The sequence below is a fragment of the Acinonyx jubatus genome, chromosome B2 (assembly GCF_027475565.1).
Source record: "Acinonyx jubatus isolate Ajub_Pintada_27869175 chromosome B2, VMU_Ajub_asm_v1.0, whole genome shotgun sequence".
NCBI lineage: Eukaryota > Metazoa > Chordata > Mammalia > Carnivora > Felidae > Acinonyx > Acinonyx jubatus.
The window spans coordinates 115,265,276-115,377,278 of record NC_069385.1 but is presented as its reverse complement, the minus strand read 5'-3'; the positions used below and the strand labels follow the sequence as shown (position 1 = coordinate 115,377,278).

The 112,003-nt window shown below is 48.0% G+C and overlaps 2 protein-coding genes across 7 annotated transcripts; one reads left to right on the top strand and one right to left on the bottom strand.

Annotated features, from left to right (window-relative positions):
* The first annotated feature begins 29,119 nt into the window (after nucleotides 1–29,119).
* PNPLA1 (patatin like phospholipase domain containing 1) lies at nucleotides 29,120–78,353 on the top strand. 6 transcript variants are annotated; one of them, XR_008298636.1, is made up of 10 exons: nucleotides 29,120–29,918; nucleotides 55,224–55,456; nucleotides 56,603–56,668; nucleotides 57,868–58,077; nucleotides 60,167–60,227; nucleotides 68,019–68,576; nucleotides 71,202–71,280; nucleotides 71,829–71,908; nucleotides 72,862–72,984; nucleotides 76,961–78,353. XR_008298636.1 is itself a non-coding variant. In XM_027057884.2 (10 exons), exons 1-10 carry the CDS (start codon nucleotides 29,714–29,716, stop codon nucleotides 77,009–77,011), a joined length of 1,713 nt encoding a protein of 570 aa, XP_026913685.2. In that variant the 5' UTR covers nucleotides 29,124–29,713; the 3' UTR covers nucleotides 77,012–78,353. The 6 variants fall into 6 exon arrangements, 4 of the variants coding, with proteins under 4 accessions (XP_026913686.2, XP_026913685.2, XP_053078865.1 ...); XR_008298635.1 differs by lacking the exon at nucleotides 76,961–78,353 and adding an exon at nucleotides 76,082–76,208; XM_027057884.2 differs by lacking the exon at nucleotides 71,829–71,908 and adding an exon at nucleotides 76,082–76,208 and having other exon boundaries at nucleotides 29,124–29,918.
* Nucleotides 78,354–81,722: 3,369 nt separating this feature from the next.
* On the bottom strand, nucleotides 81,723–101,412 carry BNIP5 (BCL2 interacting protein 5). The gene is made up of 12 exons (XM_053222879.1): nucleotides 101,204–101,412; nucleotides 92,898–93,508; nucleotides 91,816–91,935; nucleotides 90,243–90,307; nucleotides 89,749–89,989; nucleotides 88,604–88,735; nucleotides 87,093–87,151; nucleotides 86,572–86,809; nucleotides 85,321–85,452; nucleotides 84,377–84,441; nucleotides 82,686–82,943; nucleotides 81,723–81,941 (listed from the first exon to the last, which is right to left on the bottom strand). The coding sequence occupies exons 2-12, from the start codon at nucleotides 93,502–93,504 to the stop codon at nucleotides 81,906–81,908; spliced, it is 1,953 nt and encodes a 650-aa protein (XP_053078854.1). The 5' UTR covers nucleotides 93,505–93,508; nucleotides 101,204–101,412; the 3' UTR covers nucleotides 81,723–81,905.
* Nucleotides 101,413–112,003: the final 10,591 nt, after the last annotated feature.

Genomic DNA, 112,003 nt, shown 5'->3' with positions numbered 1-112,003 from the left:
GGGAGGATCAGAATGGGGGTGAAGAGAGCCCATGTGCTGTTAACTGTCCTTCGCGACGTAGAAGCACATTTCAGAGTCATCGAGGGTGAAGGCTCAGAAGACCCTGAAGTGACCTTCAAAGGAATTGCTCAAATCACCGGTGGGGAGAAGGTCTGAGCTAAGACGGCAGGGTCAGGGAAAGAGACCTGAGGACACCTTGTTTGGAGACAAAAGATTGCAGAGCCAGAATTGACTTGGGCAACTGTCAGAAGGTGGCTCTGTCCTTAGGGGCAAGACAGTGATCTGGTTCTAGGCCTGAGCTGTGGGATGAGGACACAGGCCCCCCCTGGCCTGTCCGAGGGGTTTCTGGCTCCACGTGCAACCCTGGGCACACAGGAAGTTTTTGGCACCCAGAGTCTGGCCAGTCTTCCTCCTGCTCCATCCCTCCTCCTTCCCTCACACCCTCCTTTTCCCTCCCACGGGCCCCCACCCCGTTTCTCTGTCTTCAAATTTTTTTTAAAGGTAATCTATTCATTTTGAGAGAGAGAGAATCCCACGTGAGACTCGAACCCATGAACCGTGAGATCACGACCTGAGCCAAAACCAGGAGCCAGATGCTCAACCAACTGAGCCCCCAAATTTTATTACTTTTAATTTAAGTTGGTTTATGTGATTCAAAGTTAAAAAAAAAAAAAAATTTAATTCTTTTTCTATTTTTGAGAGGCAGAGAGAGACAGAGGGCAAGTGGGGGAGGGTCAGAGAGAGAGGGAGACACAGAATCCGAAGCAGGCTCCAGGCTCTGAGCTGTCAGCACAGAGCCCAACGTGGGGCCCGAACTCATGAACCGTGAGATCATGACCTGAGCAGAAGCTGGACGCTCAACCGACTGAGCCACCTAGGCGCCCCGTTTATGTGATTCAAAATTTTAAAAATTCAAGGAAGTTTGTTATTCCTTGTCCCCAGTCTCCCAGTTCCCCTGCCAGAGGCAACCAGTTTTGCCAGTTGCATGTGGAACTTTCCAGACAAACATTAATACCCTTGTACGTGCACGTGCTGGTGTGGGTCCCTTTGTTATACAAACGGGAGCAAACTGTTCACACTGGCCTAGGCCTTGTTTTAAAAATTTTTTTGTTTTTATTAAATATTGAGCAGATACAAAAATAGCAGTTATACAATAATATATAAATTAAAAAATCCACCGCACGATAAGCCACCTGGTAACTGCCACCTGTCCTAGACAAAGAAGCAGAACTTCTAACATCTCTGTGGCCATTCCCACCCTGCCTTCTCTTTCCCCAAATACTACTCTGCATGTTATACTTGTCATGCCCTTTTTTTTCCTTTATAATCCTGCCATATGTTTAAATCAGCACACTGTTTATTTGTTTGTTTATGTGTTCATTCATTTAATTTTTTTTTTCTTGAGAGAGAGAGAGAGAGTGAGCAGGGGAGAAGAGAGAGAGGGAGAGAATCTTAAGCTGAGCATGGAGCCCAACTTGGGGTGTGATCCCACAACCCATGACCCAAGCTGAAATCAAGGGTCGGATGCTCAACTGACTGAGCCACCCAGGCACCCCAGCACACGATAAATATTGTGTAGTGACTCACCTTTTTGATTTTGAAGAGAAGGAAGTATATTGCATGCAGCCTTACACAACTTGCTTTTGATACCATCCATGACTATGATCCTGAGACTCAGTTATGCTGATATGCATGGCTGTTGGTTCATTTTCTTCATTTCTAAAAATTTTTGGGGGGGCGCCTGGGTGGCTCAGTCGGTTAAGCGTCCGACTTCAGCTCAGGTCACGATCTCGCGCTCTGTGAGTTCGAGCCCCCCATCGGGCTCTGTGCTGACGGCTCAGAGCCTGGAGCCTGCTTCAGATTCTGTGTCTCCCTCTCTCTCTGCCCCTCCCCCGTTCATGCTCTGTCTCTCTCTGTCTCAAAAATAAATAAATGTTTAAAAAAAAAAATCTTAAAAATTTTTTTAATGTTTATTCATTTTTTTTTGAGAGAGAGAGAGAGAGAGATAGCGTGAGTAGGGGAGGGGCAGAGAGAGAAGGAGACGCAGAATCCAAAGCTGGCTCCAGACTCTGACCTGTCAGCACAGAGCCTGACACGGGGCTCGAACCCACGAACCGTGAGATTGTCACCCGAGCTGAAGTTGGACGCTTAACCGACTGAGCCAACCCAGGTGCCCCTGCAAGCTGGTTCATTTTCACTCTGTATGAATTCCATTGTGTTCAGATAACGGCATTAAGTTTTCATTGTACTATTTAAGACATTTGGGTTGCTTCCAATTTTTTGCTTCTAGGAACAGTACTGGTGTGAATGTTGTTTATTGTTTCTTTTTTGGTGTGTATGTTTGGGGACCTTGCTGGGGACTTGGGTACAGATCTTCCTTGGGCAATTTGCAGGATCCTAGGGAATGCACTTTGTCAACTTCAGTAGATAATGCCAACCTGTCTTCCAGAGTGGTTGTATCAATTCACACACTTGCCAACATGCTTAAGAATTCCCTTTGCCCCACTTCCCCGCCAACACTTGGAATTAACAGTTTTGAAAAATGTCCAGACTGATAACGTGTAAAATTATCACTCAGCATGCTTTAAAATTTTATTTCCCTGGGGCACCTGGGTGGCTCAGTCGGTTAAGCACCCAACTCTTGATTTTGGCTCAGGTCGTGATCTTCCGGTTGGTGAGATCGAGGCCCATGTAGGGTTCTGCACTGACAGCAACAGAGCTTGCTTGGGATTCTCTTTCCTTCTCTCTCTGCCCCCCTCCTCCTCTTTCTCTCTCTCTCTCTCAAGATAAATAAACTTAAAAAAGATTTCTTTTCCTGATTATGCACATCGCATTTTTTATTTAAAATATATTTTGGTGATTGTTCCATATCAGAGCAATGAGAACTTCTTCCTCCTTTCTTGGGCTGGAGAGTGGCCTATCAGATGAAAATCTGACTGATTTGACCAATTCCTTATTGAGACACACGGAGTTGGCCCCAGTGTTTCCCAGACAATTCCGCAATGAATAGGTGTATGTTGGTGGTAAAGTGTTATCTGTTCGTGGAGGAGTCTGTGTATTTTTCTTACACAGGAACGTCCTGAAATGTTTAGATGAAAATGGAAGACCGTTTTTGCTCACCTCTGGCACTGTGCCTATTTCCAGACAATTCCCTTCATTCCCTGAGTTCCCCAAGGTGGGAGCCGTATATGCCCTGCCTTGTTTCATTGCACTGTCTTTTTCCTCAGATGATGATGTTCATCTTCCCCCACCCCACCCCCCACACCCCGTCCTTCCCTCTGCACCAACCCAGAACCATCTTGTTGGCGTCTACACTGCCACCCCCACCACCAGAGAGATTACTCAGGGACAGTCCCTGCCCCAGCATCTCCTTCTTATGACCATCCCTGTCTCAGAATTAGTATTCCTTGACGGGCTGGACTTTGCTCGGCCCTGATGGAGAAGAATAGAAACTAAGAGAGTAGATAGTCTCAAAGGGGTCGGGGCAGCACATACACAGAAACAACCAGAGGGGCTAGGATGGATTCCAATCCAACACCCATCAGCTATGATACCCTGAACAAACCCCCATGTCCCTGAAGCTCACTTCTTTATAGAACGGGGACAGTAACATGTCTCTGGGGCTCAGGGCACCGTGGGGCTGATGTTTACAAAGCACCCCACGGTCAGGCCCTTGTGAGTCATAGCTCTCTTTGTTACCGAGGATACTTCTAATTCAAGGAAGCCATGGTGGTGCTATTCTAGATGCAGATTCTGAGTCTGAAAGTACCTGGAGGAAGGGGGAAATCAGAGGGCCTTCCTGGAGGAGGAGATATTTGTGCTGGATCCATCAAGACAGGCATCATTTAGACAAGTGGGGAAACCTCCCTTGAGGACGAGATCCTTGAAATCCGAAGCGTGGAGAGTGAAGGTGGAAAATGCTTGAGGAGGGGTGAGTGATCTGGAGAGAGACATGGAGTGTAAAAGGTGTGGGACCGAGTGCTGGAGATGTGGCTGGATCTCCATCTTGGAGGCCTCAGTGGGCAAGCGAGGTCCTAGGGAGGACTCAGGAATCTGAGGTGTACCTACTATTCAGATGCACGCTGTCATGTTTGAGAATTGCTGTTTTCAACAGAGTAAGGGGCTGCAGAGCAGCGTGAAGGGGTGTGGGGCTCAGTAGAGCTGATCCCTGTTACCAGAGAGCCCAGCAGCCTATCTGCAGGGTTTTTCTCTGGGAGGAAGAATTGTATTGCATTTGACTCAGGACACTCTCCTCGCCTCCCAGCCCCACACACCCTCTGCTTGGACCTGGTAGCCCGGAGGCACAGGGACTCCCTGGGACTGGGTGCCTGGGGCATTGCATGTACCCTCCAGGAAGTCTGGAAGCTGATCTGGAGAGTGGGAAGCCCTGGCTGGTGAACCGGCTACAGCAACCATTTTCCGTCTGAGTGCTTTAAACTCAGCCTCAGTCTCCCGAGTCCAGGTGGGTTCACCAGGAGGTGTTACCACATTATTATGCCCCTTTCATGCAGGAACGGAGCCTCAAAGAGGTTGAGCGGCTCATGCAAGCTCCCACAACTGGGAAGCGGTGAAGGTAGGATTCATGCCCGGCTCCCTGATTCCACAGCCCACACAGTGTTCCTCGCCCCACCCCCTCCCCTGTACATACTGCATTTACAGGGCCTCCAAAATCAAAAAGTGCAGACGGATATACAGTGATACTCCTCTTCCTACCCTTCCTAGAGACAACTAACGGGACCATGGGACTCATTTCTTATAACTAGTTTTAGCATCTTCTGTGCCTATATAAATAAAAATATTCCATAGATACTCTCCCCTGCTTCTTTGAACAAAAAATGGTAGCATCCTACATACTGCTTTGCACCTAGTTTTTTTTTTTCCTTACTTAGTATTCTCAGCAGTCTTTCTACGTCAGTTCACGAAGAACTTTTCTTTTCTTTTCTTTTTTTCCCCTTCCTTTCCTTTCCTTTCCATAGGCTCCATGCCCAACATGGGGCTTGAACTCACGTCCCTGAGATCAAGAGTCACATGCTCCACCGACTGAGCCAGCCAGGCACCCCTCCTGCTTTATAACCCATATATACAACCCCTGCTCATTTTGGTGGGTATTCAGGGGGCTTCTGAACTCATGCTGCTCTAAATCATTCTGCAGTGAACAGCCTTGAGCTCAGGTCATTTTCCATGAGCAGGAATATCTTTTGGGAGGAGCTCTTGGAGGAGAATTACTGACCACACTCAGCACCACCATTGTATTCTCCCCAATTCTGCTCATAGGCTTAACAATAAAAACACTTCCTCCTGTAACCTGACCCCTCTAGCATTTTCTCCCATAGACTCTGGCTATCTTTTGGGTGCTTCTTGGCAGGGGAAATTCCACGGGCCAAATTCTGAATCTCCGTGCTCAGCGCGCAGGAGGCAGGCACTCAACACAGTGAGCCGCATACACCCCTCCAGAGAGTCACCACTTACCTTCGTGGAACCTTTCCTCAAAGGGGGATGATCGCTCCCCTTTGCAGGTGGGCAAGCTGAGGCTCAGAGACACCAGGCGTGCCCTTGGGTGCACTCAGCTGGGGCCTCGGAGGCTGAGGAGGAACTAAAACCCAGGGCTCCTCACGCCCATCGGACTCCCTGACCTTGGCCCACACTGCCTCCCAGCGGCTCTCAATGAGTGGAGGAAGGACCCATGTCTCAGCTCTGATCTCTGGCTGGTTTTCCATGCAGAGAAATAGGAAGGATGTGGGGCGTTCCAGGCCTGCTTTTATTTGCTTGTTTATTTGCCAACAGAGATGAGAAAGAGCAGAATATCTAGCCAACATTTTTTTTAGTCCTCCCACACTCCAGGCTAATCTCTCTGCATATATCCGCTCATTTACTTCTCAGAGGCGGAAGGGGTAGGTGCTGTTATGACCCCCCCGCTGTCCGATGCGGTGAACTGAGGACGAGTGAGGAGCGGGGCTGGGATTTAACACCGGGCAGAACCCAAATTCTTCACTCCCCTACACCAGGGCCTCTCAGTCAACGGCTTTCCATAGATGACACTCCTAAATTATCATTATAATTGCATTATTGCATTATTGCATCATTGCATTATTGCAAGTTTCTGTTGGAATGGTGGCTGCCTCCTTGGTATTTCAGAAGAAGCAAGAAGACCCCTCACGCCTGAAAAACAAAACACCTTCCCATCAGCTTAGGGCTGCTTTCGATGGCACACGTAGAGCTCCGTCTCTTAGGCTGACAACTTGGATCCTGGGCGAAACAAGACTCTCCCAGGTACTTCCCCACCCTTTAATGCTCAGGCCTGCCTTTTGTGACAGAAACAGCTCTCTCCCTTCCTGTAGGTCTTATAAAAGCAACAGAGGACTTCCCGAAATGTAACATTAAATTGCACTGGTAAATATGTCCTTATAAGCTCCGCCACTCACCGCTGTCAGTTTAATGGATTACCTGAGGGTCTTAGCTCCCCGCTTACTGTCCTCTCTCCACTGGTCCTGCCACTGTGCTCGGTGCTTTCGTCTGTCATCCACTGATGTCCTGGCCTCCCCGTTCCCTGATTTCCTCTCCTGCAGTGGCTCAGCTACTCAGCCCCACGGTCAAGCCCTGGGCCCTCCGAAGATCCCATGTTCAAATTTCTTCCTAGCTCCTTCCTTCAAGCCTTCGGCTCCACGGGCCCCACAGTCACTGACTCACTACCTTTTCACTGTCCCCTTCAAGCCCCGCCTCCCCTCCTTTCCCAGCCTCAACTCCCCAGTTAGTCACTACGGCTTTTTCTTTCTTGCCTACACCTCTCACATCTCAAGCTTGCTAGATCCTAGTCACTCTGCAAAATCCCCACCCAGTTAAATCCAGGTCTCCTGCCCGATGGTCCTGGGTTCTCTGCTACTGCTATGTCACATGCAGTCACTTGCCCAACTGTCCTTACCTCTAAAAGAGGCAGAGAAAATGTTTTGTCTATGCCACACTCAAGGCTCAGATGAAAAATGCTCTCTGTGGGGGTGCCTGGGTGGCTCAGTTGGTTAAGCATCTGACTTCGGCTCAGGTCATGATCTCACGGTCCGTGAGTTCGAGCCCTGCGTCGGGCTCTGTGCTGACAGCTCGGAGCCTGGAGCCTGCTTCAGATTCTGTGTCTCCCTCTCTCTGACCCTCCCCTGTTCATGCTCTGTCTCCCTCTGTCTCAAAAATAAATAAACATTAAAAAAAAAAAAAAGAAAAAGAAAAAAAAGAAAAAGGCTGTCTGTGGAAGAGACTGAAGGGTCCTACGGGCCTCCATCAAATGTGAACACAGTGCTCCCTGTGGGGCAGAATCACGGTCCTTGGCTCTCAGGCCACATTCTCTCATCTCACCCCCACAACAACCCCCTCCCCCCGCCCCCCAGGTAGGCACTATCATAATATACCCCCATTGCATGGAGAGGGAGACCGAGACGCAAGGAGGTTACACAGCAACACACATACTTGGGAAGTGTCAGAGGCTAAATCCAAACCCTTGTGTGATTCAAGAGCCTATGCCCATAACCTTCACTCTCCAGGGTCTTAAATGTCACAGGCAAATGACTTTTCAATTCCAGCAAACTCTTCCCCCAACAGTTGTGAGTCCTGTCGGCAAAAGGAACTTGACCTTCCTGAAACAGGGCGTGGTGCGGGTAACACGGGCATTGCTGGTTAAGTCACCTGCCGGCTGTACTTTCAGCCCTGAGTCAGAAGGGGAAGTAGACCAGGAAAGGGGACCGACACCTACCGCGTGCCATTTTGTGCCAGGGGCTTTCTGTACACGAGCCCCGCTTGGTGGGTTCCCACAGCTAGTCCCTGGTGGAAGGGGGATTTGAATCAGATACATTCTACTCTATCGAGAGGCTTCCCAAGGCTGTGTTATAGACAGGACGTATTTACACACCCCAAGGAGAGCATTTCTGGGCCATGAGCTTGGAGTCTGAAGTGATCTCGGGAAGTCCCAGCTGAAGCTCTGAACTCCTTTCTCTTACGACTTGAGAAACAGAAAACAGTGTGCAGACTGGAGTCTCAGATGGGTCACTGATACCTTTCCACTGAGATGGGTAAAGGAGTTTGGACCAACTCATCACCAGGTTTTGACTCCAAAAAGGAAACAACTTGTTCTGATTTGCCCAACCCTAAGTCCAATAGTTATTTTTTTAACTGAATTGTCAACGGGATCCCAAGTTTGGCAGTTCGTCTTTTTAAAGATCAGTGAATCCATGAGATTTCTAAATAGAGGCAGCACACTGTGGTAGAGGAAACCTGCGAGTCAGGTCAGGATTCCTGGGGCCTGGACCCGGCTCTGCCCTGGGCTTGCTGGGTGACCTTGAGCAGGTTACCTGCCATCTCTGGGCTTTGGCACCATGAAAATAAAGGGCTTAGTTCTAATGAGCTCTCCAGTGCCCTCTAGACCTAAAGCTCTAGGGTGGGAACACGGGCTCTAGACCCAGACACTGGAGTTCAAGCCCCTGTGTTATCACTTATTAGCTGGTAAGTGAACAGGTTGGATGGGTTGTTTAACTACCCTGGGATACAATTGCTTCATATGTAAAACAGATTGATCAGAACTTTGTCATGAGGTTGCAAAGACTGAATTAGAAAATTCACGTAACTCGTTTGGCCTAGGGGCCGGTATGAACAGAAGATGCACTCAGACTGGTTTGGCACAACAACGATGGAGTTTCTCTCCGGGTGGTGAAAAATCAACAAAGAGCCAGATCGTGAAAATCTGAACTTCCACCAATAAACATTTGTTGAGCACAGATTTTGCACTGGTGGCGAACCCTTTCGAGTATCTGCCCGCACCGTTCCCAGCCCCTTCTTTGCCACATCCAACTGCAGAGACTGGAAATGTAGGGACTCTTTATCTCGGCCTTCCTTGAGGCTTGGGGTGGCCATGTGATCCATGGTTTTGCTGTGAGACATCCACTCCTGGGTGGCTTCTGGGAAAGCTTTTGTGCCTTGAGATAAAGGACAGTCACCAGAGGAGAGTCCCCTCCCCCCCCCCCCCACTTCTATGTTTTCTCACCTTAACTGTGAATACATTACGCAGAGCAGTGGCAGCGGTCTTGTGACCCTGAGGCACAGTCACAAGGAGAAAAAGCCAATAAGCCGAGCATGTCCTGGCATAAGGCTGGAAAGAGCTTGGGTGCAGAGAAACCAACCACGGCAGCTGCTGGCTGTTAGACTCGTCACTGTGTGAACGCACGAGCGCTGTTTATTTAAGCTGCTGTCAGCGGGGCTTCCTGTTCCTTATAGCTGAGCCCAACCTATCTCATATATCATTCAGCAAACATTTAGTAAGTTTCGACTAGCTCTAGGCCGCATTCGAGGTATTAGGTTTACAGGGAGGGACAAGACCTCTTTAGGGTTTTACAGCCTATTCGAGCAGACAGCCAAATTTTTTGACTGTTTGTTTTTAATGCAATAAAAATGTACGAGGTGGTACAGTGGGAGTCTTTATATGTTAGCATGATGGCATGGCGGAAGAACTTGCTTCCTTTTCTAGTCTGTAAATGCTTTTGGAACAGATGCAGTACTTTGTGTTTCTTCCCAATGCACCTCCAGCACCTTGCCTAGTATGTAATCAATGCTCAATAAATATTTGCTGAATGTGGTAACTGGTAGTGCTATTTACCCTGCACAGAGGATGATCTCACTTTTATCCCCCTTTGAAGTTAGGTGTGGCTGTACGACCTGCTTTAGCCAATAAAATGTGAACAGAATTGATACATGTTGATTGTAGGCAGAAGCAGGTGAGAGCTGGTATGGATCTCTGTGCTCTATTTGCCCCCAACTGCTGCCCATGGCCATTGAAAATTAACCTGATTCATCAATGGATGAATCATTAACTGAATGAATGAATGAATGAATGAATGAATGAATGATGGCAGTGTTGGAAATGGATTAAAGGGGTGGGAGACCCAGGCAGGGATTTTGAGACAGATACTATTGAGTCCCTGCTCTCATAGAAGCTACCTCTTCAGCCTACTCTCTTCCAAACTCACTGTAGAGTTTGAAAATGCCACATGTGGGGCGCCTGGGTGGCTCAGACGGTTAAGCGTCCAAATTTGGCTCAGGTCATGATGTCGCGGCTTGTGAATTCGAGCCCTGCGTTGGGCTCTGTGCTGACAGCTCAGAGCCTGGAGCCTGCTTCGGATTCTGTCTGTCTGTCTCTGTCTTCCTACTCCCCACCACACCCCGCCCCAGCACTCTGTTTCTCTCTCTCTCTTTCTCTCTCTCACTCTCTCAAAAATAAATAAAGATTAAAAAAAAATTTTTAATGGGGAGCCTAGGTGACTCAGTCTCAACTGAGTGTCCGACTTCAGCTCAGGTCATGATCTCGCAGTTTATGGGTTCGAGCCCTGCGACGAGCTCTGTGCTGACAGCTCGGAGCCTGGAGCCTGCTTTGGATTCTGTGTCTGCCCGCAACCCCCCACCCAACCCCGCCACCCCGCCTCTCTCACTGCCCCTCCCCCGCTCATGGTCTGTCTCTCAAAAATGAATAAACATTAAAAAAAAAAAAAAGATGAAAATGGCACATGATGGCCTTCCCAGACTCCCCGGCAGCTGAGGCATGGACGTGTGACCCAACGCTGGCCAGTGGACCCTGAGGGAGAGTCTTCTGGAGGGCTTTCTGGAAAGGGGTTTTCTCCCAAACAAGAAGAACAGACTTTCCTCATGATTTAAGCCACTCTGCATTGCGTTTTCTGTTACTTGCAGCCAAGAGCAAGCTAAATGATATGGCACTGTTAGCCACAGGACTGAAGGAGTCCGCCTGAGAGATTTAAGGAGGCACAGGGTGCAGGCCTTGGTTGAAGGAATAGAAAGAGAGCTCAGGGAAGCTAGGAGGTAGGATCAATAGGACTCAGTGATTGGGTGCAGGGGTTGGGCTGCAGGCTGTGCGAAATAAAAGGAGTCTGAAAACCCAGTGGCTGATGTCAAGGATCCCAGTGGAGGAGACACGTGCTGTGTGCTGAAGGCGTTGTGAATATACTTTGAATGTAAGCATCATTTAAAATATGGCTACTTGGGGGCGCCTGGGTGGCTCAGTCGGTTAAGCGTCCAACTTCGGCTCAGGTGGTGATCTCACGGTCTGTGAGTTCGAGCCCCGTGTCGGGCCCTGTGCTGACAGCTCAGAGCCTGGAGCCTGTTTCGGATTCTGTGTCTCCCTCTCTCTCTGCCCCTCCCCTGTTCATGCTCTGTCTCTCTCTGTCTCAAAAATAAATAAACGTTAAAAAAAATTAATAAAATAAAATAAAATATGGCTACTTGGGTGGGAGGGAGGGAAAGTGGGTGACGGGCATTGAGCATAAAAAATCAAAATAAATAAATAAATATATAAATAAAATGTGGCTACTTAGCATCATTAGGTGGATACACGGTAGGTCATTTAACTATTGTCTTACTCTCAGTTGTTATGAATTTCCAATGCTTGAATATTCAACATAGCGCTGTGGTGAGGTCTTCCGGCCAGAGTTTTTCCTCTGACTTAAGATTATGAGGATAAGTTTCCAGAGATGGAATAACTCATTCAAAGAAGTGAGCTGGAAGCAGTGGACCTCACCCAAGACACAACTGCTATGATTTTTGGTAAATAGCCAAATTGCTTTCCAAAATGGTGCTATGATTCTGAATAGTCAAATTGCTTTTGCAAATTGGTAGAACCAAAATGCTTCTATGATTGCATGAGAGAATGTGTTTAATGTTAAAGTTGCGAGAATGGATTGCCTGACTCAGGAAGAACTTAGTATGTGTGGTGGCTGTTTTCACCTTGGAAGCTGAGTCCTCGCCACTGCTTTTTTCATCTTAGGATCCATATAGTCAGGGTATGCTGCTCTGATCCTGAGTTCATCTGGTCTGGATACGGGGCTTACATTGTAAATATTGCTAACTGAGCTAGAAGGCAAAATATTTCCTCTAAAAAACAAAACTGCCGGGCGCCTGGGTGGCTCAGTCAGTTAAGCATCTGACTTCAGCTGAGGTCATGATCTCACAGTCCGTGGGTTTGAGCCCCGCGTCGTGCTTTGTGCTGACACCTCAGAGCCTGGAGCCCGCTTCAGATTCTGTGTCTCCCTCTGTCTCTCCCCCTCCTCTGCTCATGCTCTGTCCCTCTCTCTCTCTCAAAAATAAATAAACATTAAAAAATTAAAAAAAAAAACAACAAAATCGCACCCCTTGGTCAAACAGCTAACCAAAGTAACCATTAAATAACCAAGCAAATAATCCAACATCATCAATTGTTAAAACAACAACAACAACAACAACAACAACAAAACCCTCTGAGGTGTAAACAATACTTAAGTTTCATGAGAAATAAATGCTTCTGTTCTTTTCTCACAAATCCCAAATTATTTTCAATCACAGCTTAATAACATCTTGGCCTTGATCCTCTAATTGATTAGAACGGGCCATTCCAACTGGAGTGGAGTTTAAAAGTCCTTGCTAGGCTGGTGTAAGCACCCATCTGGCTTTCTAGACCTGGAATCTGTTACCCTGGCTATTCAGCCTTGGGCTCAAGAACCCCCACGGGAGCTTGAGTCCTCTCTGAAGCCTGGCTAAGCAGACAGGAAAGGCTATGTGAACTGGGTTGTCGTATTTTTCCTCCTAAGGGGCAGGACAGCCCTGGGCATTGAGAGAGGAGTACAATCGTAGCAGAGACTGGAAGGGATGTCCGAAGGGGTGGAAGGGACTGACCACCCAGTCTAGTTGGACATCAAATGTCTGCATTATCAAAAACCATGACAGCATCTGAATAATGAATTGGCCACCTTTACCCCCAGGATAGGACTAGTGAAACTCAATATAATAAATATCACTTTATTACTCTGAGCCTCATTTTCTTTTCTGTAAACAGGGGTTTAAAAAAACCTCCAACTCAGTATTGATATGAAAGCCAAATGAGATGATTATCTGAAGGTCTCTGAAAGCAGATTAAGAAATTAACTAATTACTATGTTTTGTTTTCATTAATGATAACGCAGCTAACATCTATACTGCAACATGTTGTCTGTAGTAGTTCTTCTCAAACTTCGGTGTGTGTATGAATCATCTGGAAGTCTTGTTTAAATGCAGATCTTAGGGGTGCCTGTCTGGCTCAGGCCATCCGACTCTTGATTTCAACTCAGGTCATGATCTCAGGGTTGTGGGATGGAGCCCTGTGTCAGGCTCCACCCTGAGCATGGAGCCTGCTTAGGATTCTCTCACTCTCCCTCTGCTTTTCTCCCCTGCTGTGCTCTCTTTCTAAAAAATAAAAATAATAAAAATAAATGCCGATCTTCGATTCAGTGAGTCTGGGGTATGAGATGCTGCTGCTGCTGGTTCACACACCACATTTTCAGTAACAAGGGTTTGCGGTAATTTGCAAATGTGACATTTTCTAATAGACCATTCCAGACAGGCATGCCTGGGTGGCTCAGTCGGTTAAGCGTCCAACTTCAGCTCAGGTCATGATCTCACGGTTGGTGGATTCGAGCTCCTGTTAGGCTCTGTGCTGACAACTCGGAGCCTGGAGCCTGCTTTGGATTGCATGTCTCCCTCGCCCTCTGCCCCTCCCCCACTTGCACTCTGTCTCTCAGTGCAAGGGAGAGGGGAGAGGGGAGAGGGGAGAGTAAATTAAAAATTTTTTGAGAAAAAGAAGAAGAAGAAGATTCCGGGCAGGCTTCAAAATCCTCATTTTGGACAGTTGTAATGTATTCCCCTTTTTCGTATGATCAAAACAGCCTGCGGCCTCTAACTTCCTACAGGTAATATAATTGAATGGCACAGATTTAGAAAGTAGAAACTAGGGCCGACACAGGACTCACCTAGCTGTGCTTGACATTTCCATAGGTATTAGTTAAAAAAAGATGTGGTCACAGAAATTTGGTCAACCTTGGGTTAACCAAAATTAAGCCAAGTTCTTTACTATAGTGTTACAACTTATAATGCTTTCTTTCTCATCTCAGTAACATAAAACCCAAATAGAAATTGCTTGTATAAGCACTTTTTATTTTTCTCCCAATACAAGAAATCAGGGAAGGTCCTAGGTTGGTTAATCCAGTGGCTGACTGATATCATTAAGGACCCAGGTCCTGTCCATCTTCTTGCTCTGCTTCGTGTGGCGCACGGGCCCCATCCTTGCGCTAGCTATCCTCGCAACTAGAAGATGACAGTGGTAAAAGAATCATCACCTCTTGGTGCAGCCAAAAAATGGGCTGTTTCGGGGCACCTGGGTGGCGCAGTCGGTTAAGCGTCCGACTTCAGCCAGGTCACAATCTCGCGGTCCGTGAGTTCGAGCCCCGCGTCGGGCTCTGGGCTGATGGCTCAGAGCCTGGAGCCTGTTTCCGATTCTGTGTCTCCCTCTCTCTCTGCCCCTTCCCCGTTCATGCTCTGTCTCTCTCTGTCCCAAAAATAAATAAACGTTGAAAAAAAAATAAAAAAAAAAATGGGCTGTTTCTTCTTTCAGTCTTTTTCCTTTGGGGTATTTTTCAGTTCTAGAATTTCCATTATGGTCTTTCTATAGTTTCGGTTTCTCTGCCGAGATGTCTAATTTTTCATTTATTGCCGGTCCTTTCCTTTATTTTCTTTTATGTTCTTGGACGTAGTTATAATCGCTGCTTTACAATGCTCATCTGCTAATTCTAACATCTTGGTCATCTTGAGGTTGGTCTCCATTCATTGAGTTTTCTCTGTCATATGGGCCGCGTTTTCCTGTTTATTCTAACGTCAAGTAACTTTGGATTGTATCCTGAACATTGCAAACGATACGATGTAGACTCCCGATTCCTGTCGTTCTTCTAAAAGGTGTTGCTTTCTGCGTGCGTCTGTTTCGGTAGGCTGTTCGGTAGGCTGTTGGCGTCGCTGAACTCCCACTTTGCAAACACCGTCTCCCCTCTGGTGGATGTGAGTGGATGGACGTCTGTCTCAGTGTAGACCTTTTTAGCCTTAACTGTGCTGCTTGAAGTCTGTCCTGCACAAGTGGGCTTCAGAGAGTTGTGCAGTCTACATACAGAGTTTGGGACTCCCATTTTGTGGCTCCTTCTTTCTAGGATTTCGCTCCTCACTTGCCAGCCATGTGTTCACCAGAACTCTCTCCTCTCGTTTTTCATGCCAGCACAACTGTGGGCTTGTATTCCAGTTTTAACCGCCCCACATGCACCTGATGGGCATTCCCTCATGTAAAAATTTACAAAAAAAAAAAAAAAAAAAGAAAGAAAGAAAAGAAAACAAACCTATCCAGTGCTATCCCCTTCTTGCCAGTGTTGATTCCTCCTCATTACCTGTGTGCTTTGATCACTCTTCAGTGACTTCATAGTTGCTTTTTTATAATTTTGTCCTGTGGATGGTTTGTGGTCCCATAGGAGCTGCTCAGTCATCGGATGCATGACTTTTTTTTTTTTTTTAATTTATGTGTAATTGATATATAACAGTTTCAGGTATACAACATAATTAGGATATTTGTATATATTGTAAAATGAGCACCACAATAAGTCTAGTTATTATCTGTCACCACACGTAGTTACAAACTTTTTTCTTGCGATGAGAACATTCACGATGTATTCTCTTAGCAACTTTCAAATATGCAATACAGTATTAACTATAACCACCATGGTGTATATTACATCCCCAGGACCTATTTATTTTAGAACTGGAAGTTTATGCCTTTGAGTCCCCTCACGCATTTTGTCCACTCCACCCCAGCCCTCCATTGCCTCCGGCAACCAGCAAGTGGTTCTCTGTGTCTATGAGCTTCCTTGGGTTTTTTGTTTTTGTTTGTTCAGATTTCATGTGTGAGATCACATGGTATTGTCTTTCTCAGTCTGGCTTCTTTCATTTAGCACACTGCTCTGAAGGTCCATCCATGTTGCAATGGCAAGATTTCATTCCTTTTGTTCCTAACCTGGTGGCACAGATACCTTTTTGAGTCATTGTTTTAATTTTATTTGAACAAATACCCAGAATTGGAATTGTTGGATTGTATTTTTTGTTTTTATTTTTTTGAGGAATCTTCATACTGTTTTCCATAGTGACTGCACTAATTTACGTTCCAAAATACGGTACATCAGAGTTCCCTTTTTCCCACACTCTGGCCAACATTTGTTGTTTTTTGTCTTTTTGATAATAGCCATTCTAAGAGGTGTGAGATGCTATCTCATTGATGTTTTGATTTGTATTTCCCTGACATCTAGTGATATTGACCGCTTCTTTGGAAAATGTCTATTCAGATCCTCTTCCCATTTTTTAAAAAAATTTTTGGGGCACCTGGGTGGCACAGTCGGTTAAGCGTCCGACTTCAGCCAGGTCACGATCTCGCGGTCTGTGAGTTCGAGCCCCACGTCGGGCTCTGGGCTGATGGCTCAGAGCCTGGAGCCTGTTTCCGATTCTGTGTCTCCCTCTCTCTCTGCCCCTCCCCCGTTCATGCTCTGTCTCTCTCTGTCCCAAAAATAAATAAACGTTGAAAAAAAAATTTAAAAAAAATTTTTTAACGTTTATCTATTATTGAGAGACAGAGAGAGACAGAGCATGAGCAGGGGCGGGCCAGAGAGGGAGAGACACAGCATCCGAAGCAGGCTCCAGGCTCCGAGCTTTCAGCACAGAGCTTGACGTGGGGCTCGAACTCGTGAACTGCAAGATCATGACTTGAGCCGAAGTCGGACGCCCAACCGACTGAACCATCCAGGCGCCCCTCCTCTTCCCAATTTTTAATCAGATTATTTGTTTTGCTATGGAGTTGTGTGAGTTTTTTAAATATACATTTTAGATATTAACCCCTTAGCAGATTTATGATTTGCAAATATTTTTCCCATTCCATAGGTTGTCTTTTCATTTTGTTGATGGTTTCCTTGGCTGTACGGAAGTTTTTTAGTTTGGAGTAGTCCCAATATTTATTTTTTCCTTTTGTTGCATTTGCTTTTGGTGTCAAATCTAAAAACCCATCACCAAGACCAGTGTCAAGGGTTCAAGTCTTATGTTCATGTCTTTAATCCATTTTGAGTTAATTTTGGGGTATAGTGTAAGATAGGGGTCCAGTTTCGTTCTTTTGCATGTGGTTGTCCAGTTTTCCCAGCGCCATCTTGAAGGGACTGTCCTTCCCTCATTGTATGTTCTTGGCTCCTTTGTCATAAATTAACTGTATACATTTATTTCTGGGCTCTCTATTCTATTCCTTTGATCTATGTGTCTGTTTTTATGCAAGTGCCGTACTGTTTTGAATACTATAGCTTTGTAATATAGTTTGAATTGGGAGCATGATGCCTCCCGCTTTGTTCTTCTTTCACAAGATTACTTTGGCTATTTGGCATCTTCTCTGGTTCCATATAAATTTTAGGACTGTTTGTTCCATTTCTATGAAAACTGTATTGGATTTCCTGATGAGGATTGTATTGAATCTGTATATTGCTTTTGAGCCACCTAGGCGCCCCAAGATTTTATTTATTTTTAAGAAAAATTTTTTAGTGTTTTTTTATTTTTTATTTTTGAGAGACAGAGAGAGAGCACAAGCAGAGGAGGGGCAGAGAGAAAGGGAGACATGGAATCCAAAGCAGGCTCTGGGCTCTGAGCTGTCAGCACAGAGCCCAACATGGGGCTCGAACCATGAGATCATGACCTGAGCCAAAGTTGGATGCCTAACCGACTGAACCACCTAGGTGCCCCTAAAGACTTTATTTTTAAGTAATCTCTATACCCAATGTGTGCTCGAACTCACAATACCAAGATCAAGAGTCACATGCTCTACCAACTGAGCTAGCCAGGCGCCCCTTTAGGATTTTCTGTTATAACATCATGTCATCCTGGATGCATAATTTTTATTAGTGTCTCTTTAAAAAACAAAGAGGGCTTTCTTAGAATCCCCCAGCAGATTTCTTCTGTCTCATTGGCCACAATTGCGTTCTCCTGCTCTTTCTTAATCCCCCTTGTTCTGGGACTTAGTTGCCCTGAGGGACATGGTTGCCCTGAAGAGGGTAAACGGATTTAGGGTTTGATTAGCTAGGAATAAGTGAAGAATCTCTATTAAGCAGAAAAGCAAAGGAAATTGCCACCAGGACTTTTCAGAGCCTTTAATATGAAGGTGTGCCCTGTGGATCTCCAAGTTCTTATCCCCAATCTCATCTGCGGTATTTCTTACACTTGTTCATTTGATTAAGAAATCCTTTACCCACAGAGCACATGTCAGAACTGCGTCCTGTAGGGTAGACTCAGCACACTGGGCTCAAGTGGAAGCAACAGGTTTCCTGGGCCACCTTCTGGTTATGACGCTCCGTGTGCTTCACTGCAGTGACAGACTGACCAGCGGGCACTGGGTTTTCTCAGCGTTCTCACCTCAACAAATGTTTGTGAACCGTGGCGATGGTTCGGACCAAAACCTGAGCTCCGAACCGATTGCAGGAATGAACACCCCTGGTGGCAGAGTGAGTGTTTATCAATTTTTGAAGCAAGATTCCTGGAAGGTGGTATCTTGGAAGAAATTCCAGGGAAGTGAGTCTTTCCTTGTAACCACAGCTGAATGGAGGGCCCAGGACTTGGCTCTGATAATTATTTAAACTAAACTAAGCTGAGGAAGGGGTGATTTTCCTGGATTTACCGCTTTGCGGGTTAGCTAACCCCTGCTGCTGGGGAACAGCTCCCTTCAAACCATTGATTGTCCTAAAAAAAAATGGTTTAAAATATGTTTTAAAACACCTCCACAGGGGTGCCTGGGTGGCTCAGTCAGTTAGGTGGCCGACTTCGGCTCAGGTCACGATCTCGCGGTCCGTGAGTTCGAGCCCCGCATCAGGCTCAGAGCCTGGAGCCTGTTTCGGATTCTGTGTCTCCCTCTCTCTCTGACCCTCCCCCGTTCATGCTCTGTCTCTCTCTGTCTCAAAAATAAATAAATATTAAAAAAAAAAAAAACCTCCACAAACTATTGAAAAGATGATACAAAAATACAAGTCAGGACCATTGTAAAGTAGAAAGATCCCCATCACGTCACCACATAACAGTTTTTGTTGTTACAATCCCTTTCCACACGCCACATTTTTATGTACTGTTTTTCCTTGATTCTAAAATACCATCAATGTTAAGACTTAGCATCCGTTTACTAAAAGCATTTTAGGGAAAAAAAGAAACCACTGCAAGAACCTATTAAGGATGTCCATTGATTATGAGATTCATTCTGATATCAGAAACTTTAAAATGTAGGGAGCAAAACCCATACCTTAGAATTGAGGAATATAGTAGGAAAAAATTATGGATCTGTTTTACTTTGCTATGTATCATCAAGTGTTTTATTTTACTTCTCTCTCTCTCTCTCTCTCTCTCTCTCTCTCTCTCTCTTTCTCAGTAATCTCCACACCCAACGTGGGGCTCAAACTCACAACCCTGAGATCAAGAGTCGTCTGCTCTGCTGATGGAGTCAGCCAGGCACCCCCTAAACTTTTCTTTTTTCTCTTTCTTTCTTTCTTTCTTTCTTTCTTTCTTTCCAGCAGGTATTTGAAATTATTTGATTTTTTGAATTGGAAACATTCTCAGATGGCTCAACATTCAGAAGGTACAGAAGAATTGTCAGTGACTTGTCCCCCACTGCTCACCTCTCTGTCCCCTCCCTACAGGCCCTCAGTGTTCTCAGTCTCTTGTGTGTCATTCAGAAGTATTTTATGCTTATAGTTGAGCGTGAAACCTTATATTCTCTGCCCCTTTTCTGACACAAATGGTAGCTTATTATACTCCCTCTTCTGAGCGTTGCCTTTTCAGTTAACGAAATATCACCAAGATGGATCAACATCATGTGCAGCCTATTTTGTTTTCTTTTGTTTTTCTAAGACTACATCATAAGCGTAACTCGATCTTTCTGTATAACTGCAGTAATCGTCCTTTCAACAACTGTGTGGTTTTGTGGGGTGACTGGACCACATTTAATAATAACTCCCTGTTGTCCAACATGTAGATCATTTCTAGTGTCGCTATGACAGGGGACGTGCTATGACCATTTACTCATTCAACAAGTACTTTGTTGACAGCCATGAATTGTGATCCTCCTATGTACCAAAGTGCTTTCCCCTAAGGGGCTGACAGGCAAGCAGGTGGAAACAAATAACAGCACAGAACCGTTTCTACTCCCCAGGGAGCCTCTGAGCACCAGTCTATGTTCCCACATGGGGAGCACAGAGAAGGATGATGGACCCACCCGCTGTGCTGGCCAATGTAAATGGACAAGTTGGCTTACAGTTTACTCATCAGGCTTGTGAACGTGGTTAATGTTCACCCACGACAGACGTGTCTGACAGACATGTGCTGACCCTGTCCCTGCCAGGGCCTCAGCCACGGTGAATTTACAAAGGTGGTAAATAAGGAAAGAAAAACAGAGGTTAACGCTTCATGAGCATTTACTGTATGCCAGGGCAACCCCCTATGGGGGTAAATATAATTATTTTCCCATTTTATAGGTAAGAAAACTAAGGCACAGAGATGTGAAGTAACATGTCAGCGGGCAGTGTTGCAGCTGTGATTCGAACCCACAGAGCCCGGGCCCCTCACCAGCTACACTGCTCTGCCCTGAAAGGAGTAGCTGGGTTTAACCCTGGCAGCACTTTTCGTCTTTGTTCTATGACTGCTGACCTGATTCCTTTTCCTTCTTAAATCTCCAGGGTAGGCTCAAGTGCCTTTAATGCTCGTTTGCAGGCTGAGCATTTTCCTACTTTGAGCATGGCTTTTCTTCCTCTCCAGAGAACTGCCTGCCAGGAGCATTGAGCTGGGGGCTCCCCTCCTCCACTGGGGAAAAGGGTGCCTCTTCTCACCCTGCAGCCAAGCAGCGCAAGGTGGCCCAGACCTCGGGACTCAGACAGCCCAAGACTGCAGGGACCTGGGTGGATCCTCCTGGCTCAGACCTGCCCCGACCTTCCATTGTCTTTCCTGTGTCCCCTCCCCCCACATCTCTCAGCGCCCCATCCCCCTCGTCTCTCAGACAACCCCCCTGTCCCCCAGACAGTGGCGGGTCTGAATCTCATCACCCGGCTTGCTCTCTGCTGGGAGCGCTGCCCTTCCGACCCAGCTCCAGAACACATGTAATGAAACTGTCCTGCGGATGCCCAGTCTCCTGCCCCATTTCTAATAATTCAATTTCATCTCCGCTATTGGAACGAGAGGCCCTCTTCACCTCGGAATATTTCAAATGCCAAAACAAATAGCAACTTACAGCAAATGGGACCATCCACAACGATACTGCTTTGTTTACAGGAATGGAAATAACAGTGAAAACAGCACAAAAGATTGGCAATGAAAAATGGGTTTCCTTGCCGCCCTCAAACCCCGGTCCCCCTCCTCCAAAGTAACCACCCTCAGTTTTATTTCTGAAATGTTACATGCGTGCACAGAGAATCTTTTTTTTTTTCTTTTCAACATAAATGATAGCATACTGTTTGGATCCTTGGTTTTTTATTTTCATTTTCCCTACTTACTAATATATCTTGGAGAACTTTCCATATGAGCACATCCAGAACTCCCTTATTCTTTTCTGTGGCTGCAGAGAATTACATTATATGACTGTGCCATAATTCATTTAGCTAGCTTTCTTTCCACTGATGGATATTTAGTTACTTCTAGATTTTTGCTATTACAAATGTTGCTGTATTTAACAACCCTGTGCATATATTTTTGGGGACTCTTGTGAGTATGTCTGTAGGATAAATTTCTACAAGTATTTATTTTAAAATAGATGGTGCCAAATTGCCCACCAGACTGTAGTTTTTCGACGGAGACTGAACCGATAGCTTAGGCTTGATGGTTAAATCATTTAAAATAACCAAGATTCTATTTTATATGGGAAAGCATTTTTATGACTTCAAGCCACAAAAACGTAAATCATAAAGGAAAAAGAATGATACATTTTAAACTTCTGTATTGTAGAGACAGCATAAAAAAATTAAGGGGTGCCTGGGTGGCTTAGTCGGTTAAGCCTCCGACTCTTGGTTTTGGCTCAGGTCATGATCTCATATTGTCGTGAGTTTGAGCCCCGCATCAGGCTCTGTGCTGACAGTGAGGAACCTGCTTGGGATTCTCTCTCTGTCTCTGTCTCTGTCTCTCTCTCTCTCTGCCCTTCCCCCACTTGCACTGTCTCTGTTTCTCTCAAAATAAATAAACTTAAAAAAAATTTTTTTAAGTTACAAGTCACAAACTGAGAGAGGCTATTTGTGACGCATTTAATATTAGCTAGTATTCGTACCGACATGTATTCCTTACTGACAAAAGACATATACTGCCCCCACCCCCAAAGGAAAAAGGCTAAGAAAAAGCAATTCAAAGAAGAGGAAACTGGATTGACCAAGGGATGGATGAAACGATGCCCAGCCTCACAAAGAACCAGGAGAATGTCAGGTGAACAATGAGATAGCGTTTCACATCACTCAGATTGGCAATTTTTTAAATTCTGGTAATACAAGGGAAGCAAAGCAATTAGATCTCTTATAAACTCTCAGTGGGAACGTAAATTGGCCCAACCATTCTAGAGAGCAATAGTCCGATTGAAGAAGTGCCCTCTGCATTAACTCTATTTTCTTATTTTGTATATTCTTGTTGCTCTGGCCTGTGTGGCCAGACTGAGGAGAGACTGCCCACGCCCCCAAACCCCCAGGGCTAGCCAATTCGAGGAAACACCGCTCCTATGCCAACAAGCAATCGCAAGCCCACACTCCGACCCACCTCCTCCGTGGGCTCCTATACTCCAGGAGGCAATATTCCTCTGCCCTAGTCACCCAGGGCCAGGGACCAGACAGCTAAAGACCACTCCTACGGTCCACAGCCCATGACATTATTCAAACTAGCCAACCCAAGCTTTTCCTCCCACCTGCCTTGTGTTTCTGGCAGAAAACACAGGGAAGGCTCTGGGCCCTGCCTTCCCCTTATCCCTCTGCTTCCTGACCAAACCCGTTGCTTCCTCAGGTGGGCCTGTATGTGCCCTGGTCTCTGGAAATGTAAGTGCAGCATCACCCCCCACCCCTGTCCCCCTGCTACCCCAACCACTGGTTCGCTTTCTGTGGTTTCAGTTACCAGTGGTCGACCACCATCCGGAAGCAGGTGACCGTCCTCCTGACGTATTGCCAGAAAGTCAGTGGTAGCCCGGCGCTGCGTCACAACGCCTGCGTCATTTTCCTCACGGCATCTCCTCATGTAGGCATCTTGTCATCTCACACCAGCCCAGGAAGAAGGGTGAGCACAGCATAGTAAGATATTTTGAGAGAGAGACTGCATTCACAAAACTTTTACTATGGGATTTTGTTATAATTGTTTTATTATTGTTGTTGTTAATCTCTTACTTACTGTGCCTAATTTATAAGTTAAACCTTATCATAGGTACGTACATACAGGGAAAACATAATGCATAGAGGGCTCACTACTATTCAGGATTTGGGGGATCCACTGGGGGGGTCTTGGGGCGCATCGCCACTGTTATGGGGAACCACTGTAATAGAAATCTGCTTTCAATGGCATTGGGCTCTCCCATCATCACTCAGTCCCCTCCATAAATTCAGATACACCCATACCGAGACCCGAAAAATTCCCATACCTTACAGAGGGAGATGTACACAAGGGTGACCACTTCAGCATTGCTGTTATGGTGAAGTGTTGGAAATGACCAGAATGTCCGTCAGTAGGAGAATGATAAATATGTTGTCCCACGGTCCCATAATGGGTTACCCAAAAGCAGCGAAATGCAAAAGACGAGAACCGTGTGTCACAACCCGAATGAAAATGGCAAATCGCAGAATAAATCAATGGGTTTGCTTATGTGAAATTTAGAAACATTTATGAAACAACAGTATACATGGTTATAAATCATATTTGTGTAATAGAACTATAAAAACATGGAAGAGATAGGTTCTGTCCAATGTGGGACCTGGTTTCCCATGGGAAGGAGAGTGGGGTGGGGGGATAAGATTAGGAAAGAGGGGAAGGGTTCAAAAGGAGGTTTCAACTCTATCTGCGATATTTCGTTTCTTGAAAACCAAACAAATATTTGACTGAGATGTGGTGAAATGTTAAGATTGTTCAATATGTCTGGTAGGTCCTTGGATACTTGCTTTTCTATTTTTGGTATTTTATGTTGGAGCTATTTCATAATGGGAAGATATGATTTAGGCTGCATGAATTATCTCAAGGTCATATAAAGGACACCATGACACCATGCCAGCAAGCTCTGTCCCCAACTCCCTTGTGTCACATTTTTCTCCTCTCTCCCTCAGCCTTAATTTTAAAAATTGCTGACTTTTTAGAAAAGGTGTGAACCTTTGCACCACACAGAGAATACACCTATAGTCGATCAAGTATCCAGAAATCATGCCACATGCATCAAAGTGTTAGATGCATGTTTGATGCGTGTTAGAGCCCTGTTTGATTAATTAGCAAGAGCCCCACTTCATTTTCAGGAGGAACACCGGAGAGAAAAATATTCTACTTCTTCTAACAAAAGTCATTGTCGATAAGCAGTTTCTAAAAGGTATTATAAAAATTTCCTGAAAATTTTTAAATTTTTCAGAATTTTCACAAATCGAGATGATTTCATCTATCATAACAAACTACCTTAAAGTATTGCTTCTTGTTTTTACTAAAAATCCATGGCATATTTTATTTGTTCTTTTCAAGATCAAGTTTACATTTTACTGGAAATATTTAATAGCCCTTGCATTAGCCATGAGGTTTTTCACAGCAAGTATCAAATCAACAGTGGCTTAAACATTTGAGATACCCAGTTACCTGGCATAATAGAAAGGGTACAAAATGGTTGGGGGATAGGTACAGTCAGTCAACAATCTTCTCACGGACTCAGGCTTTTTCTTTCTTTCTCTTTTGCTATCCTCAGTGTGGTAGCTGGCCTCCAGACTGGCCCTCAACAGTTCCCACCTTGGTATTCATATCCCTCCTACACTTTACCAGGGTTATCAATGTGGCCAATAGAATATGATAGAAAGGATGGCATCGCTTCTGAGATTAGGTTATAAAAAGACTACAATCCCCAACGTGGGTTCACACTGTTCTCTTTCTTTCTCTCTCTCTCTCTCACTTTCTTGCATCTCTCACTCTGGGGAAAGCAAACTGTCATCTTGTGAGCAGCCCACTGAAGAGATCCATGTGGCAAGGCATCAAAGCTTTCTATCAATAGCCAGCAAAGAACTGATGCCTACCAACAACCATGAGAGTGTGTTTGGAAGTGGATTGTCCCACCCCAATGACCCTTGAAATGACTGCAACCCTGAGAATCAGTTTAACTACAACCTCATGAGAGACCCTGGGCCAGAACCACTCAAATAAGCCATTTCTGGGTTCCTAATCCTCAGAAACTATGTACAATCATAAATGTTACTTTAAGAGATTAAGTTTTGAGGTAATTTGTGACACAGCAATAGATAATGAATAAAATCCATGTGTCCACCATGTTTCGCCTGATGGGCACAAGATGGCTGCCATAGCTCCAAACATCACATTCTCACAGGGCAGCATCTCAGACAGGAACAATGGAGGATGGAGCCAAAGGGGCTTTCTCTCTGTACCTTCTTCCTTCACCAAGGAGGAAAATACTTCCTAGAAGCCACTAGCAGATTTCCCCTTACTTCACATTGACAAGAACTGGATCTCATGATTGTTTCTAGATGCAAGGGTGGGGGAGGGGGGTGGGCAGCGCACCGGGAAATCAAGTATCAGGTCTTCTAGCTGCTTTATAGGGAAGTGGTCAAAGAACAAGTGGCCCGGGAACGACTGTTGTGGAGCAACAACAGTATCTACCAGCCCTGCCCACAGTTGCAATCTGTCTGGTTGTTTTCAGCCGGCACCCTTAGCTTTTTCCTTCACACTCTGCGTTCACTGTAAACTGGAAAGTAAGTCTTAATCAGATTCGGGTTAAACATTATCGGCAAGATTATTCACGGGCGATGCTGTGACCTTCATACTCTCTCGCCTCAAGAAACAACGAAGTTTCTTCACTAAAGAAATATTTTACAACATTTAAGCAGAGGGCGGGGCATCATCAGTGAAAGGCTAACTCAGTCTCCCCGCTGCCTTTCTCCCCGAGAATGTGTGTCCTGGGTGTCTTCACACATTTTCTAGAATGGCAACTGCAGGTTCTTCCATAAATTCATTTGGGGTCATCTTGATGGGATTGTGTGCGGTAAGCAGTCTCCTCTTCCTGCCTGTGATTGCCCCAGGGGCTGATGAGTCACATGGGCCGTGCTAACTTCGTTCAAAACACCTGAGAGGATTATGAGCTGACCTGAAGAATGAGGCGCAGAAATGTTGCAGTGGGATCCTTTCTTGACGTCGTCCACTTGGAGTTCTGGGGGCTTTCAGTATAACATCCGGAACAAGGGGAAACGAGATGAACCTTCCCAGTGGTTTGACTCCGAGGCGCAGGAGAAGATGCGAGAAGCAGTCCGCCGGGGTCAGCACCGGGGGAACACATTAGCAGCGCCCACGGGGCCTCCTCGTGTGCTATCCTGACTTTCTGGGTTGCCCGTTTGCAGAGAGGCTGTGCTGCACCTGCCGGGGCCTCCATCATCCCCGGCAGATAAGTGCCCTCAGCGAAGACGACACCCCGACCCAACAGCCAGGCCGGGGCGGTGGGGGCTCCTGAGGCCACGTCAGGGCAGGGCACCATCCTTGAAAGGATGGCGGGCCCCAGCCTTCCCGAGGCCTCGCAGCCTGTGCAGAGCAAGGTGGTCTTGCTTCCTGCTTCCTTGGGGATGGCAACATGATTCTGGAAGGAGACTACTGGCCCGAGGTTGTCTGTCTTCAACGGAACCCTGTGCCAACCTCCAAATGCTTACCCTTCTCTCCTGCCTCAATGGCAGGGGTCTCTGCCCCCTCTCCGGAGCCTTCCCTCCCCCCTCCCCCCCTCCAGCTCCCTCATCGTCTTGTCCTCTCAGACACGTCTTCAAGTGAACTCAGTTTCCCCTGCCCTGTCCCAGTCTCCTCCAGTTAGGCAAAGGCCGCCCTACCCCCCCCAACCCCCAGGCTGAGAACGAGGCATCAGCAGTGACCCCTCTTCACCCAACCAGTCACCTGGTCTGCAGCGTTGGCTTCATTACCTCGTCTTCCTTCCGTTTCGGCGCTGGCCTGGTTACCAACATCTCTAGAAGGATACAGTGCTGTTCTCCTTCCCCACCCTCCAGTTCTGGTCTCACTGCCCTGTCCGAGCCCGCTGCCAGCTCCCGAAGGTCAAGAGTGGATCATGCCTCCCTCTTCAGAGCCCACGTTTCTATTAGCTTATCTCCCAGGTCCATCTGCTCCAGAAGCCTCCACCCTTACTACCCCTTAATAATAGCAGAGGTACCACGTGCCAGGCATTTTACAGCCGTATCTTTAACCTTTATAGCCACAGCATAGGTATTATTGTCCCTTTCACAGATGAGCAAAACTGAGGCCAGGAGCCTCACACGCAGGTCACGCTCCCTATAAATAGCAGAACTGGGAGGGGGCGCCTGGGTGGCTCAGTCGGCTGAGTGTCCGACTTCGGCTCAGGTCATGATCTTGGGGTTCGTGAGTTCGAGCCCCGCGTCGGGCTCTGTGCTGACAGCTCGGAGCCCGGAGCCCGCTTCGGATTCTGTGTCTCCCTCTCTCTCTGCCCCTCCCTTGCTCGTGCTCTGTCTCTCCCTCTCTCTCAAAAATAAATAACCATAAAAAAAATTAAAAAAAATAAATAGCAGAACTGGGATTCAACTCGTGTCGGTGTGATCCAAAGCCCTGCATCCTGTGTAACTGCCCTCTATCACGCCCATTCCGCCTTCTGCGGGGAGTTTGTACTGTTCCTTGCCATTATACCTTCCCTCTTCCTTCCAGTTTCTTCAAATCCCCCCAACCCAGGGTTCCACCGCATGGCTTCTCTGGTGGGTCCAGCCCACGCTACTCACCCTCAGATCTTAACTTCCCTGGCAGGAATCTCAGCTCTGTGCAGTTTAGTCCTTAATTATACAGACTGCCGTGTGTGCTTCTCTGGCTGTTTCACGTTGGCTTTGCCTTATTCCCAAGAAGCCTGCGAGTGTCTGAGTTCAAGGATGGTGCTTCTACACACTCCCGTCCCCCGGGCCCCCGACACAGAGCTGGGTGCGCAAATACTCAGTGGAGCTGACCTGGTTTCCCAGGAAGGAGGCAGGGTCTCCATGTTCCGAAAGCTGGTTGGACTCCACCTGTCACGTCCCGCCATCCTGCCCACCAGCGGTAAAGCCTCGCGTCCCTCTGTCTGTACTCACAGACGCACACGTTGTCCCTGTTACAACACACAGTTAATCAAAAGGTCCCTTCCCAGGTGGAAGAGACAATTATATATCTGGAACTATCCACCCAAGAGAGAAAACTTCCTCCTAACTGAATCCGGGGTGTTGCCCTCATTGTGGATTCCAGTGTGGATCCGTCGGGCCACGAGTTGGTGGGGGTTCCCTGGGACAGGGGGAAGCACTGACATCGCATCCTAACAGAGTGTGGAGCTGGGCTGAGCGTCGAGTGGGGGACTTGGTGTCTCAATGCTAATTCTGGTCCTACCTGTATGGTCTTGGGTTGGGGGGAGGGGAGAGATGTGATTTTGCCACTTTGCAGCTTTGTGGTATCCTAGGCAGAGAAATTTGTGGGCTGAGGAAGGGCCCTCCTCTCCGGGCCACATTACACAGCTCCAGAAGGGGCATGACCGATGCTCCCTGGAGCCAACCTTGGTCCCCACGCACCACTTCCTTTGCCCTCTGGGCTCCAAACACCTCTCGGCCCTGACCCCAATGCCCCCCTGTCTGGCCTCCCAAGGCTGTTCATTCTCGGGGTTAAATTTTGCCCTCTCCAACTTATCATCAGAAGAGCACACGGTATGAAGCTCCCATCACTTAGAATGTCTAGATTTCAGGTTGACTTTTTTCCTGTACACTTAGGAGACAGCATGGAAGTCTGGCGCTTGGTGAGAGGGTGCTGAGCGTGAGTGGGTCAGTGTAGGGCTGGAGAGGAAAGGTGGGGAGAGATGGTGAGGTGGTGATGGGTGGGGCCCTGAAGCCTGACTTCTCTTCCTTTACAATTTTGCCCGTGGCCAGTCCTAACACGTGAACAAACACACACGGTCTTGCATAAGAGCAAATACAAACAATTGTGTAACACACCTTGCGTGGCCCGTAGAGCCTGGAGAAGGAGCCTGGGGAGGGGCGATGCTGTCGGGGGGCACAGGTGGAGTGAGTGGGTCCCCCTCAAAGACCATAATAGCCAACCTGCCGGCCCTGCCCCTGTCGGGGAGGGGACACCATCCTCTTGGAGGGAAGCCAACACATAATTCCTTTGCTGCCGCAGCGTGTCAGAGACACCCTATGATAACCATCAGTGGAGGTTTTGCAACTCAGTGTGTGAAGCCTCCTGGGCTGAGAGCTGAGCAGTGCCTGCCTCTTTGGGATGGCCCTGGTGGCAGTTGCCGGTCTGCTAGCTGAACGCAGCACGGGACAAGGGCTGAGGAGTCTGTGCCAGAGATGAACCTAGCCACACAATGAAGCCAGAGGCGCGCTCGGAGGTCCAGGACGCCACTCGCACATTCGGGGTGCCTTCTGCGCCTCGGCCTGGGCCTGAGACCTTGTACCAGCCTTTGGGACTGCCTCCCGGAGGAGCCCGACAAGCCCAGGCGGTGGCTGCCTGAGCCGCCCGTGAGTGTCCCGGCCAACCCGGGAGAGACGGCCCACTCTAGGCTCCGGGCCGGCAGGGAAGCTTGGCCCTGAGTTCCAGTAGGACAGCAGCCAGAGGCAAGCACTGAGGGGCCAAGGAGATGGAAGAACAGGTGTTCAAGGGGGACCCAGACACTCCTCATTCCATCTCCTTCTCCGGCAGTGGATTTCTCTCCTTCTACCAGGCCGGGGCCGTGGATGCCCTTCGAGACTTGGCCCCCCGGATGCTGGAAACGACCCATCGCTTTGCCGGGACGTCAGCGGGGGCAGTGATTGCGGCCCTGGTCATCTGCGGGATTGAAATGGGTAAGGCCTTGGTTCTGAGTTCCCTGGGGGAACTTCTGAGCCCTTTCGGAGAAGGCGGCATTCAAACAGGGACCCGAGTGATATGAGAGCACAGGTCGTTTGAAGATGGGGGAAAGAACGTTCCAGGTGGAGGAGCAGCCAGGGGGCCAGGGAGTAGGGGCGAGGAGGAGGGGGTGGGGGTCAAGGCTGGAGAGGCAGGCAGGGGTCAGAAGGTGCACCCATGACGCCACGAACTTGGGGCAAACTACTGAATGCTCTGTGCCTCTGTTTCCGCCTCTGTAAGGTGGAAATCCTGTCTTGTACCGAATTCCCAGTGTCATTAAAGGATTAACTGAGCTAGAGGGACCGGTTTATCACAGAGTCTGGCACATGGGAACTGCTTGCTTGGTAAGCATCAGCGACCGGCTGGGGTTTTTTTAATGTTTTTATTTATTTTTGAAGGAGAGAGAGAGAGAGAGAGAGAGACAGAGCATGAGCGGGGGAGGAGCAGAGAGAGAGGGAGACACAGAATCTGAAACAGGCTCCAGGCTCCGAGCTGGCTCGAACCCACAAACTGCAACATCATGACCTGAGCCGCAGCCAGACGCTCAACAGACTGAGCCACCCAGGCGCCCCTACCCGGCTGGGGTTTTTAAGGAACCTCACTCAGCTGCTGGGCAGAGTGAGTCAGAGGGGGAAGGGCAGCAACAGGGAGACCACCGTTGTGTCTAACGAGGGATGAGCACAGCCGGTGGCTGGGTGATGAGGACAGTATGAAAGGGTTCAGGATACACTTTGAAGGTAGAGCCAGTGAGCCTCATAGAAGGCCCAGCGGCACTGTGTGAGGAAAGCAGGCCGGGCGGGACTGCCTTCCCCTCCTGGGCACCTCTGTGCTTGCTGAGAAGTCTGTCTGTCTTCCTTGTAAAGAATAATAGTAACGCCCATCTACTGAGGGCCTCTTATGGGCAAATCACTTTTTCTTTCTAGTATTTCACAAGGAATTAACTCTCTCACTGCACAAAACTCGAACAGTGCAAAAGTAAATGGAATTTTTTTTTTTAAGCCTCCTTCCTGTAGCCAGTGCTAAGGGCTTTGCTTAGATCCTTCTAGATCTTTTTTTTTTTTTTTCTCATTTAAAAAATTTTACATCCCAGTATAGTTCACATAGAATGTCACATTAGTTTCAGGTGTACAATACAACAATTCAATAATTCTCTACATTACCCAGGGCTCGTCTGGTAAGTGTGCTCTTTAATCCCCCCACCCTCCTCCCCTCTGGTAACCATCAGTTTGTTCTCTATAGTTAAGAGTCTGTGTTTTGGTTTGTCTCTTTTTCTCCTTGTTTGTCTGTTTTGTTTCTTAAAGTCCACATAGAAGTGAAATCATGGTATTTGTCTGTCTCTGACTGATTTCTTTCACTTAACATTATACCCTCAAAGTCCATCCATGTCGTTACAAACGGCAAGATTTCCTTCTTCGTTTTGGCTGAGTAATTATCCATTCATCAATAGATGAACCCTTGGGCTGCTTCCATAATTTGGCTATTGTAAATCACATAAGTATAGGGGCGCACCTATCCTTTCGAATTAGTGTTTCCGTAATCTTTGGGTAAATTCCCAGCCGTGCTATTGCTGGGTCATAGGGTAGTTCTATTTTTAATTATTTGAGGAAGCTCCACACTGTTTTCCAGAGTGGCTGCACCAGTTTGCATTCCCACCAACAGTGCCTGAGGGTTCCTTTTTCTGCACATCCTCACCAGCCCTTGTTGTTTCTTATATTTTTGATTTCAGCCACCCTGACAGGTGGAGGTACTATCTCATTGTGGCTTTGATTTGCATTTCCCTGAGGATGAGTGAAGTTGAGCATCTTTTCAGGTGTCTCTTGGCCCGTCTACATCTTTTTTAATGCAAAGAGACCTCTTTGCATGTCGCAGTTAATGTTTCAGTCACACAATGGACCCTAGAACAAGCCTTCAAAAAGCTGCTGGGTGAGAGCCCCCACTCCCTCGTCTGATAGTCACAGAATTCCTGCCCTTGGAGACATCCTGCCTCTGGGATTCTGTCCCTTTCTGTGTATCTGTGCCACTCACCTGCTCTGTTGCTCCCACCCTCGTCATATCTTTATTGCAACTTCTTAAAATACACCATCTGGGAGAGTAAGTGGTGTTTCCGTCCTCTGGCATTCAAGGACTTGTCAGAACTCATTCATTTCAATCAGGAGAGTAGTTCAAGGAGGAGTGAGGTGCATGTGGGACTTACCCTCGTCATTCAGCAGCATGTTTGTGAGGTTTATTATCTCACGGCATTCCAGTCGTCTTCATTCAAGTTAACTGCCGTGTAATTTACTAGCACTTCCTTTATATCAGGCACCGTTCTAAGTCTTTGGCATATCAACCCACTCAGTCGTCACAACAGCCCTCTGAGGTGAAAACTATTGTTATCTCCATTTACAGAGGAGGAAACCGAGTCACGGGAAGCTTAACTAACTTGCCTAAGGTGATACAAGCAGTAGTTGGTACAGCTGGGATTAGAACCCACTCTGACCCAGCATCTGCACACTCGTCTTTTTTTTTTCCTTTTTTATTTTAATTGAAGTATAGTTAACACACACTGTTACATTGGTTTCAGGTATAAAACAAAGTGATTTGACAAGTAGAAATACTCTATGATCTGGTATTCCACTACTGACTATTTACCAAAAGAAAATGGAAATTTTCTTTTTTTTTTTCAATATATGAAATTTATTGTCAAACTGGTTTCCATACAACATCCAGTGCTCATCCCAAAAGGTGAAGTCCTCAATACCCATCACCCACCCACCCCTCCCTCCCACCCCCCATCAACCCTCAGTTTGTTCTCAGTTTTTAAGAGTCTCTTATGCTTTGGCTCTCTCCCACTCTAACCTCCTTTTTTTTTTTTTTTCTCCCTTCCCCTCCCCCATGGGTTTCTGTTAAGCTTCTCAGGATCCACATAAGAGTGAACACATATGGTATCTGTCTTTCTCTGTATGGCTTATTTCACTTAGCATAACACTCTCCAGTTCCATCCACGTTGCTACAAAGGGCCATATTTCATTCTTGCTCATTGCCACGTAGTACTCCATTGGGTATATATAAACCACAATTTCTTTATCCATTCATCAGTTGATGGACATTTAGGCTCTTTCCATAATTTGGCTATTGTTGAGAGTGCTGCTATAAACATTGGGGTACAAGTGCCCCTATGCATCAGTACTCCTGTATCCCTTGGGTAAATTCCTAGCAGTGCTATTGCTGGGTCATAGGGTAGGTCTATTTTTAATTTTTTGAGGAACCTCCACACTGTTTTCCAGAGTGGCTGCACCAATTTGCATTCCCACCAACAGTGCAAGAGGGTTCCCGTTTCTCCACATCCTCTCCAGCATCTATAGTCTCCTGATTTGTTCATTTTGGCCACTCTGACTGGCGTGAGGTGATATCTGAGTGTGGTTTTGATTTGTATTTCCTGATGACGAGCGACGTTGAGCATCTTTTCATGTGCCTGTTGGCCATCTGGATGTCTTCTTTAGAGAAGTGTCTATTCATGTTTTCTGTCCATTTCTTCACTGGGTTATTTGTTTTTTGGGTGTGGAGTTTGGTGAGCTCTTTATAGGTTTTGGATACTAGCCCTTTGTCCGATATGTCATTTGCAAATATCTTTTCCCATTCCATTGGTTGCCTTTTAGTTTTGTTGGTTGTTTCCTTTGCTGTGCAGAAGCTTTTTATCTTCATGAGGTCCCAATAGTTCATTTTTGCTTTTAATTCCCTTGCCTTTGGGGATGTGTCAAGTAAGAAACTGCTACGGCTGAGGTCAAAGAGGTCTTTTCCTGCTTTCTCCTCTAGGGTTTTGATGGCTTCCTGTCTCACATTCAGGTCCTTTATCCATTTTGAGTTTATTTTTGTGAATGGTGTGAGAAAGTGGTCTAGTTTCAATCTTCTGCATGTTGCTGTCCAGTTCTCCCAGCACCATTTGTTGAAGAGACTGTCTTTTTTCCATTGGATGTTCTTTCCTGCTTTGTCAAAGATTAGTTGGCCATACGTTTGTGGGTCTAGTTCTGGGGTTTCTATTCTATTCCATTGGTCTATGTGTCTGTTCTTGTGCCAATACCATGCTGTCTTGATGATGACAGCTTTGTAGTAGAGGCTAAAGTCTGGGATTGTGATGCCTCCTGCTTTGGTGTTCTTCAAAATTACTTTGGCTATTCGGGGCCTTTTGTGGTTCCATACAAATTTTAGGATTGCTTGTTCTAGTTTCGAGACGAATGCTGGTGCAATTTTGATTGGGATTGCATTGAATGTGTAGATAGCTTTGGGTAGTATTGACATTTTGACAATATTTATTCTTCCAATCCATGAGCACGGAATGTTTTTCCATTTCTTTATATCTTCTTCAATTTCCTTCATAAGCTTTCTATAGTTTTCAGCATACAGAGGTTTTACATCTTTGGTTAGATTTATCCCTAGGTATTTTATGCTTCTTGGTGCAATTGTGAATGGGATCAGTTTCTTTATTTGTCTTTCTGTTGCTTCATTATTATGCACACTCATTTTTTAAACCACTATGCTTCTTTTTGTTGTTGTTGTTGTTTTTAAATGTTTATTTATTTTTGAGAGAGAGAGAGGGAGAAAGAGAGTGAGTGTAGGAGGGGCAGAGAGAGAGGGAGACAGGATCAGAAGAGGGCTCTGCACTGACAGCAGAGAGCCCGACACGGAGTTCAAACTCATTAACCGTGAGATCATGACCTGAGCCAAAGTTGGACACGTAACCGACTGAGCCACACAGGCACCCCAGAAATATGCTTCTTCTTGACAAAGCAACGTCAGGGAGTACAGATGCCAGTTGTGTGGATCCTGGGGTCAGGGAAGTCTGTCTGAGCAGGTTGAATTTGTGCACGGACCTGGAGCTGGTGAGGGAGCCAGCTGTGAGAATATCTGGGGAGAGCATTCAAGAAAGAGAGACAAGGGACTTGTGCAACATCCCATCATCAGTTAGAAGCAGAACAAGAAGGAGGACTCCATTTCCTGAGCATCTTTACCTGAGGACTCCTTTCTTTGAGCATCTTTACCTCTTTCCATATATATTCCATTAAGAGTATATCATGGCTCGCTTAGCCATTCCATTGATGGAACAGTCAAGTTTGTGTTATAAACACGTCAGTGAACACCCTTCTTTGTGTCTCTCATGCCCACATCGAATGTTTCTCTAGGACACGCATTCCCATTAACGTTAACAGACTTGACTAAATCATTCTCCAGCAGCATGTGCGAGTTCTAAGTTTCCCACAATGTCGTTAATTCCTGGTATTGTCAGACCTCAAAGTTTTAAGTCAATCTAATGCATGTGAAAATATATCACATTTTATTTTGCTCATTTGTCATATCCTGATTGGTCGTAATGTTAAGCATCTCTGTGTATTTCCTGCCCACTTGTGTGCCCTCTTCTGTGACTTACCTGCCTGCTTGTGAGGTTTTCCTGTTTTTTTTTTTTTTCCTACCATCATCTTGTTCTCTTTAACTTGCAGTCGATGTTCTCTACACAGTCAGCACACGAATTCATGTGCCAGTTAGACATTACAGCCCTTTTATTCCACTCCGTGGCGTGTCTTTTTATTTTAGGATGTCTTTTGTCGTTCAGAAAATGTCACTTTTAACACAAATGTTTCAAACTTTGCCTCTTATAATTTCTGTTTTAATATCTTTACTTTGTTACAATGGTTTCTTCTACATTTCCTTTCAAAAGTTCTGAAGGTTTTTGCTCTTTCGTTAATCCATTAAAAAAATCCTTAATTCTATTTTGTGGCTGGTTTGAGGGAGTAATCAAAGTTTCTCATTGTTTTTGCCGTGTGAGAAACAATTTCTCCACACCATTTACAGTCAACCCTCTTCACACTGGTTTGAGATGCTGCCTCTGGCTTACTCAAGCTTCGGACTCTCAAGAGTCTGTCCCTGGCGTCTCTCTTCTCTCCCACTGGTGAATTTGTGCATTTCTGCACTACATCTCACTGTTTTCATCACTGTAGCCTTATTATATATGGCAATGCCTCTCCTCCTCTGCTCCTCTTCCAATTTCTTCTTCAAATATTGCCTCTGTTATTCTTGACCCCACTTTTCCCCCTGGGAAAAGCTCTGCTGGGATTTTAACTGAAATTATATCTTCCCATTTGTAAATATAGTCTCTCTCTATGTCTTCTGGCCTTTAATGCCATTCAGTAAGGATTGTGTATGTCTTTATTGAATTTATTAGTTTTTGTTTCTGTGAAATACGGGTTCTTTCTTCCTATGGCATTTTCTAATCTAATTGATTATTGCTGATATAAAGGAAGGTTGACTGTTTGACGTATTGAGCTGGTTTTGAGCGGACGTGCGAACATTCTTAACAGTTCCAAAAGTCTGTTGGTAGATGATTTCATATTTTAGGTGCAAATAATCACTGTATCACCATGTAACCAGAGGTTTGTCTCTCTTTATTTTTATTTTTTTATTTTTGTGAGTTTACTTTTGAGACAGGGAGAGAGAACACGAGCAGAGGAAGGACAGAGAGAGAGGGAGAGAGAGAGAATCCCAAGCTGCCGTTGGGTCCATGCTGCCATTGCCAGGCTCGATGGGGGGCTCAGCAGAGGGCTTGAACCCGCACACCATGAGATCATGACTGGAGCTGAAACCAAGAGTTAGATGCTTTACCAGCAGAGCCACTCAGGTGTCCCTGAGGTTTGTCTCTTTTTTAGAAAATTCTTCAACATGTGGCACGCGGGGCCTCTCTCCTCTGGGTCACATTCCCTCCTCTTGTTGCCAGCCTGTGCTTTCTGCCCCAAGATTGTATGTTTTGTTCCTGGGAGAGCCGAGGCAGCAGGGGGTCCATCTTCTGGAAATGTGTGCCAAGCTCTGTGATAGGACCGATTTGGGGTACGTGAAAATGTTTGTAAAACCACTTAGCACAGTGCCTGGTTTTCATTAGTGATGCAGTAAAGGTCTATGTTCATTCATTCATTCATTCATTCAACAAGTGTTTGCTGAGCCTATGCTAGGCTCTACAGAGGACACAGACATATAACATAAAATGAAACTCTGCCTTCACCCTCAAGGAACTTATTTATAGTCTACTCGGACCTAAGGGCAGCCAGCAGGTAGGTATAACACAGGAGAGTTCCAGCTGAATGTCAGAAATTCAAAGGCATAGGAGTGCAGAGGAAGGGGGCAACGTCTCCAGAGATGCCTCGTGGAAGTGGCATCTGAGGTGGTGTCTGAAAGGTGAGGAGAGAGGCACCTGGGTGACTCAGTCTGTTGAGTGTCCTGCTTCGGCTCAGGTCATGACCTCATGGTTCATGAGTTCAAGCCCCACATCGGGCTCTCTGCTGTCAGCTCAGAACCCTCTTCGGATTCTCTCTCAGCCTCTCCTCCTCTTGTGCTCTCTCAAAAACAAACATTAAAAAAGAAAATGGTGGGGGCGCCTGGGTGGCTCAGTCTGTTAAGCGGCCAACTTCGGCTCAGGTCATGATCTCGCGGTCCATGAGTTCGAGCCCCGCGTCAGGCTCTGTGCTGACAGCTCAGAGCCTGGAGCCTGTTTCAGATTCTGTGTCTCCCTCTCGCTGACCCTCCCCTGTTCATGCTCTGTCTCTCTCTGTCTCAAAAATAAATAAAACGTTAAAAAATTTAAAAAAAGAAAAGAAAAGAAAAGAAAATGGTGAGAAGAAGTTCCATAGGTAGGGGATAGGTTGGGCAGGAGCCAGGGCTTCCTGTGAGGACCTCAAATTGCATCACAACAGTAACACAGCAGGGCGGGGGGAAGGGGATACCTCCAGGGAGTGGTGAATGGTGCAGGTTGACTGAGGTCAGGGGCCACGTGCAAGTGTCAGAGAAGCGGCTTTGGGCTCAGCAAGAGTTGTCCAAGATGGGAAAGGGCCGCTCCGGAAGAAGGGAGCACCAGCCCTCTGAGAGACCCACCTGCCTGCCCGATTGCTGCTCCCGTGGGTCCCCTTTGTTTGGTGCAGTCACAGAGATGACCTGTAGACCCAAGGTCTCCAGATTCCCAGACTGAAATGCACAGGGAGAAATACTGTTTATGTTATAATCTCATGTACACGTTATTCTAAAAAAAAAAAAAAAATGATAGAATGCCATACTCTAATGTCATAATTTCAATATTCTCTTCTAGTCATTAAAACAGTCTTCCCCTCAACTGCACATTCAGATCACCCGGGGAGCTTTTAAAATGCCCGCTGCCCATGGGGCGCCTGGGGTGGCTCAGTCGGTTAAGCGTGCAACTTCGGCTCAGGTCCTGATCTCTCGGTTTGAGTTTGAGCCCCGTGTGGGGTTCTGTGCTGACAGCTCAGTGCCTGGAGCCTGCTTCGGATTCTGTGTCTCCCTCTCTCTCCCCCTCTCCGGTTTGTGCTCTGTCTCTTTTTCTCAAAAATAAAAACAAACGTTAACAAAATTTTTTTTAATGCTCACTGCCTAAAGCAAATTAAATCACCATCCTCCTGGGGCAGGGACGGAACCCAGGCACCAGTGTCTATCCAGCCCCCAGGGGATTCCAGTGTGCAGCCAGGGTTGAGACCCAGTGAACTTTGGAAAACTACCTCCCTAAGACTCTGTGAATGTCTGACCAGGAGGCAGTGGAAATGGCTGGAGCATTTCGTATGGAAACCTGTAAAATGCCCATCACAGTACTGGCCTAATGAAAATTCTCTGTCCGATTAATAATGGGAAATGGCTTTTTCCATTCAATTTCCATCCATTCTAGAACATTTTAGTTATCTCCAAAGGAAACCCAATATCCCTTAGTTGTCACCTCTGAATTCCTACACCAGCACCACCCCGCGCCCCCCTCCAAGTGCCTGGCAACCGCTAATCTACTTTCTGTCTCTGCAGATTTGTCTATTCTGGACATTTCCTATCAATGGACTCACACAATGCGTGGTCTTTTGTATTCGGCTTCTTTCATTTAGCAGAATGTTTTCAAATGCGTCCATATTGTCGCATGTGTGGTTGTTTCATTCTTTCTCTTATCTGATATTCCATTGTGTGGATATAACACGTTTTATTTATTTATGTATTCACCAGGTAATATACATTTGGGTGTTTTTACTTTGGGCTATTATGAATAATGCTGCTATAAAAATACATGTACATTAAAAAAAACTTATTAATAACTTTTTTAACAAAAAGTATTTCAAACATGTTGAAGAAAGGGCAATATCATGGACACTTACCACCCCCCCACCCCCCCCCACCCCCCCCCCACCCCCGCCCAGCCAAGAACCCATCCTGTAACTTCAATAGTTATCAGCATTTACAACCTGGGTTTCATCCAGAGCCTCCCCACCCAGCTTTGTTTTGTTTTGTAAGTTGCATGTAGCCTCACCAGGCTTTGTTTTTTACATGAACGTCTCAGACCATGTATCTCTGTGCAGAGAAAGACTGTGAGTCTGAGGAAGCCCAGGGGCACGGAGGCGGGTCGATCTGCTCACACAGCACAGACTGTGGGGGCAGGCACCTGCTTCAGTGGCTGTTACGCAGCATCTCCTAGTGGGTGAGAGGAGGGACCATGAGCTCATCAGGTGACTTTGTTTTGTCCTCTAAAAGTAATTATCTTCCTGGGGCACCTGGGTGGCTCTGTTGGCTAAGCATCTGATTCTTGGTTTCGGCTCGGGTCATGATCTCAGTTTGTGAGTTTGAGCCCCACGTTGGGCTCTGCTCTGGCAGCATGTAGAGCCTGCTTGGGATTCTCTCTCCCTCTCCCTCTCCCTGCCCCCCCCCCCCCCCCCCCCCGCTCAGAGTCTCTCTCTCTCTCTTTCTCTCTCCCTCTCAAAACAAATAAACAAACTTAAAAAAATTTTTTTAAGTAATTATTTTCCAAGCACTGTCATGCTGCCTTCTCAACCCCCAACCTCTGCCCCAGCCCCCACCGCTCCAAACCCCCAAACCACTAAATAAAATATTAAAAGGGTGGGACTCTGGACCAGGGCTAGGATTGGGAGCTTTTCTTTTCAGTCCCACGGTATGGAGTCTCAGGATGAGTCATATCCCTGTGCCTTTGCTCCAGCTGTTCCCTCTCTGAGGAATGCCGTCCCTTCTTCTCTCCCCACATAACATCTCCCCATCCTCCAAGGCCTACCTCAGACATCACTTCCCCTGAGAGTGAATCCTGATTTCCTTCTTGTTCCCACAGCCAGAGAATAGCCCTTACCTCAGACGCCAGAATCCTCATGGGAAAGAGCACCTGATTAGGCATCAGGCCCTCTGGATTCTGAGAACCAGAATGTCCTAGAGGCAGATCATCAGCCTAGCTTGCCACACACATTGTTTTCACCTGGTCTTTCACGGTAGGGTTCAGTAAGGAGGGAGGTGGGGTTCAAACCAAAGCTGGTGTGATCCCAAGGTCTAAACTCTCTCCTTTCCCAAAGTCTAAACCCTTCCTTTCCCCCTGGGCCCAGGAATCCATTCAGCAGTGAGTGACCTTGGACCAGCCATCTTGAGCTTAGCTCAGTGGCTGTACAATGGGAGAGAATCAGGCCTGCCTTCCCCTCTCCACGGCCTGGCTCTGGGAATCACAGTGGTTCCTATGAATGAGGTTTGCCAACTAAGGGGTTGATACTATAGTTGCTTTGGTTGGGATAGCAGAGGCTTCAGCAAGACAGAAGAGCATTGCTCACTTATATGACCTTTTGCACTCCAGCCTCCCAAAGCTAGTGTGGTGGCTCCACAGAGTTAGGACCAAGCTTCCTTCCATTGTGCTGCCTACAGTCCAGTAGGGCTCCCCATGATGTCTTTATTCCAGCTAGGTGGGGAAGGAAAAGCAGAGGGCACACCTCCTCTCTTTAAGGGCAGGCCTTGGAAGTGACACACATCATGTCACCTTACATCCCATGGAGCTGCACTTAGTCACGTGACCACATCTAACTGCAAAGGAAACTGGGAAATGTAGACTTTATTCTGGGAAGCCACGTGTCTGGCTCAAAACCGTAGGTTCAAGTCCCAAGGAAGAAGCGGAGAATGGATGGTGGGGACAATTAGCAGTCTCTGCCACAACGACCATAACTGGAGACATGGCAATGATGGAAAACTCAGTCTCAGCCTGGGACCAAGACCCTGACTCCATAACCACCGGGCCAAGTCCATTTCTGTTGGCTGGGAGGGCCTCAGCTCCGAACCATCAGTAGGCTGCCCTCCGGGCAGCTGAGGGTTGAGAACCTCAGTCCTGCTACAGGGCCCGGATGGTGCAACACAGCAGCCATTACACCCTCTACCTAAAATGGCCTTCTGGCTTTCTCTGGAGAGATGTCACCTTCTTCCAAGATACCTTCCCATTTTACCCCACTGGATCTCTTTCCATGATCTCTCATTTGCCCATAGAACCTGTCTACCTGTTCTAGCACTTGATGGTAGACGGTCTTAATGATTTCGTTTCGAGGGCTGTGTCTTGTTTCATCAACTAGCTGGTTGAGCAATCTGAGATTTTATGAGTCCCGTGGCTCCACAAACTGCTTGTCAAACAAGAAATGCTTGATAAACTCCCGATGATTGCTGGCTGTTGGCAGGCATGACGTTGAACGTGTTTTTGCAATTTCTATCTTGGAGTCTACCTGACTCTTAGATAAGTTTCTGCATTTATGGAGCTGATTAGACTTATAATACTAGAATTTCATAGAAGGAAGGTCAGTGAGTCCAACTTTTTCATTTTACAGATGATTGTATTTAGATTTTGGGAGAGGAAGTAACTGGTTGGAGGTGGACCTTGCTTTGGCCAATGTTTTCCAAACTGTGTTCCAAAGAACCCCATCGATCTATGAGAATAGGGGAGGTTGAGGGGAGAGAGGAGCCAGGGAACAGGGAGAGGACACACACAGAAGCCCTGGGACCTCCCCCCAGCTTCAAGAAGTATAGTCCCGGGGGCGCCTGGCTGGCTTAGTCGGTTGAGTGTCCGACTTCAGCTCAGGTCATGATCTCACAGTTTGTGGGTTCAAGCCCACATCAGGCTCTGCGCTGACAGCTCAGAGCCTGGATCCTGCTTCAGATTCTGTGTTTCCCCTCTTTCTCTGCCCCTCCCCCACTGGGCTCTGTCTCTCAAATATAAAGGAACATTTAAAAAACATTTTTTTTTTGAAGTATAGTCCTGCTATTGTCCATTCTTCTTAAAATTTCATTTAGAGGAAGGTTCCAATGATTTATTTATTTATTTATTTATTTATTTATTTATTTTTAAGTTTGAAAGCCACCTTTTGAGTCTAATCCACTTAGTGTGCAGACAAAGAAGTTGAGGACGAGGATCTGGCTGAATTGCAGTGATAAAATAGACCAGTCATTGATTCATTCCAGGTTCCAGCCGTGAACAAAACAGCCATCTGCCCTCGTGAAGCTGACCTCGCCTTGATGGAATAAGCCATGAATAACCAAACACATAGAAAAACATCAGCGTGCATGCTCCAAGGAGAAAATAAAGCAGGAGAAGGGTGTGGCAAACGATTAAAGGGTGGATTAAAGGGTGAGGTTTCAGGTGTGCTGGTCGGGGGAGGCCTCTCTGAGGTGGAAGGAAGGGAGGAGGAGCCACGTGAGCTCAGAGAAAAGAGTGTTCCAGGCTGAGAGCCCTGAGGAGCAAATGTGCTTGATTTTCAGAAAGGAAGGCCCGCTGTCCTGCACAGGAAGTGGGCTTTCAAAGGCCCCTGCAGAGCACATGAGAGCACCAGAGGGACCCTGCCCCATATACATGGCACGGCAGGACCCTTCCACGGAGATGGAGTCCACTACAGGTGTCCTGGTCTCCCTCCCACCTGCCAAGCCAGTGACCAAAGGCCTCCTGGGGCCCTGGAGCCAAGGCTGAAGTTATTGTCATTGGCAGGTGGCCAGGTGTGTTCCAGGCGGTGGGCCCACTGGCCCTCAGGGGCCTGTACTGGGAGGACAAGACCACTTTGTGAGAACCTTGGCCCTGGTGACTCCTTTCTTGGGTCAATTGAGGAACAAGACCCCCAGGGGTGGTGGAGAGTGCGGTTCCCAGGAAGGAGGAGGTTGGGGCTGGCTTTCCGGCTCTGCCACTCATCACTGTGGGTCCTTGGCCGGCCAGTGACCTGCCTCCCCCTTTGGTTTTCCCATCTCTAACTTGGGAGTGCGAGCACATCCTTTAGCCATTACAGTGAGGGAGAAGGAAGTCATGGTGTTCCTGGCACAGTGCCTGGCAAAACAGGTCTTTGATGAAGGCATGTTGAGTGAAGGGGAGAATAAGTACAAAGAAAATTCTCTTGAAATACAAAAGCATAGGTGAAGCAGCATTTTTCACATTTCACCGAAGAATGTCTGAATGAACTTATTAAACTTATTGAAACAAAGATTACTACCTGGGTAGCTTATTTGGTGGAGCATCCAACTGTTGCTTTTGGCTCAGGTCATGATCCCAGGGTCATGGGATCGAGCCCCTTGGGCTCCACGCTGAGCATGGAGACTGCTTGAGAGTCTGTCTGTCTCTCTCTCTCCCTCTCTCTCTCTTTCAAGACAAAACAAAACAAAACAAAACAAAACAAAACCACACACACACAAAGATTACTAGACTCCAACCTTGTCCAATTAATTTTCTTTTGAGAGAGAGAGAGCATGCGTGTAAGCACGAGCAGGGGAAGGGCAGAAGGAGAGAATCTCAAGCAGGCTCGACGCTCAGCACAGCGCCCAACACGGGGCTCGACCCCATAACCCTGGGATCATGACCTGAGCCGAAATCCAGAGTCGGACGCTCAACCGACTGAGCCACCCAGGCACCCTTAATATTTTTAATATTTTAATTGTGAGCTCATCTGTACAACTACTTAGTGGTTTGTTTTTGTTTTTTGTTTTTGTTTTTGTTTTTTTTTGCAAATTCTGTGTGGCCTGGGCAGTGACAGGACCCAACTGAGCTGGTTTGCCAGGCCCTGGCCAGGCATCCCTGGGTTCTCACCCACTCAGGATCAATTTTCATGGTCATTACTCTGGTAGGCTGTGTCAATGCTAACTGTAAACCACATGTAAGGCAGGCTTGGGGGGCTTTGAATTTTTATGAGAGACTATCTTTTCACCCAGAGCCCTGGGCAGAGATAAGCTACTGACACCTTTCACTGGTCCAGCAGTTATCAGAGTGTCCCGACTTTAAGGGGAGGGTCTCAGTGCCCCTCACACAGCCCAGGACTACTGCCTCTGCGCCGCCAGTGTCTGGTCTGATAACTACATTACCAGCTTTCTTCTCATGGCACTGACTTTCAGTTCCTTCCTTTCTTCCCCTTCTTTCTGGTGAGTTCACCTGTGTCTCACAATTTTATTTTACATCCGGCCCTCTGTTGTCATGGTTATTCCTGAAGCTGGAAAGGTTCCTGTACTGCTGCAGTGGAAAGTCTCCCCAAAGTTCTTTAAGACCAGAATGAGAACCTCCATTTTTTTTCTCGTGCGTGCCTGTGTGTGTGTCCCCGCGGGCGTCGCGCTTGCACTCGTGCGTATAATGTGCACGTGTCCCAGATGGAACCGGGAGTTCAATCCCGGCTGCTGGGTGCACTTTTGGAATCAAAATGTCTTCATCAGAAATCATCCCCAGGGTTACTTATCTGCCCAACATGGCAGCACGTCCCGTAAAAAGTACTCTGCCCTGATCCATGTCTTAGTGTCACGCTATTAACAGCTATTTATCAAGCACTTAGAATGTGCTCAACGCCTTGCATGAATTATTTACTCTCATCTTGTCACAACCCCACGAGACAGACACTGTATTTCTACCCATTTTAGAAAGGAGGAAACAGGTATTTGGAGAGATTAGCCAACTTGCCAGGGTTTATACAACAAAACCAAGACTGAGCTCTCTCTTCATTTCTACCTTCTCCGTCCTCGTAAATCATGAGCTTAGGTGTTGCTTTGCAAGCGACTCTACAGCTTTCCTGCCTAACTCTGTGGCTAGGCGATCCTTTGCACATTGGTTAAGAAAATGAGATCAAATGACATGATAAGTGCAAAAAGGACTTTTTATAAAATGCTAGAAATGACATCACTGCATGGTGGTTGTAACTCGCGCTACCGTGTTGAGATCAGGATCTTTTCACTCACTCCAAGTAACGTGTTTGATCAACCGAGTGGATAAAAGTTCTTTTTCCCCCAGTCTTCTGGACTCTTTTTTTTTTTTTTAAACGTTTATTTATTTTTGAGACAGAGAGAGACAGAGCATGAATGGGGGAGGGGCAGAGAGAGAGGGAGACACAGAATCCAAAGCAGGCTCCAGGCTCTGAGCCCAGAGCCTGACGAGGGGCTTGAACTCACGGACCGCGAGATCATGACCTGAGCTGAAGTCGGACGCTTAACCGACTGAGCCACCCAGGCGCCCCTGGACTCTTAAGTTGAAGAGAATTGAATGGCAAATCTGGTAAAACTCTTTGAATATGTTGGTTACACCGTAGAAACATCTAACAATTTGCAAAGCAACTCAAGGGGGTGACAGCCTGCAGTCCGTTCCCCCCAACATCAGCAGGCATTAACTGAGCCCCTGCTGAGTGGCGGGCACTGTGTGCCTAACAGTCGTGGTCATCTGTGTGTGTGTCCCTTTTTTTTTTTTTTTACTTCAATTATAATAAACTTTTTTTTTAATGTTTAAATTGTATTTAAATCCAAGTTAGTTAACATACAGTATAATAATGATTTCAGAGTAGAATTTAGTGATTCATCACTTACATATAAACACCCCGTGTTCGGGGCGCCTGGGTGGCTCAGTCGGTTAAGCGGCCGACTTCCGCTCAGGTCATGATCTCGCGGTCCGTGAGTTTGAGCCCCGCGTCGGGCTCTGTGCTGACAGCTCAGAGCCTGGAGCCTGTTTCAGATTCTGTGTCTCCCTCTCTCTGACCCTCCCCCGTTCATGCTCTGTCTCTCTCTGTCTCAAAAATAAATAAACGTTAAAAAAAATTAAAAAATAAATAAATAAACACCTGTGTTCATCCCAACAAGTGCTGTCCTTAATGCCCATCCCCCATTTAGCCCAGCCCCACCCCCACCTCCAGCAATCCTCAGTTTGTTCTCTATATCTAAGAGTCTCTTATGGTTTGCCTCCTTCTCTGTTTTAATCTTATTTTTCCTTCCCTTCTTCTATGTTCATCTGTTTTGTTTCTTTTTTGTTTTAATGTTTTTTATTCATTTTTGGGAGACAGAGAGAGACAGAGCACTAGCGGGGCGGGGGCGGGGACGGGGGGAGCCGAGAGAGAGGGAGACACAGAATCTGAAGCAGGTTCCAGTGTCTTACTGTCAGCACAGAGCTCAACACAGGGCTCAAACCCACAAACTGTGAGATCATGACCTGAACCGAAGTCAGATGCATAACCAACTGAGCCACTCAGGTGCCCCCTGTTTTGTTTCCTAAATTCCACATAGGAGTGAAATCACATGATATTTGTCTTTCTCTGACTGATTTCCCTTTGTATAATACATTCTAGTTCCATCCATGTTGTTGCAAATGGCAAGATTTCATTCTTTTTGATCATTAAGTAGTATTCTATTGTGTGTGTGTGTGTGTGTGTGTGTGTGTGTGTGTATACCACATCTTTGTCCATTTATCAGTCAATGGACGTTTGGTTTCTTTCCATTTTAATTCTGGAATATTGCTAGATTTACAGAAAAGTTGCTGAGGTTGTACAGATAGTGTGATATGTCCTTCACCCAAGTCCCCCCTAATGTGAGCATCTTCATAACTATGATACGCTTGTCAACACTAAGCCATCAACACTGGTACATTATTATAACTATAGATTTTGCCAGTTTTTTCTAGTAATGTCTTTCTTTCTGCCCCAGGATCTAATCCGGGATCCCTCGTTGCATTTGGTGGATCCATTTCTAAACCAATTCTAAACCAATTCTACAGGGAAAACAGGCAAACAAACAATAAACAAACCTCCAGATCAGTTTGACTCCCATCTGACTCAGGAGTTGACCTGTTGCTCCAGCTCTGCCCTCGTGAAACCACCCTGTAAGGAAGAATCTCCTTCTTGGCCCCAGCTCAGGGCCTTGTGCCCATCGATGTGGGGGCAAGAATTAGGACCAGGCTTGACAGAGAAAATTGCCCTGTGGTTTGCTTTCTCACAGCTGGAAAGATTCCTGTCAGTGCAGTAGAAAAGAGGTTCTTTGATCTCCTTCTTCAGCTCATCATTCATTCATTCACTCATTTATTCATTCATTCATTCATTTTTTAAGTTTATTTATTTTGAAAGAGACAGAGAGAGAGAGAGAGAGAGAGAATGAGAGTGTGGGAAGGGCAGAGGCGGGGGGTGGGCGGCAGGGTAGAGAGAATCCCAAGCAGGCTCCACACTGTCAGCGCAGAGCCTGATGGGGGCTCCAACTCAGGAACCTCGAGATCATGACCTACACCGAAATCAAGTCGGATGCTTAACCAACTGAGCCACCCAGTCACCCGTCATTCATTCATTTTTAAAACATGTTTATTAATGCTTTCAGCAAACATTTATTAAGTTCCTACAGTGTGCCAGGTACTGAATTAAGTGCCAAGGGCATAATGGGGAACAAAACAGAAATAGTCCCTACTTATGGAACATTAAATAATTTATTTATTCATTCTTGAATACGTTGAATACTAAGTGTTCAACACTGTGCTAGGCAGTATGGGGGGAAGGATATTCTTAATACAGGCCTTGTCCTCAAGGGATGCAGCTGGCCAGAGACACAGGACAAGCCACTCAAGACAGCCTGACATAAACGGTGTGGACAGTAAGGAGAGACAGAGAGCTAAGAGCGAGGGTGAGCAGGGAGGGCTTCAGGGAGGGGGCCCAGATCTTAAGCTGGACTTAAGGGTGAGGTCTGTATGGTTAAAAAAAAAAAAAAAAAAAGATGGGGGGGTGGCACCTGGCTGGCTCAGTCCAAGAGCGTGTGGCTCTTGATCTCAGGGTTGTGAGTTTGAGCCCCAGGTTGGGTGTAGAGATTACTTACAAATAAAATATTATATTTTTTAAAAAGTGCGTGTCGAAGGGAAGTAAGCAGGATTGTGCACTTGTGTTTACCCAGAAGAGTTGAGACAGACTGCCCCTGAGGAGGGGCTTTGGGTGTGGGGATAGAAGAACATATATTTGAAGGTGTGGTTTGGGATCTGTTGCTCTAAAGGGAGACTTCCTGTCTCCCGGGGACATCTGAGCCCTTAGGAAGTGTGCCTAAGCTAAGTCCCAGAAAGGCAGATCCCAAGAGCCTTCGTGAGAACCACCCCCTTGCCTCACAGTGGGAAGCAGAGGCTCTGAGAGACAAAGCCGTGGAAAGAACATAGGCTTTGGAGGCCTAGCTCTGCGGCTTTCCAGCTGTGCGCCCTTGAGCAAGTTACTGGTGAGCCTCTGTTTCCTGCGTATAAAGAGATAACCCTAGTACCTACCTCAAAGGAGTTGTGAAGATTAAATGAGACAATGAGGCCTCAGAGCCCGGCTCAGCACCAGAAAGTGCTAAGTGTCAAACGTGGTAAGTGTCATAAACGAGAACACTGTGGTCTCAAGAGAACTTCAAGATTCCCATGACATAGATTAGACATTTAATGAAAATAAAATGTATTTGGAGAGCTTCAAAAAAAAAAAAAAAAGACTCCTATGACATGGATGGAGAGAGCTGACTCTCCAAAGTCTCGGACAGCGGGGGCAGTGAATGTCTCCAGTTGGCAGAAATGAACTTGCGTTACCGTGGTTTGGAGAGAGGGAGACACAGGTGTTCCTGTGCAGTGGCACCCTAATTTGAACATCTCTTGAATGAGGAGATATTCAGGGATGGCCTTTTTTCTGTTTAGCAGAGACTCACTTGGAGGTCTTTTGACCCTGCTCCCCTCCCCACCGCAACACACACAGAAAACAAAACAAAACAAAATACAAAGTAAAACGAAACAAAAACAACTTTTAAGACTAGGGGGTGACAAGTTCACAGCTCTTGCACTACCGTAGGGTCCCCTCAGTAGTGCAAGGAGAGTCTGTAGGGTGGGATAGGCCACAGCCTGGAAAGGGGACAATACTGGTTTCTACCTTGGAGCAAGATCCCAAAGAGACTTGTGGTCCACCACAGAAAACAGTCAGAGAGAAAAGAGCAGAGGCAACGACACTGAGAACATTCTGAGGTTCCAGAGAACTTTCTAGATACATTCCCTCTCTGCCTGTTTTATCTCCAGTCGATCAGTAGATCCTTCAGTGACAAGTCAGGGAGATTGTGCCTGGATTCTGGGAAGAGGCACACAGGGGCAGGGTGAGGCCCCAGTCCTGGAAAGACCCCCATGGGTACCTTGACAGGAACCCAGGTATGAACCGCAGGAAGGCACTGCTGTTTCCATGGCAACCTGATATAAGCTGATATGAACTTTTAAAGCCAATTTAGTAAACTCTTCGGGCTAGAAAAAGGTCTGTGTGAAAGATTGTTATTATCCGTAGAAGAGTATTGGCTTTGAGGTTTTGTTTTTTTAAGTGCTTACTAGGTCAGAGTGGTTTTGCCTTTGGCAAAAGCCTGTAATGCATTCAGAACAGAGTAGAAAAACGTGAATTTTCTCACACATTCTAGTTCCAGTTTCTGTTAACATAGACTGTGGCCTATGGGATAACCATCTTTATTCATCTCTCTGTCCATCCAACCATCCAGCCATCCAGATGAATTTATTGAGTTTCATCTTTATCCTGGGCTCGATTTCTAATTCGTAAAATAAGAGGATTTCTTCTGGTTTCGTATTTTGACCTAGGCTCCTAGAATCTTCGGCTGCTTTCAGCAGCCTCCTTCCTAGGGCGGGATGGGGCGATTGGGCAGGGTCTGAGACCCCACTTGGCTTCAACCTAGAACAGCCCTGTTTCTAGCTGTTGTATATATCGGATTTCCGCTTGAGGTTTCTTTTGAATAAAGGCTCCCCGACTGAAAAATCGCTGCCCCAGAAGGTCTCTCTGGATCTTCCAGTGGCCACGCTGCGGCTTCAAGCCAAATCGTTTTTCAATCAATGCCCCTGCCGTGTGGGGTATGGAAATAAAAAGGTGAATAAAACCAGGGTCACTACCCCTCAGGGGCACGCTGTCACTGTGAAGAAACACTGAGATCGCAAGTGCGAATGGGTAAATGACTGTTGTTAAGATAATAGGAATTTTTTATTATTATAGTGCAGTCGGGCAGTCAGGATACACCCACGGGGATAGGCAGCCTATAATTCAGCCTACAATTAGGGACCAGGTAGGAGCTGCACACTCCTAGGTGCTCCGTGCAGGGACTCCGAGAATTGCAGGGCTTTCCTGGGAACGCAGCTCTGCTCGCCGCCGCCGCCTCCCCTGGGGCTGCTGCGCCGCCCGCTTCCCCCCTGCTTACCGCGCCCGCTGCTGGGAAGCACGGCCGGCGGGGGGTCGGGGGGGGGGAATGGGGGGCGCCTGGCGGTGATTGGCTGAGCCGGAGGTTGTTGCTAGGCTACCAGTCCGCGGGAGACGGGGGGCCCGCTCAGTCCCATCCTCCACCGCAGATCTACCCGGCGCCGCCGCAGACCCCATCCGGGCACCCTGTGAAGGAGATCCCCAGCAGTTTAAGTTGTCGGCCGCCACGTGCCCATCTTTCCAGGATTTTTCACTTAGCAAGAGGCCGTGTGGAGGAGGGGAAGAGAAGCGGGTTTATTCTCGGGGCACCTCGGATAAGCTGCTTCTCTCTCTGGACCTCAGTGCCCTCCTTCGATTCCTGAGGTTCATTCATTTATTCATTATCCATGCATGCAATCATGTTTATTAAGTGCCTACCGTGTTCCGGGCACCATATCAGGCGCTAGGGACGAAAGGATAAGCCAGATTGAGACCATCCTTGGTCTCACAAAGAGATGGGGGGGGGGGGGGAGGGGGGAGAGGCATTAGATTTAAGCAAATACATAAGATAAACATATATCTTATTCCTTCCTCCTCAGTGATACTTCTAAGCCCTGCCCCTTTCCCTACTAAATCTGTAGAGCCCCCCAAGTTGGCAAGAGAGGGAGAGAGTGTGGATAGCAACAGCACCACATTACAGCTGACCTAGCACCTTACTGCACCCTGAAACAGAGGCACACTGTCCCGTCTCCACAGTGTTTTTACTTTGCTCCTTTGCATCCAAAAGTGAGCCTGAGCCCACCTCGATAAAGATGTGGGGGCAGGGATCATTGTGCCCAGTTCAAATGAGAAAGCTGAAAGCCAGAAACATCAAGAAGACTTCTCCGTGGTCACAGGGAGAATTCTTGGCGTAACTGATAGGGAGCAAGTACTATGTGCAGGCACCTAAAAAGCGATCTGCCTCATCACAACCCAGTAAGGTAGTATTATTCCCATTTTATAGATTCTAAAATTGGGACTGCAAGAACTTATTTGACTTGCCAGTGATGGCCCAGATAGTATGTGGCAAAGCTGGGATTTTAACCACATCTCCCGGCTCCAAAGCCTGCGCTCTTTCCAAGAAATGGATCTGGTCCTAAAAAGAGTAAAACGACTCTCTGAGTGGCTAAGACCCGGAGTAGCTTCTAAATGCCCTTCAAAACCTCCCAGTCCCAAGATCTTATGTATTTATTTTTCTATTGAAATTCTTGGCACGACAGATGCATAAAATTTGGTCAATTGGCCACAGTTATCAATACCGTTGACCCTGTTATCTATCCATCTCTCTGGGATGACCTTGCCTTCAGGCTTTTACTAGGGAATTAAGTCAAGTAGCTCTTCCCTGGGAGGAGCATCTCCAATGCTTGCTTTTCCTCCTTGTCAGGTTTTTATGTTTCTTTGTTCACATACTGAATAAATATTGAACGCCCATCAAGTGTCGTGGGCACTTGCTTGGTGGGCAAAGGTGAGTATGGCCCATCCCTTGTCCTTGAGGAGTTTCCAGCTTCTAGCAAAGGTTTCTGAAGGGCCTTCCGCAGGCGGGGTGCAGTGATAGGCCTTAGAGAGGCGAGGACCATAAGGATCTTCCCCCAAAGAATCTTCTTCTTGGCTTGGGAGACAGACTGCACTTAGATAATAAAAGGTGCGAAAGGAGGTGGGAGGAAGCAGAAATGAATGTGGCAAGTGTGGGCTGGGGTGGGAGAGCCAACCTTGAGTTTCCTGTGGTGCTGCTTTTAAATCCCATCTTGCTGTGGTCAGTGTGGGATACTGTGTCTCGGAGCCCAGCAGCCTGCAGCTTGGAAGGAGGCCTTTAAATGGGAGAAGGTGCTGGGAAGTACAGAGATAAAGAAGCAAGCTAAATTTATCCCTCCTCCCAGCATCCAGCAATTGCTATGCTTAACACTTGACTCTCTACCAGCAGAGACTTGTTTAACCAGAAGATTAGTTGCTTCTCTCTCGGCTGGGAAAAGAGGGAGAAAGAAGGGAGAGAGAGACAAAGAGAGACAGAGAAAGGGATGGTCAGAGATGTTGACGACAGGGACACACACAGAGAGCCCTCGAAAAGGAAACAAGGAGAGGCAGAGATAAAGGCATCCTTTGCTATACAGTCCCAATGCGCAGCAAGAAAGAAGGTTAAACTGGGCACCCGAGTGGGAGAAATCAATCTCCTGTCCCCTCCCTCCCTGGCTACATGATTCTGGCTTGAGCACTGCTGATTTCAAGACAGCGCCATTTTCAGATGTCAGTATATTGGAGAGGTCTATACTATTTCTATTATCTCGGTCACTGCTTTGTCCCTGTCACCCATCACCACTCATGAAGAGCTGAGAGTAAGCTGTAAATGGATAATACACAAATGCCATGATTCAAATAAGCATTGCAAGATGAAACATGCACGCCTTTGACCTAGCATTCCCACCTCTAGGAATTTATCCTAAAGAAAATAATTAAGAACAAGACGTAGGCACGCGTGCACACACACACACACACACACACACACACACACAATTAGCATGAGATTCTTCACTGCAGCATTGAAAAGCAAAGAAACATAGAAAAGCATAGAAAAAGCAAAGAAACAAAATAAATAACCGACCCCTACTGGGGACTTCCTCGGTAAATAATGGTACAACCTTACAATAGCTTTCCACGCTGCGTGTAAATTGGGTTATAAACAGGTACTTACTGATGTGGAAAGACATGATTTATTAGGTCAAAAAAACCCAATCAATTACAAAATAATGTATATTGTAGGACTCCATATATGTATTCTTATAAGTAGAATACATGTAATAAAATATATAATCTGGGAAGACATAAACTAGATGTTAATCTCTGGTTGGAGGGATCCCAAAACCCTTCAATTTTTATCTTTTTGCTTCTCTGCATTTTTCAAAATTATTTTTTTCCACGAGGAACATGTGTTTCTTGTGCAATGGGAGCAAATTTTCTTCCAGCAGTCCCAGTGAGCATCTCCTGCCGGGAGTTCAGGTGTGTGGGGGCAAGCTCAGCCAGGGGTTCCTGGCCCACAGGCGTTGTAGGAAAGGCCACCAACCCATGCAAGGCCACTGAAATGAAATGGCATTGAAATGGCATTGAAATGGCATGCCCCCACCCTGGTTTGCCTCCCCATCCTGACTGGTCTTGTGGGCGAGAACTCTGGGACCTAGCCTCTTGGCGTCCAAATACGCAGTCACTTCACAACTACTGGTGAGCTGGCCATCGCCCTCCCTTGAGGGAAAACGCTGTACAAGTTGTTGGCACATGGTAAAGCCAGCCTTACCAAAACTGCAGGGCCTTCCCACCTGTCAGGAGCACCCTCCCCTGTAAGAGGGTGACAGCTACGATGCTCTGTCGCTCAGGTCAGTCCCTACTACACATATGCAGCTGTGACTATGGATGTCGGTGGGGGGAGAAAAGAAGGCTGTCACCATGGCAACCCAGCTGGCTCAGCCTCTGGGATCAGTCCAATGCCCAGGGGAAGAAGGTGGGGTTTAGAGTGGGAGCAAACACTGCCTGGCTCTCCGACCTCAGACAAGGCACTTAGCTTCTCTCTGCCTCAGTTTCTACATCTGTAAAACGATGCTAAATCTCTTTATCCTATCCACCTCCAGGATTAACGGGAAATAATCTGAACTGTAAAACATGAAGGTGTATAGAGTCCCGAGCTTTGGTTTGTCTCTAAATTGCTGTGTGTAACTTTGGGCAAATCACTTAACCTCTCTGTGCCTCAGCCGCTCTATTTGTAAGTAGGAAAATAATATCCACCGCGATAACTCCCCAGATATATTGCCGGGCACCCCCACAAGAATCTAAGAATCTCCACGTTGGAAGGAATCTTAGCACTCACACAGGAATCTCTTCGATAAGTCCTCTGACTGAGGTACTTGCCCCACCTCTGCTTAATTACCTCCAGGGCCAGAGAGCTCCTGACTGCCCAACTTCCCAAATGCTATTTCTGCTTCCGATTTTGCCAGAGGGTTTGCACAGGGTAGACATTAACAGCAACTGGTGAATAACAGGTACAAGCCCGGCTCTAGAAGCTTGTGGCTTAGTGGAGTGGGAGCAGTATGGGTTCTGGGGTCTAGTTTAAAATCCCACTTTGTGCACTCGCCAGGGAGTTGATCTTGGGCCAGTTGACCTTGACCGATCTCTCCGAGCCTGGGTCTCCGGATCAGTAAAATGAGGTTGGAAATACCTACCTCATAGTGTTGCTGTGAGAATTGGCAAGATTGCAGTTTCTTTTTGAGCTGACAAGGCTAACTTCCCCAGGGGAATTCTGGAGACAGGTTACACCTTTCTCTGCAATCCCCTGAACAACACGTCTGCCCTCCAAACCCCATCTCGCATGGGTAGGTCCTTATGCAACCTGTTCCTCCCAGAAGGAGGGAGAAGGTTCCTCTCCCCATCCCAGAGACCTGGCCTTTGTGAAACCACACCTCAGGGCCTTCTCTCTCTCACGCCTGTACCAGGGGCTATAAAGGGAAAATGACGCAATCGTTTCAAGACAAAGTTCGCCTCAAGGCCAGTGCCCCTTCCCTGCTCACAGATTTAGTGGGCACTAAGCAAGTGTCACAAGGTGTCACTTGGTGAAGGCTTTCCACCGTATCAGTGTTTTAAGAGGAATCTCACCCAGGGCAAAAAGCCCCTAAGACCCCAGAAGAATGCAGTCCGGTGGTAGATTTCCAGATGTGGTGACTGGACGCGGGAGAAAATAGTGCGGGGTAGGAAAGCGGTCCCCTGCCCTCGATATGAAAGGAGGCAGGATGCCTGGGTCTAGTTCTGCCATTGACTGGCCGTGGACTCTCTGGAGCCAGTGACTTCATTCTTCGCGCTTTGTTCTCCTCGTGCGCAGAACGACAAGCCGACCCCGGAGACCGGCCCTGCTTCCGAATTCTAGGGTTTCCCATCTGTTGGAGACGGCGTGAGGTGGCATAGACATCAGCGACCCCTCTTGTCCAAGAGCTGCTGACCGCCGGCTCCTCTCTGCTTCCTCCACAGATGAGTACCTCAGGGTCCTCAATGTAGGTGTGGCCGAGGTGAAGAAATCCTTCCTGGGACCCTTGTCCCCATCTTGCAAGATGGTGCAGATGATGAGGCAGTTTCTGTACAAGGTCCTGCCTGAGGACTCCTACAAGGCCGCCACGGGGAAGCTCCACGTGTCCCTCACTCGGTTCACAGATGGAGAGAGTGTCGTGGTTTCAGAGTACACATCCAAGGAAGAGCTCATCGAGGCAAGGGGCGGGGCCCAGGGTGTGGGGGCGGGGCCCAGGGAGTGGGGCCCAGTTTGTGGAGACGGTCCCCCATTCTGTCGCCTGTCTTCCAACGGCCCTTGATAAAAAGGTTGAATTATCACCCAGTGGGGCATCACTTCGGAAAGGGCACTCTGTCCACTATCTGATGCTCATTAATATAAATTTCAGTCATGAATGATTACTATTGGACAGCGCTGTGGGTCTGCCCAATTTTCAGGACAAAAGGGTTAAGGGGCCCCTTCTCCGGGCCCCTCCCTCTGTCCCATATCTCTACCCCCTTCTCCTCTCCTGAATACAAGGCCCTGCCACCCATCCTCACAGCCCCACACTGGCACGGCCATGATCGTGGCCGTGGGGGAATGAATAGGCTGTGGCTGTGGACACCTCCTCCACCTACTTCGTGTCCCCCTGGGTTTATTAGCACTCAGCTCTTCAAGACTTTTCTCTCCAAGCCCTCTTCTATCAGCTCCACTCTTACTCATGCCAACCAGAGCAAACCACAGAAAGCAGGCCTCTGTGCCTTTGCACCTGAGGTGCTCTGCCTGGGATGCCCTTCCCTCCTTCCCAGCTCACTTCACCTGCTTGACAAGACTCTAGCTGCTCTTTCTGGGTATGTTCCATCATCACCAGCCTGCCCCACACTCCCCTGGGTTGGATACTCCTCTTTTGGGGCCACAGTGCCCTGGCTCATCTCCATCGCGGCACCTGTCTCACCATGTACTGTCATTAGTAAATGACATGCTTACTCTCCCTCGTTGGGCATTCGTAAGGGTGGGCGTCTCACTCTCCTTTGATTCCAGAGCCTGGACCTGGCCACACATACATGAATGGTTGTTGGGTTCCACTGGATTCGTGGAGACATGGTGCTAGAAGGGACCCTGGAGGTCACTGAGGCGGCTCCCTCTCTTTAAAGCTGGGATATCGGATCCTGACTACCTAGTAGGGTAACGAGGACCCAGGTAGTTAGGGCCAGGCCAGGAATTGAACTCGAGGCTCTGCTCCCCAGGGCAGTGCGTCTGCCTTGGATTTAAGAAGGGCCAGGATGGTGGTGACCCAGAAGCCTGCTGGTGAGCCCTCCCAGCCCACCCAGCTGCCAGGGTATCTCAGCCCTTTCTCTCCCCACAGGCACTCTACTGCAGCTGCTTTGTCCCCGTGTACTGTGGCCTCATTCCTCCAACTTACCGGGGCGTGGTGAGTGCTTCGGCGTGGGAGGGGGTGAGCCAGGACCCAGGGGTGCCTCGGGTCCCTATGGCCCTCATCTGGGAGGGCCCCTGGGTTGGGGGTGGTCTCAGGATTCAGTGGAAAGACCAAGAGTTGGAAAGATTCTTGTGTTTTTCTACTTAGAATTCCCAGTGTAGACGGATTTTTGAGGCTTTGAGATGAACTTCCCCTCCATATATCGGGCTTCACTCTGGACCCACCAACCCATTATTGAGCCTGGCTAGTCAAAACTCCATCGGCTTGCTGGATTTTCTCATACTTGACAGAGAATGTAGGATACAGACCCTGTGACATTGGTACCTGGAACAATGGGGACCTTTAATGTCATCTAGGCTAGTGCATATGAATCACCCAAGGAGGTCTTGTAAAATAATGCAAAATCTGATCCACTAGACCTGGGGCCAGAGACTCTGCACCTCTAACCGGCTTTGGCTGATGCCAGTGCTGCGGGTCCAGGCCCCACACTCCGAGGAGGAGGGTCTAACTCATGCCCCCTTCTCATTTTATATAGAAAGAAAATAAGACCCAGGATTCAACTAGTAGATGGAGCACATATTACATGTCAGCTGGGTACTTCCCAGGCACCCCAGAGAGTTAGAGCCTCAGGATCCGTGGTCCTGTGTTCATAGTTGAGGAAACAGAAGCCCCAGGAGGGAAGGGAAGTGTGGTGGCTGGTGGCTAGGCCATGATCAGGGGTGCCCTGGAGAGTGCTGAGGATACCTGACCTAAAAGAGGGAGGCAGTGTGGACCCAAGGCAGTCTGGAGAGACCTGCACGGACCCACCTTGTGTTCACCTTCTCAAAAGGCCACGGGAGCAGGCTCCATTCCCAGGGCCCCCTTCAACAGTTGAGTGGTTCAGGTGGGGTAGCCTGGGAGGGGAGGTGTATGGAAAAGCATTTGCTCCTGCTCTATCCAGAGTATGGAAGGCCTTCTCCCCACAGAGGCCTGGGAGCCCCACCTCAGCACCACTGAGATGGCTGTGGGGACACAGTGTAGGGACAGAGCACCGGGCTGGGAGTTTGGGGGCCACCATGGACACACCACGCACCCACCTGGACCTGGGTCTCAAGGTTTGTCCCAAGGGACCCATTTCCTGGGTGTACTCCCTGGGTGGGGAAGAGGACCTCTGACCCCAGATGAGCATTTATCGCTCTTCCTGCCCCCCACAGCGCTACATCGATGGGGGCTTCACAGGCATGCAGCCCTGCTCCTTCTGGACCGACTCTATCACCATCTCTACCTTCAGCGGGCAGCAGGACATCTGCCCCCGGGACTGCCCCGCCATCTTCCACGACTTCCGCATGTTCAACTGCTCCTTCCAGTTCTCCCTGGAGAACATCGCCAGGATGACCCATGCCTTGTTCCCGCCAGACCTGCTGGTGAGAGGACAGACGTGGAAGGGAAGAGGACTGGGAGAGGGGGGCAGGGACTGGTGGTGAGGCCTGGGAGCCAATGGGGCCCACACAGCTCCACCTACGTCTCCTTAAACTTCCTTCTAAACCTGATTCCTGGCCTTGCCACGAACCAGCTATGTGAATGAGACCCCTAAGTGCTCCCAGTCTCAATTTTTTCCCCCCTGTAAAATGAGATATGTCAGAACTGCTGAGAGAAATGTCACCTGAGCATTTCCCCTCTGACATGTAATGTAGGCATCAGCCACGATGGCCCATGGGCCAAATCCAGCCAGTGTCTTGGTTTTTGTTTTTATTTTTAAATTTCCAAAACTGCTCTAAAAAAATAAAGTCTATTTTTTTTTTACTGTTTATTTATTTTTGAGAGAGAGAGAGAGAGAGCATGAGTGGAGTAGGGGTAGAGAGAGAGGGGGACAGAGGATCCAAAGTGGGCTCTATACTGACAGCAGAGAACCTGATACAGGGCTCAAACTCATGAACCGTGAGATCATGACCTGAGCCAAGCTGGATGCTTAACCAACTGAGCCACCAGGTGCCCCCAAAATAAAGTTTGTTTTAAAAAATTGTTTTTTTATCACTTACAGAATACATGTCTTTCTTCAGCACAGAAGTGCGATCCTAGAAGCAGGCATCAAGCTTTACTCATTTCTTTGACTATACTCACCGTGTCTACAAAGGGCATTGCTGATAGAAGGTTCTCAGTAATTGTTGTTTGAATGATAACTCCTCTAAGCCAGTTTTGTGACTTACAGTCTAATTATTATTTACAAAACTCACACTCAAAACCCTATCATGCTTAGCCAGGCTATGGGCACACAAGATATTTTATTAATCCGATTGATTCTTTGTCCTCCAACTGTTGCATTAGGAATTCTAGCATCTGCCTTATACTAGTTTATCCGTAAAGATTATGTCTACTTAGTTTCATAAAAGCAATCCACACATAGGCAGTTCAAGAAAGATGGAACAAATGCATTGTATTCATCAGAGCCTCTGGAACTCATGTTTCTGCTTACAATCAGAACTTCCATTCTCAAGGTGGCGTGGGTTTTATTCTGGCCTGTGAGCTCAGAATAGGCTTTCCATTTTTAGAGCGTTGTAAAGGAGAAGAGAAGGAAAAGAATAAGAGGAAGGAGAAAGAGGAGAGGAAGAGGAAGAAGAAGAACAGGACGGAACACAAGAAGAGGAGAAGGAGAGGAGGAGAAGGAGGAAGAAACAGAAGAAGCAGAAAAAGGAGGAGGGGGAGAGGGGGAAGAAGGAGAAGAAGAAGAAGAAGAAGAAGAAGAAGAAGAAGAAGAAGAAGAAAGAAGAAGAAGAAGAAGAAAGAAGAAGAAGAAAGAAGAAGAGGAAGAAGAAGAAAAAGAAGAAGAAGGAGGAGGAGGAAAGAGAAAGAAGAAGGAGGAGGAGGAGGGGAAGGAGGAAGAGGAGGGAGAGGGGGAAGCAGAAGAGCAGGAGGGAGGAGAAGGAGAAGAACAAGAAGAACGAGAACTAGAACATAAAGAACAACAAGAAGAGACAGAGACTATCTGTGGTTTCCAAGCCCAAAATATTTACTATCCGGCTCTTTATGAAAAGGCTTTGTGAACAATGTCATGTAATCCTCCAGCATCCTTTGCAGTAGATACTATTATTATTATTGTTATTATTATTATTCCCATTTTAAAGGTAAAGAAACTGAGGCTGTGAGAGGTTGTATCTACACAGCCAAGAAGTGGCAGCACTGGAATTTGAACCCAGTCTCCACACTCTGTTCTTCATATGGCCCAAATGCACCTTCTCTGGTTCTATTAGAAACATCTCACCCTCCTCTGCCCAGGGGAAGTTGATGATCAGCTGTAAATGGTTTCACAAACTAACGCACCGTCACTATGGACACATGATCAGGAACTGCTCCCCACTTCTTAGCAGATAGTGAGGGATGGGATGCTGGATGGGTACATTTTGAAAAGCTCATCAAATAAAGCTTAAGGCAATGAAAGTAGCTTCTTTGGGTGAAGGGACGTCGTCTGTCTCCATTGCTGCAGCCTTAGTTTTTTCTCCCGCTTTCCCTCCTCAGATCCTGCACAACTACTACTACCGAGGGTACGAAGATGCCGTTTCCTACTTGAGGAGGTTGAGTAAGTACCAAATGGGGCCCCAAGGAAGGGGTGGGTTGGGGGTGGGGCAAAGACAGGAAGGGCGGGGCAAAGACAGGAAGTAGAAGGGCTCAGTCGAGGAGGCTTCCCCTCCACCTTGTGAACTAGAGATGCCCTTGCCCAGGAGTTCCCGAAATGGGTACGGGGATCCGGTAGCTTGCATTGTCCGGGCCAGAAATTGGGATCTTCGTGGAAAAGTGCTTTTTAGGGTAACTGCGGGGTCAGTGGATAGGCTTTTGTACAGGCATGTTTCTGGATTTAAGAACCATGTTTAGGAAAACACATAGCTCGCATCTTCCTGGAGGGATTCCATTTTCGTGTCGTTTCATTTTATTCTCTTTCCAAGACAATCATATTGTTAATGTAGAACTAGAAATGACTAGTTTATATTTGTGTAAGACTCCAAGTGACTTATTGATCAACAAATGAGAGGGAAGAGCCTGTGCCCTGTGTTGGTTTAGCAAGTGTGGTTCCTACACTTGCACCTCCTCCGTGCGTTCTTGTGTGGAAGATTCCAATGGCGTGTATTACACACGCTAACTCCATGAAGACCATGGCAAACATCTTTGATAAAAGGAAAGAAACAAGGTTTTTTTCATACTTAGAATTGTGCCCATAGGACATATTTCCAGAAAAAAGGATTCCTGGATCAAAGGAAGTGTTTTTCCCCCCGCGTTGTCATATGGTCTTTGCGATTGTCTTTTTTGGCAATTGTGTGATATTTCATCGCAGTTGTGCAGCAAATTTTGATCATTCCTTTGAGTTTCCAAATGTTCACTATTATAGGGAATGCTGCGGTGAGCTTCTTGTGTATATACTTAAAAATATATATATTTTAGGAACAAGATTAAGGGATCGAACGTGGGTTTTTTTTTTCCGTAGGATGTGTTGACTTTTTTTCCTTCAAAGTTGCTTCCTGCTTTCCCAAGTTCCCCTTCTCCTGACTTTTTCCTTTCTCCTGGGTCCATTCTTCCCGCAAGGGGTAGGAGAAGCAAGAGAGAAGGATGGAGGTAACATGGGTTCTGGAGGCAAGGCCTGGGCCAGGATTCTCACTCCCCCCCTCCCCACCAGCTGTGTGAACTCAGAGAAATCACTTGCCTTCTCTGTCCCGATTCCTAATCTGTAAAGAGGGTTAAATCCTGATTCCTGACCCGTACTAACTGTGTGGCCTTGAGCAGGTAATTCATCTCCCAGCACCTCAGCTTCCTCATCTGTAGAAGGAGGCTGATCAGAATTTTATTCCTAGACACAGTCAATCCAGCCCACTGACCCTCTGACCTTGGAGACACCTCTTCTCAGCTCTCTGCAGGACAGGCTCCCCCTAGCCCTGACTCTTCTCTGACAACTTCCCCGCTCCGCATTTACATGGGTGACAGATGTGAGGACTGATTCCCAAGTGTCCAAAAGGAGGATCACCCAAGGGGTGGAGATGGGTCTCACCTACAGAGCCTCAGGAATAGGAGGGGCTGGCAAGGGCCTGGGGTCCTTCCCACCACCAGCTGGGGAGCCCCTTCACTCTTTCCTATGTGATGGCGTGTACTAGGGGACTTGGGGTTGGGGGATCCCCTGATCTGGGGCCGGGATTTTAGAGCAGATACCAGTCCCCTGCCTCAGGAGACCCGTCTACACCTCAGGTTGCAGCCTGGCTGCCTGTCTCTCCCCTAGAATTTCCTTCTCTTACTCTCAGGGAAAGCCCTGGGGAGAGTCATGAAGTGCCTTGCTGAGCATCTCTGGTTTCCCCCACTTCTCAGTAGCCCCTCTGCCAGCCTCTGGGAGGAACCCAGAGCCATCGCCCCCTCCCCCGGCCCCATCATTTACATGATGGTGTAAACGGCAGTCTCAAAGCCAAGGACAAGACTCAAATAGTAGCATTTCGGGCATCCGCTAAAGAATTAGGGCTGTGTGTGGAGCATGGCGGGTTTTCCCAGAGGTCCTGGAATCACTCCAAGTGGGAACAGGCACAACTCATAAGGAAGAAAATGCCTCGTGCCGGCTACGATTTCTGATTGCTCTTCCAATTTGCCAGTGTTGGCATGGCTTTGTCCTTGCGGCCTTCAGCTCCACCCCTACATCCTCTTGGGTGTGGTGGAGCTGGATTTTCCTCTCAGCACCAGATGCGAGCAAGAGGTATGACACATCCTGAGAAATCGTGGCTGGTGCCCAGAGCCACACTCTTAATTCCCACCTGCCATCTGGGAACAGAAAAATGGGAGTCCGCTCCAGCCTTCCGCCCTGCTGGTTTCTGGAGAGGGGGTCAGCTCTGGCAGCAAGCCACACCCTCGGTGTCACCCTCAATGCCTCCACCCGCCTCCTGGCATCCCCCTTTTCCGCCCTCCTAAGGACTCACATCCTCCTAATTATTCCTGCTGCCAGGAGAGCTTCCCTCTCCACCCTTGGCCTCCCCCAGCAGCAGCCTTCTGCCAAAGGGAAGGGCACTGCCTGCTGGTGTGCTTGAAAATCCACATTCCCCACACAGACGTGTGCATGTGGGCGTTGAGTGAGGTTGGAGCTCAGAGGATGCCCTGTCTAAAATATCCATCTGGCATCCGGGCGTGCCTGGCCAGGCTGACCGACTCCCTCCATCCGTCCTTTCCTTCTTTCCTTCTTCTCTTCTTCCCTTCCTCCCTCCCTCCCTTCCTTCTTGGCTTTCTTGCTTCTTTGGCACCATCCTCCCTCTCACAATTTAACTTCTGTCTCTCTCTCTCTCTTTCACACACACACACACTCGCACACGCACACACTTATGAAACCAGCACCACAGTCGAGAGAGTGAACCATCATCCATCATGCCCAAAGTTTCCTCCACCTCCTTTGTGACCCCTCCCTCCTCCCCCCACTTCCTGTCATTATACACATTCCCAGTATGGACTTACAGTATGGACTCTTTTTGGTCCGCATTCTTTCACTCAGTATAATTATTCTGAGATTCATCGTGTTATTGCATGTATAAATGGTTCATTCCTTTTTCCATTCCATTCCATTTATGAAGATACCACAGTTCGTTTATCCATTCCCCCATTCATGGACATTTAGGTCGTATCCAGTTTGGGGCTCTCATGAATAAAGCTGCTGCGAATACTCATGGAGTCTTAGCACAAACTCATGCTTTCATTTCTCTTGGGTTAATACCTAGGAGTGGAATGTCAAGGTGGTATGGTGAATGTACATTTAATTATAGAATTCTATATATGTATAACCAGGGTAAACACACATAGCATAGAATTTACTGTCTTAACCATTTGTAAGCGGACAGTCGAGTAGTGTTAAGTATATTCACATTGTACAACCCATCTCCAGAACTTTTTTGTCTTGCAAAACTGAAACTCTATATCATTGATCAACAACTCCTCATTTCTCCCTAGAAAGCCACCGTCCTATTTTCTACTTCTAGGAGAAGCCCTAGAAGCCACCGTCCTATTTTCTACTTCTAAGACTGACTACTTTAGATACCGCATGTCAATGGAGTCATACAGTATTTGTCTTTTTGTGACTGGTGTATTTCACTCTCATAATGTCCTCAAGGTTTATCCATCTTTACCTATCAATGAACAATTTGGATTGCTTCTTCCTCTTGGCTATTGTGAATAATGATGCAATGAACGTGGATGTGCAAATAATCTTCGAGATCCTGTTTTCAATTCTTTGGGACGTATACTGACTAAGGACATATACCCAGAATGTATGTTTAACTTTTTAAGAGACTGCCAAACTATTTTCTGAAGTGGCTGGACCATTTTACATCCCCACAGCAGCGTATGAGAGTTCCAGTGTCTCCAAATTATCACCAATGCTTGAAATGGTCAGTCTTTTTAGTTTGAGCCATTTGATTGGTTGTGTGGTGGTATCTTATTGTGATTTTAATTTGTATTTCCTTAATGACTAATGATGTTCAGAGTCTTTTCATGTGCTTATTTGCCATCTACATATCTTCTTTGTCGAAGTGTTCGATTCTGTTGGTCATTTCCCACTATTTAAGAATAGTTCTAGATTCACAGAAAAAATATGAAAATGGTATGGACAGCTTCCATATACTCCTCATTCCCTAGTATAATGTCTCACACCCATGAGATGGTACATGGAAAATTTGGTACATAGTATAGTGTAGTGTTTACAATTATTTCACTAATATTGATGTTATTATTAATTGAAGCTGTATATTCAGATTTCCTTCCTTTTTAACCTAATGTCTTTTTTCTGATCCAGGATCCCCTTCAGGAGACCACATCACATTCTGCCATGGTGTCTCCTTAGGTTCCTTGTATCCATGACACTCTCTCAGACTCTCCTTGTTTTATGTTTGTTTTTTATGTTTATTTTTGAGAGAGCACAAGCGGGGGAGGGGCAGAGAGAAGGACAGAGGATCTGAAGTGGGCTCTGTGCTGACAGCAGCAAGCTCGATGTAGGGCTTGAACACACGACCCGAGCTGTGAGATCATGACCTGAGCCCAAGTCAGACCCTCAACCGACTGGGCCACCCAAGTGCCCGACTCTTCTTGTTTTTAATGACCTTGGAAGATTTGAGTACTGGCCAGATATTTTGTGGAATGTTCCTTAGTTGGAGTTTGTCTGATGTTTTCCTCATGATTAGACTGGCGTTCTGGGTTCCAGAGAGGAAGACCACAGAGGCAAAGTGCCGTTGTCGCCACATTATATCGAGGGTACATACATGCTATCCCCATGGCATATCACCCATGATGTTGACCTTGCACTTGTCTGCAGTGGTGTTTATTGGGTTTCTCCACTGTGAAGTTGCTCTTTTCCCCCCTTTCTATACTGTGCTCTTTGGAAAGAAGTCACTATGCACAGCCCACACTTAAGGGGTGAGAGTTAGGCTTTACTTCCTTGAGGGCAGGGAATGAGGTCAGGGTATCTACATAAATCTCTCTGCTTGGAAGATTTGTCTCTTTTCCCCCATTTGTGTACTTCTTCAATCGCTTGTTTGTTTCAGTATGGACTCGTGGATACTTATTTTATACTTTGGGTTATTTTTCAATCTTACTTTATTTATTTTGCTACTCACATTGTTCCAGCTTTGGCCATTGGAAACTCTTTCAGTGGGCCCTTTTGCCCATCTAAAAATTGAATTGTTTTATTTAAAAGCTTTTATATATTCTTTTCTTAAAAAAGGAGAATGGATAATGATTTATTTCAATTGATACAAAAGTTAAAAATATACAGAATAATGTATATTTTTATAGTACATAAATTTGGAAAGTACAAAATTGTATAGAAATTATAAAACTCAAACTCAGGATAGGGTACGTAGGAAAGATAATGGGAACACAGAAAGCTTCTTCTATACCTGGAATAGTATATAGTTTTTGCTTTTTCATTTGGCAATAATTTAATAATTATTTAAATGTTTAAGAAATTAGGAGCACTTGGGTGGCTCAATCGGTTGAACGTCTGACTCTTGATTTCGGCTCAGGTCATGGTCCCAGGGAAATGCCCTTTATTAGAAACATGACTTTCAAATATTGTCTCTCAGTCTGTGATTTCTCTTTCCAATTCCTTAACAGTATTCTGAAAAGGAGTTTTTCATTTTGATAGGGCCCTTATTATTAATTTGCTTCCTTTATGAATCATGCTTTTGATGCCTTACCTAAGAACTCTTTGCCTTACTCAAGATCACAAAAATGTTTTCTGTTTCCTTCTAGAAGTTTTATGGCTTTTTGGCTTTTCATTTGTGTCTGTATTCCATCTTGAGTTAATTTTTGGATGTGGTTCAAGGTATAAAACAAAGTTCTTTTTTTTTTTTTTTTTTTTTGCATATGGACATCCAGTTCCTCCAGTATTGTTTACTGAAAAGACTACGCTTTCTCTAATGAAGTGACTTTGCACCTTTGAGTAAAGTCAGTTGTCTATATATGTCACGAGTCTAGTTCTAGACCGTCTGTTTTGTGCCATTGATCAATTTCTCTGTCTTTATGTCAATGTCATACTGTCTTGATCACTGCAGCTTTATAATAAATCTTGGTATCAGGTAGTCTTAGTTCTCCAACTTTGTTTTGTTTGGTTTTTTGTTTGTTTTTTCAAAGGTGTTTGGTATATTCCAGGTCCTTTCCAATCCCATATGAATTTTAGAACTAGCTTGTGGATGTCTACACAAAATACAGTCGTGCAGTACTTGTCTTGTCAAGCCATTCTCTCCTCCTCTGTAATCACCACCTCAAGACTACCCCTCTCCCTGATCCCCAGCAGAGGGATTTGTATCCAAACAACTTCACAGAAAAAAACCAAAGCCAACAGAGGGAAGTTCTCTCAACTTTGCACTACCGAATATACAGACTCACCCTTCTCTGTCTCCCTCTTTCCTCGAAAGTTAAAGGAAGCAACCCTCTTCTTGCCTAAAACCCACACCCTGCCTGTGCTCAGACCCCTTCACCATCTCAGGACTCTTGAGTTATCCATTATTCTATCTCTCTTTTATATATCGAACCCCCACCTCTCAACTGGATTCTTACCAGCAACTTTCTTTGGTCTACAGAAAGTCTACATCTTTCTTGCCTATTTTAGAAACTTGGCCTGGGTTCCGCCTTGCCCCCTCTCCTCGCTCAGTCCTGACTCCCTCTTGTTCTCACTGTGCTTTTCCTCCCTGGGCAATCCCTCCACAGCCACCAGCACAGCTGCAGTTACCATTCATAGATGAGGCTCCCAAAGGTATACCCTCACCCTCACCCCTTCTCTGAGATCCAAACCCATGTATCCAACTGCCCATTTGTCATCTCTCCTTGGACATCTTTAAGGCCCCCTAAAATCCACATGTCCCCAAACAACCTCATAACCTGTGCCTTCCTCACTGCTCCCCCGACCCATCCCCTCCATGGTCACCCTCTCAGCAACCAGCGTCCATCTGGCTGTGCAAACCAGCTACCTCCTCTCTTCCCTCAATCAATCCAGTGCCAGTTCTTATTTATTTTACCTCCAAAACAGAATCTTCTATCTCCTTCCAGGTGCAAGCCCTAAACACCTCTCCAGAGCAGCCTTACAGGTTTCCCTGGGTCCCCTAGGCCCTTCTCAGTGAGTCTTCATTCAGCAGCCACAGTGATCTCGCCAAAGCCAGAGGTAGTGCAGCATCGCCCCACCTATAAGTCTTTCATGGTCTCCATGGAAACCAAGGGCCCTCAACGTTGTCTACAAGCATGGTCTGGCCCCTGTGGCCTCCTCAGCCCTATCTCTCCCCACAGTGCCCCCACCCCAGTTCTAACCACACTAGCCTTTCAGGCGCTCCTCATGCCCCCTTGAACTTGTGGCATTTGTGTGTGCTGTTCCCCCTGTTGGAAATGCTCTTCCCCATCCATCCTGACCCCCACCTGGACCTTCACTCGCCCTTCAGATCCCAGCTCAAATATCACTTCCTCAGGGAAGTCCTCCTGATTAAGTCCTCCCTGCTTCCCTGTCTGCTAACATCATGTTTCACTCTTACCTAGAACTTGTCTTGGCTACAGCTTGAGATTATTTGGGGGGTCAATGCCTGCCCCCATGCTAGACTGCACACTCTAAGAAGTCGGGAACCATCACACTGTTTTTGTCCCCTTCATTCCTCAATGCCTGATATAATGCCTGGCACATATATAGATGCTCAATAAATACCCATTGAATAAGTGAATCAATCCACAACCAAGTAATATAAATTTGAGTAAGTAAAGAAAGGCCATTGAAAAGCACTAATCCTGCTCATGAAAATAATTTGGGAAATCCCTTTTTGCAAACACCATGCTGATGCCAGGGGTTAGAAATGCCACCTGTGACCCCATGCTGTTGTTTTCCTAGATGATGCTTATCTCAATTCTCCCTCCAAGAGAGTGATGTTCCCCCGAGTAGAAGTGTACTGCAATATAGAACTTGCCCTTGGCAATGAGTGCCCTGAAGGCAGCCAATCAAGCCTCCAGACAGAGGAGGAATGCATACAACTTCACGCACAGTGGGCTCCCAAAGAGGAGGGAAAGGACGGCCATGGTCCACTTGTGTTCTTGCCTGTGGAGAGACGTGAATCCACACATGAGCGTCCTGTAGAATCACCTGTTTCACCAGCTGGCTTTTCATTTGAGCAGTCACCTGCCACTGTACTGGCCTCATCACCATCACATTCTCCAGCTGACCTGATGCCTGCATCACTCCCAGCTGTGCTCTTAGCACTCAGCTCAACACCTGTCCAATCACAGCAGCAGGTACAAACGACTGGATCACCACCAAGATCCCCACCCTCCCAGTCATCTGTGTCACCCAGGCCACCAGCTGTAGTGACATCTCAAACATTGCCCCAATGTTCTCCTTCAGCGTCACCTACACAGCTACCCGTGGAAGACCTGGGCCCAGAACAGCCCCAAGGTATGGACCCTTCTGGCTTCTCACAGAAGAAGCCAGAAGTATTTCTTATGTCTGGAGCCCCTTGGCAAATGTGCGACAACATGGTAGCTGATAACCATTGCTTTAGAGGGGTGCAGTGGTGACGTGAGCAGTTAGCTTTAGAGGCTTTACCTGTTTTGAGGATAGGCCACCACAAGGGGACAGTGTTCTTGACATTTGTTCAGGTTTTTAGTCCAGTGATTTTCAAAGGTTGGTCAGAGGCTGTGACAGCAAACTCATCACCTGGGAACTTGTTAGCAATGCAAGTTCTCAGGCCCCACCACAGACCTACTGATTCAGGGAGTGGGACCCAGGTATCTATATTTTTTACAAGTCCTCCAGGGGGTTCTTTTGAGAACCATGTTTGAGAAGCACTGTACCAGAAGGTTTTTATTGTGATAGCCACTGTGCTGGGGGAGGGCTACTCAAAGAGTGCTTTGTGGACCAACGCTGGTCCCCAAACTATTTGTTACTAATTTACAATGAAATGAGCAGAGGTTGAAAGTAAGCATTTAGGACTATTTTTAGCAATAAATATTGTCAGGACATCCGAGAGCTTGGTCATTTTCCTACTGATTCATTGTATTTCACAAAAGTACTAGTTCCATTATGGATTGAAAAAAAAAAAAAGATTTTTAAAAACTGGTTCTTCACAACTAATATCTTCTACAGACAGCTTGAAAAGTACCGCTCTTGAGTCTTCAAAGATGAAGAATTTTCAGTTCCTCACTCAAGAAATCTCCCCTCCAGCAGAGGGGATGACAGAGATACCAGCCTCAAAAATACAGAAAAAATTAGTAACTGCTACATCACTAACAAAAATGGAGCGTGGGAGGTAGTCAAGTAGTCATAGAGATTAAGATCACTTCCAGGGCGCCTGGGTGGCTCAGCAAGTTAAGCATCTGACTTCAGCTCAGGTCATGATCTCGCAGTCAGTGAGTTCCAGCACGGCATCAGGCTCTGTGCTGACACCTCAGAGCCTGGAGCCTGCTTCAGATTCTGTGTCTCCCTCTCTCTCTGCCCCTCCCAACTCGTGCTCTGTCTCTCTTTCTCTCTTTCAAAAATGAATAAACATTTAAAATTTTTTTTTAAAAGATCACTTCTGTCTGAGGTAATTGATTAAGGAAATGCTTCTTGGAGGTGACAGGTGAGCTGAAATGAACAAGATTTTGATGATCATGGTTTGTGAGACAGGATGGGGCAGAGTAGAATGAGAAATTCAGATTTTGTTTATTCTAGATGTTCAGTTTCAGAGAAGGAAAGTGCAAGGAACATTCAGGATGAAGAAGATACCTGTTTGGCTACTGTGGATGGTCTGTGTGGGGGCAAAGGGAGAGGTCCCCAAATGATGGACTAAAGCCAGCTCATAGGGTCTCCATGGTCCATCCACCAAACTCCCATAGTTATTAGGGCAAACATTAGCACAGACTAGCATGACAGTTTCCTTCTTGGCGGATCTGCCCCAAATCAGGGGTACACTTTCTCTGGAATAGATTTGACCCTTTTAATCACAGTAAAATACCAGGACCTTAAAAGTAAGAAAATTGGCCAAAGTGTTTCACATGCTGTCTTACATGCTGTTAAATTAAATGCATTTGTTTTATGTTATTCACACCCATGTCCAAAGATAGCCATCTTCAGGTAGCCTGGGCAATCCTGGGCCCTGAGTTGGCATTCCTTGCTCATGCTGGGGGTAAATAGAGGGGACAGACAGTCCAGTGCTTCTGAACTATGGGCCATTTTATCCTCAGGAGACATTTGGCAATATTGGGAGACATCTTTGATTTTCAGCTAGTGGGTAACATCTGGTGTGTAGAGACCGAGGACGCTGCTGAACGTTCTACAGTGCAGAGCCTCATGATGAAGAAATATCTGGCCCTTACATTCAGTAGTGCTGTATAGTTATGGTCTTCAGCTGGGCCTCAGTAACGACAGCCTAGGCCATCTGTGGGAGATGGGCAGAAGGGAGCCTCTCAGAGGTTAGTGTGATCTGTCATTTAGTGGTGGCCATGTTGCTGTTAGGGGTGAAGGGGGTTGCAAAATGTCCCAGGAAAATCCATAAACACAGGAGCTGCAAATAGATTTGGGAAAGCCAGGGATATCCAACGAGACCCCAAATGGAAGAACTTCAAGTGGAGGAACTTAAATATAGTTTACATTATTTTTACTTATACATATTACAAAATTACACAGTCATCTTCATATATTATCTATCCCCATACTCACAGAAAATAGGAAAAGAGCTTTCTTAAGAACAATGGTCATGAAACTATTAATATTTTCTTTTCCATTAAAAAAGAAAAAAAGCTTTACACATAGCAGGTGATGGAAGGTTCAGGCCCCTACGGGGGATTTTCCTGAAAACTTGCCCTAACATGGTTGCTTTTTTGTGAGGGGATTGTTGATAACACTACACCAAAGGTCAGTATCCATCCTGTCACAAGATGCCACTGCCCTGGGTCTCCGTCAACATGAGTATTTGAGATTAAGAGAGATGTTTACTGTTTCTGGATACTCTTGCTTACTTCCTATTGTTATTTCAAAAATGACTAAATACTCCTCCCCGTCCACGCCTTACTCACGTCTGCTCGATTTTTGCTTTTGTAGCTCTCCTTGCCTCTTCAAGTCAGAAAGGTGCCATGCCTGTGGTTAACGTGAAGGAAGCCACCAACAAGCCCTATGCAATGTAAGTTTGCCTTCAACTGGGGACACATTCTTTCCTTTGGCCAAGGAACGGGGGGCCTAGCTAAGTGAATTTTTCCTTCTCTTTAGCTGCCCTAGGAACACTGGGATCCTTTTCCAGTTTGTATGATTACAGTCCACCCCTTTACACTTCTCTCTTCTTCAGTGGGGGCAATGAGTGGGAAATGAGCTATTTGTGCTCAATGTACCTTCTCCAAAAGCAGCAGGAGAATGTGCAGTCCCTCACTTCTTACTCTCTGGAGCCAGCTCAGTTCAAGAGAGCTAGCAGGCATGTTACATCCTACCCCGAGGTAGCCCCTGCACAATATGAATTGAGGGACTCTATCAAAGGCCTTCCTTAATCCAAATTACTTTCTATCAGCGTGGTAAGGGGGCTAATATTCCTATGTTGTAGATTGTCTCCAGAAAATCTTTTTTTATAATGCACATCAGTTGTCTGGGTTGTGTAATGTGTTCTCTGTTATTACCTTTGAGGTCATTCTGAGAGGGCCTGAGGATTGTTTTTGGTTTTTTTTTCTTTCTTTTTTTTAGGGACCACATTACCCAGTCTCCCTCGTTGGCTGCTTGCCAATTGGGCTGGCCATTGTCAGGCACCAGCAGGAGATCAGAGAGTGGGTCAAAGGGTATCTTTCCCCTCCCCTCCCCTAATCCCTCCTGCCCCGGGCAGCTCTGGCAGAGGCTGGGGTTCTCAGGGCCACAGTTGCAGGTATTGAGAGAGCAGGTCCTTCTGATGTTCCCACTCCATATCATATCAAATATATTAAAATATACCTGCTTCTCACATTAAGTATAATTTTCATTATGAGACTTTTGGGGGGCACCTGGGTGGCTCAGTCAGTTGAGCATTCGACTTCAGCTCAGGTCATGATCTCATGGTCCATGAGTTCAAGGCTTGCATCGGGCTCTCTGCTGTCAGCACAGGGCCTGCTTTGGATCCTCTGTCCCTCTCTCTCTCTCTCTCTGCCACTCCTTGATGTCTCTCTCTCTCTCTCTCTCAAAAATACATAAACATTTTTTTAAAAGACTTTTTTTTTTTCAACATTTATTTATTTTTGGGACAGAGAGAGACAGAGCATGAACGGGGGAGGGGCAGAGAGAGAGGGAGACACAGAATCGGAAACAGGCTCCAGGCTCTGAGCCATCAGCCCAGAGCCTGACGCGGGGCTCGAACTCACGGACCACGAGATCATGACCTGGCTGAAGTCGGATGCTTAACCGACTGCGCCACCCAGGCACCCCTAAAAGACTTTTTGAAAGAGTTTGCATAAATTTTAAAAATTTGTGCTTGGGCATAAACTATGCATTTTTGTTCACATGGTTTAAATTTTATTGCATTGACGTATAACTGTATAAAAGTTTGAGTTTCCATTGACTAGTTGGCATAATGTTACTTAAATAGTCATTGATTATAAAATAAATGTTTGCCGTGGAACTCTGGTGTTCAGCCAGGGTTAAAAACCATAGCATTGGTGTGTCTGTCTACCTTCTGAGCTGGAGCAGGGCCCTGATGGTGGGGAACACAGGACAGGTTATTAACAAACCATTTGCTTCATCTCTCACTCAGGGACAACCCTGCCGAAGACTCAAGTTGGATGAGCAAAATATTCAAGAACAAACAAAAGACAAATGGCACCAGAAAAGGCTTCCCAAGACATCCACGGTCCAAAAAACCAGGCAGCAAAGTGCAGTGAGTGTGGCTAATGTTTCTCAAATTCCCTGGGGAGGAAAAGCTTTGGGAACAGTCTGCAGGAAGATCACAAGGAGTAGGGAGGAGTCAGTAAGAGCAGGGGGTTAGGAGCTGGGCTTTGGAGTCTGACCCACCCAACAGAAAATCCCTGGTCTGCCACCATCTTACTCAGTGAGCATGCCTACCTAGGACAAGTGGTCTATCTGAGCCTCTATTTCCCAACCTGTAAAATAGGGATGATATTGTGAAGCTTTAATGAGGTCAACATGTAAAGTGCTTTGCTGCAGAATGCAAGATGTGTAATTAGCACTCAATAATTTAGTAGATATTAGGGTTATATGCAGAGGTTAGCTAACATCTCAATAGAACTCTACTTAAAAAACAAACTAGACAGTTGTGTGACCCTGTGACCCTCAACACGTAGAGATCCAAATTGTTGCCAAGCTACAGCTAAAAGCCCTAACCATTTTAGGCCTGCTTGGTATATATTTTTTAATTGTATTATATTGTCATTGATTCCATTAGTCAACCTTTATTGAGTACCTAATAGATACCAAGCACTCTACTTGTCTCTGGAGATAGCGAATGAATTAAACTCAATCCCCAACTTTTAAGAGTTTACCCCAAAATTGAACTTTGAGCTAAAGACAAGAACGAAGTCTTAATTTTTTACTGAGCCATAACATTTTTTAAAAGAGACATGCATATATACATATACACTTGCAAATGAAAAATGCTAGCTTTTGTGGGTTTTTTTAAAGTTTGTTTATTTTGAGACAGGGAGAGCACAAGTGGAGGAGGAACAGAGAGAGAAGGAGAGAGAATGCCAAGCAGGCTCTGCACTGTCAGTGCAGAGCCCAATGCAGGGCTCGATCCCATGGACCATGAGAACATGACCTGAGCTGATATCAAGAGTCAGATGCTTAACTGACTGAGCCACCCAAGTGCCCCGAAAAATACCAGTTTTAAACACAAATGAAGCCAGGAATCATCTACAACTATTTTACTGGATTATCAAAATATTCTCTGAATGGGACAGACCCACATTGTTATCTAATTCGCTTCAAGCCTCCATTGGTCAGAAAAATCCCCAAGTCATTTTAAGTGACATCCTTCCGTGTTGTTCCTGTCCCAGATGGGATCCCTGGGTAGGCAGAGAGATTATCAGATAGATGAAGGTCAAAAGCTCAGTCCGGCAGCAACAGGCCCACTTTGAGGTCTGGGCAGTTAGGTACTTGGTGGGTGGTGGGAAGCAGTATGGTGGGGAGGAGATTCTCAGAGCTGCTGCAGAAAGTGGGGCAGATGCATGTGTCACTTTCTGGATTAAAGGATGGGCGGGGAGGGTGCAGGACCCAGCAGGCCATTGGTGGTCCTTAGGGGTCATCGGTTTAGTGTGTCCTGGGATTAGTCTCACTCTGTTCCTTGGTCTTCAGCCTCCAGATTTCTTTGACTTTTGAGGGTCCATATCTCTGTCTCTAGCAGCTCAAGGTCAAGTTTGGTCATGAGAGCATAGGCAGGTCTGCTGTGGGGGTAGGGAAGCTTCCTCGGGGCTGGGAGTACCATCTGGAAGCCAGACCCAGACTTGGGTCCCTTCATTCCAGGGCCAGGCCTCTTCCTATACATTGGAGCAGTGGGAACTATGTAACTCAGCGAGCTCTACCTTGGCCGATAAACTTCTAGGATTCAAGTGCCTTTATAAAGCAGCAGCCTGTGATAAAAACAAACAAAACAACATTCACAGCTGTGGGAAATACTGTTGTCAGTAGGTCACACATTCCGTCTGTGTTGTTCCTTTATAGAACAGATTATGAAACCGCCCGGAAGCAATTTACCAATTGACGGTCTTAAGCAATTCCATGCAAATCCATACTCTGAGCTTCAAAGACCAGGGTAGGGGGTCAAAAAAAGATGCTCGAAAAGGTTAGGCATAGAGGAGGAGCAACCCAGAAAGAGAGGAAATCTACAATCACAAGTGACATTGTCACATCCATGGCCTAGTCCTGTGCAAACTCCTGATCCCCAACTGATATTCCTCCCAACAAACAGAAGAGAGGCTAGAATAAAAGCTATAGGGTAAGGGGCGCCTGGCTGGCTCAGTCAGTAGAGCATGTGATTCTTGATCTCAGGGTCTTGCGTTCAAGCCCCACGTTGGTCCTAGAGCCTACTTTAAAAAAATAAATAAATAAGTAAGTCAAAGTTACAAGGTAGATGTTCCATACGTTAATATCTCTCTCCTTCTCTCTCGCTCTCTCTCCTGTGTCTTTTAAATCAGATGTTCAAATTCATATTCTGGTGCTAATTGTATTAGTCAGTTATTGCTGCTACGATAATGCTATATAACAAGCAATCCCCCCCCCTCCACACTCTCAGTGGATTATAAAACAAACGTTTATTCTCCTCTTCCATAGTCCTGTGAGTTGGCTGGGATGATGCTGCTTAGGTTACCGGGAGTCTGGGGCATGGCTATGTATATGTATCAGCCTAGCTTTCCACTGCTAGCCTCGTCTCTCTTCCAGTAAGAGTTCAGTGGTCATCTGATTTGGGTTATGTAACTGGTCTCAAAGTGGCAAGATGGATTGAGAAATCCAGGGACTGCCTCCAGGCTACCAGTGGAAAAGGAAGAGGTCCCTCTTGCTCATTGCTGCTCACATCCTCTCAACTGCTACCCATTCTGTCAGACTCCTCCAATTTCTACCAGTAGAGAGCCGCTCCTTTGAGTTACTATGGAATTTCTCCCTATTCAAATGTGAATGTAATGATAATAGCTAAAACTTCCAGAGTAGTTATTATGTTCCAGGCATTGTGGCACCGAGAGGGTAAGCAACATGTCCAAAGTCACACAGTAGGTAGGTGGCAGAGCCAGGATCCGAGTCATCTGTCACCAGTGTCTTGGTGTTGATCACTGAGGGGCAGAAGGAGCACTGGAGTGAATCGGAAGTCACGGGGCCTAGTCCTAGTGCCTCCGTTTCCTCGAGAGGGCAAATGATTGGCCAGGGTCACACAGCACATGGAAGGGGCCTTGAAACTCAGGTCTTTGCAGAGCCCCCTTTTTGTCTCACTTCTCCTCACATGTGCTTTCTTGGCTTCTCACATCCAGGTCTGCTCCCTGCCCACTCGACTTCTCTCTGCTCTCCACGTCCGAGACAGTTTGGGTCACCTACAGGCCTCATCCCAGATCCAGGAATACAGCTACAGGCCGGATCCAGGAATACAGCTGCCCTGAGGTGTGGAACTGCCCAGGGTGACCCTGGAAGCCAGGCACTGCCTGCTCTGTCCTGGGATGCTGTCTGCCCAGTTTCCTTTCTGACCCCAGACTATGGCCTCTTCCTGGCCATAGTCAAGGCCAACACTAGCCCATATATTGCCTTGTGCACTGAGAAAACAGTACCCTTTCCTGGAGAACTTGATTTCCAGCTCCTGGAAGATTGTGATAATATACTGGTTTTGTTAAAACGGTTGACTGCCGCCTGCTAGAAATCTGTACGAATGACATACAAAGGTACAGAACTGTACAAATAACATGCAGAAAACTGTACAAATAAGCCACAGCATGAATACGTCCGCGAAATGCTTACCCTTTGTCTTAGCAGTGTCTCCTTGTACAGTGTGCAGTCTGCACGACTGAACTCAGCGCTCTGGAGGCCACTCCACTTCTTTCCCCTTCCTGCAAAACCAAATACTAACCAGACTTTTGTAAATCAAATGATGTTTCAAACACTATTAAGTCCTGCTCTGTCAGTGGAATTCTCCATTTGCAAAAGACCCGTGTAATTATAAAGCGGGATCTGATAGCTGATTTCTGGTATAAATTGAGATTTCCGATTTCTATGCATCCAGTTGGCTATCTTGGGGCCTGGCTACTTGCTTGGGGCTGCCTGAGGCATTTGAAACTGTGAAGGATGTTCTCAGCGGAAATAAGGGGAGGAAGGTCCTAGATGAGGGACTTAGAAATGATGAGTCTCTGTCCTTTTTCTAGGAAACTGTGAGCCGAGAGAGAAAACTTGAGCTGGAATGGGAGAGAACCTGATGACCCCACGGTAGAGCCTTCTCCCCAAGGCTCTCAGATGCAGTCCCCTCACCCTATGCCTTCTGGGGACCAGGTGTTACCCACTACCAAGCCTGTTGGTGTGGAGAGTCCTGATTCCCCTGGGCGAGCACTTCCTTGTCTAAACATCCTCCCGGCCCCGGCCTGACTTCGCTTCTTTGAGACGGGGCCGTGTCAGACCCCGGCCCCCCAGAATCTAGTCTACAGGGCCAAACCCTTGGGGATCGAGCGGTACTGAGCCACGGACGCACTTTCCTCTTTCCCATCAAGAGATCAGGCTCTTTTGCTTTGCTTTGTTTTCTTTTTAATTCTCTCACTGTCCCAAAGGCTTGACTTAGAACCACCGGACTCTGCCTCAGCTGCTCCCTGGAATCACTCGTGGAGCTGATCCAGCACGAGGTCATGATAAGCTCCCCAGGGCTTGTGTGGTGTGGCTGTGTGAGCCAGCCATCCTGGACTTCCCTGAGTCCTGGTGTGGTTGTGGAGGACACAGAGGCCAAACGTCCCTTCCCCTCCCATCCCCCAGCATGAGGACAACACGAGGGCAGACCCTGTCTGCTGTTCACACCTCAGTTAAAATGTTCCACAACAAAGACTTCAGCCTCAATTTTTCCAACCCAGCCAGAAAAAAATTAGCCCCGCTGCTCACTGGAGTGTGGATAGCTTCCAGCCCCAGCCAGGCCCAGTAAGGAAGCCTGGGCTGCCCACGGCCTCAGGTGTATTTGCTTTGCAAATCCTGGAATGCAAACCCCAGAGGACTGGGTGGAAGACAGCCCTGAGCTTGGTTGGGGCCTCTGGAGGATGCATGCAAATTTTAGCCATGGAGGGCAGGGGGCTGTGGCAAGAGGGCCTGGAGGAGCCTACATCTAACAGGACCACGCCAGGGAGCAGGCGTCCACACAAGCTCCCTTTAGAACATTCTGCCAGGAAGAATCTAACTGTATCTTTGAGAAGCTGAGAAGAATCAAATCTCAGGTGTTCTTGCACCCTCTTCCTACTCCAGGTCTGTGGCTCAGACCAGTCAAGGGGAGCGCCCTGGGGACCATGTGGGGGCAGAGAGACAAGTCCCCTAGCCTCTCCCCCAGGAGTGGTCTTGTGGTTTGCAGGCGGGCGCGGCCAGAGCCCTTGAGACCTGTGAACCAGGGGAGGGGGGGGTTTCAGGCTCGCACAACTTGGGAATGCTTATGCCCTGCTGTGCAAGGGGGAACTGAACGTGACCTTAACTGTTGTTTTACCTGAAAGCCTGTATTCAGAGCCCAGATGCCCTTCTGTTAGAGTCAGGTTACAGTTAGAATCAATACATTCCTGTGTATATTTCCCTTCATTTTTCGTATGTCCTTTTTCCCCATTAGGAGGCAATTAAGAGAATTGTTCTTGCATTGGTTTCAGGGCCGCTGGATAAAATACAGGACATCTTGTTCAATTTGGATTTCAGAGAAACAATGAATAGTTAGCATGAGTATGGCCCCAGTATTGCTATTATTTGTTGTGTATCTGAAATTCAAATTTAACTAGGCCACCCATATTTTTATTTGCTAAATTTGGCAACTCCAATTACTTCCTTTCTCCTTATCTTTCTTTTTTTTTTATGCCAATACTAGTGGATTGGTTTTTGATGTGTCAGTCACTGTGGTTCGAAATTGGAGGTCTCACTGGTGTGGAGGTCAAGGGCAGAGCACACTCTGGTCTTCCAAACAAGCACGTCCAAATGACCCCTGAGGCTCTGCCCTCCCTGTAGCTCAGCTAACATCCCGAACTCAACCAGGTCTTGGCTGACCCCATTATCTCTGACTCACTGAGCCTCCTGACTTCTCAGGGTCAGAAATTAGGTTAATTAAAAGTCCTGATGTCACCCACCTTTTGAAAGCGATTCGAAGCAGCAGGGTGTCCCATGCACCTCGATGCTCTTGAAAGCCTCTGTGGTGTGAGTGGAGGGAGCCCCACCCTCACACAATGGTGTTCCACGCTCCTACATTCCTACTGGCACGAGATTCCCATAGCTAGCGAGGTCCACGAGCATCCCAAGGGCAGGGGTCGTGCCTTCTGCGTTTGTTTATTCCATAGAGCTAGATCAGACCTGGCACATAGTAAATGCTCAATAAGTACTGGTTGGGAAAAAAACCCTAATGGATTAGACAACAAGGAGAGGCACTAAAACAGGGGTTCTGGGAGCTGGGTCCTGGCCTGGTTCTGTCTGGAGGTGGTTACGTGACCTGGCACGAGGCACCTGCCCCTTCTAAGCTTTTTTCATCTATGAAGTGAGGCACTGCCCTCTTCTGCCCTCCTCAGAGCATGACAGTGAGGCTTCAAGAGTTGGAAGCGGAAAGTGGTTTGGAAAGAAGACAAGCTATGCACACCAGAGGGTCGCCCTCCCCGGGCAGCCCCTGGAAAGACTCCTGTGTTATCTGAGAGAGGGGAAAGGAGGCCTTCGATGCCTTCCAGCAGAGACCACATTCTCTGGGCCAAAAGGCAGACACTGTATTCTGTCCATTTTTACCCTGGTTCTGAATGGCCAAAATTAGGGACTTAGTAAAACAGACGGTGTAGAATTGAGACTGGCCCAGATTTTCCTGGACATATAATTAACTGTCATCCTAAGGGTCCCAGAGTTGTAGGATGTCAGGTCCAGAGGGCAAGTATCATGTCCCTGACGTCCCTCAGCCTGTGGGGAGCTGGACTAAAACCCAGGTCTCCTGATGCCCAGGGCACTTCATTACTGTCTTAGCAAGTTGGCGCTCAAGGACGGGACACCTGGGGAGCAACCAGAGAGGGCCCCCAGGCGGGGACAAGGGGGCTGACCCTCACAGCCTTGCAGGCACCAGACTGGCCTAGTTGTGGCGGGTGGGCTCCCATCTTGCCACCACTGTGAATAATCCAGATGAGACCTTTGTGCAAGTCAATTTCTTTATTTGCTTAAATAACACAGTACAAAAATGAGACTCAGATGCCAGCATCGGGAACTCATACCAAATAGTCATGTAGCTTAAAGAACATCATTCTAAATAAGAAACAATGTACAGAAGGTTCCTGACCCTCATGTCAGATCTGGTTCTGATCCTTCACATTTGGGGGCTGTGTTCTTGAACACTGTCTAAACGAAATCCATAAATAGCTCACCTCTCCCCCACCTCCTTAGAAGCAGCAATAAAAGAAAATGACTTTCCGGAATATGCTTGGTTGAACTTCCTAAAACTTTGCCTCAGGTTTGAGGCCAGTCCCATCTGAGTGCCCAAGGCCTCTCTGCCCTAGGTTTCACCCCTCTCCCCAGCCTTACCCCACAGTGATCAGTGAATGTTCAATATAGCAATAGAGTATCTACCAAGGGTAACAACAGTGAGTCCATATTTTAACACCCTCTCCCCTATGACCGTATGTTCCAGGCAGTGTCCAAGGGCTATGTGCATAGCCCTGTTGGGCATGCATGTACATAATGGACATGTGGCAAATTGCCCATGTGAGCAAGCTGTTCAAACTATTCAGCTTTGTAGAAGGCAGAGCCTCTAACAGCCCACACTTCACCTTTGTGCAAAAATAAAAAGGAGCCCTTTCTCAAGACATTTTATTGCCATCAGGTAGAAACCTGTTATCATAAATCTACAAATCTACAATGTCTAGGAAGTGAATAGCACTTCCTGGGGTATGGTGTTCTTGAGCAGTGCACGTCCGTGCAACCATCCATGGCAATCCACCTTAAAGTCTTCCCTCATTTCCTGAAAACTACCCAGATCATAACTATAATAACACCATACATGGACAAGTCACTATGTAATTTTCAGAACTCTTCACATTCATCTTCTCACTGACTCTTGGCAAGGCATGATATGGGAGAGGTGCAAGGCATCAGCTTCACTTCTCTGAACAAAGAATTCTGGGACACAGGGTTGGAAGGATTCTGAGAGGCCAGGGATCCCCAATCCGCAGGTCTTCTCTATCTGAGGCCTGCAGACTTCCTGAGATGTGTCTACAAATCCATATGGGCATTAAGTACCATTGGTGCACTGAATAAATTATTTGTTGCATATAGATGCACATCCGTTTAAATGCATGAATCCTTTGGGCACTCTGGTGAGAGATGAAACAAAAATTTATTTTAAAAAACTACGACTCATTTGAAATTAACATTTTAAAAATGCCAGCAGGACTTCCACGTGATAGTGGGGCATGATTTGGGCCCCTGTGGAGCAAGAAAATACATGAATGTGAAAAGGGCACATAAGTCGGTATTAGGGTTAGTCCCAAAATGCAAAGGCTTGAGTCAAGGTAGCTCCCCATTTCCTCCCTAAACCCCAATTTAGAGATAGAATGACTGGTTCCACAATTCCAGTGGAGGACCAAGGCCTCCCAAGGAATGCCTGGCAGAATTGCCTGGATCTCAGGAGCGATCTCAGGAGCTCTCTCCCTCATTCGTTCATGCATCCAACGAGGACTTAAAGACTGTCTCCAGCTCTGTGGGGTGTATTTGGCCACAGAATGAAAGCACCGACAGCCCCCCTTTAGGGAGATTTCAGCATGATAGAGTCAGAAGGGGTCCGATGGGTCACATAGTCTTGCCCAAGGTCTGGAGAGGAGGGCACACAAGTACAGGGTCTCGCAGCAAGTTTGGGGCAGGTCAGCCGGCGGAGCTCTGGTCTCCCACCTCCCCAGTCCTCCCCAGCTCCTTCCGCTAACATGGCCTCTGCCTCCAGTTAAGAACGCTTTGTGTATCTCAGTCTCAGAGAGCCCACAAAGGCTCAGGGACACAGGTGGCCATCCACTCTCGTCTTCATTCATGTCTGTGAAGCACTGGATTGGGCTATCGTGAGGCATCTTCCGAGGCTCCTGGTCAAAGCCGCCATTGTTTGATAGCTCAAGGGAACTTGAGCACAAAGCACAGCTCTTAATCTGGACTCTGGCTCTCAGGATTTGTGATGTTCTGGGAGGAGAAAAAGAACATAGGTTTTAGCCATAGCCCAGTTACTTGTGGGTCCTACTCTAGTAACAACAGGCTCCTAATTTAACGTATCAACACAGCACATCAGCTGTCACCTCTGGACCTTTACTCACTACCTCCTGCCTGCAGTGCTCTCCTGGCCCTTTCTCCCCCTCCCCTTTCTCCTCGCCATCCTCCAAGGGCAAAAATCTACGCCTTTTGACATAGATTTTGGAAGGCTTCCAGGACCAATCACTTCATTGGCCTCAGCGACCACTAATCTGGCATTTTACTGATACTTAATTTTGTCATCAGTAAACATTCTGTCTTTTTCTATAGCAGAACCATCCTCAGGCTCTCACAGCACCTTGCACAGCTAGGCACAGTGGAGGCTCTTAACACCTATTGGTTAAATGAATGAATGGATGAATGAGTGAATGAATGGTTATTAAAACCAGGAGATGGAGTTAGGGCCACTGAAGATATCAGAACTGATGTTTCTATAATGTCTCTCACAAAAACTCCACAAGCTACTGCCTAACCCAACCTAGAGGGCAAATTCTCCATAATAACCCCATATCTGGGCAAAGAAAATAAAGCTGAGGAAAGTGAGGTCAAAGGTCTTAAGGAGCTTCCATCGGGAAAACAAGCCAACGTAGAACTCAGCAGGGGAGGGGAGAGGATGGTAAGAGGATCCTGTTGGGATCTTGAACTTGTCTTCGCTTGTGCTGTCTGGCTCTTTCTCACCTGCTGGGCCTCCCTGTACGGGAAGTGGGTGTAACTGGCATGGCTGTAGCACAGGCCCATGAGGCTGAAGACGGCGTGGCTATTGTTGCTGGCAAATTTGTTGGTGAAGCCAAAGGCAAGCTGGTAGGGTCTCTTGGTGAGGTTCCTGCCCAGCTCAGGAGAGCGGGCTTTCTGGCTGTGCAGGGTGGCTGCCAGCTTCCTGAGGGAGGAGTCCGAGACCTTGTAGAAAAACCTCTTGAAGCTGGGATGTCGCCTGATCTGGAAGCAGAAATGAAGGCAGGCCGTCAGTGTTGCTGGCAGGTAGCCGCCTTCCCCCAACTGCTCCCCCCCCCCCCCCCCCCCCGCTTCAACGCCACGAGCCCAGACTGGGCTGGACACCTCCCGTCCCTGGGATGAGCTTCCTTGTTAAATCCTTCCTCTACCTCTAGCCTCTCAGAATCTGCTCTGTGAGGTTCACCTCCAAGCAGCAGGACAAGGTGGGGGAAAAAAAAAAAGTGCAGGTCTTTGTATAACGGACGTTTCAACGGCATTTACTCGCTCTGTGACTTCTCTGAGCCTCTGTTTAGTCATGTGTTAAATGGCAGGAACGATACCCCCACCCGCACGCAGTGTTGTTGGGGGAAGGGGAGGAAGTGAGCTAGCTGATGTCAAATGTCTCACGCAGAGTGGATGTTGGATGAATTTTCGTTCTCACTTTAAGTCGCCTCCTCTCAATACCTAAGTGTCCCAGTTTGCGCTCCCCCAGAGACGAGGGCTCGGGTGCAGGTAGTGATGCTGGGAAACAGCGATGGGGGAATGGAGATCTGGGGTCGGAGGGGAAGGCAGCCCACGCAGACTGGCTGCTGAGCGTGTTCCTCACAGGGCGCTCCGGGAGCCCGCATAGAGCACACTCCTCAGAGTTAGCCCTACGAGGGGCAAGGGGCCTGAGTTATGTATACACCAGCTTCCATGAGCCATTGGCTGAGGGCTGCTTCTCGGGAGGTGGGGGGCGATCATTCTGGCTTCCCACGTGGGTGGTAAAATGGTTCTAGGGGCCGGTCCTCAGGCCAAAAGATGCGGGTGCCGGCAGCAGCGAGGTGGGCCGGCGTGCACTGTGGCGGGAAGGCGAGGTACCCACAGCGTCCGCTATGCTCATGACCCGTCCACGGCCCGTGCTCATCTCTGCCACCTCAGATGCGATCTCTCTTGCTCTCTCCAAGTAGACTGTGAGGTTTTCAGTCTATCTGTGAGGCCACAGGCTATCTAGCAGGAGAGGACAATCTAAAAGCGTGGAAGGATTGGAGACCACATAGACGCTGAAATGTGCGACAAGACAGAATGAAAAGGAGCTAGCAGAGGACGAGATCAGCAGGACCCGCAGGCTGGACTTGGGGGAAGGAGGGAGGTGGGACACGAGCTGAACTGCAAGGGGGATTTGGATGGGGGGGAGGTCCTGGCTGGCAGGATAAACCTCATGAGCATTATATTATTGTAAACTAACATTTATCTCATCTGCTATGTGGCCGGCAGTTTCCGTACATGCACTAAACTTTGTCAAGTAGGTAGTTACCCACCCCACCCCACCCCCCCTGCATTTTGCAAAAGAGAAAACTGAGGCTCAGAGAGGTTGAGGGACATGCCCAAGGTCACCTGGATGCAGGGATAAGGATTGAACTCAGGCCCCAGCCTTGGGGGTACCGAGCACTCCTCACCTGCTCCCCCAACTGGCCATCCACTTCTTGGAGAAGGGCCACCAGATTCTGGATGACCAGCTCCTCTAAGGAAAACAAAGAAGGATTCAGGGGCTGTTGACAAGTTCTGCAACAACACATCCATCTATCACAGACGGCACTTTGTCTCTAAAGCACAGCACACAGATTCGTTTCGAAGGGCAAAGAAAAATCTTCCCCGAAACTAGGGCTGGAGAGTGAAAGCTTTATCTGAGTTTGTTGTATAGAAACTGAAAGGACGTCGGCCAGTTGAGCGTCACCTCAGCTCCATTCGACAGATGGGGAACCTGAGACCTCCCAGTGTCCCCAGTCCAGGCTACAGAGTAGCGTGGTCAGGAATGGGAGCGGGGGCCCAGAGCAGCTCATCAGAAAGCAGGGGTGGGGGGGACGCCACAGCCACAGATGCCACAGGAACACACCCACCGGTCCGGGCTGTAAAGGGCCACACGCACGTGGCGGCCTGCACCAAGACCTAATCGCAAGCATTCAGGATATTTGTGGACCTTTTGTGATCAACTGTTGGCAGCTTGAAATCAGCCACGGTGGGAATATTTACATCACAGCAATCTGCAAACGCTACAAATCAGGGCTCCCCTCCTGCCCCCGCCCAACACCCACCCTCAGCCTGTTTGCCAGTCCACCACTGGTTATGAGACCCAGGGCAAGGCAGGAATTGGATATGAAACATTCAAGCAAGCCCACCGAAGTTACATCCCACCGAGCAGACAGGGTTCTCTACGAGAAGAGAACTCTCCATCTGCAACTCTGCCCCAAGAGCCCCCGTTGAAAGGCCAACCCTGCCTCCTCCCTGCCCTGCCAGTGTCTCCCCAGCCTTCCCAGTCTCTACTGGAATTCAGCCTGTCAGACCCATGCAAAAAGAAGCCCTAGGCCAGCTGACCCAGGAGAGAGCAGGGTGGTATACTAACTAGATTCGAACACTCTGTCTGGCTGAGGTCCCCCCTCTGGCTGGTGACTTCTGGTCTGGGAGGGCGCGTCTGAGGATCCCACAGGTGTCTCTTCTGCAGGCGAGGACTCCTGGAACTCGACATCTTCCAGGTCTGAGGGCAGAAAGGAGATGGTGTGAGTGTGTTTTGTGCCTGTTTCAAATCCACAAGTCCACCACGGGGTCCAGGTTCTGACAAGAAACCATCCAAAGACACTGGCACCAGACGGGGTCCTGGTTTCCCAGGCTCCTCAGCAAGCCCGCAGCCCCCCGGGCCCGCCTCAGAGGCGTTCACGGGGTCTTCTTTACCCCCTCTGGAAATCTCATTCCTCTTTTCTGCCACCAGCCCCCTCTGCCTCCTCACAGTCCGGGAGGAAACAAAGCAGGCCTGCCAAGATCCCCCTAAATGAGCCCACTTCCCCGTGACTCTGTGAGGCTTTACTGAATCACTAAGCCTGTCTGAACCTCACTTTCTCCATCTGTCGAGTGGGAATAACAAGACTGACTTCACCAGGCTGTAAGTGGGCTGAACGAGATCCCATGTGTGAGCGTGGCATGCAGTAGGCACTCCATAAATGTCAAGGGAATCACTGTATACCTCACACTTGGCAGTGGTGAAAAAGCAGAGGCCCAGGCCATATCCTACTTCATGAGACCCGGGTCTGTGTTTCCTCCTTAGCTTTCGGGTGAGTCTGATGCCCTTAAGCCAATAAACCGATGTGCTGCTCTCACACTGCATTTGTTGTTGTTATTGTTTTAGTGTTTATTTATTTTGACAGAGAGAGAGAGAGAGGAAGAGAGAGAGAGCATGCACATGAGCAGGGGAGGGGCAGAGAGAGAGGGAGAGAGAGAATCCCAAGCAGGCTCCCTGCTCTCAGCAGAGCCCTATGCGGCACTCGAGCTCACGAACCGTGAGATCATGACCCAAGCCGAAATCCAGAATCAGAGGCTTAACAGACAGAGCCACCCAGGCGCCCCAAACGGCATTTGTTTTTAAGTGTTGGTGTGTTTTTGTATGGGTGGAGGGAGGGCGTGTGTTGTGGGTGGTGAGTCCAGCTGGCAGCCAGCGGCCCCCTCCTCTCCGCAGCCCTCCCACACCTCCCTGCCCCACTCAGAGCTGAGAGCAAGAGAGTCAAGCCTGAAGCAGAGGCCACGAAGCTGGCCAAGCCCGCCCTGGAGGAGGCCTGGGGCCAGAGGCAACCTCTGTGACCATGGCCACGCGGGGCCTGCTTACCGGGGCTGTTGGAGGTGGAGGGCTGATGGCCCCCCACACACAGGGGCAGAAAGCTGGGCCTCTTGGGCGGCCGGGACTCCAGGCTGGCAGCACTTGTGGCCCCCGCTCTCCTGGGCTCCTTGGGGCCATGTCTCTTATAAGAAAAAGCTTTTCTGAGGCTGGACTTCTTCTCTTGGGATCTCCTTCTGTAGGGTGGGGACAGGTTTTCTACAGCCACCTCTGGTTCCTGGACTCGAAGCTGTTGCGGGGGAGATGAGAGAAACTGAGCCAGGGCCCCGACCATGAGGAGATTGTGAGTGAGCCGGGGAAGGACCCGTTGGGGAGCAGAGGGTGCGGCCTGGCCAGAGCAAGAGTGGCCGGCAGCGATGGGGGTGGGGGTGGGGGCTTGGGGAAGGAGGAGCGACAGGAGCCAGGCTCTGGAAAGATGTAGCATGGGGGAGGGCAGGGAAGTTATTATGCCAGGCAGGGGTGGGGGTGTTCATAGTGAGGGTCAAGATCTACGTGGGGAGTGTCTTCCTCACCTCTCCCCCCTGCCCTTCCGCATCCTGGAGTAGGGCAATGATCTTCTGGATGAATTCTCCTAAAAAAGAACAAAACGTTTGCAAAGCATTTCTACGGTCAGTCCTCACTTCCTGAGGCCCAAGTGGCTTCCTGGCTGACTCTCACAGGTCTCCAGGTGCTAATGAGCTTGCACTTATTGGGTGTCCCAGGCCCTGGCCTGCGGACACCTCAGACTCCTCGGAAGTGGCCTGAGGGCAGAGCTGCAATACGTTCACGTCTCCATTGGTCAGCGAACACCCAGATGTGCCACTTTAAGTGTGAGGAAAATAACAGAGGCCGCTGCCTCCAGGAGAAGGCGCCTCAAGGCCATGTGGAAAGGCCTGGTCCCCAAAAGTCCCCTCACCCAGCACCGTCCTCTTCTACTTAGAACAGGGGCCCTTCTCAATTCCCCTTCAAGGCACATTTTCTGTGAAAAGCAGGTAAGATAGGATGGGGGGGTGGGTGGGGGAAGTAGATCTTTAAAAGTATCTTCAGGGGCACCTGGGTGGCTCAGTCGGTTAAGCGTCCGACTTCGACCTAGGTCATGATCTCACGATTCGTGAGTTCGTGCCCCGCGTCAGGCTCTGTGCTGACAGCTCGGAGCCTGGAGCCTGCTTTGGATTCCGTGTCTCCCTCTCTCTCTCTCTCTCTCTCTCTGCCCCTCCCCTGCTTGCGCTTGGTCTTTCTCTCTCTCTCAAAAATAAATAAACATTAAAAACAATTTTTTTTAAATGAAAATAAAAAAAAATCATGGGATTGAGCCTTGCATCGGATTCTCTTTTGGAAATTTGCTGGGGATTCTCTCTCTCCCTCTCTCTTTCTGCCCCTACCCTACTCGCTAGCCAAGGCTCTGCCACTGGTAAGGGGTTAATAATAGCATCAGCAGCTGCCATTTGTGGTGTTTCCCTCCTGTGGCCCCTACCCACCGCCCGCCCCCACCCCCCGCCAGCCTCTCAATTTCTCCCCAGGCTACAGGGCTACACAACTACAACAATAATAGCAGTAAATGGCAGGTAACATTCATTAGCTCTAAATAGCTTATTAACTGCTCTGCTTTATCAGCATTAATTCCATTAGCGCCTCCGAGGACTCTAGGATCTAGGAACTGGTATTACCCTCATCTCGCAGTTGAGGACGCTGAGACCAGAGATGAAGTAACTCATCCAAGTTCACACAGATGGAAGAGGTCAGAGTCCAATGCAAACCCACGCCCTAAAGATCACATCATCTACAGAGCCCGTGCCACGGGCCAAGGCTTTCCTGGCATGGCCTGTGCCGGCCTCACCGAGGAGGGCGTCCTCACTGTTGTGATTTTACTGCTGAGGCTCACTTCGAGTAAGACAGGGGTCTGTGCTCTGGACCCCACACTGCCCCTTCCTGGCCTGCGGCCCCCAGAGGAAGTCAAGGCCAGGTTATTGCCTCTCTCTGGGTCAGTATGGGGTCAGGACGGATGATTTCCGAGGGGTGTCTGAGAAAAGGAGGGGGTACTAACTGAATTCCAAGGCTCTGTTCGCCTGCAAGTCCTCTTCGGGTCCCTGGCTCCCTGCTGGGGTGGAAAGCTCCAAGGGACTCAGACCCCCACTGTCTGTAGGCAGGACCTCTTGGACTTTGGGTTCCTCCGAGCCTGAGAAGCAAGATGAAATGGCGGGTGTGTTTAATCAGGGTGAGGGTGTTAACTAACACACAAGTTAGAAGAGGTTCCAGAGTTCACCCCATGGCTAGATCATGCAAAGGCCTTGCTGGGACAGAGGTGAGCTGTGGGTCAGGGTCAAAGCTCTGATGTACTGGCCCAGACCTAGCTCCCTTGCCCCTTTGCACCTCTTTACAACCGGCTTTCCTGGGCTTTGCCCTCCTCTCCTCCCTTCCCTGGCAAGCTCATCCCTCTGGCATCTTGGCTTGGAGTGTAAATGCCTGATTCCATGGCACGAAGTAATGCAGCAGGGCCAGAATCCCCCTGCACGAAGGTATCTCCAGTTGTGGCCGGAAATTCCACCGCCGGGGCTCCTTTTTAAAATGTAAATTCCCCTGGCCAGGCTAAGCGGCTAGGCTGTTCCTCCCTGGCACCCAGGATGATCCTTTCTCTCTGTAGCTCAGGTTCCATCACTGGTGGGCCACAGAACCTTGAACACATTTGTTTTACCTCCCCAAGCCTCAGCTCCCCCATCTGTAAAATGGGGATAATGATACGGCTATGAAAACTGATTGAGTATAGACACACAGTAGGGAAGTGTCTTATTTTACAGGTGAGGAGACTGAGTCAGGCACGGAGATGGGGAATGAGGTAGAAAGTACAGGTCGGAACTCAGGCCTCCTGCCTCCCAGGCTGTGGTTCCTTCCTGCACAGCTGCCCCCTGCCGGGGTACAGCAGCTGAGGCTGTGGAGAGATGCGGAGGGCTAGGGGATTCCTCGGCACAATTTCCACGGGGGGCTTAGCTGGACTGCCCAGAGAGGTCTCGTGTAGGGAGGTGACCTGCTGACATCCCTTTCTCCTCCCTACTGCCCTCCCCACGCTGCTCAGAGCAGAGCAAAAGTCAGAACTAGGAGGGCGGCCCTTCCAATGGCCGATTCCAGCCCTGCAGAAGGTTCCAGAGCTGGAGGCAGCTGCAGTGTTGCTATGGTAACCCTGAGCCTGCTCACCAGGGCTGCTGGAGGTGGAGGGCTGATGGCCCCCAACACACAGGGGGAGAAAGCTGGGCCTCTTGGGTGGCCGGGACTCCGGGCTGGAAACGTCTGCAGGCCCAGCTCTCTTAGCCTCCTCAGAGCCATGTTTCTTATGAGAAAATGCTCTCTTGAAGCTAGACTTTTTCTCTTGGAATTTCTTCCTGTCAAATGACACTGGAATCTGTACAACCACCTCTGGTTGAGGAGCTTGAAGCTGCTGTGGGAGAAATGAGAGAAACCGGTGGGTCGGGCCCTTGACCTTGAGGAGAGGGGAAGGCTCTCTGAGAAACAACTAAAGAGCAGCCAAGTGCTTCGTGGTGGCCCCAGGCGAGGGAGGTGACAGAGCCTAGAGCTGGGGAGCACTGGGCAAGCGGGCCTTGAGCAGGAGGAGGAGGAGGAAGCAGCGAGCCCCCCCCCCCCGGGGGGGAGGGGGGGATGGGGGGGGTCTACACAGACCGTTTGCTCCTTACCTCTTCCTCCCACTGGTCTCCCACTTTTTGGAGGAATTCCACTATCATCTTGATGATTTTATCCTCTGGAAAAAAGTAAATGCACCCAGTTAATCTTTCTAGATGCCCCGAGAACTCTTTCTAATGACTGTCTTGAACTTCTGAGATCAACTGAGTCTCTATTAAGTGAAGATGCTGTTAGGCCATGGAAGTGGCGAAAAGCACCATGTCCCAGGAGCTAGTCCTTCTGAGAGAGGCTTGGGAGATCCACAGGGAAAGGGCGGGAGGCCAAAGCGCAAAATTTTACCCAGGCAATTTCAGGTCAGTCCTTCAAGCATTCAACCTGTGACCCCATTATTTCCTCTGACCTTTACGGATTTGTAAATATCTGCTTTGGGTTCGGCCAGCCGTGTGACCTTGAGTAAGTCTCTTAACCTCTCTGTGCCTTCGTCTCCTTCCCTGTGAGTGTGAATCATGATCCCCGTCCCCGCTTCCCTCAGCAGGCTGTCAGGCCATCAAGGAACTCTGCTTGGAGATACTTTACAAGGCTAACGCTGCAAAATTCCGGGAGGGGAAATGGTAGAGACCCAGCGACACTAAGGTGCAGGGCAGAGGGACCCCAGCAGGCCTGACACGGACAGCCTGCCGCATCGATGCCTCACACCACATCTTTACAGAGAAACCACAAACGACATGAATGGCTTTCTTTGATATCCCGGCTGACTGATCCAAAGACAATAGGCCCAGAGTTGCCTCTGCTACCTGCCAGCTGATCCATTTACAGAAAAGGTTTGTTTAAGGCTCCCTGGTCCCTGGACTGCAGATTTTTTCACCCCTCACCTCTCTCTCATTTATAAATCCTGCTTGGCTTTTGTTCCTTGTCTCAGTCTACCAGCTGACTTCTCTCGTCTGAAAAAACAGCATGCAAAATAAACAGCCTGCAAAATAGCCAACTAAATGCCTTTTAGTTACTCTCTGACAGATGCATAGATGTTTGACATCTCTTAAAATATGCCCCTTCCTTATAGGGAATTAGATTAGTAGAGCATTCATTATCGATTTTATTAGGGGCAATAACAGCATTGTGGTTGTGCGTGACACTGTAGTCATTTCTCGGGGATGTGTGCTTACATATTTAAGGATGAGGGATCATTTTCCTTAAAATGGTTCAGCCACAAAATTACACACGCACACAATTCCGAAGCCAATATTGGCCTCCGGTCGACGATTGTGAGTATAGGAGTGTGCGTACAGCTATTCCACGCTGGCATCTATTTAAAAATATATATAAGTTCTATATTCCTCCATATCACATTCCTTCCATAAATCTCAAAAGACTAAAAAAAGTCCCATGCTCATTAACACATAAGGCAGGAACATTTGCCAGTGGCCGTTCTAATTCCTGAGACTCCCTTCTGTGAAACTCTAAAATAAGTAAATGTGACCAGAAGCGCCAGAAGGAGCAAGATCAGTACATGCATTTTGAGAGGGACCATCCAAGGTGCAAGCAGTCATCCAGAACAATCCATCTCATTTGGTAACGGCCCCCTCCCCGGCTGCGGGGCAAGAGGACACTAAGAAGATGAGGACTCACGGTCAAGCTGTCTGAGTTCCTCTTCGGGCCTATGACCTGTGGCTTGAGAAGAAACCTCGGATGCTGCAGGACCCCCAGCTTCAATGAGCAAGGACTGGTGGAGACCAGAACCTTTCCCACCTGGAAGAAAGATGAAAGGAAGCGTATGTGTGGGGGATGGGAGTAGTGGCATCAGTGACATTTTTCTGACTTTGTTCGTGAGCACAATAAAATGACACAGAATTCACAGCAGGATGGGCTGCTGCAGCCATCACTAGGCTTAACCAAAAAGAAAAAAAAAAAAAAAATCAGAAACCTGCCAAGGTTTCCATCTGAAAAGAGGTGGCATCAACCCAGACATCCTTCTCATTAAGAACAGGGAGAGTTTTGAGAGCTACAGGGCAAAGCTCTGTCTCCCTCCAGGTGCCTGTGGGGCATTCAACCCCAGGACCTGAGAGTCAAAGAAGAAAGGCACCTTGGGGGGGGGGGGGGTCCAGCTTCCTTATTTTACAAATGAAGAACCAAAGGTCTCTGAGAGGGGCAGCCATCTGTTCAAGGTCACAGAGCAGGTGTATTCTGGAAATAGCCAAGTATAGATCCGGCCTCCAGGGCGGATGGCTCTATCTACTTCTCTGGCCCCATCCCCAGTCCTCGCACAGGGATCAATGCTGGGGGCTAGGCTTCCCCCCTCACCTCCCTCCCTCCCTGCCTTCCCATTTCTCCTTGGTCTGTGCTCCTTCAACTAGAGTACTTAACAACAGCTGCCACTTAACGGAGCACCTTCCGCGTGCCAGCTCTGGGCCACAGCTACCCAGGAGATAGCAACTGTTATCATCTCCATTTCATGGACGAAAAAAATATCGAGGCTCGGGGAGGAATGTCGCCAGACCCAGGTCACACAGCTAATGAATGGCGGAACAGGGGTCTGACCTCAGGCTTTCAGCCACCGTGCTGTTCTGCCTCAAAGAAATTTCACGGTGGTGCTGTCCCTGATGGTTGTCCCAACTTCCACGTCCCCTCTGTTGAAAGGTTTGAGGAGTCAGCTTAGAGTACCCTAGCCCTTGGGGTTGGGGCAGCGGGGTTACCAGGCATGGTCTGCTCACCCTTGGGTGCTGGGCCCAGGTCAGCCTCCTCAGGGCGTGGGGCGGCAGCCATCTTGGGCAGCCCTATCTCTTGGCCTTCGGCCTCCTGATCTTGGGCCCCCTTGGTTTCGTCAGCAACATGTTTCTTGTGACTGTGTTTCTTGCGACTGGCCTTCTTGTCGTGGGCTTTCTTCCTCGGAGCTGTCTCCCCTGGTGCCTCCGGGGTTTCTGCAGGCTTGGGGAAGCCCTCCTTCCCTTTTGCCTTCCGGCTGGCCTTTTCTTTGGGCTCTTCCGGGCCTGTCCTCAGGAGGAAGTTCATCAAGGTCTTCAGCCACCCCTGCTGGCCCCGTCTCTGGGTCTTTTCCTTCTTGGTGTCCTGTGGCAGCCTCTGGTCAGTGGGAAGAAACTCCCTGGTCTCTTCCAGGCTGTGGGCTGTGGCCGTGGCATCCTGGGCTTCCACAGACTGAGCTGGGCTCTGGGGACATCTGCTCCCATCGCTGGCTGCCTGGTGAAGCATCCTCCTGGAGGGGGTAGTGGGCAGGGAGAAGCACCGGCGGACCTTCTTGGGGCTCTGCGACGTATCCAGAGACCTGGCTCTCCTCCCTGACAGATGCTTCCTGGGCTCCATTGCACTGCAAACAAAGCAAACAGCTCCCTTACCGGAGACCTACCAGAGACGTGGTGGCGGGTTACCAGTGCTGCCCCGTGCGCCGATCCACCCTGCCCATCAATGTGAGTGATATCAGCCCTCAAAGCTGCTGTCTCCGTTAAATTCCTCAAAAGCCCTGGGAAGGAGGGCTATCCTTGTCCACATTTTCCAGAGGAGGAAACTAAACTATGGGAGGTCATGCCCCAGACGTCACAGCTGGTCTATAACTCCCCTGGGGCCTCCAGAAGGAGCAGGACCTTACCAACACCTTGGTTTCAGTCTGTGGAGACCCGATTGTGGACTTCGGACCTCCAGAACTGAAAGATAATGAATTCGTTTTGTTCCAAAGCCTCTAAGTTTCTGGTATTTTGTTGCAGCAACAATAGGAAGCCAGGGGCCAAGTCCTGTCCCTGGGGACTCTGGGCAGCTCATGTGCCACTGTCCTCACTTGCAATATGCCTGAGACCTGCCTGTCTGTCTCACAGGCCGTTAAGAATATTTCACAAGACAGTTCGGTAAATGGCAACTCTACTCCTCCAATCGCTTGGGCCAAAAATTTGAAGTCATCCCTGACTCCTTGCTTTCTCTCACTCCCCACATCTGATCCATCAGCAAAGACTGTTGGTTCCATAAAGCACACCCAGACCCTGACCTGTCTCCCCAGTTCCTTCAACACTGCCTGAGTCTAGCCCCAGTTCTGCTGGCCTGGACTACCATAATCACCTCCCAACTGGTTCTCCTCCTGTCCTCTCATCTTCCTTCCAGATTCTCCCCTCGGAAGCCACGGGGCCTTTTCCAACCTAAGTTAGAGCACGTCACTCTCCTGCCTCCAACAGCCCCCCTTTCACTCAGAGTCAAAGTCAAAGTCCTTATAGTGGCCAGGAAGGCCCTGTACAACCTGGTCCCATTAAGCCTCCTGCCACCTCTCATCACTCACTCTACTCACACAAGCACTGCTCGCTGCCTCAGGGCCTTCACACTGGCTGTTCCCTCTTTCTAGAACATTCTTATGGTTTGTTCCCTTGCTTCCCTTCAGGGCTTTACTGAAATGTCACCTTCCCAGAGACGCCCTCTCTGTGCACCCCTCGTGAGCACATACTCCCCACCTGTACTACGTGATGTTATGCAACATCACACCTTGGTGTGTGTCATTGTTTATTGTCTGAGTCTCTCTCCCTTCCCTTTGTCTGTTTTGCTACGTCTTGTATCTTGGGTGCCTAGAACAGCTCCTGGCACATCACTAGCACTCAATAAGTACTAATTCAACAGATGAATACATGTACTACACAAACATTTAGTAAACTGTGCAATATATAGGGTATCTTTGGGTGTGTAGTTAACCTACAGGAAATGTACATGAGAGCAGCAGGGGCCTTTCATTCTCCATCCAGAAGGAAGCAGCTGCCCATGCAAAAGACAAAAAGAACCATCTCCTCCTGGGCAGCATTTTAAGCAGGCCAGGATGGGAACAGTGAATTTCATTTGTGTGTCTTTAATCTGAAACTCCCGTGGCTTCCCAATTTTTCCAAAGTTGTTCAGACCCCCTTTGCCCTTCGGTGGAAGTTTAAAAAAAATTTTTTTAAATGATCTTGAATCCCAAATCTGAGCCCCCCCCAGAGTTTCCCGTGGAGTTCAGACACCTGCACTGCCTATTTTAATTGGTAATCATCGCCTCATCATGCATTTACTAAGTATTATTTAGCGTGTTACATATTCATGTATTATGTATTTACATCGTGTCTCCTACGTTTACTGACTAATTCATTCCTTTAAAATGTGCTCTGTTACATGTCCAGCTTATAGGCAAAACCAGCAATCTATAATTGCGATTTCAGATGTTCAAGGATCCATGTGAATAGGAGGACAACACGTAAAGAGAGAGGGGAAAAGCATGGGGAAATACAGAGAGATTTGAAGGTGACTGTAACATTCGGGGAGTCTTCCCTCCTTCAAGCACGAGTCTGGGGGAGGAGGGACTGCAAAGGGCGGCCAGAGGCCAGTGGGCAGCAATAGGCACACGCGGACAATCTTGGAGGAAATGAGAAAATGGGCTGGGGAGGAAGCAGGCAACTTGGAAAGCTTTATTTGTTGTTTGATGTGCCTTAAAAGGAACATTTGAGTTACACAAAAACTCGTAGCACGACATGTCTGTACCTTATATGGAAATTAACTAATGCTCTTGAAAACCTTCGGAGGCTGCCTTATGGTTGTGCTTTCAAAATACCGTGTAGGGTGGGGTAAGCCGAAGAAATCATAGAGGAAAATATTCTCTTTCTTCTCATTTATGTCTTTCAACAAGGGTTTAATAAGCACACACTAAGTACCAGGAATTACGGCCGGTGCTGGGGATAATGAACCAGACACAGGTTGTGCCCTCAGACAGAATGCTCTGGTCTTCTTCAAATGGGCACCCCAGTAAGTGGTGGTGACGGGAATGCTCTATTCTGTCTCTCTCTTTAGTAGCACATGGTCTTAAGAGAAGATAAATTTAGGTTGAAGCTCTATTTAATTTAAGATCCAAGTCAGCGGGGCCAGAAATATTTACTGAATGGTGTTAGGGTTCTCTCTCTTTTTTCCATATATTCCTGTGGTCAGGGCACAATGGGTGGGGTTGGCAGAGAAGCTGTTCGATCACAAAACCACCGAACCAGCGGAACACAACAGAACACCCTAGTCCGGCTCAGTCCCTCTTCTTCATACGCTAACTTGGCTCCAGGGGTGGGGGGAGGGGGAGGACATCGCGCAGGGGGGGGGGGGGACATCGCGCATTTCCCAGCTACTGGGAAAAGAGGCGCAATAATCTGTTTAAAAGCTGTCATTGCTATGGAAACGGTTTCCACCATGGCTGATGGCCGCAGTAGCGTCCTCTTGCATTCAAAGGACATGCCGCAACTTGCAATCAGAGCATCAGTACAATGCCACCAGGCAGTGGTTTCCTTCTTAATGTTTTCTCCAGAAAACTGCCTTGGTTTGGCCACCCCTTCCCTGGAACCACCGTGCCCTGTGCCCAGAGGGAGGGAGCAGTAGCTGCAGCAGCCCCAAGGGCTGGGAGAGGCTGTAGCCATTGGAGCGTTTCCCCAGACAGACTCCAGGATCTCCCAAGGCCTCCCGATTCCAAATCCAGGGACTCTTCCCATGCCTCGTCCTTCCTTATGGGGGGGGTACTGCAAGGGGGGGGGGGCTGCAGCACTGGATACCGTGTTCACACGCCCCCTCCGTGCTTCCCGCAACTCTTCCCCCTTCAGGCGGCGGTGACCCAGCTCAGCCCGCTCTCCCCCCACCCCTGCTCCTCCTCTGGAACACTCCAAAGATTCTGTCTGCCAGCACCAGCCCCAGGAGTTGAGAGCGTGTGGCTTGCCAAGGAGGCCAAGCCCACCCACCTCCAGGGAGACACCCTGGAAAATCCTCCCTTTGGCCAGCGTGTCCTCAGACTTTTAAAGCCCTGAAAGGATTGTGTTTTCACGCGCACACGCGTGCTCACACACGCACACACACACACACCCCAAATTCTATGGGTGCTGAAATTAAATCTTTGCAGACTTTCTGACTGTAAAATTCCGCCGATCCAGAACTCATCGAAGCAAGACCTCCTCCTTCCTTCCTCTTTTTAAGTGTGTTGCACCCCAGCTTTGCCTGGGCGTCCACCCACATGCACCCCGTCGGGGAATTTCACCCTGTCCTGGATGCACTTTCAGACCCGTAGCCCTGAAACTGCGGCAAACTGTTGCCGCATGGAAACCCAACTGCTCTCGTAAACTCGTTTATGGCCTTGGCAGAAAGCGGGCTTCAGAACAAAGTCCAAGTCTGCTCAGGAACACCCAAGTGATGTGCAGATCACGGGACTTCTGATAAGACGTGACACAGGCCAGTGACGTGTTAAAAAGAACAACCACCCACCAGGGAAAGCACACGGGGCTGACCTTGAGTTACTGTGGAGCAGGAAGTTTTCTGGGGTTTTTCTAAGCATACTGACACTTTTGTTTTCTTTTCTCAGTTACACACTGACCTCACCCGTACACCATTCTCCAGTTTATTCATCCGACTGCATTATCTCTAACTGCTCTGGTGCCAGTTCACAGGGATATTCTGCCGCCCCGCTTCTCCACCCCTGTGCTTCACACAACAAATGTTTAACAAATAGCTGGCCCCTCTGAGGGAGCGTGTGTGGCACCCACATGGGGGCCCAGAGTCTACACCCACAGACACTCACTGCTATAGACTGAATGTCTGTGCCCCACCCCCCAGGTTCTTGTATTAAATCCTCATGCCCCAGTGAGATGGTATTAGGTGTGAGGCCTCTGGGAGGTGATTAGGTCACAAGAGCAAAGCCCTCATGAAAGAGACTGGCTCCCTCCCCCCTTCCACCACGTAAGTGCACACTGAGAAGCTGACTGTGAACCAGGAGGCCCTCACAAGACTCCAAATCTGGGGGTCCCTGGGTGACTCAGTCGGTTAAGCATCCAACTTTAGCTCAGGTCACGACCTCCTGGTTTGTGAGTTCGAGCCCCGCATCCGGCTCTGGGCTGACAGTGCAGAGCCTGCTTGGGATTCTCGCTCTCTCCCTCTCTTTCTTCCCCTCCCACACGCGTGGGCACACGCGCGCTCTCTCTCTCTCAAAATAAAATAAACTTATAAGAAAAAAAGCACTTAAAAAAAAAAAAAAACAAGGGGCACCTGGGTGTCTCAGTCGGTTAAGCATCCGACTGCAGCTCAGGTCATGATCTCACGGTTCGTGGGTTCGAGTCCTGCGTCAGGCTCTGTGCTGACAGCTCAGAGCCTGGAGCCTGCTTCCGATTCTGTCTCCCTCTCTCTCTGCCCCTCCCCTGCTCACACTCTGTCTCTCTCTCTCTCCCTCAAAAATAAATAAACATCAAAAAAAAAAAACATTTTAGGGGCACCTGGGTGACTCAGTCAGTCGAGCGTCTAACTTCAGCTCAGGTCATGATCTCACGGTTCATGAGTTCGGGCCCCGCATCAGTCTCTGTGTTGACAGCTCAGAGCCTGGAGTCTGCTTCAGATTCTGTCTTCCTCGCTCTCTGCCCCTCCCCCCCCAAAATAAATAAACATTAAAAGAAAATTTTTAAAAACACCAACTCTGTTGGCACCTTGTCCTTGGACTCACAGCCTCCATAACTGTGAAGAAATAAAGGCTTGTTGTTTGAGCCCCCGGTCTATGGGTCGCTGCAGCCTGAATGGGCTCACATATTCTTGTGTCACAGAAGCACACCCAACACACATAAACCTATGTGGATTCATAACACGGTGTAGTTTTCTTGCCCCAAATGCAAGGGAATAATTGAGCTCATTTGCCACACACCCCTCCCCCTGCCCCACTCCCATGTCTACCTCCAAGTTCAGAGACAGGACCTGAGCCTGCCTGGTTCCCAGCTGAATCGGACAGGCTGGCAGTGGGAAACTGAGTCTCTGAAGGGTTGAAAGACCTGCCTGGGCTTGAGCTGGGGCTTGAATCCACCTCTCTGGATTCTAAATCTTTCCTTCTCTCTCCTACACCCGGTGGCTTTCCGTAAATATGAACACACACACAAGGACTTAAGGGTGAGCAAGCCTGCTTTCCACACCAGTGAAGATAACCACGTCTACACATAGGCATGCCGTCACCTGTGTACATGGAGTCACAGGTCTACATGTACCTTCGTACAGACACCTGTGCCACACAGGCAAAGATTGTAAACCCTAGGCGCGGCTCACAGACCCCTGGGCTGGAAGCCAATTAGTAGGCTGAAGGATCAAGGGCTGTACCCTGAGGTCACACTGACTTCTCATCGGCACAGGTGGCCCCACGGACACTCCAAAGTCCCGGAGTAGGAGTTCTGTCCAAGTTCAAAGCCTTCAACCTGGGCTCTCACAATGATGTGGGTCCCACCCACAGCTCACATCCCCCACATACAGTGTAGTGAGGGTCTTCTTGGGAAAGACCCTCCACCTCCACTGGCCAGACTCAAGTGGGGGACAAGGCTGTCATCTCTTCTTTCAACACTAGACCCATCCTCTACCCACGCCCACCTCTCAGGTGTTCGATGGTAACAATTCAAGGTATTCTTTCTCCTTTCTGGGGCTCCTAATAGGCTCTGAGCGCCAGAAGGGACCTGGAAGTATCTAGCCCCACCTCCTGCATAGGACTCTTTTATGCCACATTCCCACAGGGCAGACTGTTGGAACATTTCATGGAGTGGGAGCTCACCACCCTTCAAGGCAGAGCATTCCATTGTCAGCCAGCCCAGATTTTAAGGAAGCCCTCCTTAAAGCTAAGCTCAGCTTAAGTCACCAGCGGCCGTCCTGCCTACCCCTGAGGGGAGGCCGTGTCACCCCTTAAGCAGTCTCTGTTCCAGTCCATCGTCCCCATCACCCCGGTATCTGGGCACCTCCTCTGGATATTCCCCTGCTGGTCCTTGCCCACTTCAAAACGTGAGGCCTAGGCCAGGACAGAGGCTCCAGCCAGGGCCCAACCACGGCAGAGCACGACGGGACCTCTGCACGAAGCCTCAGATCACAGGGACATCTGAGCAACCACATGGCACCGTCGGGGGGCCAGCTCTGCCTAGGCCGACCTGCAGCATAGAGGGGTGGACTTTGACCATCTGCCTGTTCCTTATTGTCGCTGCCAGAAACACTTATAGCTGGTGCCTATTTTCCAAAGGTCAGGTATTTGCACGTCCTGAAGATCTTTCGAAACCCAAAAGAATGAGCTCCCCGACGGCGGAACTTCAGGCGCTATGATAACACAGTGGGGCAGACTTGGGCCGGTGCAGTAGGGCCCTTGTTGCCAAAGCTGGAAACCTCCTAAGAGGACTAGACTGTGTTCTGCTGATGCCCCATCCTGTCCCTACCCCATTGTGTCCTCTCTCCAAGACCACAGGCAGTGCAATGCTATAATCCCCCCTCAAATCCCTGTCAGAGCAGCAGGCCACCAGAACTCTTCACAAAATCTTCTTGTCCTTGGACGAAATTCCAAGAACGTGATAGAAATCGAATCCAGCCATGGGTAACAATAACACCTCCTGCTTATGCAAGGTTTCCCTTCACTATGTACCTTCACATAAAGTCTACGACTTGACCTCTACAGCACTCAATAAAGAAATGAGCAAGAGTCGGGACACTTGGATGGCTCAGTTGGTTAGGCGTCCGACTTCGGCTCAGGTCATGATCTCGCACTCCGTGAGTTCGGGCCCCGCGTCGGGCTCTGTGCTGACGGCTCAGAGCCTGGAGCCTGCTTCCGATTCTGTGTCTCCCTCTCTCTCTGCCCCTCCCCTACTCGCGCTCTGTGTCACTCTGTCTCTCAATAATAAATAAACGTTAAAAAAAAATTTTTTTTTTTTTAAAGAAAGAAATGAGCAGGAGAGATAGGTCATGCTGCTCCCATTCGACAGATGAGGAAACTGAGGCTCAAGGAAGTGAAATTCCTTGCTCAGGGTTGCTGGGCTAGTGAGTGGCAGGGCTGGGACTTGAATTCAGAGCTTGTAAGTCCGGCTGAGATGCCTTCACTGAAGTCTGCTCTTTCTAAAGATGAGGACACTGAGGCCTAAGGAAGGCCCAACAAGCTGGAGCAGAACTGGGGTTAGACTCAAGGTATGAGTCTTGGGTCTGCTCTACTTTTAGGACTCCCAAGATGTCTACCCACTACTCCGGCCCCCTAAGGAGAGAGTACTGTCCAACGAACCTCAGACCACAGAAGTCGCTCTTTTCTGTCGCAGGACACCTTCGGCCAGGACCTCCAGACCAGGGGGTTCTACGTCGGGTACCCTCGCATCGTCTGGGTCCGCTCCCTGTCGGCTGGAAGTCGTATCGAGGGGGAGTCCTCCTCACTCTCCCAGGAAGGAGATGCCGCTATTGCCGCTGTCACTTTCCAGTGTTTCAGAAGATGCTCTGGCCCCGGTCCCATGTATATATATCCTAACTTCCAGGAACTGAGCTCATGGGCAGCCAATCCAGAGAGCCGAGGGCCAGTGCACGCCAACCTTGGCCAGTTACGGCCCCGTCCCGTCCTATCACGGGGCTGCTTCCTGCTCTTCCAGCGATAGGAGGCTTACCTCAGCTACCCGGAGAAAAACGGTTTCACTTGACACTTCCCTATCACACCCAAACCTCAACAAGAAACCAGTGTTCAGAAAAAACAACCTTAGACCTGGCTGGAGGAAGGCCAGTCCTTGGAAAAGAAAGCAAGTCCTTATGGGGAACGCAGGTGGCGGGGGGGGGGGGAGAAGGACGAGGTAGTTTTTATCACCTCCACCTTCAGTTCTCTCCAAATAGAGAAGGCTCTAAAAAGAAAGGCCACTGAATGCAACACATCCATCCTTTGAGCTGGAGGAAAAACTCAAAAGGAGGAGTTGATAAGGGGCACGTTTTCCAAATCCCACTATCCCTGGATAGAGTCACCATGAATCTTGACAGAACATCTTAAGAAGCCTTTGGGGGGCGGGAGGGGGAGTGCCTGGGTGGTTCAGGCGGTTGAGTGTCCGACTTTGGTTCAGGTCATGATCTCACAGATAGAGTTCGAGCCCCACGTTGGGCTCTGTGCTGACGGCTTGGAGCCTGGAGCCTGCTTCGGATTCTGTGTCTCCCTCTCTCTCTGCCCCCACCCCACTCATGTTCTCTCTCTCTCTCCCTCTCTCTCTCTCTCAAAAATAAATTTTTTTAACATTTATTTATTTTTGAGAGAGAGAGAGAGAGAGAGAGAGACCGAGCGTGAGTGAGGGAGGGGCAAAGAGAGAGGGAGACACAGAATCTGAAGCAGGCTCCAGGCTCCAGGCCGTCAGCACAGAGCCCGATGTGGGGCTTGAACTCATGAACCGTGAGATCATGACCTGAGCCGAAGTCAGACGCTCAACCGACTGAGCCACCCAGGCACCCCAAAAGTCTTTTTTTTTAAGTTTATTTATTTATTTTGAGAGAGAGAGCATGCACGAGTGGGAGAGGGGCAGGGAGAAAGGGAGAGAATCCCAAGTAGGCTCCACGCTTGGGAGCCGGCAGCGAGGAGCCCAATGTGGGGCTCAAACTCATGAACCGTGGGATCACAACCTGAGCCAAAGTCAGGAGTCAGACACTTAACCGACTGAGCTACCCAGGCTCCCGGAACATCCTAAGAAGTCTTAAAAATCCATATGTTCACTTTCTGTAATGCCTGAATTTCTTTAGAGAGTTTATAATGTTTATAATAAAAAGAAAAAAGGGAACTAGCTTTATTTAAACAAAAGCAAAAATTGTTAGAGATCCAACTTTGGATCATTGTCATGGGGAGGCATCACCAAGTACATATTGAAAGCACTGCACTTCGGAGGTACGCAGACCTGGAACCATATGTCAGCTCTGTGACCTCCAGTGGGGGACACAATGTCTCTGAGTTTCTTATTCAAAAACTTAGTCACCTCAGAGGGTGATCGTAAGGCTAAATGTGATAATGCTCCTAAGGCAAAGAAGAAAATATAGTGCCAGGCATTTTTCTCTGTACTGTCTGTGTATTAGGAATGCCTAGCACCTAGTAAGTGCTCAATAAAGGGCCAATATTTTATGACTGGTAGCACAGTTATTAATATTTCATTCATCCTGCCAGCAAACAGATTTTGGATCCAGCTATGTGCTGGGCACTGTCTCAACCCTGAATTTAGAGGATTTATTAGCTCAAGAGCTGACCCAGTCTTCAAACAAGGGTTAAATTATATCCCTCCTATACACACACTTATTCTTTTCGTTTGTTTAATGAAACTACATTTTCTTAGCCATGTCCTCCTGGCCCCATCTGCATCATACATGCTCTTTCTTATTCAGAGGTGAATAAGTACACCCCTGCCCCAGCCCTCACGGTGTTCACAGTGTAGTTGGGAAGAGAGACGCACAGATGAATCATACGCGGAGGTGGAAGGGAATGGGGGGATCATTTCATGGGTACAGAGTATCCGTTTGGGTAGACCAAAGAGAGCTAGAGATGGATGGTCGACTGGTTGTTCAACAGTGTGAATGTACTTAATGCCATGGGGGGCCATAGACTGAAAATGGTTAAAATGGTACATTTTAAGGGTGCCTGGCTGGCTCATTTTGTTGGGCATCCAACTCCGGCTCAGGTCATGGTCTTGCGGTTCGTGGGTTCGAGCCCCGCGTCAGGCTCTGTGCTGATAGCCAGAGCCTGGAGCCTGCTTTGGATTCTGTGTCCCGCCCTCTCTCTGCCCCTCCCTTGCTCACACTCTCTCTCTCTCCTTCAAAAACAAATAAACATCAAAAAAAAAAAAAAAACAAAACCATTTTAGGGGCACCTGGGTGACTCAGTCAATTGAGCGTCCGACTTCAGCTCAGGTCATGATCTCACGGTTCGTGAGTTCGGGCCCCCGCGTCGGGCTCTGTGCTGACAGCCCAGAGCCTGGAGCCTGCTTCGGATCTTGTCTCCCTCTCTCTCTGCCCCTCCCCTGCTCACACTCTATCTCTCTCTGAAAAATAAACACTAAAGATTTTTTTAAAAACCACACATTTGAAAAACGGTAAATTTTATGTTAGGCATATCGTACCACAATTTTTTTAAAAAAGCAGATGGAAGAGCAGGGGCAGAGTCAAGGGGGTGACGTGTACCAACTTACCCTATGACCCAGTAAGTCCATCCACAAGTACATACGACGCCAGGTTCTCACAGAAGGGAGAGCTGTCCCAGGACCATTACAGGCATCTCTAATCAGGCAGAGGGGCAGCCTAGCCCTGTCCCTGGTGCCCGTCAAAGACCAAACCTCGGCGGGAATCTGTGGACAGACACTGGCAGCGGCCCGTGGCCGGGACCGGCTCTGCGATGTGTGAGGCTTGGTGCCAGATGAAAACGATGGGCCCCTTGTTCAAAAAGTGCTCATTATTCCAAGACAGAGACGGTGGAGCATGAAACCCACTGCAGGCCTTTCTGAGTGCCAGCCTTGTGCCACTGTACAGGTCACAGGGCCACGGAGGGGACTCTGATGGGGACAGTTCCCAGTCCGTGCTGTGAGGAAAGTAGACAGAAGAAGGGAGAGGGAGAAACTGAGACTGAATAGTTTTTGAAGATTGTATTTAAATATAACCTAGAGAGGGGGCACCTGGGTGGCTCCGTCGGTTTAGCGACCGACTCTTGATTTCGGGTCAGGTCATAGTCTCAGGTTCATGAGTTCAAACCCCCAGTCATGCTCTGCTCTGCGCTGACGGCTCGGAGCCTGCTTGGGATTCTCTCTCCCTCTCTCTCTGCCCCTCCCCTGCTCATGCTCGCTCTCTCTCCAAATAAATAAACGCTTATAAGTAAATACATAAATATAACCTAGAGAAAAGTGCACAAATCATAACCGCTGAGAATTTTTGCGAAGAGAATGAACGCCCAGCGCCCAGATCAGGAAACGGAATCCAGCACGTGCTTCCCCCCGGTACCGCTACGGGGACCTCTCACGGTTTACATTATTTTGGCCCGTTTCGGGGCACGGGAACCAGACTGCATGTTTGTTCACGTCTGGCTTCTTTCTCTCTAGTGCAGGTTTCAGCCCCGCTGCGCGGAGCCACATTTGTACGTTTCTCAGACTGACAATACCAAGTGTCTGCGAGGATGCGGGGGGGGGAGGAAGGGGGGACCAGAACTCTCATGCGCTGCTGGAGACCGTGGAAACTGATGCGACCACTTCGGGAAATTGAGGGGCAATGTCTCCGACAGCTGGACAGACACCCACCCCTCCGGCGGGGGCACGTCTGTTCCTAGATGCAAACACAACAGAAACGTGTGCGCAGGCTCCCCCATAACAACACTTACAAGAGGGCTTATAGCAGCACTATTGGGTAATGGCCCCAAACTCAAAACCTTGAAAGTACTCCAAGGCCCTGTAAAAATAAAATGAACAACAGTGACATATTCACAAAATGGAGAATTTTCTCCCCCCCCCGAGAGTCTACCTAGTTGTTTTTTCAGAAAGACTATTTACCCTCTGGTGTGGCCTCCGTATGCAACACGGAGACACAAAAGATAAACTTAGTCTCCAGCGAAAATTAAGGTATTGATTTAAGAGGGGCAGGTAGAGGAGAGTGCTCTAGTTTCAGGAGCCAAGAGAGGGGCAGTTCTGAGTGATGTGTTTAAAGAAGAATTTTCACGAGAGGCGCTCAAATCTGTCTGGGGCTAGAATCCCAATTCCCAGAAATCCAACTGTCATCCCAGCAAGATAATTTGCGTTATGGAAATGGTGATTCCCAGGAGCAAAGAGCACAAGAGCGCGGACACGCCCTCCTTCCCAGGGGCACACCCTCTGCCGGGAAGCCACCAATTCAAAGTCCAGCGCCAGCCCTGTGTGGGCCCCCCACTCACACAGCTTCCTGGAAAGACATCTTCTTTGCCCTCAGTGAGAGGTACCTGGACACTATGACCTCACACTTTCCCAAGCCTGCTCAGGGACCAAGGACCAAAGTCCTCTGGCCTCCAAATTTCTTTAGGCTTCTGCACAAAATGACTGAATTTAGGTGCTGGGCCTTAGTGCTCCATGAATCTCCATTCTCATCTGTTCTCCCCTGCCTCAGTGACTCTTCCTGTCCTCCAGTGGCTCCCAGAATCTCCCCATCCTCAGTTGTTTCTGGGTCCCCACGGCAAGTGGGCAACTCAAGGGACCATCGTGATGGCATGGCTTTGACTTTGGACAGAGCTGTGCTGCAGGCCAGCTCCTCGCCTGTGGTGGGCATACCAGTAATAGTAACAACAGCCGTTTGTGCAATGTTTACTGTATGTCAGGACTCGTACTAAGAGCTTTTACGTGTGTTATTTTTGTCCCCACAACAAGGTTTATAAAGTTGATATTGTCATTTTACAGACCTGGAAAGTGACACGCAAAAACACAAAATGTTTAAGGGACATGGTTAAATGGCAAAAGAAAACCTGTCAGTCTCCAAACAGGTCATTAACCGTGGCCCCCTAGTGTTCTGAACCTCAGTTTTCATAGCTGTGCAATGGGAATAAATGATACCTACCGACTTGGCAGAATTGCCAGGAAAGTTCAAGAAGGTGATTCTCATGAGCACCTCACCTGGGGTACATAGTAGGCATTCGGGCAGTGGCGACACTGGGTGTAGAGGAGCCCACGATGAGGTCTCAGCTGAGGGGCTGTGGACCACACCTCTCTCACCCAACTTGTGTTTAACCTAACGGTGCTGTGGGAGAGCGGCCAGCTGACCTAATTCCCTGCACTCACCCTCCTGGGGCTCTGGCCAGCCTTTCACCCTCTCTGTATCAGTAACGAGCACCCTTGGTCAACAATGTCTTATACTTTGGCTCTCACCTTGGCTCTCCTGACATTTGGGGCCAGATAATTATCTGTTGGGTGGGCTGTCCTGTGTATGGTAGATCTTGGCCTCTACTCACTAGATGTCAGGAGTCATCCCCTTTTTTGGTAGTGAAAACCTAAAACGTCTCCAGATATTGCCAAATGTTCCCTGGAGAGCGAAATCACCCCCAGGGAAGAACCACTGGCTTAAGCAATGACATGTAATGATCTTAACCAACTGGGAGTCCCTGAAGGGAGATAGTTCCAGGTGTGGTGCAGCAGCTTGATGATGTTAACAAGGACCATCACCTCATGATCACAAGATGGCTGCCACAGATCCCACTGTGCCACCATCACATTCGAATTCCAAGGTAGACAAGAGGATAAAAGTGATGGTGTTCTGTGAGGCTTCACCTTTAATGTGAGGAGTTTCCCCAGACACTTCTCAGCAGATCTCTTCTATGTCTTGTTGACTAAAACTGGTTGTATGTCCATCCTTAGCTGCAAGGGAGCCTGGGAAATGACTAGGCAGCCAGGGAGAAGTGGGTAGGAAATGATGTGGGTCCCCCCCTGACATGGCGCTATGGGCACTCTTCACACCTGTGAAAATTGTTTTTCTATCTGCTTTCCTCACTTCACGACAGGGACCTCCTCAGGTTTTCCTCTGTGTCCTCAGAACTTAGTGCTCAGCACTGAGAAGGTACTCAGTCAATGGTCATTGAATGAATGAGTGAGTGAACCAATCAGTCAATGATTTCTCCTCCCCTCTTCTTTGCTTGTATCACTAAGAGCCCTATGCAGGCAATTATTTATTCACATGCAAACTAAACTTGGCTTAACTACAAACAAGCCCATAATGCAAACGATAATGCAAACATCTCCCAGTTCCTTCAACAAGCAGGGATCCTCTGGTCATCTGACTTGGTGTTCTCTTTGCCCAGAATATTCTTCCTGCCACCTCCAACCTCCCCTCACCCATCTTCACACGGCCAGCTCTTTCTTACTCTGTAGGTGTCTGCTTACACGTGACCACCTCCATGAGCTTTCTCTTATCTCCCCAGTGTGGCTCAGAGACCTCTGCTATATTCCCCTGGAGCCCCCCCCCCCCCCGCCCCATGTTGTCTCATCCTAGGAATTGTCACCCTAGTTGTGACTTCTCCCTGGTAGGACAGTAATCGCCCATGGGGACCAGAATAGCACATTCTTCACTAGTAGGTTCTCCATAAACTTTTGTTGATCAAAAAATTTATACCAGGGTTTGGCAAAGCTTTTCTGTAAAGGCACAGATGGTGAATATGTTCAGCTGTGTGGGCCACAGGACCTCTGCTACAACTACTCAACTCTGTGAACAGAGTGAGTGAGAAAGCAGCCATAGATAACATGTAAACAAATGATCATGGCTCTGTTCCAATAAAACCGTATTTATGGGCACTGAATTTGAATTTTATGTAAGTGTTGCATGCCATGAAAGATTATTCTTCTAAAAAATCTTTCTTTCGACCATCTAAAAATGTAAAATTCAGGGCTCTGAATTCAGGGCGCCCGGGTGGCTCAGTTGGCTGAGCACCTGATTCATGATCCAACTCATGATCCTGGGGTCACGGGATCGAACCCCACATGGGGCTCGGCGCTGACAGCGTGGCACCTGCTTGGGATTCTCTCTTTCCTCTCCCCTTGCCGCTCTCCCCCACTCCAGCTCTCTCTCTAAAATTAAAAAAAAAAGTAAAAATCATTCTCAAAAGCTCTTGGGCCATACAAAAACAGGTGATAAGCCATAGTTTACCGACACTAATTGATAATGAGAGTCACATGCTTTGGGTTTTCCAGGTCACTCTCAGGGATACATCAGAGTCACTGACAGCAGTAATATAACCGTATTTCTTAATATCGAGCAATAAATTAAACTTAAAAGTATATCATATGACTTTGCCATAACATCCAGTAGGCTGTGTTTTAAGAAATCAAGGACAATTTAAGATTAAGAAACTGTTACTGGGGCGCCTGGGTGGCTCGGTCGGTTGGGCGTCCGACTTCGGCTCAGGTCACGATCTCGCGGTCCGTGAGTTCGAGCCCGCGTCGGGCTCTGTGCTGACAGCTCAGAGCCTGGAGCCTGTTTCAGATTCTGTGTCTCCCTCTCTCTGACCTTCCCCCATTCATGCTCTGTCTCTCTCTGTTTCAAAAATGAATAAACGTTAAAAAAAAATAAATTAAAAAAAGAAAAAAAGAAAGAAACTGTTACTGTCAGGGAACCATGTCAGTGGGCTTAAACAAAATTGACAATTTCTATAGGCAATCCCAATGGGGATTTTTTTTTTCAAAAGATGGATTTTTTTTTAAAGTTTATTTATTTATTTTGAGAGAAAGAGAGGGCATGTGCAAAGGGCAGAGAGATAGGGAGAGAGGGAGAGAATCCCAAGCAGGGTCTGCACCAGCAGCACAGAGCCCAACGTGGGGCTCGAATTCACGAATGTGAGATCATGACCTGAGCGGAAATCAAGAGTCTGATGTTGAACTGATGGAGCCACCCAGCAGCCCCCTGCCAGGGGGATTTTTTTTTAACTAGGAGGCTATTTCTTTTTCATGATAAAATTATTTATCTTAAAACATATCCAAAATATGACTTAGATCAATGAAAGTAACCACTGAAAGAAACAGTGCTTTGGGGCGCCTGGGTGGCTTAGTTGTCGGGTGAGCATCCAACTCCTGGTCTATGCCCAGGTCATGACCTCACAGTTGGTGGGATCGAGTCCTGCGTCAGGCTCTTGCACTGTGCACAGGGATTCTTGGGATTCTCTCTCATTCTTTCTCTCTCTCTCCCTCCTCTTGTTCTCTGCCTCCCCCCCACTCTCTTTCTCTTTCTCTCTCTTTCTCAAATAAACTTTTTTTAAAAAAAGAAAAAAAAACGTGGTTTTTTAAACTGGGTTTCATGTGTTACACGACTCTGAAGCACTGAATGGTAGTGAAGCGATGGGGATACCGGAATTTCCATGCTCTGCTGCGGATACGGGGCATGTGGACTGGTGTCCGTGGTACCAGGATGTAGCAATTCTACTCCTAGGAATTTTCACACAGCTCTTTAAGGGCGTGCGAACAAAGGGGCTGCCACAGCACTATTTGTGGTAACAGAGAGTTAAAAGATCCGGGGAGGAGGACAGATAAAATTCTTCTACACCCTGAAGAATTATTTCCACAATTAGAGGCATCTGATTGGAAGAACAAATAGCAATATGGAAGCATCCTAAAAATGTAGCGTTTGGCGAAAAAAAGTGAGAAACAGAATGCGATGTACCAAAGAACACTATGGAAATGAAGAAGATAAGCAGGCAAAGTGACAATGCTGGGTTTGTAAGAATACATGGGAAAAGATACACATTGAACAGACGAGCAGGGTTGTTTGGCAGAGGAAGGGTTAGTTTGGCAGCGGAAGATACACCTGGGATAAACGCACGTAATACAGGGGCACCTGGGTGGCTCAGTCAGTTGAACGTTGGACTTCAGCTCAGGTCATGATCTCATGGTTCGTGGGTTCGAGCCCCGCGCTGGGCTCTGTGCTGACCGTTCAGAGCCTGGAGCCTGCTTCCGATTCTGTGTCTTCCTCCCCTGCTTGCACTCTGTCTCTTCTTCTCTCTCCCAAAAATAAATACACATTTAAAAAAAAAATTTTTTTTTAACATATATAACACATGCCAGAGGGGGTCTTACAGGCAAACGATGTACCACGAACTGTACCTGAGGGCCAGGTAAAACAAAACAAACACACAAGCAAAATGAAAATAAGCAAGAAGGACATAAATCTCTCCAATCTTCACGCATCATTACACGATAGTGAAATATCAGAGGTATTTCCAGTTGAAACCAGGAAGAAAAGAAAGAGCCAATTATCTCATAATTGCTGAACATTGTTCCGGGAATTTCTGACCAACACAGCAAGACCCGAGATGGAAATAAAAGTTATACATAAAAGGTAACTAGGTAGGTAGATGGATAGATAGATATAGATGCAGATACGCACATACGCATAGATACAGATTTTATCAGCTTCCAATGTAGCCAACTTCTGCCCATGGAGCCACTTAAAAAAATCTTTTCAAATATCTTGTCAGGTTTCAGCCAGGATGCACAGTGAATATTCCTGGCAGTATTTAACAACGCCACGGACCCAAGGGGCATTGCCCCAAAGGCTGCGAAAGATGATACCTGCCAAAGGTCCAAAGTCACTCTCCAAAGGTAGTCAAATAAATGAAAGACTTAGACGAGTCCCCCTGGGGCTGGCAATAGACCCTGCCTGCAAATGGGCTGCAGCCCACATTCCTGTCCGGCCATATTTGGGGACCTCCAACATGATGGTTGCCAAGTTCTTAGGACACAAAATAAGACAAGAAAGTAACAGCTACCCAGGAGGAAAAAGGATCAGTAACCAATGGATTTGGATTTGGAAAGGAAGAGACAATGTGAAATTTGATCTTTGTCTCTCAACTGAGCCGGGCAGAGATTCGGGAGAGCTGACCCTCGTGAGAATTCTCACCTTTTGCTGGCTGTGGCCAGCTTTCCTACGATCCCATCGACAGGATCTAAAGCAAGTGGGGTTTAAAGTATGGAGTGTGGGGGCGCCTGGGTGGCTCAGTTGGTTAAGCGTCCAACTTCAGCTCAGGTCACGATCTCGCGGTCCGTGGGTTCGTGCCCCGCGTCGGGCTCTGGGCTGATGGCTCAGAGCCTGGAGCCTGCCTCCGATTCTGTGTCTCCCTCTCTCTCTGCCCCTCCCCCGTTCATGCTCTGTCTCTGTCTCAAAAATAAATAAACATTAAAAAAAAAAAATTTAAAGTATGGAGTGTGTGAGGTAGGTGCCTGAGTGGCTCAGTGGGTTGAGCGTCTGACTTTGGCTCAGGTCATGATCTCACAGTTTATGAGTTCAAGCCCCACATCAGGCTTGCTGCTGTCGGCACAGAGCCCATGCTTCAGATCCTCTGTCCCTTTCTCTATGCCTCTCCCCGCCTTGTGCTGTCTCAAAAATTTAAAAAGATGATAATAAAAAAATTTTAAAATCCCAGAAATTAAAAAAATAAATAAATATTAAGTACAGGGTGTGGCTCTGGCATCTAGCCAGAAATTGGCAAGATTTCCCATTAACTTTATTTTATTTTTTTAAGTTTATTTATTTTGAGAGAGAAAGAGCAAGTTGGGGAGGGACAGAGAGAGAGAGAGGGAGACAGTGAATCCCAAGCAGGCTC

Bases quoted from the DNA above. Each gene is read 5' to 3' on its own strand.
- BNIP5 (XM_053222879.1), bottom strand. From the start codon at position 93,504: ATGGAGCCCAGGAAGCATCTGTCAGGGAGGAGAGCCAGGTCTCTGGAT. The intron at 89,990-90,242 runs GTAAGGAGCAAA...TTTCTCCCACAG, and splicing joins GAGACCAGTGGGAGGAAGAG to CAGCTTCAAGCTCCTCAACC. The intron at 88,736-89,748 runs GTGAGCAGGCTC...CTTGCTTCTCAG, and splicing joins CTCCACCTCCAGCAGCCCTG to GCTCGGAGGAACCCAAAGTC.
- PNPLA1 (XM_027057884.2), top strand. From the start codon at position 29,714: ATGGAAGAACAGGTGTTCAAGGGGGACCCAGACACTCCTCATTCCATC. The intron at 55,457-56,602 runs GCAAGGGGCGGG...CTCTCCCCACAG, and splicing joins CCAAGGAAGAGCTCATCGAG to GCACTCTACTGCAGCTGCTT. The intron at 72,985-76,081 runs GTGAGTGTGGCT...TCTCACATCCAG, and splicing joins AAACCAGGCAGCAAAGTGCA to GTCTGCTCCCTGCCCACTCG.